Source organism: Antechinus flavipes, chromosome 2 (genome assembly GCF_016432865.1).
Source record: "Antechinus flavipes isolate AdamAnt ecotype Samford, QLD, Australia chromosome 2, AdamAnt_v2, whole genome shotgun sequence".
In the NCBI taxonomy this organism is placed as follows: Eukaryota; Metazoa; Chordata; class Mammalia; order Dasyuromorphia; family Dasyuridae; genus Antechinus; species Antechinus flavipes.
Genome location: NC_067399.1, coordinates 23672716 through 23816894, shown reverse-complemented (window position 1 = coordinate 23816894; position 144179 = coordinate 23672716). Strand labels below are relative to the sequence as shown.

General features: G+C 44.0%; 2 protein-coding genes across 2 annotated transcripts in view; one reads left to right on the top strand and one right to left on the bottom strand.

The window, feature by feature from the left end:
* The window catches only part of HSPA12B (heat shock protein family A (Hsp70) member 12B), a 40674-nt gene extending 16692 nt beyond the window's left edge, over positions 1 to 23982 (bottom strand). The window contains exons 1-7 of the mRNA XM_051974321.1: positions 23768 to 23982; positions 17048 to 17109; positions 7809 to 7906; positions 6906 to 7030; positions 2086 to 2272; positions 1857 to 1961; positions 1 to 40 (exon numbers count right to left, since the gene is read on the bottom strand). The exon at positions 1 to 40 is cut by the window's left edge and continues 77 nt beyond it. Of these exons, the coding sequence (XP_051830281.1) occupies positions 1 to 40; positions 1857 to 1961; positions 2086 to 2272; positions 6906 to 7030; positions 7809 to 7906; positions 17048 to 17090 (598 nt within the window). The 5' untranslated portion in view covers positions 17091 to 17109; positions 23768 to 23982. The remainder of the gene's footprint in view (positions 41 to 1856; positions 1962 to 2085; positions 2273 to 6905; positions 7031 to 7808; positions 7907 to 17047; positions 17110 to 23767) is intronic.
* A 50626-nt stretch (positions 23983 to 74608) lies between these two features.
* On the top strand, positions 74609 to 132473 carry SIGLEC1 (sialic acid binding Ig like lectin 1). The gene is made up of 22 exons (XM_051973514.1): positions 74609 to 74615; positions 75282 to 75350; positions 77146 to 77504; positions 79033 to 79366; positions 80586 to 80852; positions 81489 to 81743; positions 82377 to 82676; positions 83055 to 83312; positions 83852 to 84160; positions 84775 to 85032; positions 85635 to 85937; positions 91074 to 91331; positions 92108 to 92404; positions 95289 to 95549; positions 96662 to 96952; positions 97627 to 97881; positions 98909 to 99211; positions 100230 to 100487; positions 104476 to 104775; positions 106673 to 106778; positions 108381 to 108453; positions 132155 to 132473. The coding sequence occupies exons 1-22, from the start codon at positions 74609 to 74611 to the stop codon at positions 132173 to 132175; spliced, it is 5142 nt and encodes a 1713-aa protein (XP_051829474.1). The 3' UTR covers positions 132176 to 132473.
* Positions 132474 to 144179: the final 11706 nt, after the last annotated feature.

Below are 144179 nucleotides of genomic sequence, written 5' to 3'. Positions count from 1 at the left end.
CGTTCCTTTCGGGCAGGGACGGGCACTGTTCCCTGAGCTCCTGGATTTCAGCCGAGGGGTTCGGGGGAAGGAGGGAGGGAAAGAAAGGAATCAGCACCGTGGCGCACAGAACCCCTTCGTTTTACAGATGGGGAAACTGAGGGGAGGAGACCGAGCTAGGATTCAGAGTTAGGCCCTAGGAGTGCATCCGGCACAGCTGCCTTTGGATCAACCCCCCGCCCCGTGCCCATTTCAGAGCCGAAGAAGCGGGCTCACATTTGCTGGGGGAGGGAGGGCCTCCGCAGCCCTGGAGAGCACGGTCAGGTCCCAGGAACGAGTCTCCTGCTCGGTTGGGAGACTAGTAACAGTCAGTCCCATTTCTGGAGCTCTGGATGGGTCCTGAGCATGTTCTGGGCAGTGCTGTGTGTGCATGTGTGTGTGTGTGTGTGTGTGTTAGTGTGAGAGTATGTGTGTATGAGAGTGAGTGTGTGTGAGTGTGAGAGTGTGTGTGAGTGTGTGATTGTATGTGTGTGTTAGTGTGAGAGTGTGTGTGTATGAGAGTGAGTGTGTGTGAGTGTGAGAGTGTGTGAGTGTGTGATTGTATGTGTGTGTTAGTGTGAGAGTGATTGTGTGTGTATGTGTGTGAGTGTGTGATTGTGTGTGTATGTGTGTGTGATAGTGTGAGTGTGTGTGTGAGTGTGTGATTGTGTGTGTATGTGTGTGTGTGATAGTGTGAGTGTGTGTGTATGTGTGTGAGTGTGTGATTGTGTGTGTATGTGTGTGTGATAGTGTGAGTGTGTGTATGTGTGTGAGTGTGTGAGTGTATGAATGTGTGTGAGTGTGTGTGTGTGTGTGAGTGTGTGAGTGTGTGTGTATGTGTGTGTGTGATAGTGTGAGTGTGTGTGTATGTGTGTGTGAGTGTATGAATGTGAGTGTGTGTGAGTGTGTGATTGTGTGTGTATGTGTGTGTTAGTGTGAGAATGTGTGAGTGTGTGTGTCTATGTGTGTGAGTGTGTGTGTGTATGTGAGTGTGTAAGTGTGAGTGTGTGATTGTATGTGTATGTGTGTGTTAGTGTGAGAATGTGTGTGTGTGTCTATGTGTGTGAGTGAATGAGTGTGTGTGTGTGATGTGTGTGAATGTGTACGTGTGAGTATGTGAGTGTGTGAGAGTTAGTGTATGAGTGTGAGTGTGTGTGTGTATGAGTGTGTGTGAGTGTGTGTGAGTGTGTGTGTGTGGCAGCCCCCTCTCAGGTTGTAGTGAGGATCAAACATGTGAAGTGCTTTGCAAACCTTAAATCACTAATTCTGTTATCTTGTTTGAGCCTCACAGCGAACCTGAGAGATTATAATCTATTTTCTAGATTACAATGTACATAATATATATTATATAGAACAAGATAATAGAATTGGTGGTTTTGGTTAATCTCAGTTCCCCCATCTCCATTTTAGCGCTGGGGAAACTGAGGTTAAGTGACTTGTCCAGCACCACACAGGTAGGAAGTGAAAGGCAGAGCTCCTAAAACAGAAGTCAGGAAATCCCATGCATTTGGGAAGACACGGGTGGGAGCTAAAAGGAGCGCGCCCCCTCCTCTCCCCCCCCCCCCAGTCAGGAAGCAGGATTTGATCCACGCTGCATTACGGCCCATGGAGGCGGTTTCCATATTCTTTCAGTCCCTCCCCCCCATACATCCATCGAACGGACTGATGGCGAAGACAGGGGAATGGACACAATGACCTCGGAGAGCCGAGGGCCTGTTAAGGGGTCAGAGGGCGGAGCTCTCCGTCTCAGCCTCGGTGGGGAGGGCAGACGGGAGGAGGGAGGCCCAGCTCACTCTCTCCCTCGCCCCCAAATCCCGCGGCCTGCGGGGAAGGGTCACCTGCACAGCGTGCTTCTTAAAGAAGCTCAGCGCGTGGGCGAACACGTCGAGGGCGGGCATCTTCTTCCCGTTCACGGCCTCCAGCTCGGTCTTCATGGTGAGGTCCTGGGGCGGGCGGTGAAGCAAGGTCAGGGAAGGACCCTCCCCCCCGGAGCCCCCCCCCTCATATTTCCCCTCTTCGGCCCCTCCCCCGCGCGCTCCCCTGGACCCGCCCCCTCCTCCCGCTCACACTGGTGCTGTGGATCTTCATCTTGAACTTCTCAAAGTACAGCCAGTCTCGGGCCTCGTCCGGGTCCAGGTCGTGGTAGTAGTCCCTGGCCGTGTAGCCAAAGCTGTGGAAGGCTCCCTCCGGGGTCAGCAGCAGGCAGGTGGGCGTCTTCTGGTGGGCCACACCCGGGTCCCCGCCCTCCCACTTCCTGGGGCGGGAGGGAGGCCAGTCAGCTCGGACAGCGGGGGCCCGGAGCCCGGGACCCCGAGCCCTCCGCCGGCCCGGAGCCCTCTGCCCTGACTTGGCCCCGAGCTCTCCGCCTTGATCCGGCCCCTGGGCAGGCCCCGGAGCCTCGGCTGACCTTCCTCTGTCTCGGACCGCTCCCCATCTCCTACTTTTTTTGTTTCTCGGCGCTAACTAGGGATGGAGGGGCCTGGGTCGGATTCAACCGAGGCAGCTGCGCCGGAGCCGGGCCGGGCGCAGAAACTGGGTGGAGCTGTTCTGAGAAAGGGAGCGACCTGTCATCAGCCCATCCGTCACGGGCTTGGGAGAGCGGCCGGAGAGAGCCCGGAGGCCCCCTCCAATGTCGGCGCCCCGGACCGAAGCCCTGTTGCGCCCAAGCGTTTTCTTCTCCCCCGGGGCGGCTGTTTCTTTCAGGCTCCCTTCCCCTCTCTATTCTCAGCTTCACGGGATTTGGCGGTCCCCATTTTGGGGTCTCTCTTTTGGGTCTAGTCCCTTGGTCCCTGGCGCATCGCCAGGAAAAGTCCTCCCCCGAGCAGCCGTCCTCCCCAGGCAGCCATCCTCTCCCCACCAGCGGTCCTCCCCCAAGCAGCTGTCCTCCCCAGGCAGCCATCCTCCCCCAAGCAGCCGTCCTCCCCAGGCAGCCATCCTCCCCCCACCAGCGGTCCTCCCCCGGAGTTTGCCCCATCTCGGGATCTATAGGAGGGGCTTGGGGCACTGGGGCGGGGAGGGGGATGAGGTCGGGAAGACCTGGGGCAAGGTCCGCTGAGGACGGCCCTAAGGTGGGGCCGCGATCGCACAGCTCAGCAACGGGACCATTTCCTTCGAAAAGCACCAGGTGTGATCTCTGGGAACACGTGGCGGGGCCGAGGCGCGCCTGCAGGAGCGGTGGGCACGTGCAGACACAAGTGTGCCTTGTACACGGATGACTCGTGCGCGCGCGATCTGCGTGTGAGCCGGGGGCAGACACGGTGTCATTGCACACGTGTGTATGTGAGCCCGGGTGCCCGCATGATGAGGGCGCGGGCGTGGGAACACTTCCTTCTATTTCGGGTCTCGGAGGATTGTGTCTCACGGGAGCTGGCCGGCTCTGGGGGTCCCGGGGAGGGGGGGAGGGAGCTGGGCCTCAGCCTCACGTCTGCCGGTCAGTCCCAGCCTAGCGCGACCCTTGGTCCTGGGCTCTCCTGGGCTCGGGCTCGTGCTCCCCACGACAGGAGGCTAATTCCCCCCCTTTCTCTCTCCCTCCAAACCAGCCCCCGCTGTGACACAATTCCATCCCATCCCCCAGCTATCAAGGACCTACTATGTGCCAGACTCACAGTCAGACTCGTTTTGTCCTTGGCTCCGACTGCTCCCCCTGCCCCGGGGCCACCCGCTTCCTCCTCTGGATTCCCAAAGCTTATGAGCCGGTGAGGGCAAAACGAAGTTCCTCTCAAGCAAGTCCCAGCTTCTCGAGGCTGCCTGAGCTGTCTGCGCTGACCTTCCGTCCCTCAGTGCTCCCGCTCCCTCCTCTGGGTCCCCTTCCGGGCTCATCCTTCTCCCCCGCTGCTGCCTCACCCCCTGAGAGCCTGGGGTCCCTCCTGGGGAATTCCCGCGGGGGGCGGAGGGGGGATGGGGGAGGCCCCATCTGGGCTTCACTTCCGGAGGCTTTGGTGCTCTCCCCCGACTCCCTCCCCTGCTGCAGGCCTCCGTCTTCCCCCTCCTGTACTTCCCTGGATGTCGTCTTCAAACGTGACCTCGAGGACCAGGGCAGCCTCGCTCACTAGAATTTGTGCACTCAGCACAATGGCTGCACACAGCAGTGTTTAATAGAGGCTCACCTCTCTGTCTGTCTGTCTGTCTCTCTCTCTCTCTGTCTCTGTCTCTTTCTCTCTCTCTCTTTCTCTCTCTGTCTCTGTCTCTGTACCCCCTCTCCCTCTCTCTGTCTCTCTCTCTCCCTCATTTCTCTGTCTCTGTTTCTTCTCTCCCCCTTTCTTTTTCTCTCTTTCTTTCTTTCATAATCCCTGTTGATAAGTCCACCTATCCATCCATCCACACATTTCTCCACATGCCTACTAATTTATCTACTTATTCATCCATCCATCCCTCTTACTTTCCCTGTCTCTCTGTCTCTCTCTCTCTGTCTCTCTCTCTCTCTCTCTCTCTGTCTCTCTCTCTCCCTCATTTCTCTGTCTGTTTCTTCTCTCCCCCTTTCTTTTTCTCTCTTTCTTTCTTCCATAATCCCTGTTGATAAGTCCACCTATCCATCCATCCACACATTTCTCCACATGCCTACTAATTTATCTACTTATTCATCCATCCATCCCTCTTACTTTCCCTGTCTCTCTGTCTCTCTCTCTCTGCTTCTGTATCTCTGTCTCTGTCTCTTTTTGTCTGTCTCTGTCTCTCTGTTTTTTTTTTTGTGTCTATGTCTCTGTCTGTCTCTCTGTCTTTTGTCTGTCTCTGTCTCTCTCTGTTTCTTTTTGTCTCTGTCTCTCTCTTTTCGTCTGTCTCTGTTTCTCTGTCTTTTGTCTGTCTCTCTGTCTCTCTGTCTCTTTTTGTCTGTCTCTGTCTCTGTTTCTTTTTGTGTCTCTGTCTCTTTTTGTCTGTCTCTGTTTCTTTTTGTGTCTCTGTGTCTCTGTCTGTCTCTGTCTCTTTGTTTCTTTTTGTGTCTCTGTCTCTGTCTCTCTGTCTCTGTCTCCCTGTTTCTTTTTGTGTCTGTCTGTTTCTGTCTTCTCTTCTCTTTTCTCTCTGTGTCCCTTTCTTCTCCTTCCTCTCTTTTTTTCTTTCCATATACTTACTTATTGACCAATCGATTCACCTATCTACATAGCCACCCATGTATTCGGTTATCTCTCCCTCTCTATATATACCTATTAAGTCATTTACTTACCCATCTATCACTCTATTCCCCCCCCCCACCTTCCATCCATGTCCTCTTTCTGATTCCATGTCTCTCCGTTTCTGTCTCTTTCCTTCTCGTTCCCACTACATCTTTACAAATACAACTACTGGATTTTAGGCTTAAATAACCCCCACTTTTGGTCCATCCTGTTTGGGTGACCATAGTCGGGTCACGTGACTTCTCAGAGGCCCAGGCCCCTCCCTGCATGTCTAACTGCCCGGGGCTTTTGTGGAAGAGTCCCATTTTCTCACCAGAACTCTGTAACAATAACAGACTCTTTCCAGAATCCCTATCAACAGCCGCCAATTCTACAGCGCAGTAGGGTCGGTCAAGGGATTTCTGTACATGATTTTATTCAATTCTTACAATAACCCTGGGAGACGGGGGCTAGGATTATTCTCATTTTGCAGATGAGAAAACTGAGGCCAAGGGAAATATAATTTTCTTAGGGTTGTACACCTGGTAAATGTTGAAGGCGGAATTCAAACTCAGGTCTCCCTGACTCCAAAAGCAGCGCTCAAACCCCTCGAACATCGAGCTGCCTACATAGTGGATGCCATCCATAGGCTTACATAGTGAGACAGCAGCACAGCCTCAGTTTCCTCATCTGTAGAATGGGAACAATAATATCTATAGTATTCCCTATATGAGGATCACAGGGACTGACAAGGATTCCCTCATTTTATTTCATTTCATTATTTATTTATTTACGTATCTATCTATCTCTCTGCTGAGGCAATTGGGGCTAAGTGACTTGCCCAGGGTCCCACAGACAGGAAGTGTTAAGTGTCTGAGGCCAGATTTGAACGCGGGTCCTCCTGACTTCAGGTGCTCTACCCACTGCACCCCTAACTGCCCCCAGTTCCCTTATTTTAAAGGGACAAGTTGAGGCAGGGAGGTATTAAGCGACTTGCTCTGGCCAGGTGGGATTTGAAGCCTGGTCTTTCCGGCCTCTCCACTCTCCGATCTGTCCCTCCTGGCCCTATGGGCACACAGTAGGTGCTTAGTGCTCGCTGCATGTGCTCCGGGGGTCGGAGGGACTGAAGCTGGAAGAGACAGAACAGCTCCATCCAGCTGTGAGGGGGGAGGGGCTGGAGAGACACAATGAGAAACTGCAGGGCCAACATCTGGATCCAAGGCGGCCGGGAGAGGAAGGAAACGGGACGGGGAAGTGACCCCAGCTTGGGGTCAGTGTGGATGTGAGTGAGTGCCGGGCTGAGCTCGGGAACAATGGACTCCGGGGGAAGGGAGGTGGGGGTGGGGCTCCTGGGGAGCTGCTGGGGTTGGGGGGGGGGTGGAAGAGGAGCAAGGTTGCCCCAAACGCCTTCGCATCTGGAGGGTACAGATTGGGAGGAGGGCCGTGAAACAGTTTAGAAACGGGTTATTCGGCCAAGTTCAGGGTCTCTGCCCTCACCTCCCCGCCCCCCTCCGTTGTGACACAGGGTTTTCGGGGTGAGCAGGAGGCCCCGGCACCCCAGGAGGCCCCACAGTTTCTGTCCCTGGTGCCTGAGGATAAGGGGACCGGCCAGTGCTTTGACCCCTCTCAGCCCCTTCCCAACCGGGGCTCTTGACCCCTAATTCAGGGCCGGCGAGGAGCCTATTTGTCCCTCCACTCTCCCACTTCCCCCTCAGAATTTGGGGCCGCCTCTGACCCATGCAGGCCACACAAGTGCCCCCTCCCCCGTCTGTGCCCCCCCCGCCCCCCGGATCCCCTCACCTCATCATGTGAATGGACTCGGGGTCGCTGGTGAAACTGAAGGCGTAACCACTGGAAGTCGTGCCAAAGTCAATGGCCACCACCACGGAGAACGGAGCGGGTCGGGGGGCGCGGGCCTCGCTCCTCTGGGAGGGCGGAATCATGGTGGTGAGGATGGGGCAGATGCTGGGAGGACTTCTGCTTCCCACACCCTTCCCCCTCCCCCCTTCTGTCCTCTTTCCCGGACGTTCATCCACCCATTCGCTCTCCCTCTCATTTACCCACCCACCCAGCCACCCATCCTCTCTCGGGGGGCGCCAGGGACTCCCTGAAGCCAGAGACCGCGGGGTCACCCCTGGGGAAGGCCGGACTTCAGGGCAGAGGGGGTAGCAGAGAAGGTGTTAGCTGCCTCCCAGCCCGTGCTCCTTCCCCAAAGCTTCATCTCCGCCCGGGGGCTGGAAGAGCTTCCGAGTCCCTGGGTCTGGGCCTGACTCTCACTCCTGAAAGTCCTCGGTGTCTCTCTCCATCCCCCCCATACACACACACACTCACACACTCACACACACACACACACACACACACTCACACACACACACACACACACACACACTCACACACACACACACTCTCACACTCACACACACACTCTCACACTCACACACACACACACACTCACACTCACACACTGTAATGGGTCAACCAACCCGCATTCAGTAAGCACCTGCTGGGTACCTCGCACTGTGCTAGTCCTGGATACACAGAGAGAGGCAAAAAGGCTCCCTGCCCTGCAGGAGGGCACCCTAAGGGGGGCGTCTCAGCGCCAACAGTTCCGGCCAGATGGGCGTAACCTTGGGGGAGGCCTCAGGGAAGGGGGCTCGGGCTGAGGGGCCCTCCCTCCCGCTCCCGACGTCCGGGGCCACTCACCGGGGACGGAGAGGGGGTGAGGGGAGCGATGCTGCAGCTGTCCTGCATCCTCGGGGAGCTGGGAGGCGTGAGCAAGGGCGACTGCTCCCCATTTGTACCTGGAACGAGAGAGAAAACGTTGGCCGGGCTCCGGCCTCGGTTCGTCTCCTTCCTGGGCACTGGAGGCAGGAGGAAGAGGGGGTTGATGGGGAGACGCGGCCTTTGCTCACGGGGACGACGTCGAGAAGCCTGTATTAGATGCTTACTGTATACCACCACTGTACTACGGAGCGGAGATACCCCACGTGGCAAAGAAAGTGGGCCCGTGGGACGATGTACAAACAAGCCCGTAAGTGGGAGGCGATCTGTCTCGGGGAGAGGAGAACCAGGAAAGGATTCTCCTTCAGGGAAGCAGGAGGCAGAGAGGCCTAGCAATGGATGGCCGTGGAGAGGAGGCCAGAGCCGTCATCTCCCGGAAGACACGGAGGAAACTGGACAGACTGGAAAGTCACAGGGGAAGCGCTCCGTTTGATCCCGGAGGGGACGGGAGCCCCGGAGTCTGCAGAGCAGAGGGTGACCTGGGACACCTGCATTTTAGGGAGCCCCCTTTGGATGGGGGAGGGGGCAGACCCGCCGGCCACCGGCAGCCATTGCACTAAACCAGGCGTGAGGTACCCACTGGCTGACCCTGGACAAGTCACTCGCCCGCTTTTCAACTTCTCCTCTATTAAATGAGAATTTGGCCCGGAGGATCCTCCATACTTTGAGCTCGGGTTTTTTGGTTTTGTTTTCACTCTGGGTTGGGGGGTTCCATGCACTGCCCCTAGAACTGGGCTCCGTGGTTCCTCCCGGTTCTAGACCCGTCTCGTCCCCTGCCCCACATGCAGCCCCCCTCCAATTTTAGGGACAGGAAACCGACTCTGACTAGAACCTACTTTTTCTAGCTCAGACAGATCCCAGTAGGACAGAGCTAAGACTCTGAGCCTCTTCCCCCTTAGTCTGCTGGCCCCTCCCCCCGGCACGGCCCTTCTGCGGGACAGGGAGAGGGAGATTTCCCGGCACAGGGACCTCCGGGGTGAGGAAGCACTGAAGGTCCCCACGGTGCAGGATCCTCCCTGGAAATGACAGCCTGGGGCCGCAGCCCGGGAGCTTGAGTCACAGCGGAGGTCGGGCCAGAACGGGGCCTTTCTGCCTGTTCCCAGAGCCCTGTCCGTGCCGGGGCTGAGAGGGAGTGTGAGGTGTGAGGAACAGTAACAAGGCAGGCGGGGACCCGGCCGGGGCAGTTACCCGGGACCTGGGCTATCCATGCAAACAGGCTTCTACAGGATCCTAGAGGTAACCGGGAGCTACTGAAGTGTAACGGGTGAGGGAGGAACGCCGGGCAGCAGGAGGGAGCGGGTTTGGAGGGGAGACTTGAGGCGGAGACCAAGGAGATCGCCCGGGCCCAGACCGGAGCAGCAGCCGCGGAGTGGGGAGGGCGGGGGAGCGTGGATCCCGCTTTGGTTTCCAGCATTCTCTGCGCGCCTCCAGCTGCTCTCCTCGCCTGACCCCGAAGCCCTTCCCAGCTCTAACACGCGGTGACGGGGGCTCCCCAGCCAGGCCCCGCGGGGGGGCAGCCAGAGCCAGGAGGGGCTGGGGGATTCTGCGAAGCCCCCCGGGGGACTCTGGAGGCGCACACGGAGCTCGTGGTTCTACACTGCGAGGTGCTCCCCCCACCTGGGTGCAGGGAGGATGCAGAAGAGAGGGGAAGGAGAGGGAGGAGTGGGGGGAGGATGGGGGGGGATTCGGCCGGGGGAAGGGGTGACACGGGCTGATTTGTCTTCCCCAGGCCCACGGAGAGTCACAGAAACTAAGATTTGGAAGGGACCCCATGCCTGAAAAGCAGCCCTCTGCTCCCTACCCCACAGGTCGGCCCAGCAAGGGGAGCTCCCTGGCCTCTAAGCAGGCCCAATTCTCTGTTGGACAGCTCCGCTTCTTCAGGCACTTCCCCTGAAAGGGCCACCGGCCATCGTGCCTTTGGTAGAAACGGACACTTCTCGGGGCAGCTGGTGGCTCAGTGGATAGAGCAGCAGCCCTGGAGTCAGGACCCGAGTTCAAATCTGGCCTCAGACACTTAACACTTCCCGGCTGTGCGACCCTGGGCAAGTCACTTAACCCCAACTGCCTCAGGGGGAAAAAAGGCACTTGTGACTCCATGGCTGGTCCCCTGTCCCTCCCTCTTTTGTAAAGAGAGCTCTCTTTAAGATATGGACGCCCTCTGACAGCTGGAGAAATCTGTGGGCCTCTTTAAGTGCGTAAAGTACATAGGATGACGAGGCTATATCAGAGATGCAATTTCCCCATCTTCCGTAATGTCGGGCTGGCTTTCTGGAGGATCTTGGGAGCAGCCTCGGTCTCAGCGCAGGAGGCAGGAGACCTCCGAGTCTCCGAATTGACTCTCCCACCAGCTCACTGGGTGGCAGGCAGTTCCCCGGCCTATAAAATGAGGGAGCTGGGCCTAGCCCAGGTGTTCTCAGCTTTTCTGGTGTCGCGGAACCCTCTGGCAGCGAAGCCGGCAGAGCCTTTCTCCAATAAATGTTTTAAAATACATAACATTAAAAATAGTTCACAAAAGATTAAGCTAATGAGCCTTAAACATGGTTATCAAAACACAGCCAGAGTTTACAGCTCTCAGGTTAAGAAACTCCCTTTGAAATGATTTCTAAAGTTTCTTCCAAATCTAAAATTCTGGGAGGCTGACAGAGAGGGGGATGGGCACGAAGCTATTAGGAGGAGGGGGTGCTGGGCCTGGGGGAGGGGAAGGAAGAAAGGGGGGAGAGATTCAGAGACAAACAGCAGACAGAAGAGGGGGAGGGGAAAAGGGGATGGAGTGGGAAGTTTCGGATCAGGGGAATGACTGGTTTAATGGACTGGAAGCCCCCCCCCCCTTTTCCTCCTCCCTGCACCCACCCACATGGTTCCAATTAGATCCTGAATTAATCATCCAGCCCGGGCCGTGGGGGACAGACTGGCCCCAGCTGGCAGCCTGAAGGAAGGAGCTGGAGTAGGGGGAGGGGAACAACCAGAGTCTGCCTTTGGTGGGCTTGAAACTGCCTTAGTTTCTCCTCACTCCCCTCCCCTCTCACTCCCCTACCTTTCAGTAAGCCCAAGAGCAGTCCAGGTAGGGCCTGAAGGCTTGTAGCCTCCGCCCCTCCCCAGGGGGCTCATCTGCACTTCCTCCCCCACATTTTTAGCACTGCTTTTCTCAAATAGTCTCGTATTTTTTTTTTTTTTTCCCAGAATGAGAATCCCAGGCTCTGGAAGGGATCCCAGCGGCCATCTGGATTCCATGGAACACCAAAGGGATCTCCTCTATGACACTCTGACAGGTGGGCATCCAGCCTCCGCCTCCACAGCCTCCCACAGCGGACTCTGCCTCCCTCCCCCCATCTCAGGAGGAGGCCCACTCCACTTGGGGCACTTTGGAGTCCCTTCTGTGGCCACCCCGTCTCCTGCCCTCAGGAGTCTCCTTGAAGGTAGAAAGGCTTCGTGGTCCCCAACACATAATGGCGCCTCCGCAGAAAGATGGCCACAAAAATCCTGAGGGGTCAAGGGCCGAGGGGACGAGGGCTGGCCTTCAGATCCCAGTTGTGCTATTCATGGTCCGGGGCAAGTCAGTTTGTCTTCCCTGAAAGGAGGGGTCCTTGCATCTAGACTTGTTCCCCTCCTCCCCTGAAGGAATCGGGGTTTGATGCCGAGACCAATGAAAGGGGGCAGACAGCAGGACTGTGCCCAGGTTGGAGGTTGGCAGACCAAGGAGGGCAGAGCGGGGAGTTTCTGGGCTGTGGAAAGAACACTGAACCTGGTATCAGAAGACCCAGATTTCGATACCAATCCCAGTACTCACTGGCAGCGTGACCCTGGCCCGATCATCCCACCTTCATTATTTCCTCATCTGTGAAAGCTGATGGCAATACTGGTTATTGCTGAGTTGTTTAAGCAGGGGTCGATTCTTCACGATCCCACTTCAGGTTTTGTTGGCAAAGATACTGGAGCGCTCTGTCGTTCCCTTCTCCAGCTCATTTTACAGATGGGGAAACTGAGGCAAGCAGGGACGTGACTGGCCCAGGGTCACACAGCTATGGGGTGCCTAAGGCTAGGTATGAGTTTCTGGAGATGAGCTTTCCTGTTCCCTGCGTCATGTTACCTACTTCAAAGAGTCACTGTGGGAAAACCTTGCAAACCTTAAAGTTCTAACTAGCCCATGTGTGTGGTATTGTTCTTGTGGAGGTGACGATCCTGGAAATCCTCAGGGAAGCCGCCCCGCCGGCCTCCGGCCCGACTCTGGCCCTGCCCCGACAATCCCCGGCCCCTTGGGGTGGGCCAGCCCCCAGGAGGGATCTCTGCAGCTCCTTGTCTCTGAGCTCCTTAGGGCCTTGGAGATGGCCAATGTAGTGGGGACGAGGGGCCTCGGGGACCTCCACAACACGGGCTGGGACGTGCCCTCCGCGGAGGCAGAGGAGCCTCCTGACGCTCTGAGGTCCCCTTCCTTCCTGTCCCACCTTCCTGCAGTAGAATGACTGCCCTTTGAATCATTAGGTGGGAATGGGACGGTGTGTCCAGAAGGACCCTGGGAAAGGGGCTCTTATTGTTTGGGAAAGCCTGGGGGACGCTGATGTCTCTGGCACAAGCACAGATCTGGGATCTAAGGGGTCACCTGATTCAGCCGTCGCCTTGGGAGCCAGAGGGAGCTGCCAGTCCCAAGAGGAAGAGCTGGAACCCAGAGCCCTGAGCACAAAGGCAGCACTTTTCTCACTGTATCATCCATCATGTGTGTGTGTGTGTGTGTGTGAGTGTGTGTGTGTGTTGTGTGTGTGGTGTGTGTGTGTGTTGTGTGTGTGTGAGTGTGAAAGTGTGAGATCCATAATTTCCAAGGAGGCTCGAGTGAGAACACCGGATTAAGCCAGAAGACCTGGGTTCAGAACCCTTCAGATCCATCTCTTGCTGTTCTATAAAGGGAGGGGCTCGGGCTCTCTCCCCTCTTAGGTCCCTCTCGGACAGACTTGTCTCTTCTGGTTGGACAGTTCTCCCGGCGGGCTCCTGACTGCCTCAGGCCTCAGTTTCTCCATAGGTGACGTGGGAAGTATTAGCTCTATTTTCCTCGCCTCCCAGAGTGCTGAGGGTAGGGGAGTAAGTGGCTGGAAGGGGCTTTGAGGTAACGGCAGCTGGACTGAGTGACTCAGAGAGGCAGAGGATACCCAGGGGGTCGGGACTGAGGGGGCCGGGGGCTGGGTGGTGAGAGGGGGCTGGGTGAGCCAGGGCTGAGCAGGGCTGGTCTGGAAAGTGCAGGCAAAGGGAGGGGAGAGGAGGGCAGGAAGGAAGGGCTGGCCAGGTCTTTGTGAGAGGGCTTCCTGGGGAGGGTGCCCCACCCCAGCTGATGGGGACAGAGGAGAATGGCTGGAGGCACACACTCACATACACTCACACACACTTACACACATACTCACACACACTCACTTATACACACTCACACACATATACACACTCATATTCACACTCATACACACACAACCACACACAGACACACTCACACACACATACATACTCATACACTCACACACACTTAAACACACACACAATCACACACTCACACACATCCACACACTCACACACACTCATACACACACAAACACACACTCACACACACACAAACTCACACACTCATACTTACACACTCACCCACACTCACATACACATACACTCACACACAACATGTGTAGAACAGGACCCAGCAAATAGTTGGTGCTTAATAGATGTCTAACAAAGGTAAATTGATCGGTCTCCTGTTATGGGCCAGAATTTGAAACAACGTACAAAGTCAGTGGGATTGATAGAGACAATAGTTATCTAATTTAGCCTGGTGCAGTATGATTGATTTAATCCTACGAGGAGATCCTACGGGGCCAGAACTTGAAACAAGGTACTAAGTGGAATTGAGGAGACAATGGTTAAATCTAGTTTAGCATTGATTCAATCCTACAACAAATAATGGTTTCCTAGTGATATAATGATTGCTGTATACTCAGTGTGGGGCATATAAGGAGGTGCTCTCAGAGCCAGAAAGGAGAGGCCCCCTAGAAGCTCTCAGATAGTCAGCCAGGATTCAGTCCAGGAGATTCAGAAGCCAGAGCTCAAGCTCTTGGAACCAAGACTACAGAAGGCCTCTAAGAAAGCTAACTGGGCCACAAGAAAGGAGACAAGACTTGGAAAGAGACGATAAAGCATTTGGACTTTAATACCAGGCTGCATTTGAGGTGATTACTGAACTGAAAGGTAGGCTGTCCCAGAAGCCCCCCAAGAAACCTGCTCCCAGAGAAGATTACATTTTAGAGAAGAATATTACATTTTGGCGCCCAATGTGGGGCAGACACGATCCTGATCTCAGTGGAAAAGTCTCCTCGACCCAGAAATTAGGGTGAGTACAAAAATAGACAAGGAAACTTTGTTAAAGGGCTAAAGTAGTACTTCAGCTAAAATGGGAAAACAGCCTTCTTTTCCGATTCAAGGAAAATGTGTAGAGAACATTGTCAGACTTATGAAAAGCCAAGGTTTGATTATGATTTGGGAGCAGATCACTGAACTTTTAGAAACTGTACAGTACACATCTCCTTTGTTCTCTATGGAAAAAGAATCTAGATGAGTGGAAATTAGTAGGAGAGCAACTATGTCAATTCTACAAAGATAATGGACCTAACTCAATTTCCAAAGACACATTTAATACATATAATTTAATACAACTGGCTTAGGAAATTATATAAGTTATAGAATAAGGAAAAAGAAGAAAGAGCAGGAGGGGGAGGAGCCAAATAAACTAGGTGAAAAGGATGAAGAATTAGATAAGAATGCAGTTAAGTACAATTATGAGTGTGGTGCTTTACAGCAGAAGTCATTAGGTCATCCCCCATTCCCTGACCTCCCTCCCTCAATTAACCCTTCATTGGTGAAGGGAGAAGGAGGAGGAGGAGAGGCAGAAACACATTCAGTACCACCTATGAAGCAGCCTATGACACAATTACAAAAGGCACTAAGAAAGAAGGACAGGATATATCTGATTTAATAAATGCATACCCTGCGATTGAAGAGCTTGACTCTTCAGGCCAGCAAAGGAGAAGATACCCTCCTTTTGATCTGGGAAAAAAATTAAGGATTTGAAAAAGGGTTGCACTCTTTATGGGGCTACTTTTTCTTATATTAAGATGTTACTAGAGAATTTGGCTTATGAAATCTTAAACCCCAGTGATTGGAAATCCATAGCTAAGACATGTTTAGAACCCGGACAAAATTTGTTGTGGCTTTCAGAATATCACAGATTATGTAGGATTCAAGCCCAATGCAATAAGCAAACTGGAGTTAATGTACAAATCACCTTTGACCAACTAGCAGGTGAAGGTCAGTATGGAGAGAATTCAGAATAGATTGATTATCCCATAACAATGTATGAGCAAATTTCTAAGGTTGCAATTAAAGCTTGGGGTTCCCACCCCAGACAGAAAGATGAAGGTAAAGCCTTCATAAAAATAGAGCAAGGTCTCAATGAACCTTTTGCGGATTTTGTGGGATGTTTGCAAACAGCTCTAATAAGAACCATTGGAGATAATGCTGCCACAGAAATAATGACCAGACACCTGGCTAAGGAAAATGTCAATGAGGTTTGCAGAAGAATTATATGAGGACTAGACAAAGATGCTCCTTTAGAGGAGATCATAAGACGCTGTGCCACAGTGGGCACAAATGCTTATTATACCCAGACTATGATGAACATGGGAAGACAGGGTCCCTCTTGGCAAGGGACTTCTAGAGAGATTCGTCAATGTTTTCAGTGTAGAAAACTAGGACATCTGAGAGCCCGATATAGATACAGAGATAGAGTGAGAGGACATACGGAAAGAAAAACCCAAAACCCCATGTCCAAAATGCAATGGGGGCTTCCACTGGACCTCAAAATGTAGATTGACCCAGAGAAATGAGAGGCGGGGCCCAGCCCCAAGATATCATACAAAAGACAGGTGGGGCATAATGGCAGCTGAGGTCACACCCACAGAGTCTTTAGAAGGTCAGGACTCTGATGTCATGAATCAGCAGAAAAGCAATCAGATGAGAGAAAGGGATTATAATTGAAGAGAATACAGGCTTTTTTTTTTTTTTTTTTTAACCCAACAGGGCAGTGTCCAGTGCAAACAGCTCCAATGTAATTGCCAGATGATGAGAAGAAATCTAGAAAGTGGTAAATAGAAGGGACTAGATAGGTTAACTGCCTGGGAGAGAGGATTTGCTTGTATTCCTACAGATGGAGAAGGAAACAGATGGAGAAAGAATCAGATGGGTGGCAATGAACACCTGGAGAGAGACAGAAAAGGAGAAAAGCCTCAAAAAAAAGAAAAAACCTAAGAAACATCTGACACTGAAAGAGCATGACTGATAAGCAGACTGTTGCAGGACTTGAAAACCAGCAGGAATCACTGGATTTCCTAACACAAGATGAAACTATTGCAAGACTTCAGAGCTTACAGGAATTATTGGATTCCCTACACACATGAACTAACGGATTCCTTTTAGACTATTTCTAGGACTTATGGACATGTATAAATTCTCATGATGATTCATGTTTTTGGTTACATCACTTCTAGCCTGTGTTACAGTACTATGTGCTTATGTAATTTATGTAATTATGTATAATCCCTCCCATATTGATAGATTTATGGACACCCACTCTGCGCATTCAGATATGTTCATTTACATGGCATTCTAGCAGCGCGCCCCCATCCAGCCTTCCCCAAACAAACCAGGACCACTCTGTGCATGTACATTTAACCGCTTCTTCCACTCTCATCCCTGGCTATTCCTCCGTGCATTTTGCAGAATGCGTTGTACACTGTGGGCACTTAATAAGTGTGTGTTAGACTGAATTCAATGATTTCATACCATTCTATCTATGCGGGGGTCTATGTGTACAAGGCAGAGGCCGGATGGGGAAAATCTAGACCCTCTTTTCTCTGTAAGTGTTGTTTTGCAGGGTGTGTGTGTGTGTGTGTGTGTGTGTGTGTGTGTGTGTATTCACACACTCAGGGGCTGGCTAGTGGTAGGTACAGTTTTAATGTCGGTTTGGAGGGAGAGAGGCGGAGGAAGAAGGAACTGGGAGGAAATCATTTAGAGTGAGGGAAGAAGGGAGAAAGGGAGGGAGGCCGAGCTGCAGGGGAGAGAATGGGGGAGTCGGGCCTTACTTATTTGCAGACTGTGCATCCGGGACTCCGGCACGGCCAGCATCTTAGCATCCCCTGGAAGGCTGTGGACAAGAAGGGGAAGGAAGTGAGATCGGGCACCTTGGCCAACCGCCCAATTCCCTCCTGGCACCTTGCTTTCTTTTTCTCTGTTAAAGCTTTTTATTTTTCAAAACATTTGTGTGAGTGGATAGAGCACCAGCCCTGAAGTCAGGAGGACCTGAGTTCAAATCCAGCTTCAGACACTTAACACTTTCTGGCTGTGTGATCCTGGGCAAGTCACTTAACCCCCCCAAAAAACAAACCAAACCAAACACACAACAAACAAACAAAACACACGCGTGGACAATTCTTTAACATCAGCCCTTGCAAAACCTTGTGTTCCAATTTCCCTCCTTCCCCCACATCTTCCTCTAGATGGCAAGTAGTCCAAAATATGTCAAACATGGTAGAAATATATGTTACATCCAACATGTGCCCACGTGTTTATCCTGGCTCCTTTCCTAGAGCTTTCTCCCCAGCCCGCCATCGTCGCCCGCCCTCAGAAACCCAGCCGGCCCCTCTACTTCCCACCAGCGGGGCCTGGGCTCTGAACTGCAAACCCAGCTTGGCAAGGGGCCGCCCGCGGCTCTCTCCCGGCTTGCCAGATTGTGGGTTGGGAGCCCATCCACTGGCTCTCAGACCTGACACGTGCCCCCCAAACACACAAGGGCACACACGGGGACACGAGGACGTGTCCGGACACACAGCCGTGGAACCTCGGCGTCGCCGCTGAAGGGACCTCTGACCCCAGCCGGGGCTGACCCTTTCATGTTAAATAGCTCCATGGTTAGGAAAGCATCTCTTGGACACGTTTAAATCCTTTCAATTTCCCTGCTCTAGTTCTGCCCCCTGGGGCCCATCGTCCTGGGGGGAGGCAGAAGGGGAGTTGGAGCTGTGGGGGCAGGAATCCTGCAGGGGAGCATCTGCTTCTACCTAACGTGACTGCACCTGGACTGGACTGGAAAGGAAAGGAGCAATCCCCAGCTCCAGGCCCAAAGGCCTACGTGAGTTATGGGAGCCTATGCCTTGTCGGGCCACGGCTCCACGGCAGCTCTCAGACTGTATTCAAGCCAGAAATGGGAGAAAGGCGTCTACCTCCCATAACTCTGTATGGAAAAATTGATAGATAAACGAGAAAAATTTCCAGTGTTCACTCTAGAAATAGGAAGCGTAGGGGCTGGGTAACCATCCCTAGAGACTTCTGAGTTTCATGGAGAAGGTGAGGAAGTAACGAGCAGTTTTATGGAGGATATGGTGACTAGGGCTTTGTCCCAGGGAGGAAAATTGGGAGGGAAACACCCCGTGAGAGCCCCCACCCCCTGCAAAGGGGGAGCAGACACTGCTGGTTATAACGTGTTAATGAGGCTCCAGGGCCACCTGAGCCAATTAGATGTATACAGCGGTTCCGTTGTTCTTCAGACACAGACACAGACGCCTCCTCAGAGGTGTTGCCAGAGCCCCCTAACCTGAGCCCAAACTGGACACAGATGGACTTTTTTTTATCTCCTGTTAGTCCAACATATTAATTCCTGAACTTGGCTAAAGCCTGACCCAAACTACAAATTTAGACTGACCCCTAATATTCTACAGTAGAATATCCCCTAACCTCGATTACAGAATGACCTTTAATCCCTGCCACGGGTCGACCTTTAATCTTGACCATACTCTGACCCTTCTTTCTTGCCATAGGTTGATCGCTAACCCTGACCATAGGCTGAGCCTTAATCCTGCCCGGCAGACCAAATCCTAACTGGAAGGGCTTACTCTGGAAAAGGGGGGGTTCAGTGGGAATACAATAATGGCCGTGAATTAGTTGAAAATGCCATAAAGGTGATTCCTTTTGAGTATGAATTAGGCCCAATGGCTGCTGATGTCTCTTTTAAATGATGACCTCAGACAATGTAAACTTGGCCCAAAAGGGAGCTGATCCCTCATCCTAGGACTCAGTTTCCTCATCTGTAAAATGAAAAGGTTGGACTTGGTGGATTTCTAGATTTTCCAGCTCTAGAACCGTGATCTTACCGACCTTTTCATAAATGCTGGTCCTAAGGGGCCAGGGCAGGAAGTGTGGATGGTTCAAGGCAGCCCCTCCCCTACATTATCTTATATGAAATAAACAGGCAAGTCATTTAAACTCCACAAGCCTCAGTTTCCCCATTTGTTAAGTAAGAGACATAGATTAGATGATCCCTGAGGTCCCTTCTGGGTCTAGGATTGTGTGACTTCACATAGCATTTTGTTTAATCGCTACTGCACATAATGTTGCTTCTTAAGATATTTGTGTCTGGGCTACAGTGAACAGAGCCTTCCAGTAAGGAGTCCCTGCGTTTGAAATCTTCATCAGATACTTCCTATTCCTCTGACTTTGGGCAAATTCTTAGCCTCAGTTTCTTCATCTATAAAAATGGAGATAATAATAAAACCTCACAGTTATTGTGAGGGTCAAAGGAATTAAGGTTTTTAAGGCTTTTTTTTTGCCCCATAAAATATCAGCAGTTATCCTTCATGCAGTAGAATGTGACTTCCTTGAGTATACACAGTAGGTGTTTAATAAGTGTTTACTAAGTTAAATCGAACGGTTTCCCTTCGTTTTTGAAGAGGACCAAAATGACATCACCACCTTAGAGCCACGTTAATATGTCCTTGACTCTAATATAGTTGTTATTAAAGTAGCATGTCATAAGGGCTAAAAGGCAAGACTTGGGTTCAAGAAAAACCTCTTCAGTCTTGGGCCACTTACAGCTTTTCTCTAAGACTAAAAATAGACGATTTCCTCTTTTCATTGGTATAACAGTTTTATAACAGTTTCTTCACTGGGAGTTTATTATACTACTGAAATCCTAGATGCAGTCTACATCATCCATCCATCCATCCTTCCAATCTTCCATCCATCCATCCATCCATCCATCCATCTTTCCATCCTTTCATCCATTTTTCATCCATCCATCTTTCCATTCTCCATCCTTCCATCCATCCTTCCATTCTTCCATCCATCCATTCATCCTTCCATCCATCCTCCCATCCATCCTTCCATCCATCCGTCTTTTCCTTCTTCCATCCTTTCACCCATTCTTCCATCCATCCATCTATCCATCCCCCACCATTGGATCCAGATGGCTCCTGGAGGACGTGAGACTGGTGACTTTGTACAGCCCTCCCTCACTTACATATTGGAACATCGCCTTCCTGATGTCATGGTCCTCTTCCAGAACAAAGGACAAACAATCTCCATCTCCCCACCCATCCAAAGATATACCCATACATGAGTCAATCTCTGTCTCTTTCCTCTCCCTATCTCTACCTGTACCCTCATTTTCTCTGTTTCTGTCTGCCTCTATCTCTGAGTATCTGGCCAGATCTGAAGATTTCCTTCCCGGATGAGGAAACCTAAACCACAACACGATGGGGGGATTTGTATACATTTATATATACATATAATTATGTTGCCTCCCTTCCAGACCACAAGTTTCATAAAGGTATGTTATCTAATCATTATGTTGGGCTCATAGCAGTTTCCTGGTGTTTATTTGTACCCATATCTTTTCTTCCATGTGCCTGTATGAGGGAATCTTTTGGAAGAGATACTGGAGCAGTGATTTCATCTTGTAGGAAACTTCCAGTATGGAAACTCCCTTTACCAATACAGGATTGGGAATTTAGGTGACCAGTCTAGGATCGCTTAGCTGGGAGATATTATGGGTCTCTATATTTGTCTCTAAATTCTTAAAAAAATTTTTTTGTCTCTAAATTCTTCATAGAACTTATGGGAGGAACCAATGGAAGGCCATGGTCAAGTGTCATGTAGGATGAGCTGATTTTGAGGGGACTGAGGGCACCAATTTGTCTAGTGCTTTATGAGTCCTGATATTTTCCCCATCAGACTGGAGGCTTCCTGAAGGCAAGATTCATTCTCTCCATTCTATTTTCAGAAGGGCACGACTAATCCTCTCCAAGTCCCAGATGAGATGGGAAAAAACTAGGCTCAGAAAGGGCCAAGCAGTGAGGGAGTGATTGATTCAGAACCAGGATCCATGTCTCTTTACTTGGACCCTTCCCTACAACGTAGGAAAAGGCAGCTGGGTGGAGAAATAGACAGAGTGCTGGGTTTGAAATCAGAAAGACTCAGCTTGGGTTCAAATCTGGCCTCAGATACTATCTGTGTGACCACAGGCAAGTCACTTAACCCTGCCTGCCTCAGTTTCCTCATCTGTAAAATGGGCTGGAGAAAGAAGCGGCAAGTCTTTGAGGTATTCTTGGCCAAGATACAGTTAGGACTGAGAAAATGACCCAAGGAAAAGCCATGACAATCTCAGTCCTTGAGGAAGGAGGAGGTCCAGGAGAAGAGGAAGAAAAGGTATTTGAAAATCTTTCAGAGCTGAAAAAGACTTTGTGGGGGGAGGGCATTTGGGATCCCAAATCAAGTGCTTAGAGATACAAGCAGACTGGTATAATGGGATCGTCATATTTAAAGGACCTACTATGTGCAAAAGTACTAATGAGGTCCCCGGGGATGCAAAGACAAATGAAAAGCCATTCCTCACCCACAAATTTACATTTTCTAGCTGGCTTCAGGGGGCCTGAGCTTGAGTCACAGTCTCAAAGTCGACCCAGTCCAGTCCCAGCATAGTGCTGCTTAGCTACAAGAGGGAATGCTGGGAAGATCCCAGTCATCAAAGACCTTACTGCCTTCACATTTGGGGGCCCGGTGCTAGGGATACCTGTGGATGTGCTGAGTCAAAGTAAACCAAGCCCAATCTCCCCTCCCCCCCACTCTTGACATGTTCTGCTGTGTATTTCATATCCACTCATCTGATGATCGATTATTTCGCCAATAGAATGGAAGCACCTTGAGGACGGGAGCTGTTTTGTTGTCTGCATTCTCAGAGTCCAGCACAATTCCAGGCACTTAATCAATATCTGTTAATTAGTTGCTCTGATCCATACATTTTCTCCCTATTACATCTGTCTGTCCTGTCTGTCAGTCAGTCACATAGATATCAAAATCAAACTTTGACAAGTATAAGAAATTCCCTTAAAATATTAGTATCGAGGGGTGGCGCAGTGGATAGAGCATCAGCCCTGAAGTCAGGAGGACCTGAGTTCAAATCTGGTCTCTGACACTTAACACTTTTTAGCTGGGTGACCCTGGGCAAGTCACTTAACCTGATTGCCTCAGCAATAATAATAAAAATCATTCAAGGAAGCTCCCAGTGCCATCTTCCTCTTATCCTGCTTCTGAGGAATCCACATCTTTGCCCCATCAAAAGAGCTTCTATTTTTATTCAGGATGTCCCCGTAGTTTTAAGCTATAGTGCCCTAAGACTTTGGGAACACTTGTACACTTCCTATCCCCCTCCTCCCACCAGATAGTTTATCCTGACCAAGAAACAAGTTTACCAACGAAAACTAGAGACACCACCTAGAGATGGCCCCTGACAGAAACAGAGACAGCTTGAGATAAACCTAACTGGAGACACTGAGTCACAAGAGCACAGCTCAAATCCTGGCTTGATCTTCCCTTATTTATTAAGCTCTTTGGGCCCCAGAATCCTCCCCTGTTTTTTGCCTTTCTTTGTATCCCCAGGATTTTGCGGGGTGCCTGACACGGGAGGCCCTTTATAAAGTGCTTGTTGACTGACCTCCATAAAGCCAGGGGGTTGAGCTCACTAACTTTGGAGGGTCTAAATAAGTTCTACATTTACAGTTTGATGATCTGCATTTACTCCAACTCCCCCTCCCCCATTCCTTTCCCTCTCCTTACCGACCCCCAAACCCAATTTACTTCTCCGGGGAACCCTGGGACTCCTCAGTTACCCCTCCCCCATGGCCTCCCCCTACTCCTTTCTGTTGGTAGAAAGGTCAGAAGTTAGCACATGGCTCCCCACCCTATCCAGTCGCCCCACTTCTGGGCTCTCCCCCCGGCACAGGACTCCTCCCAATCCCGACCCCACACAGAGACTGCCCGAGGATCCTCCCTTAGCCCCAACTCAGGAATCCCCCCTCCCACATCAGACCTCCCAGCTTCCCCGGAGAAGGGCGCAGGAGGGGGGAGCGGCGTGGGGACGGCTGGAAGTCAGGGGAGCCTCGGCCCCCAGCATGCAAGCGCGGAGACTTGATTGGGGAAAATCGGAACTTCCGAAGCTCCATTTTTCAGATCCTGGCAGGGATCGTGGAGCCACCCACTGTGTGCGTGTGTGTGTGTGTGTGTGTGGAGAGAGAGAGGTTTGTGAGTGTGTGTGTAAGTTTTGTGTTTGTGTGTGTGCGCGTGTGTGAATGTGTGTGAGGTTTGTGTTTGTGTGTGCGCGCGTGTGTGAGAGTGAGTGTGTGTGTGAGGTTTGTGTTTGTGCGCGCCCGTGTGAGGTTTATATATGTGTGTGTGAATGAGTGTGTGAGTAGGAGTGTGTATCTCTGTGTGTTGTGTGTTTGTGTGTGTTTGTGAGTGAGAGAGGGTTGTGTGTGTGTTTGTGGGTGTGTTTGTGAGAGAGGGTGTGAGTGTGTGTTTGTGAGAGAGGTTTGTGTGTGTTTGTGTGTGTGTGAGAGAGAGATTTGTGAGTGATTGTGTGTGTGTGTTGGGGGGGGTCCCGACTCCGGGCCAGCACCTAAGCCCCCTCTCTCAGCCGACCCCGTCCTCCCGCCCCAGAGTCAGGTAGGAAAGCGCCTCCTTCCCCGTCCAGCACTCACCTCCCGTTAGTTCTCGGCTCCGGGGCCCGCGCTTGTTCCCGCTGGGGGGACGCAGCCGTCGCTGAGCTGGGGAGGGACCGGGCCGGGTCTCTACCTCCCTGCGGCAGGGCGGCTCCGCACCTTTCCAGTCGCGCGTCCCCGGAGCGGGCGGCCGGCAGCAGGCGCGCGATGCTCCGAGTCCGGGGGATTTCTGGACTATTTCCTCCCGCTCGGTCCCCCACCCTCCGGCCCCACACCCTGGCCCGGCCCCCTTCCCTCCTGCTGGCCCGCCCTGAGCCCGAGCGAGCGCCTGGGTTCAGATTGCAATCCCAGACACAGATGTGGGAGGGGCGGGGGGGGGGGCGGGGAGAACGCAGCCCAAAGGCTCGGCCTGGGGCCCCTCTCCCCCCCACCCCACTCACGGGGCAGCCCCAGAGGCTCTCCGGGGCAGGCAGGAATTTCCATTTCTCCCCCCTCCGGCCCTCCCAATGCTGCTATCACTTTGGGATTATGGGGAGGGTCCGGGGCACAGAGGCAGCAGGGGAGAGCCGGGGTTGTCAGTGCGGGGATTTGGAGGGCCCCCTCCAACCCCTGAGGCTACCCTGAGAGTGGGGGAGAACCCGCGCAGTTCTAAGGCACAGCTCCCGACCTGGGACAAGCAAGACGAGTGAAATCGGACCTCAGAACTTACTGTGTAACCCTGGTCAGATCATCTGAACTCTCTGGGACTCAGCTTTCCCAACTGGAAAATGGAAATAATAAGAGCCCCGAGCTCACAGAGCTGTTCTGAGAACCAAATGATGTGTGTGTGTGTGTGTGTGTGTGTGTATAGGTGTGTATATATATATATATATACAGCACAAGGTAAATCTTAAAGCCCAGATGGAGGCTAGTTAGCAGAAGGAGGACTAGGAATGACATTGGCACTGGACTAGTCCTCTTGGTGCATGTCGGGGACAGTGGAAGCTCCAGTGGCGTCCAACGGTCCCACCCATTGCCTTCCTGGTCAAGCCCCACCTGATTCTGGCCCCCGGCCCAGGAATGACGGCGGAGGCTTGGCGGCCAGCTGGGGATGAGGCCATAAGAATGTGAGCACCACCCGGCTCGTTCTCTGGCCCGGGATCCCGCTATTGTGGCCTGGGAGGCAGGAGGGTTCAAGGGAGGCTTGCTCTCTGAGTCAGACCTTTTCTTCCTCCCAGGCCAAGGAGGGCCCCAAACCCTGCAGTGGCCCCTCGGTGACCTGGGAGAGATCAATCATCCGGAGGGAATTTCTCGGAGTCACTTCCCGTGTGTTGGGTGGCCATTGTGGGTCATCCAGGGACCTGGAAGAACCGGAGACAAAGATGAAACTGTCCCTGCTCTCATTGAGCTTACATTCTATAGAGAAGGTACTACATGGACCCACTTAAATAAACACCAAGGGACATAAATCAATCCGTTGAAGAGCCTTAACTTAGTAGCTCCTGATAGGTCCGGGGAATTCAGAAATGAGACTCTGCAGCCCCTGCCCTCAAGGAGCTTACATTCTACAATAGCTAATGAAAAAGTATTTATAAAGTAGTCTGCAAACTGTAAAGCGGTGTATAAATGCTGGCTTTTTTATCACTAGCTTGGAAAGCAGAGAAACTGAGTTCAAATCCCACCCCAGAAGATGTATGTATGTATGTATGTATGTATGTATGTATGCTCAGTGTGTGACACTGAGCCAGTCACAACCTCCTTCGGCCTCCGTTTTCCCATCCGTAAAAGAAGGATGTTGGACTGGATGGTCTCTAAGATGCCTTCCACATTCAGATCTCTGATCCTACAGGAAATGATCATTTAACCCCTTTGTCTCGATGTCCTCATGTGTAAAATGAAGGGGTCAGAGCCAGTGTGTTGCCAGGTTTCTTCCAGTTCTGGATATGAATATATGGATATGAATATAAAATATTTAAAATTCTATGAATCAACCACCATTCATTGAGTAGTTGTTATGTGTCCAGCCTGGTGCTGTATTGATTAAAAAAACAAAAAAAACCAAAAAAACCCCCAAAGCAATTTGAGGAGAATGGGTGCCAGTAATTGGGAGAATCAGGAAAAATTCCTTTTTAAAACAAAACAAAACAAAACAAGTATATGTATCTTAAAAGCAAGTATACATATATTATATATTTCTTACATATATGTTTAAAAATATATTTTCTAAAACAAGCATGTATTTAAAAACAAGTACTTATCTTTTAAGAAGTATGTATTTTTAAAAGTCTGTTTTAAAACAAATATATATTTAAAAACAAGTATCTTAAAAACAAATATACTTTTAAATATATTTAAAAACATTTAAATTTAAAATATTGTTTTTTAAAAAACAAGCATATGTTTTAAAACAAGTTTATATATTTAAAAGTATACTTTAAAAAGTATCTCTATATTTACTTTTTTAGTAAGTAGGAAAATTTTTTCTAGGAGGTAGTACTTGAGCATTGCTGAAATCCTTCCTCATCCCATATTTTCCTGATCCTGGGTTCTCTCCAGTCTCTGGCTTTGGAAAAGGAGGATGGCCTGAGGTCTGGCCTTAGCCATCTCCCTGTGACTCCCTGGTTTTAGTGTCTGAGGCTCGGGGCAGGCAGCCCGCCTTTTCCTTGTTGAAGGCCTTCAGAAGTTTGTTGCTAGCAGCTCCTGGGGCAAAACCCCCCTTTTCCAGCCTTCAGAGCCCAGAGTAGCCTTTTAACTGGGCTTACTGGCAAATTTCAGCTTGTTTCTTCTGCTGTGCTGGGTATTTCTCTCCCTATCAGACTAGGAGTTCCTTGGGAGTGGGAATCCCATCTCTCCCATCAGTCTGCACCTTTCCCTTCACTCAATTACTCTCCAGGGATCTACAATGGGATGTATGTATAAGGGATGAGCCTTAGGATAAAGTCAAAGAGACAAGTGCTGTTCTCTCTTTGATTAAAAGATATGGGCCAGATGGAAAGTTCCTCATCTGTGGCTTACTAGGCAAGTCAAGGCACCTCTTCAGCCTCAGTTTACTCTTCATAAAATGAGGAGAGTAATAATACTTTCCTCCCAGGCTTTACATCTGTAAAGTTATTTGCAAAGCTTAAAATGCCATTAAAATTTTTTTTTAGAGCTATTAGGATTATTAGGCAGGTTATTTCTCTTCAATTGATATTGAGTCCATTGATATTGAGGACAGAGTAACTGGGAAGTATACCAGATGGAGGCTCAAGAACTATTTAGTATTATGTGACCCACTTACACACTAACCAGCAGTGACATAGCGCTTTAAAGTTTTCAAAATGCATTATGGATAAAATCTCATTTTATTCTTCCTATAATGCCAGGAGGTAGGTGCTATTTTGATTCACCATTTTACAGATGAGAAAACCGAGGCAGCCAGAAGTTAAGTGACTTGCCCACCATCACACAGCCAGTAAGTGTCTGAGCTAAATTTGAATTCAGGCCTTGCTCGCTCCAAACCAAGTGCTTTATCCACTTCTTGTACCACCTAGGTGCCTCTAGAATTACTCTACAATATCTCAGGTGACCCTGAAGATCCTGGGGGAGGTGCAGACCACTGCCCTCTGAAGATGGAGCCTCCAATGGGAATAGGGTAGCCAGAGCCAGCCCAGAACTTATATGTTGCTCTCTTTCCAAGGGTTGTTGTGAACAAAGAGTTTTGTAAACCTTAAAGTGCGTGAAATGTGAATTCTTATTCCCTTTGGTTGTCTAATTTTCTAGCTCTGACCAGGAAAGTCAGATGCCCTTTTAGCCAGGCTTCCATCCTGCCTTCCCTCTCTGAGTTCTAAGCTTCGGGGTCCCAGGCTCTGGAAATCTGGAAGACTGGACTTTCAAAGGCTGTGATATCTCGGGATCAGAGATTTAAAGGTGGTGTGGACAGGATTTTCAGCCAGGTTTGCAGACTTTCCTCAGTTTTATGTGGTCTCTGCTAAAAAGAGAGGGCAGAGGATAACTGGAGAATTTTCTTGAGGTTCACTTAATTGGACGACATGCATTTATTGAGTGCCTGCTGTATGCCAAAAATTGTGTTAAACAACGATATTCAAAGGAAGGCAAAGGAGATTTCCTGTCCTCAAGAAGCTCCCCGTCTAATAGGGGACTGACATACGGACTCCTATGTAGCTAGAAGATGGAGAGCTGGTGGAGAGAAAGAGATCTCAGAGGAGAAGACATCAGTGACTGGGGAGGAGTGCGGGACAGAGCTAGGCAGGGTTACTTGCAGAAGGTGGGCTTGGAGCTGAGCCTTGAAAGGAACTAGAGAAACCTGGGGGGGACTTAGAGGGGGAGAGCATTCTAGACCCAAGCACGCCCGTGCAAAGGTGTGGAGTTGGGGAATACACGGAGGAACAGAAAGGGAGCCGCTGTGGCTCTATCATGAAGAGCACAGAGGGGAATGGGCTGTCTTTGCCCAACACCTGGACTGGCAGATTTTCAAAGCTGTTTCTTTACCGGTCACCACTGTCACCCACCCAACCCTCCCCCGGCATAGCAAGAAGGACAAAAGGGAATGGAAATAGAATGTAAAAATTCCTCCAGGAAGCCCTCTCAGATTGATGAGCACCAATGGAGCTAATTCCTCGAGTTCTTTGCCCCAAAGCATGAAGCCCTGTGACTTTATCTTTCTACCCAACTCCCATTTTTAATGTCTCCCAAGTTTGTCATCTGTCTGGCCATACATCTTATTTGTCATCTGTTGCGCTCTTCCTCTTCTCCATCCCTCTAGTCTGTCTCTATCTACCTATATGTTCATCTGTTGATCTATCCATCCAACTATTTATCCATTTGTCTTCTATCTCTCCATCCGTCTACTTATCTATCCACCCACTCACCCATTCATTTATCTCTCTCTCACCATCTATTTATCCAACCATCTATTGATCTATCCATTCAACTATTATCTACCTGTCTTCTATCTATCCATCCCTTCCTATCTCTCTCTCCTCTTTGTCTTTTTCTTTGACTCTCTGTCTCTTTCTCTCTCTAAATCTTTCTTTGTCGCTCTCTGTTTCTCTCTCTCTCTGTCTCTGTCTCTCTCCCTCTCTCTGTCTCTGTCTCTCTCCCTCTCTCTGTCTCTGTCTCTCTGTTTTTCTCTCTCTCTCTGTCTGTCTCTCTGTCTCTGTCTCTTTCTCTCTGTGTCTCTCTCTCTTTCTGTCTCTCTCTCTGTCTCTGTCTCTTTCTCTCTGTGTCTCTCTCTCTTTCTGTCTGTCTGTCTCTGTCTCTGTCTCTGTCTCTCTGTCTCTGTCTCTGTCTCTTTCTCTCTCTCTCTCTCTGTCTCTGTTTTCTCTCTGTCTCTTTCTTTGTCTCTCTGTGTCTCTTTCTCTCTGTCTCTGTTTCTCTCTCTCTCTCTCTCTCTCTCTCTCCCCCTTTTTCTTTCTCTCTGTCTTTTTCTCTCTCTCTCTCTGTCTCTGTTTCTCTCTCTCTGTCTCTTTCTTTCTCTGTCTCTCTCTCTCTGTCTCTCTGTGTCTCTCTCTCTCTCTGTCTCTCTGTGTCTCTCTCTGTCTCTGTTTCTCTCTCTCTCTCTTTCTCTTTCTTTCTCTCTGTCTCTGTCTTTCTCTCTCTCTTTTTGTCTCTCCCTCTGTCTTTCTGTCTGTCTGTCTCTGTCTCTCTTTCATCTTTGTTTAGCCATTAGAACAAATGTTGCTTCCTGCTCTGAAGCTTTCAGTGACCCTCCCCCACTCCCACCTCTAGCACTGACGGAGACCCTAAGCTTCCATATGACATTCAAGCTCCTTAAACTACCTAAATAGCATCATGCCCTATTGGAAAGAGGACCAGGGTCCGATCCTGGAGCACTGCTCCAGGTGCTCACTGCCTGCAGACAGGTGACTCCCTTCACTGCCCTACTTTCCCCCTCTGTAAAAGGAGGGCTCAGCCTCCAGGACTTTTGAGTTCTCCTCCTGCCCTAGACCCTGGTGCCTCAGGCCCCTCTGCCACCTTCCTCCTCCTAGGGAGGCTTGGAATCAGGCCGTGCACCCAGACTTGCATGTGTGAGAGTGTGTGTGTGCGCCCGTATGTGTGCATGTGTGTGTGTGTGCACATGTGTGTGCGTGTGTGTGCACCTCCCTCTGTTTCCTCCTCCTCCCCTCCCTCCCCCCTCTGCTCCCTCCCAGTAAATTATAACCGCTCTCTCCCTGTCAGGCTGCCCAGACTCGGTGGCCCTTGGTGGTCTGGAAAGCATTACCCCCATGCTGTTCACTCCTTGCAGGCTCCCCTCCCCTCCCCCCCAGGAAGGGGGGTGGCTTTCAGCCCTGGGGCCCAGACTGGCCCTGAGGAGGGCAGCGGGGCCCTGCCCCAGAGACTCCAGGCCTCTGAAAGGGACCAGCGGTGGGACAGGAGCCGTAGATGAGGGAGGGGCTTGGGGGAAGGGAAGGCTGTGGAAGCAGCCATGTGTTCCCCTCCTTCTGTGGGCCCCTCGCAGCTCCCCGGCCCCCTCCCAGCTCCCCAGCCCCCTCACAGCTCCCCGGCCCCCTCACAGCTCTCAGGCCCGTGTGGAGCTGCCCACCCCCAGTCAGTCAAGGTAACAGTTCTGAGAGAGAGATCCAAGGAGGGAGAAGGGGAGGGGCACCTTCCCTCAGGCCCTAGGACCTGGCTCTCCCTTCCCCCAGGCTGCCTGCCTGTGAAGGAGCTGGGGCCTCCCCCCACATTGGGGGACCACATAGGTCTGGCCCCCGAGGGGGCCCTGATAGAGGGGGACAGCCAGCCCAACCTTCAGAGATTCCTGCCTTAACTGAGGAGAGGGGGGCCCCCCATCTGTGGGGGGAGACACCTCCAGTGACCCCACTGGAAAGATAGGCTCCGATTTTGTCCAGCCACCAGAGGGCTTTGGGCCAAGGGCAGAGGGATGGCCCAGATGACCCTCTTCTGACCCCTACCCCATCTTTTGGGTTACTCCTGTTCCCCTGCCCTGCCCTGGTCCCCACCCACCCAGTCTGCCCCCAAGCCCCCACTCCCCTGACCCCAGTGTGTCTCCAGACTCCACCGCTCTGCTTCTTGGCTTCCTGTTGGACTAGGGAGGGGACAGGAGGAAGAGAGCCTATTTTCCCTTTTTGCACAGATATTTGTGAGAGCTTAGACCCCATCTTCATGGCTTCCCTAGGAGCCGCCTCCATCTCTCGCTCTGTCCGGCCCGTGTCTCTGTGGGCCATGCCGGGATATAGACTTTGGAAGAGCCTCCACTCTTCCCATCCAAATGCTCTAGTTATTCCCAGCTTGACCCGGGCCAGCCTCTCCGGCCTCCTCTCCCCACCCGGCACCCACCGGGGATGATCAGGTTGGCTGACTTTGAAATGCAGCTCCCCTGTTTCTGTGATGTCTTAACCGGGGGGCTATGGCCCCCAGACCCCATGGGTTGCCTAGGGGATGAAGAGGGGTCTCGGAATCCCTCCCATTAGTGTATAAAGCTTCATGTCTCCATCAGGTCCCATGGGGATGGGTGAGGTACTGAACATGTGGATTTTAACTTAGTAGGTCGGAGGTAAGAGGTCAGTGACAAAGCCTGGAAGAGCAGTGAGAAGGGAGGGGGCCTCCGGCACCCCTTGAATCATGTCCTTCCAAAGTCTTCTCTAGAAAAGGGAGGAGAGCAGCTGCCCCAGCCCCCAGCACCATGGACGGCCATCGTGTTTAGTTATTAGATTCCTGAGGGGCAAGCTTCCTTCCAGGAATTCCTCTGCTCCGCCCGGCCCAGCCCCCTCCTGCTCCTCCCCTCCTGGGCCCACAGCCCCCTCCCGGGCCCACAATCCCCCCTCCCGACAGATTTCCTCTCTGCTGACAACAGCACCATCTGGCTGGAGAATTTTCCCTTTCTGAAGGGACTCATGGAGAGAGAGAGTATTGTAGTCGGAGCATTTAAAGTCCCCTAGAGAGTGTGTTTATGACAGGGGGACACTGTCCCCCTGTCATCACCAACTAGGTCCGACCCCTCCCACCCCAGCTTTTTGACAAACAGAAAGATCCCTGAGCCGGAAGCTGGCTAAGAGCCACAGCTCTACAAGAATCCCTACCATCATATCCTGGCTGGCAATAACTAAGTTTGGACCGATGGGGCTTTGCCACAGGGCACTGACAAGGAGGCAGCTTCTTTCTTCCTCTTAAAATCCTCTAGAGGCATAATTTCTTGACTCTCTGGGGCACTGTTCTCTAAGCTACCTCCAGCTAGTCTCCTATAAACACCCCTGAGCTGGAAGAGCTCTCAGAAGCCACAAATATACAAGAACCCCTACCTTAATATCCTGGCTGGTGGAAAACGTAACTAGGTTGGTCCCAATGGGACTTTGCTACAGGGCACTGACAAGGAGGAAGCTTCTTTGTCCTCTTAAAATCCTCTAGAGGCATAATTTCTTGAGTGACTCTCTGGGGCACTTTCCTCTAAGCTGCCTCCAGCTAGTCTCCTATAAACACATTTTTATTAAACCCTTACTAAGTGCCAGGAACTTTGTTAATCACTAGGGATTCAAAAGCTATGAAATCTAGAAAACCTCAGCGACAACGCAAACAAAAACAAAAATAACTCCTGTTCTCAAGGAGCTTATAGTCGATGGAGGAGACAATATGTATTTATTTACAAGCTACATACAAAATAGATGGAAGGCAATCTGAGATGAGAACTCCCTAAGAGCTGGAGGAGAGGTGGGGTGGGAGAAAAGGCTTTTTATTCCAGGTAACCTTGGAACTGAATTCTGAAAGAAGTGACTGGAAGGATGGAGTGCCTTTGATAGTCATAGGAAGTTTAGGAGAGGGGTGGCTTTGGGGAGAAAGATAAGGCATTGTTTTTGGACTGAGTTAAGTTTGAAACAACTACAGGAAATCTGTTGTCCTGTGGCTGTGGGATGAGATCTGAGGAGGGAGGGTAGGATTGACTACGTAGCTCTGGGAATCCCCTGCATGGAGATGACCAGTGGATGCGCGGGAACCGAAGAGGTGAATAGAACTGAGGCAGAAGAGAAGAGAGCCCCGATAGAACTTATGGCTACTCGTGGTTAGTGGGAGAGGAATGAAGATCCTGCAAAGGAAATTGAGGAAGAATGGGTTGGATAGGTAGGAGAAAAATGGCAGAGAGGAAGGTCATGAAAACCTAGGCTGGAGAGACTACCCAGAATTCCGTGAAAGTGTCAAAGGCTTTGTTCAGGGAGGTAATAGGATGAAGACCGAGGAAAAGCCATTGGATCTGGCAACTAGAGATCACTGGAAACTCTGGAGGGAATAGCTTCAGGTGAACAGATCAGAAACCTGGTTTCAGAAGCTTTAGAAGAGAGAGAAGAGGCAGTAGAGGCACCAGTGTAGATGGCTTTTTCAAAGAGTTTGGCTAAGGGAGGAGCCACGGCTTCTGAAAAGGGCTATTCTTTGTCTCCGTTCTCCATCCTGGGAGACTTCAGAGGCCAAAATTTCCCATCTTGGGCAAACCCACTCCCATCTGTTATAATTCCCTATCAGAATGGGAGCTCCTAGAGACTTACATGAACTGATGCTAAGTGAAGTGAATAGAACCAGGAGATGACTGTACACGGCAATAGCAAGATTATACGATGATCAATTCTGATGGACGTGGCTCTTCTCAGCAGTGACATGATTCAGGCCAGTTTCAAGGGTCTTGTGATGGCGAGAGCCATCTGCATCCAGAGAGAGAATAGGGATTGAGTGTGGATCACAACACTCCTTTTGTTGTTGATAATCTTGCTCGTTTTTTGTTTTCTTTCTTATTTTTTTCCCTTTTCGGTCTGATTTTTCTTGGGCAGCCTGATAATTGTGGAAATATGTATAGAAGAACTGCACATGTTTAACATAGATTGCATCACTTGCCATCTGGGAGAGGGGATGGAGGGAAGGGAGGAGAGAAATTTAGAACACAAGGTTTTGCAAGGGTGAATGTTGAAAATTATCTATGCATATGTTTTGAAAATAAAAAGCTTCATTAATAATAATAATAATGAAGAATGGGAGCTCCTAGTGGGAAGAGAAGGTCAACTCTTTTTGTATCCCCAGTACTTTATGTAGCATCTGCTTGTAGTAAACAATAAATGCTTTTTCACTCATTCCCTTAATTATTTCATTTTCAGTGGTAGCAAAGCTATTCCCAGGCCCACCCACTCCTCATCCTGCTCCCACCCATCCCCAGTTCTAAGGCTATAATAATAGCAAGAAGCAGATGACAGAGATAATTAGGTCTTAATATATTAAATAAAATATAAAGTATTATTTCTAATTTGCTATTTCCTTCTAAAGCGATAAGATGCTTCCCTGATGAAACTGGAAGGACAATTTACTTTTGGTTGACAAGACTTTGAATATGTCCCTTGTGGTCTTTAAAATTTGCGAGCATCGGGCCATTCAAACCTGGGAGCAATTTTGTGGGGTACGATCACTGTGTATTTAATAGAAGGCGGCGGCGGCAGCGGCTGGGGAGGAGATTTCTTTCTCCTCTGTCTACTCCCATCTGCCATAGAGCTATTTCCACTATTACCTCATCAAGCTGGAAAAGAAGGAGAGAGTCGGGACAGGAAACAGCTTCAGGGAGAGTGACCTCTGGCAGCAGAGAAGAGGGTCAACTGTGAATCCCCTAGAAGTTGGGGGCGGGGATGCTGAGAAGGAAAAGGCGTACTGTGCGAGATAACTTAAAGGATCCTCCCAGAAAGGATGAATAAAACAGGGTGTCCAGGGTGAAAAAAACGAGGAAGATATATTAAATAAAGAACGGCGGAGTCTTATTATATCAGAGTCATAAATAATAGCTTTGGATACACACACACACACACCCCTTTATCTTTCTGTATATTGAATATTCCAGCTGGAGTCAGGAAAACTCATTTTTCCCTGGCCTCAGACCCTTCCTAGCTGTGTGACTCTGGGCAAGTCACTTCCCCCTGCTTGTGTCAGTTTCCTCATCTGCAAAATGAGCTGGATAAGGAATGACCAACCGCTCCAGTATCTCTGCCAAGAAAATCCCAAATGGGGTCCCAAAGAATCTGAACCAAGCTAAAAACCCCCCACAAAAATCCCACAACTGAACAGCTGTGCCTCAGTGCCCTGTTTGCAATTCTAAGTGGTGAGCCTCTTCCTACTGGTACAGTGTGTAGTTGTGGAAGGGTCCACACTCTCCTAAGGCAGCCTAGTGTGGCGTTCTGCCCGCCTTGTTTCTTGGGGGAACTTTTCCAAGCACGTTTTGGGTCAGACATGGTTCCAACCCAGTGAGCACTTGAAGACTTCCAGAGAGGCTGAACGCCCTTCAGGTGAGCAAGGTCCTTCACCGGCTGTGGTGTCCAGAACAGGACACAACCTTGGAGATGTAGTCTGATCTGGCTGGAGCACAAGCATACGGTTACTTCTCACGACCTAGCTGATAGGTTCTCTTCATGTAAAAATAAAGGAAGAGGAGTATTTATAATGCACTTTATAAATATCTCATTTTATGCTCCTGGTAACCTTGTGGACAGGGGCTATTTATTATAATCTCTATTTTATACATGAGGAAGTGGTGCTGCATCCCCTGGGGCTCTGGCCATGTAGCCTAACATCCCGCTGTATTTTTTTCGGCCACCATGTTTTATCATCGAAGCTTATTGAGCTTGCAGTCCATTAAGACCCACAGGTCTTTTTTATATGGCCTGCTGTTCTGACAAGGGAATGCGCCCTGAGCTTACATTTCTTTAGCTCTGTGATGTTGTATATTATCTCTTTGAATAAGATGAGAGCTCTTAGAGGGAGCATCCTTATTCCCATTTCCCCACTGTCACATAGTCAGACTGCCTTGCTGCCTTATTTCTATGTTCAGGGAATAATACCTGAAATAATACCTTGTAATAATACCTGAAATGTCCCAGTCTTTTCTTTTTTTCCCCTCACTCATAATGCTTTTTAGGAACATCTTCCGCTGGGGAGTAGGAGGAAGTCTGGGATTTTCCCATCTATGGGGTGACAGAGGATTTAAGATCAGGGCCCTAGAAGTCATGTGTCCAGATGATGGATGTCCAATCTATCCAGATGAAGCCGGTTTGGCCCCGGTGAGAGAGCTCTAGTTCTGACGTCAGAGGATGTGGGTTCAAACCTCACCTTTGGTGCTTCCTGTTTTGTGTCCTCGGGAAAGTGATTTTTACTTAATTGGACCTCACCCCACTCACTCCACTAGGGCGGGACTGGCCAGATGGCTTCCCCTTCTAGGTCTATGGTCCTAGCCTAAGATTTCAAGAGGCCAAATATGGCCAAGGTCACATAAACAATAAACAGCAGTGGCAGAATTTGATCCCCTGCCCTTTGACCCTAGTTCCCATAATCTTTCTACCACAGAGCCACACACTGACCAGCCCGGCCCAGGCCTACCATAAGACAAGTGTGGCCTGCACCAGATGTCTCTGCCCCTGGAATAGACGAAGGCTTCCCCAGACCAGAAGTGTGGGGGTAGGTACCAGCTCACCTTGGCAGGGGGAGGCTCTGGCTCGCTGCTCAAATCCTTGGGGGGCTGACTTCAGCTCAGGGGAAGGGAGAGAGAGTCCCAGGGTGGTTGGGCTGTGGGGGGGCCTCTGCATCACTTGGGTGTTTCTGGGGTTTGGGATCCAATGTTTATGTATATATATATATATGTAGATGTGTGTGTACATATATGTATGTGTATGTATTAACACATACATGTATCTATATGTATACTGTTATATGTGCACACACATATACACATACATATACATATAGATGCACATATGTACCCATATATAAATATCTATATAGTATACATATATACTTTTTATATATCTGTGTGTATATGAATATATATGTATATATCTGTAAAATTATTCCAGATGTATTTTTATCTTCCGACGCAGCAAGCATCTTTCTTCACGTTCCTTACTTGATAACTGGGTTCTGAGTAGGGCGGTGATGGCGGTAAAGGCGCCTGGGTGCTTTGCTGCGGCAACTGAGCTGACTTGCCTGCTCTGTGGGTGCAGTTGGGACTTATGGGAGGGCGGCCTCCCTTTGGCAGGGATGCCTTCCCCCCAGCAGGGACGCCCTGCCTGTAGAGGGCTGCAACTCTGGAAAGGTGTACTTGAATCTAAGACAGCAGGGCACTTAAGGCTAATTACCCACTCAAGGTGTGATAATGGTTCTAGAAACATATGCTTATGTGATGGCTCTCCTCATGATTGGCGCTTGCTGGACGTGTTGTGCTGAGGTAATCAGAGGCCAGGATTGGAGGGCTGAGGGAGAGGGCCAGAGTTTCTCTGCCATAGCCTGCTCAGGAAAGGACTTCAGGCTCCAGACTCCTGAGTCCAGGCTCCATCTTTGACGAGCCACGTGGCAGCTCGTCTACCTCCTTCACTTCTCCTCCTTAAGACTAAGGACTTTGACTAATCCTGCCTCTGACTGATCCCGAGGTCCTCCAGGGAGCTAGCCTGGCCATTACACTGCCCATCTCCACAGAAGCTGCTTCCAGGAATCATGTTGGGGCTGAGCTAGAAGCAGTAATGGTGGTCTGGTTGGCGTTGCCTCCTGGGGCTCTTTGTCCTGTCTGCTCACAGAGGGCTCTCGGTGGTGGGGGTGCCAAGGAAGGTGTCCTTCTTTATAGCCTCATCTCTCAAAGGAGGAGGTAGGACCAGGACTTCTTCTAACTCTAGCTACACGCTACTGAGTCAACCCCCTGCTTCTCCAAATGAGTAAAATGAGGCTTTCCCCCCTACCATCTCCCCAGAAGTCCCTTGCCATTGTATGATTGCCTCTCACCTGGCTGCCCTCAAGTCTTCCCACTCCCCAGATTGTAGCTCAAGCATTAGAGGGATTCTGGGAGCAGTCCATACTGTCTCCTCTTCTCCTCTCCTGAAACCAATCTCCCTCCCTGTGAAAGCCCGGGGCCCCACGTCTCCAGAGCTCCTTGAGAAATCAGGATTTTTTTCTCCCTTTCCAGCCACTCCAACCCCACCACTCCCCTTGTCCTGCATCCCAGATTGTGTTTTTATAAACTGGAGGGATTGGAGTGGACAGCAGCACCCCCTAGAGGCGACTGGAATCCCTGCCCCTTCAATGTGACTTAGAACTGGAGCAGTTCACAGAATCTCTGAGCTGAACGGGACCTTGTAGTTCAAGGAATCAGACCTGGGCCAGAACAAGAATCCCTTCTCCAGAATTTCTGAGAAGGGCCCTCTCACCTTTGCCAGAGACCTTAAAAATAGGGAGTACCCTCTCATTTCAGCAAGCATATTCATTCATTAGTTCAGCAAGCATTTATTATATGCCTACTATATGCTAGGCACTGTGCTAAGGATACAGAGGTCAGAGAAAAACAGCCCTTGTTTTCTCAGAACTTATATTTCATTGGGGGAAAACAACATCTATATTGAAAAATCAATATGTAATAAATGCAAAGGGAATAGAAAATGGTTTTCCTGTATGGCATTTGAATTGAGCTTTCAAGGTAGTGAGGGATTTTGTGTGAGAATCCCATCTCTGGTTAGGTTACGAGAGAGAGAGAGAGAGAGAGAGAGAGAGAGAGAGAGAGAAGCACATTTCAGGTATGAAGGACATGTCACCTGGGCCAGGGCCTGGAATCTGGAGATGGAACAGGAGCCACAAGAATTAGGTCAGGTTGGAAGCAATGCAGAATTTGTGAAGGACAATAATTCCACTTTTGGCTTAGCTCTAAGCAGATAATGCAGTCATAGAGTGCTGGGCCTGGAGTCAGGAAGACTCACCTTTCTGAATACCTGGCCTCAGGTACTTACTATTTGTGTGATCCTGGATAAGTCACTTAACCCTGCTTACCTCAGTTTCCTCATCTGTCCAATGAGCTAGAGAAAGAAATGGCAAACCATTCCAGTATGTCTGCCAAGAAAACCTCAAATGGAGTCATGGAAAGTTGGGCAACCAAAACAACCAAACAACAAAAACTATTAGGAAGCTTATCTCTATGTGGTGTCTTAGTTGACTTCTCTGAAACTTCTAGTTATTCTTCTTGTTTAAATACTCACCTAACTGTCTAATTACTAAATATTGGTATTCATCATATGTTGAGATGTGGAGGAAGGCTTTAGGTGGGGTGGAGGGTTTATGAGAATGCTTGGATAAGAGCAACACAGGATGAGATGTAGCTGAGTTATCCCATCCATCCTTGGAGGGAGTGCTCACATCTAAGAGAGGACAGAGCCATTGAAGTCTTGAAGTAAGTATCTAATAGAATTCAGATGGTGATAATCCCATCTCTGGTCAGATCACTTCCTAGGTTCAGTTCTGGGTACCGCACTTTAGAAAAGTCATTTCTAAGTTATATACTCTAAATTAAGGACTGTCCAGAGGAGAGCAGCCAGGGTAGAAAAGGCCTCCCCCTCATGCCCCCGGAGACTCAGCTGAAGAAGCTGGAGATAGTTAAGATGCAGAAGAAAATTTAGAGAGAGGAATGTGGTAGCTGTTTTCCAGGATGTGAAGGTCTGTCCTGTGGAAGAAGGACACCAGAGGGCAGAACCAGGGACAGTGGTTCCTTCCCATATATTAGCTGGATGAGGTGACCTAGAAAATCTTGGAGATTCCTTCAGCTCCAGAGCTATGATCTTTCCCTTTGAAGATTTGGAGAGGCAGCATTAGGTCATCAGACTCTACTTATCCAGTGAGGAATGGGTTGTTTCTGGAGAAAGTAGATTCCCTCTCATTAGAAGTCTTCAAACAAAGGCTGACTGGTCATTTGTCCAATTTGCTGCAAATAGGATTCTTGCTGCAAATAGTCGGGTTAGATTAAATGGCTTCCAAGATTCCTTCCTAGTCTGTGATTCTATAGTTTTAGGTGTTGTGGGAGAGAGAGGGCCAACTTGGAGTGAGGAGTTCAAATCTGTGTTCCTGAATAAGTCAGTTAGTCTCTTTCAGGTTCACCTTCTTCATTGTAAAATGGGCATAAGAAAAGGATATCATTTCCACCTTGCTTTCACGATGTACTAGGCTTTAGATATGAAGAGTGTCAAACTTTATAAAGCACCTTAGTGTTTTGTGTTAGTTATTATTTTGTTGTTATTGTTATTCTGTGATTCCTCTGACATTGAATCTAGTGGACAGTACAGTAAACCACATTGTTTCTCCTCTGGAACAATGGCATTTATCATCAATATCACTTGGCCTTGGGAGAGATTAGGCCCAGATTTGAGTAGTCCCAAATTGACCTGGGAGGACATCTAGGGGGTGTCATTATGCTCAGGCCTGGAATCAGGAGGACTCTTCCTGAGTTAAAATCCCATTTCAGATACCTACTAGCTGTTTGACCCTAGGCAAATCACTTAATCCTGTTTGCTTCAGTTTCCTTATCTGTAAAATGAGCTGGAGAAGGAAATGGCCAATCCCTCTGGTATCTCTGCCAAGAAGACCCCAAATGGGATCATAAAAAAGTGAAGCATGTCTGAAATGATTGAACAAAAATAAAGTGAAATTGGCTTCTTTAACATATGGCAAGTTCTCTCTTTTTAGAGGTCTTCAGTTAGAGGCAGAATCAGTGTGTGTGTGTGTGTGTGTGTGTGTGTGTGTGTGTTGTTGTTGTTGTTGTTGTTGTTGTTGTTGCTGTTGTTTTTCCTGTGTAGGTTATGTGTGTCCATGAGTCTGTCTAGATATGACTCATAAGGAAGGAAAAATAAATATCTCTAGAATCTCCTCCTTTCCTGCCTTCTGCAAGGGAGACTTTGATGTTTGCCAAAAGAAGAAGTAGGAAGTTGGGGCCAGAGGCTGGCTTCTCTGCTTTCCTTGGAGAAAGCAGGTATTGGATTAAAATTATATCTATCTGTTCCTTCAAATATTGTTGTTAATAATAGTCACGTTTTATATTGAGCTTACTTTGTGCCAGGAAGTATGCTAAGTGCTTTATACTTATTATCTTACTTGATCTTCTTAATTGTCCTGAGAGATGCTATTAGTATTCCCACTTTACAAATGGGAAACTGAGGCAAAAAGGGATCAACTGATTTGTGTAAGGTCACCTAGCTAGTGAGTGTTTGAGATTGGATTTGAATTCAGAACTTTCTTATTCCAGACCCTACATTCTATCCACTGGGCCACCTCATTTTAGGGGAAATAAGTTTTAAGTTCAAGTTGTGCTCCTGATCACTTACTTTTTGGAGGTCCTTCAGACAGGCTTTGGTCTCAGCAGGATAAGACACCACGAAAATGATCAGAAACAGTCTAGGAGTCTTTATTCTTTTCTCAACAAAATAATAACTAACAGAATCAGGAGAATAGCAGAATAACAAAATAACATCTAATGTAGAATCTGGAGAATGGCAGAACAACAACAAAATATCAACTAATGTAGAATCAGGAGAATGTCAGAACAACAACAAAATATCAACTAATGTAGAATCAGGAGAACGTCAGAACAACAACAAAATAACAACTAGTATAGAATCAGGAGAATGTCAGAACAACAACAAAATAACAACTAGTGTAGAATCAGGAGAATGGCAGAACAACAAAATAACAACTAATGTAGAATCAGGAGAATGGCAGAATAACAACAAAATAACAACTAATGTAGAATCAGGAGAATGGCAGAACAACAACAAAATAACAACTAATATAGAATCTGGAGAATCACAGAACAACAAAATAAACAACTAACATAGAATCAGGGGAATGGCAGAATAACAACAAAATAACTATCTCTGTCTGTCATAGTCTGACCCAGTCTCAGTCTGACCCAGTCTCCTCCAGCAGTCTGCCAGTTTGCCAGTCTCAACCAGTCTTCTTCTGAGTCTGACTTTGTCCCCAGTTTAAATACCCTATTATAATTACATCATTATAATGTAGTGATTATGTGTGAACTAGAGAATCATTGCATAACCATGCTAAGTACTAAGTTTATATGGGAACTAGAGAACCATCATGTCTCCTCAATTCCACTGAGTTAACACCTTGTTTCAAGTATACTTCTCCAGAATTCCAGCTCTCTACAATGGGGAAGGAGTCCCAAGCTATGTATCCAAGGCTTGAACCCCTTTCTACAAGATACCATCTTGTTCCATAATGAGTATGTAGCAAATAGTGAGTAAATCCATTTACCCAACCAGATAGGAAAAAGAAACCAGAGAAAGAATACATCTGAAAGTTTATGTCAGACAACATGCAGAGTGAGTGAGCTCACTCATTGGGAGCGAGATAATTGAGTCCAACCAGCAGAGTACCAGATATAATGAGGGTCCCTTTCTAGTATGGGTTAGATTAGATTGTCAGCTGGGCTCCCTTTGAAACCTCCAATTCTGTGAGAGTGGAACTCTAAGGTGAAGAACCAGCCTTATTATCTATATAACTATAAACTTATCTATATAAGTATTTAAGTATACAATAAGTATATAGGTATATACTTTTAAGTATATAAGTGTACAATAAGTATATATATGTATATAGTTTTAATTATATAAGTATACAATAAATGTATATGTAAGTATATAGATATGCAATAAGCATATAAATACTTACAATTATATAATATATATAAGTATATAAGTATACAATAAATATATATATATAATATATTTATGAGTATATTAGTATATACTAAACATATATAAGTACATACTCATAAGAATATAATTATATATGTATAAGTATATACAATAAGTATATGTAATTATATACTTATATGTATACATAATTGTGTACTTATAAGTATATAAGTATACAATAACTATACGGTGAATATACTTAGGTCCATTGGCCCTGATAGTAAATGGCCTTAGAACCATGGTAGGATGAGGGGAAGGGAATTATAGAGGCTCCCAGGAAGGATGGAGTCAGCCCAAGAGTAATCTTTGATAATGGCTAGCAATGATTAAAGTTTGCAAAATACTTTACATATTTTTTTTCCATTTTATCCTAACAATAATCCTGAGATAATTATCTTTTTTTCATTTTTATCTTTTACAGATGATAAGTAAAGTGATCTTTGATAGCTGAGAATATGTGTGGCCAGACTATATGTCCTCAGATCAAGAATTCTATGAGTAAACTTCTGAGTTTTGTTTCATTTTCTCTCTTGTTTTCTTGCAAAGGTTATCTTTAAAAGTGTCAAAGTTGACGAGCCTGGACTAAGAAGAAAAGAGGACCTACATGATAGACAGACAACTTGGGAAGCAGAGGGCCCTGAGAAGTTGGGTAAGACTGTTGTTTTATTTCCCTGGACTGTGTGGCTCAAGCCAGGGCAGATCAAAGGATGATGACTTAGAACAGGGAAGGCCAGGACATCTGAGGGTGCTGATGTGGCTGAGCCGATGAGAAGAGTTTTCCTTCACATGTGGGCAAAATTCTTCCTCTCTCTGGACCTAGTTTCCTCTTTTATAAAATACTTGGATTAGCATATATCAGGGATTCCTCATCTGGGGTTCATTTAAAAAAATTTTCATAAGTATATTTCAATATACTATGTTTGATTTCCTTTGCCATCCTGCTATTTTATTTTATACATTTAAAAGTATTGTACTGAAGAGAGTTTCAAAAGCTTCCATAAAATGAGTCTAAGATACAAAAAAGGATAAGAATCTCTGGGTTGGATGATTTCCAAGATCCCTGTAAATATTGATATTTGATGACAAAATTTCTCTTTCTAGGGGAGCAAGGATTTATTTCTTTAAAAAAAATCATTAATTCATTCATTTGCTTATTTATTTATTCATTTATCCATCCATCTAGCCATCTATCTAATCTATCTTGTTTATCTAATCTATCATTTATTTATTTATCTTGTCTGTCTATCCATTTGTCTGCCTATCTGCCTATCATCTATCTATCTATCTATCTACCTACCTATCCATCCATCCATCCATCCATTCCATTCATTTCTATCTAATCTGAAAAATGATTCCAAAGGGAGTTTCTTGGTGAAGCATTCAGCTTCTCAACATCGATACTAGGTGGCCTTCTTTGGAAAGAACACTGGATTTGAGGAACTGACTTGGCTCCTCCTTATTTCTCATTTGACCTTGAACAAGTTATTTTCTCTCTTCTGGCCTGACTTTCCTCCTCTGTAAGATGAGGAAGTTGGATTCTATGAACTCTGTGGTTCCTTCCAGGTCTCATTCTTATTATCCAACAGAGAGTTCCTCCCTCTTCTCAACCTGTGCATTGACACTGGTGGGGATCAATGAGGGTGCCATTTTTCCGAATCAGTTTCTCCCATTCATCTTTCTTCTAAGGCTTCCTAGGTGAGGTCAAGTTAGCTGGATGTACTGGGTGGCTTGTGTAGAAAAAGCTGCCCTCATCACTTCAGTTGAGTTAGGGATTAAAGGGGTGGGGACTAAGGAAGTATAAGCGATAGTTGGTGTTTTGGTTGTTTTTTTCTGAATACCATTTTTTCTCTCTTTGTTATTATCTGTTACAAGGGATGAGTTTTTAGGGAAAAAAATCTAAATGATTTTGCCGTCACTCAAAAAGCTCCCTGTCTATGTTCATGAGCTGGGAAATTCCTTTATCTGATCACAATCTGATGTCATTCCACCTCTTCCTCTACTTTGAAATCCCAGACCCTTTTCTTCATCTTCACCATTACCTCCCATCTTCTCAGCCCTTAGTTTTTTTCCAGACCATCACCCTTGCACTAGCAACATTCTCTTCCTTCCTCATTTGACAACTTGGTGAAGGAGTTCAACTTGACACTGATCTCTCTGATTTCTTCCTTGCCTCTTTATCACTGATCTTGTCCTGTTAAGCCTCATCTTTACATTTCTCCCACCTTCTGCTTTCTTTACTCCTACTCATCTTGTTAATGGAGCTACAGGAAATCATGAGACTGTCCCAACCACGTCCATTACAAATTTATATTACATAATCTCAACTGGGCTGTTGTGGTGAGACAATTCTTTTATACCTCCCTGATCAATTTGCTACAATTGTGTACTGGAAACATGATAATTCATTATTCTGGGGCACATTCCCATCCATCGTGTTATTTTTCCAAGCCTTTTCATCCCTCTCCAAACCTCCCATGCTCCCTCTCCTAGCTTAAAACCTTGCCTTGTACTTCACTGAAAAAAAATTGAGATCATTTGATGAGAGCACTCTCTTTTCTCCTGCTTCTCCTCTTCCATCACTCATGTGCCTTCTGTAATGATCTCCTTCCCCTCTGTCTCATTTAAACAGGCAGCCCTTCTCCTTGTCAAAGGAAACCCATCTCTATGCATGAGTTGTCTCATTCTATCCTGTCTTCTCCATCATTCCTACTTTCTCACCATCATTTTCAGTTTCTTCCTGACGACTGATTGTTTCTCCTTTGCCTGCAAATATTCCCATCTCTCCCCCATTTTCAAAGAACTCTCACTTTATTTACCTATCATAGCTAAGTAGAGTCCCATATTTCTCCTTTTTTTTTTTTTTTTTGTGGCTTCTTGAGAAGTCCTTTTATTACAGCTCTCTGGCTCATTTTATAGAAGAGGAAACTGAGGCAAACAGAGTTGAGAGATTTGTTCCCTCAGTAAGTGTCTGAGGCTGGCTTTGAACTCAGAAAGATGAGTCTTCTTGACAGCAGGCCTGGTGCATTGGGCGCTATGATGGGGTCACCTAGCTGCCCTCCATCATCTCAGGCTTGGACTGTTGCAATAGCTGCTTTTGAATCCACCTGCCTCAAGATCTCCCCATTCCGGTGCCTCCTCCAGTCAGTGTTCAAAGTGCTCTTAAAGCATAGGTCACCTTCCTATTCAGTAACCTCTACCTTCAAGACCTAATATAAAAGCATCTATTTGGTAGTCAGCATCTGTTTTTTGGGGTTTTTTTTTTGCCCTGTTCCTGTTTCCAGTCTTCTCCCCTCTTACTCATACATACTTTGTGATCCAGAACCATTGATCCCCTTTCTGCCCCTTGAGCAAGATCTTCTACCTCTCAGCCTCTGGGCATTTTCTCTTGCTATCCCTAGTGCTTAGAACCCTCTCCTCCTCATGACCATCTCCCGCCATCCTTCAAGTCCCAGCTAAAATCCCACATTCTACAAGAAGCTCTTCCTTTCCTCCCTTAATGTCAGTGGCTTCTCTCTGCTGGTCATTTCCAGTTTCTTCAACATACATTTTGTTTAAATGTAGTTATTATCGATCCTGTTATACTGGATCTTTGAGACAAGGACTGTTTTCTACGTCAATGTTTAGCACAATACCTGGCACATAGTTGATGCTTAATAAATGCTTGATGACTGATTGACTGACAGAGGGGAGATGAGAGAAATATATTTCGAGATGAGATAATGTAAATACAAAACATAGCAATAAAATTATGACAGTCACAGGCCAATAGGATATCAAGGGAGAAACAACATGTATAGTTTATAATAAAAGGAATATCCTGTACCAAAAGCCATTTCTTCCTGTCATTTCCATAATCTATGTAAGATCCCTTTCCCAATTTCTGGAAATTGGGAAATTGTGCATCTATCCTTAGAGGCACAAACTTGAATTGGCAAGATTTGGGGAAGAAGTCTCTAGAAGGCCCCTGTAAAATTGTACCTTTGCCACTTGGGAGGAATGAACTGGGCTCTGGGGTTGGGGATACTTCCTCTAATTTTCTCGTATTAGCACAAAAGTCTAGTTGGGTCTATGAGATTAGTAATTATCACACCAAAATGAACCAGATGTGGACCCTAAGGAGGTGAGAGCCAGAATGGGCCCATTTCAGTAGGGGCAGAGTGGATAGAGAACAGATGAGGTTGAGTGGCGCAGCTAGAGAGAACATATCCAGGTTGGTGGAGTAATGTTTTGGCAGCCGGCCCAGAGGCAAAACTCAGAAATGGCTTGGGGAACTAAAAATCCCATTTTGCTGACTTCAGAGTTTGGCTTTGGCTCTAGGCTCCTTTTCTGTCCCTACCCCTTAACCCAGTAGAGAGGCTGAGAAGAGGTAGGGTCAGAACCTCCTCAGTTTCCATTTCTCCTCTCATATCTTTGCTGACCCCAAGAAAGATGAGAAATCTCAGCAGTTTGGGAAGAAAAGGGGAAGGGAAGGTGGAAGGGAGGGACCGAGAAGAGTTTCTGGCAATAATTACTCTCGTTATATCATTTACTTTCTCCCGCCACGGAACCAAACCTCAGGCCCAAATCTCACTTTTCAAAACCTGGGAATAATTTATGACTTGGAGTTGGGAGAGGAAATGATTTTGGAGAGGATTCTGGCCTTGAATGTCTGGGTTTTTGGGATTAGGATCTATGGGAGGCAGGCAGTCAAATTGTGATGTGATTTCTGCATTTGGGTAGTTCTGGTCTTGTGAATGAACACAATGACCTTGAGCTTTTCCTCAAGTCTGGAAGTCATACTCTAAGAGTGCGGTGAAGCTGACACACACTGGCGATTTGGGGCAATTAATAGTGTATGAGAGAACGAACCCTTCTGAGAAAGACGGCATGATCCAATACGATCTCTGGAATCCTTTCTAGCTCTAAAATCAATGATTCTATGACAAGTCCAAGGAAGCAACATTCCGCCTTCAAGAATCCAACCAGTGAACCAAGAAACCAAACCCAAAGGGTGGGTATGAAGGAGCACAAAGCAGCATTTCCTACCCAAGGAAGTCAACATGGATTGAGGATGAATATACTGTGAAGGGGATTAGTAGGAGCCAAGAGATGGGGACAAGCATTTCACCTGAGACAAGTTCATTTTCTGGTACTTATAGGCTGGCTGTATTCCTTTTCTCCCTGCACCAGGGAGGGATTTTCATTGGTCTTTTTTTGGGTGGAAATGGGAGAAATACCATGGGTTGAGCCAAGTGAAGACTACCCAGAGGACAAGGCAACCCTAGATTGTCAACTTATTGATTTTCTTCACTGCAGTAGGCCATAAACCTCTTTATAGGAAGGGCATCCTTATTTCCTTCCAGGGCTCTGATGTTTCAAAATAGCTCCATCCACTCTTTAGGTTCATGAAATGTATAATACCTGGAGGAGACTAAAGTCAGTTGGAGGCCGGTATTTGAATGAAGAAGGGCAGAGATTTATTTTTATTTTTATTTTTAAAATAACTTTTATTGATAGAACCCATGCCAGGGTAATTTTTTACAGCATTATCCCTTGCATTCACTTCTGTTCCGATCTTCCCCCTCCCTCCCTCCACCCCCTCCCCCAGATGGCAAGCAGTCCTATACATGTTAAATAGGTTAAAGTATATCCTAGATACAATATATGTGTGCAGAACTGAACAGTTCTTTTGTTGCACAGGAAGAATTGGATTCAGAAGGTAGAAATAACCCGGGGAAAAAAAACCAAAAATGCAAACATTTTACATTCATTTCCCAGTGTTCTTTCTTTGAGTGTAGCTGCTTCTGCCCAACATTGATCAATTGAAACTGAGTTAAATCTCTTTGTCAAAGAAATCCACTTCCATTAGAATACATCTTCATACAGTATCATTGTTGAAGTATATAATGATCTGCTGGTTCTGCTCATTTCACCAGTTATCATCAGTTCATGTAAGTCTCTCCAAGCTTCTCTGTATTCATCCTGCTGGTCATTTCTTACAGAACAATAATATTCCATAACATTCATATACCACAATTTACCCAGCCATTCTCCAATGGATGGGCATCCTTTCATTTTCCAGCTTCTGCCCACTACAAACAGGGATGCCACAAACATTTTGGCACATACAGGTCCTTTTCCCTTCTTTAGTATTTCTTTGGGATATAAGCCCAGTAGGAGCACTGCTGGATCAAAGGGTATGTACAGTTTGATAACTTTTTGGGCATAGTTCCAAATTGTTCTCCAGAATGGTTGGATTCGTTCACAACTCCACCAGCAATGCATCAGTGTCCCAGTTTTCCCGCATCCCCTCCAACATTCATCATTATTTTTTCCTGTCATCTTAGCCAATCTGACAGGTGTGTAGTGGTATTGTAATGCCTGAGAAACTGAGGCAGGAGAGAGATTAGAGAGTTTTAATATTTTATTAATGGGAGAGTAAGATTGACTGGACAGGACTCTTGTCTCAGATTATCCAGTCAGACAGAGATAAGTATACTGGGACCAAGGAATCCATATTGGTCCCAGGGCTGGAGGACCCAAAGAATCCAGCGTCCAGCATCCAGCTGCCAGACGCCATTCTCCAGCAATGAATGGAGGAACCCCAACTTCTTAAATACCTTTTTGGAGACAAAGAAGAGAAAGAGAGGGAGGGTTTTTTTTATCAGGGAGGGGAAGCCATAAAACCTAAAAATTCCAGAGACAAAGAAGTAAAGATATCATGGGTTAATCTTGGAATATCTTAAGGGATATTGTAAATCCCTAAAAGAGTCAGGAGATCTACTCTTTTATCTTGCTAATTTATAACCTGAGAGCGAATAATCCTTAGTTTTACTGGGTCAGAGACAGAACAGTTAAGGTAACTGAGACAGGGAAACTGAGTCAGGACAGTTAAAGAGAACTGTGGCATAACAGTATCTCAGAGTTGTCTTAATCTGCATTTCTCTGATCAATAGTGATTTGGAACACTTTCATATGAGTGGAAATAGTTTCAATTTCATCATCTGAGAATTGTCTGTTCGTATCCTTTGACCATTTATCAATTGGGGAATGGCTTGATTTCTTATAAATTAGAGTCAATTCTCTATATATTTTAGAAATGAGGCCTTTATCAGAACCTTTAACTGTGAAGATGTTTTCCCAGTTTGTTGCTTCCCTCCTAATCTTGTCTGCATTAGTTTTGTTTGTACAAAGGCTTTTTAATTTGATATAATCAAAATTTTCTATTTTATGATCAGTAATGATCTCTAATTCATCTTTGGTCACAAATTTCTTCCTCCTCCACAAGTATGAGAGATAAACTATCCTATGTTCCTCTAATTTATTTATAATCTCGTTCTTTATGCCTAGATCATGGACCCATTTTGATCTTATCTTAGTATACAGTGTTAAGTGTGGGTCCATGCCTAATTTCAGGGCAGAGATTTAGAGAAAGTGATGAATGGCTATGTTCAGCACACAGCTAAAGTGGTCTCCTTGCTTTTGGTGAGTGAACCTTTAAATCTTTTTTTTTAATTAAAATATTTTATTTTCAAAACATCTATGAACAGATAATTTTTCAACATTGACCCTTGCATAGCCTTGTGTTCCAAATTTTCCTCTCCTTCCCTCCACTCCTTCCCCTAGATGGCAAGCAATCTGATATATGTTATACATGTTAAATTATATGAATCCAGTATATGTAAATATATATAATTCTCTTGATGCACAAGAAAAATCAGATTAAAAAGAAAAGAAAATGAGTAAAAAAACAAAATGCAAGTGAACAACAACAAAAAGAGTGAAAATACTATGTTGTGATCCACACTCAGTTCCCACAGGCATTTCTCTGGGTGTAGATGGCTCTCCTCATCACAAGATCATTGGCACTGGCTGTTATGCCACAGTTCTCTTTAACTGTCCTGACTCAGTTTCCCTGTCTCAGTTTCCTTAACTGTTCTGTCTCTGACCCAGTAAAACTAAGGATTATTCGCTCTTGGGTTATAAATTAGCAAGATAAAAGAGTAGATCTCCTGATTCTTTTCCGGATTTACACTATCCTTTAAAATATTCCAAGATTAACCCATGATATCTTTACTTCTTTGTCTCTGGAATTTTTAGGTTTTATGGCTTCCCCTCCCTGATAAAAAAACTTTCCCTCCCTTTCCCTTCTTTGTCTCCAAAAAGGTATTTAAGAAGTTGGGGTTCCTCCATTCATTGCTGGAGAATGGCGTCTGGCAGCTGGATGCTGGACGCTGGATTCTTTGGGTCCTCCAGCCCTGGGACCAATATGGATTCCTTGGTCCCAGTATACTTATCTCTGTCTGACTGGATAATCTGAGACGAGAGTCCTGTCCAGTCAATCTTACTCTCCCATTAATAAAATATTAAAAACTCTCTAATCTCTCTCCTGCCTCAGTTTCTCCGCATTACAGGCTTGAATCATCTCATTGCTGGAAAGAGCCACGTCCATCAGAATTTATTGTCATATAATATTGCTGTTTCTGTGGACAATGATTTCCTATAACCCTTTAAATATTGATTTTTCCCAAGAAGGAAGCTTCAGGGTCACGCAGGTATGTGAACTGGCCCAGTCGGAGTCAGCCGCGGATCTTTCTGCTTCAGCCTCGATAACAGATTCCAATCCTGGGACAGACAATTTCTTATGAGCTAATTTCCTGTGTGCCACACTCATTTTTGGAGTAGACAAGAAAGCCTAATGGAAGTCATCTTCTAGACCCTCTCTCTTCCTTCTGTGTTGTGTTCAAGAGGGCAAAGAGGGGGAAACCAAAATCTAGCTTGAGAAGAGATTGTTATCTGGGAGACTGGAACTGAGAAGGAGCAGAATGTCTTTGTGAAATATCTACCTTAAAATGGTTTATTCTGCTTTTATCTAATCTGTTTAAACCAATTACTCAACTATTCAACTGTGACCTTGACCTGAGGTTGTTCCTAAAAGAGCACGTTGGGTTTGGCAAGCAAGGGATATAATTAGTAAACTAAGGCAGGGCCAGCCAGATGACATGGAATGATCTACCCATACTTCCAGATCAAAGGGTAGCTAGATGGTGCAGTGGATAGAGCAGTGGGCCTGGAGTCAGGAAGATCTGAGTTGAAATAAAGCCTCAGATACTTACTAGCTCTGTGGCCCTAAGCAACTTACTCCACTTATTTGCCTCAATTTCCTCACGTGTAAAATGGGCTGGAGAAAGAAATGGCAAACCACTCAAGTAACTCTGCCAAGAAAACCTCAAATTGGGCCATGAAGAATTAGACATGACTGTGAAGATTGAATATCAACAAGCTGTTGCTTGTTGGGGGCAGAATGCTGGGTGATTGATAGTCACCAGCTTCAGGGCCATGACTATTGACCTAGATCCAGATAATCATATATATATTAGAAATATAAAGTTAGAAGTAGAAGAGATTGTAGGGATTGTCCTGTCTGGTCCTTTTATTTTACAGAGGTGGAAACTGGAGCCTGCAGAGGTGACTTGTTTTAGATCCTGCAAGTTCTAGGTAGCAAAGCTAGGCTTTGAATGCAGTCCCTCTGTCTCCAAATCCGTGATCTCTCTACTCCACAATGCTGCCCTTTTCTCCATTGCCTTGGAACTGGTTGAAGAGCTAGACTCAAAATAAGAATTAATTTGTGTCCACCCGATGGGAGTCAATCAATAGTCAGCCAGGCTATACACAGCTATTAAAGATCTGCTATAAGAGATAAAGAAAAGCAAAAGAAGTCTCTGCTTTCAAGAAGGCCACAATCTAATGGGAGAAGACAATATATAAAAAGGAGAGAAGGTACCCAGTGCCAAGTGTGATGAAGCCAAGTGGGAAATGATGGAACGGCTGCCCTGGGTCTCCTTAGATGTCTGCTCTCCACTTTTTTCAATCAGAAGAAGGGAAGAGCTGCAGAGGGAGGATGTAGGAGCTTCAAAGTGATGCAGTCTTGCAGGATGAAGTTCAAGAGAATAGCCCAGTGGAAAATGATGAGGTGACCACCTTGGGAGCGCTCCTTAAATGGAGGATTTGGGAAGAACTCCCAATGTTCACCACCCCATTACCTAACTAGAGGGTCAAAGGTCTCGATCTTAGAGGTCATCTAGCACAATACTTTCATTTAAAGATATGAAGAAACTGAAGCCCAGGGAAATGAAACCGCTAGCTTGAGATCACCTAGTCAGTGGGTGATAGAAGAGCAATTCAAACCCAAATCCTCTGATTGTGAGTCTACACTTCCTCTCACCACACCCTGGCCAAATGCTTCAGGAGCTTGTCCTTAGTTCTGACCTGTTGAGCATTTTTTTCCCCGCAAGCTCAGGTGACTGCATCCTTATTGTGGTTGCAAATGATAAAAGACTGGGAAGTACATAGTTCACATGCTGTGTGACAGATAGGATCCCAAGGGACCTTGATAAGATGGTCAGATCTAGTAAAGGGATTAAAATGAACTGAATTGAATGGACTGTGGATGATGCAATGGTCTTCTTTTCCCATTTCAAAGTTTGAATCTAATAGTAGGTAAAGACTCTAAGTTTCTTAAAAGTACATTTGTTTCATCTTAATTTTTATATCCCCAGTACCTACATTCTATCTAATACAAAATAGAAGATTAATAAATAAAAAATAAAAAATAAATGAACAAATTAAAAAAACAATTTAATGTTTTTAATTGGCATAAAAATGTTTGTTGAATTGAATGAATGAAAGCAACTCCAGAGATGGAAGAATAGACCAAAATGCCCTCCAACCAATGATACTGGAATGATGAGTTCAAATTTCTACTTGAGTGTATTTCAGAGCTGTGCTCAGATAGGAGAGCCCATTGTTAAATTTTTAGTGTGAATATTTATACTTCCGAAATTAGCAATCTCTATTAATGAGGGCTTCATTTGTTATTTTATACATTGTCTAGACTTAATGAAGTGATGGAGAAAATGTTAATAATGTAAATTATCTTTTTTTTCTAATTTTAATAGCATTTTTTTTCTAATTTTTCTATTTTTTATTTTTAAATTATATGTGAAGATTCATTTTCACAAGATTTTGAGTTATAAATTCCCCCCTCCTTCCCTTATCTCCCCCCTCTCAAAGACAGCAAACAATCTGATATAGCTTACACATGTCCAGTCTTTTAAAATGTATTTCTATATTAGAAAAAATCAGAACAAAATGAGTTATTTGTTCAAAAATATTTGTAGCATCCTTTTTGAGGTGTCAAAGACCATTTAGGGAACGGCTAAACAAGTTGTGCTATGGGTTTGTGATGGAATATCACTATGTTGTAAATGATAAGTAGGATGGTTTCAGAAGAACCTGGACAGAGTTTTATGAATCGACGGCCCGGTATGGTAAGCAGAATCAGGACAACTTTGTACATGGTAGCAACAATATTATAACAATGATCATCTGTGAAAGATTTAGCTTCTCGGATCATTGCATTGACTCAAGACAATTCCAAAGGACTCAGGATGAAAAATGTTATCCATCTCTGGGGAAAAAACAAAACAAAACAAAAAAACACAACTAATGAATTCTGAGTTCAGATTGAAGTATAACTTTTCATTTTTAAATTTTCTTGCTTTTTTTTTTTTGGCGAGACATGGCTAACATACAAAATTGTTTTGCATGATTTCACATATATAAATTTTTATCATATTTCTTGCTTTCTCCTCATTGAGGAGTTGGAGAGAGAGAGATTTTGGAACTCAAAAAACAAAAAGAATGCTAAAAATTAATTTAAAAAATTAGTTAAAAAACAAAAAAGAAATGTAAGGTCTTTATCTGGAACTGGGTAGATTTCTTTTGTACACATGTTTAATTACCTTATCCTTGCCTTGTATTTGTGAAAAATGGAATATGGTACCCAGAATTGGTGGTCGTGGCCAGTGAATGTTATTAGAGTTTGGGGAAATATAGCTTCCTAAACTCAGGAAACAGATGGCTTATGGGAGACTGAGTATTTCCCCTGGAAGTTCAATTATCAGGGAAGTGAAATAAGGGATGCTTTTTATAAAAGCCATTAAGCCCAAGGTAGGTCACTAGAACTTGTTCTGAGAGGAAGAGCTGGTGATCCAGGAAGCCGAGGTCTCAGCCTCAAAACTAGTTTGGCCCTTGTAGATGTCATTCACCTAGTTACTCCTCCTAAGTAAGTAACCTTAAATCTCTACCTGTTTACATAGTTGGAGAGTTGAACATATCTCTCTGGGGGGGCACAAGACACCTCACTGTTCCTTATTCCAAGCCTCAGAGAGGTTGTGTGATGTCAGAGAAGAAATTTAGAATTGGAGCTAGGGAAGATCTGGATTCAAATCCTATCTCTGATTCTTAATTCTCTGGTCATGGACAAGTCACCTAACCATTCTGAGACTCACTTTCCTCACTCGTGAAATGGGGACAATAGAAGTACTTTCTGCACAGGGCTGTTGTGAAGCTCAAAATGAGATAATATGAGGCAACTGGCAAATATCAAAGTTCTAGAGGAATATCAGCTGTTATTATGATGAGGATAAATGACTTGCCCAAGATCATACATAGCCAGGATTAGAACTCAGTTCCTCTGACTCCAACTCTAGTGCTTTCCCCACTGAATTGTGTTATCCCCTCATTGAGTTCTCCAAGAGACTTCAAGAAAGTGATTATGGCCCAGAGACATGAGAATATAATGATGTGGACCAGGGGACATCTGGAGATCGAGGCATTCTCTCTATCTCTGTCTCTCTCTGTGTGTGTATCTCTATCTCTCTGTCTCTCTCCCTCTCTCTCTCCTTCCTCTTTCCTTTTCTCTGTTTCTTTCCCCTTCTCTTTTTCCCTTCCTTCCTTCCTCTCCCTCAGAGGAGAGAAAATAACTTATTGACTTGACTCAATGGTAATTCATTCCTCTCTCATGGGGGCCAATTCTTCCCTCCCCTCAACATGGCGTATGTTCAGAGTTGCCCTTTCTGGTTCTGGTTCTGGTTCTGGTTGACCTAGGAGCCTTTTTGCATGTTGTGACCCCATGCTGAAAGAACTTTACATTTTACTATGATGTGGTAAACTTTGAGTGTTCCCTTGGTTTTCCCCGACCTTCTGATGGAGCAGGGAGTCGGCTATTTCATCATTTAATTGAAGAGTCTTTGGACTAAGCCTTCTCTTGACTATGGAAGTTTCTGCTGTTTATTATGGCAGAATAAGTGGTACTCATCCCCCTAAAGGAGCACTGCTTCCATGTGGATCATGAACTCCCACTAGGCAAGTTTGGGCTGTTCCCGCTGGATTTTTCCTCTTTATTTTCTCTTCCATGTTCAGCCTTGGAGATGATGACCCCGTGAGCCTGAAAGGTCAAAGAAAGGAACAGATGCTCGCTGCAGATGCAGGAAAATTTGCTTGTGGAAATCAGTTAAGTTCAAGGTTCAGAGTTGAGATGAAGTGAGAGCGGAGGGCTATGGTAAAATGCCCTATCAGTAAGCCTACTATGGCTTCTGAGCAGATTTACGAACCTATATTTCCTTAAATTATAATAATCATTAAAAAGTTAAGTTACTAACTCTTATTGTGAGTCTTTCCACATTTAGCATTTCTTTTGTGTACAGGAACAAATTAACTTTATCTTATCTGAGTCATATTGGATGCTCTTTTGCTTTCCCATTTTTGGGAAGCCCCAGAGATAACCATAAGTAAAACAGTCCCAAAGGGTTACGAGGTTGGGGGCGGGGAATGAGTGTAAGAAAAGGGAGCCTAAGTGGTTCATTAAAGGCAGGCAAGATCAAAACCATATGATTGTCCAGAATAAAGAGCGGAACAATACTCTTGACCCCATGGGCCCACTGAAGTTCCTCAAGGTCAGACTTCAAAAGATGAATGAACCAAAAAGGGAATTTTTATTCTGGAACTGATTCTCACTAAGGAGGAACTAAGTTGATGGAATAGGAACTTTGGGAGGAAACAGTTATTCCTTCCTAGCATTTGTGCTGGAGGAGAAAAAATCCTGGCAAAGTCTGACATGCAACCTAGGTCTTGGGAAGATAAATCACAAAGGGTTCAGAGAAAGGATAAACGGGACCCCATGGGCTCCCCTGTTACAGAAAGCAGCAAGGAGAGTTAATTCATAAAGCAGTGGTCCTGGAGTTAGAAGGACCTGGATTCAAATCCTGCTTCAGTCAACTTATTAGCTCTGTGATCTTGGGCAAGCGACTTACATCTCTGAATTTTTTCATCTATAAAATGGGGCTAATAACAGTATCTATTTCACAGATTCGTTATGAGGATGCAATGAGATAGTACATATTTGTCCTTTGAAGTCCTTAGCAAACTATCAAATACTAGCTTTTTCCCCCCTGAGGCAATTGTGGTTAAATGACTTGCCCAGGGTGACACAGAGCCAGGAAGTGTTTGAGACCAGATTTGAACTCAGGTCATCCTAATTTCAGGGCTGGTGCTCTATCCACTATGCCAACTAGCTGTCCTCGAATACTAGCTTTTATTATGAGGAAGAAAAACTCTCAAGAATAACATTCTGAAGACACAAAGACAAATAATTTTGATAAAGAAAAAAGGGGAGAAGTATCTAACGAGACTGATCTAGATGCAGGGGAAGTACATTAATAAATATGGATTTTTAAAAAGGAGCCTCAAGAAAATGGAACTAAACGGATGTGCTGGAGCCAGCTAAGTTGGCTCAAGAGGCTTGTTGATGTAGTTTTCAGAGTGAGAATTTACACTTTAGGGCTTGATTGATTGTATTATTGATTTGTCTAGACTATGTCTGACACAGAGAAAATGTTAATAATGAATATTAAACTTAGAAGTGTTCATTTTTGGAGAGCCTGTTGTTAAGCATTTAGCAGCACACCCTTGGAAGTAAGGGTAGGTAACCAAGGGTGAATACAGAATGGTGATAGTGTCAGGAATGCTAAACGAGCAGGGAAGGTGGGAGGGAGAGCTATGGCTCCTGTAGCTCAAGAGGGCTCTGCATCGTTCTCTCCTTTGTTCAAACTCTTCTTAGATCTAGAACAATTTCAAGGAGCCTAGATGGCTCTAATTCTGAAGTCTTCCCTGGACTTAACTTCTCAATAAAAAAAGGAAGAGATGAAGTTGAGGTTTTAAAACTCTAAGACAAGGGATTGATGCAATAGGATGAAAAGATATTTTTGTTTTGTATTTTCTTTTTTTTCTCCTTTTACCATTTTTTTTCTCTCCAAGATGGCAGCATCAGAAGCCAAGGAAAAAGCGATGGAGCCCGAATGTTAATGATGAAGAAGGATTGAAGCTATAATGACCAGCGTCACTCAGAAACAGCTGAGGTCTAGCAGTTGTCAAGGCATCTATGTGTATATATATGCAATAGATATAATATGTATATATATATATATGTTTAACAGTATCAAAAATGATGGGATCACAAGATACTGTTTTAATTTCAGAGCACTGTGAGAAGTGAAGAGACAGAATAGAACACCCCTAAAGAGTGGGTGCTCTGAATTAGCTGTAAATAGTAGATTTCGTGTTTTGATATGTAACCAATATTTCATTCACTTTCTGAACAGAAGAGCGACAGAAAATGAAAAATGTTTCTAAATCAAGCCTTCCAAAGCAAAGCTGACACTTGGGTTGAGGAACTAGCAAAGTCATTTTAATCTTACCTTGCAATAGGATATCACAGCTGCTTAAAGGATCCATTAAAGATTTGACTTTGTAAAAATAGTTTTTCTTTCTCTTGATATTTTCAGTGAGAGAGAGAGAGAGAGAGAGAGAGAGAGAGAGAGAGAGAGATACAGAGAAGGAAAAAGAAAGAAAGGGATGAAGAGAGAGAGGGGAAGAGAAGAAGAAGAAGAAAGAGAAAGAGAAAGGGAGGAGGGAGAAAGAGAGAGAAAACAGAAAGAGGAAAGAGGAAGGAGAAAAAAGAACAGAGAGCAAGCTCAAACAGAAATATAGTTTAAAAATAAATTTAAAACTCTCCCACATAAGATGAATTTTAAAAATAAAATCCAGATTTATTATTATTATTATTTTTAACCATTTTGCGGATACTGAAATGTTTTAGACAACCAGTCTATGTAATGTATAAGTTTCAACAAATTGAGACAGATCTTTTCCTAAAGCTAAAAGCTTTAGGATTGCATGACTATAAAGACCTATTATCTTTAATAAACTTAACTTTTTAAATTATTTTATTCAACAGTAACTCTGTGGTTCCTAGGAAGGATGTGTCTCCTCAGTTCCTCCAAGTTCACCTTATGATTTTTATAATGTCACAAAAATTTTACACTTTCAGAATTAATATCATAAAAGTCATTCTGTCATATATATTTCATATTTATGCAATATAGCCACACATACTAAAGGAAGGAAGTCATCTTTGGCTATGTTTTTAGGGCAAGCAGAAATTTTTGAGGGAACGTGGAATTCTCTCCTGTTTGTTTATCCCTTTGGACAGGTTAGCTCCAGGGTTTTTAATTTTTATTTGTAAAACCAGTAAAAAAAAAAAAAAAGTGTTGTTTATAGAGAATAATGGTATTCCACTGAATCTTTCTTTGTGTTTTTTTTTTTTTTTTCCTTTTTCACCAGAGTTTCAAGTTAATACTTTAGAAATCTCTTTCGACTCCTCCTTACCCATTATGTGTCTGGAGAAGGAGTTCTGTTTTTGGTTATTCAGGGGACCACAAATATTTCCATTCTCTTTTCTCAATGTACACAAATGGAGTCTTAGACACAGTCACGTACACACATTTAGTATCTCTAGGAATAGTAATTTAAATTATTTTGTAAAGGAGATGGGTAGCACTTATTTCCATTTTTTATCTTTCCTTTCTGAAAGAAATCATAATTTAAAACAGTTCTGTTTTTAAACATCTCAATCTTAAGGCTTTCTAAACATTTACTAAAATATATCCCAGCAGTTACTAAAACACATCCAAAGACTATCACTGAAATATACTTAAAGCCTCTGTATTTAGGTATCTTTATGGAAAAACTTCTGTGAATTTTCAAATGGATCTGAAAGAAATTCTGTAGTTTCCTATTACTTTTAGGATAAAATTTAAAATAGTTCATTTAGATCTATCATCTTTATTTGATCTCTGCAATTGTTTTCCATTATCACAACAGCAGAAATTTTAAAGCTACTAATACAATTAAAGCTATCATGAGTCCCTTCTTTTACCCACTAAAGCATTTGAAATCCAATCACACTTCTCTTAGTTCTCAACTAGAAGCAATGTAATCTTATAGCTTTCCCCAAAGTTAAATTTTTTGTTCTTTAGTTGTTTTTGATTCTTCATGACCCCATTTGGAATTTTCTTGACAAAGAGACTGGAGTGGTTTGCCATTTCCTTATTCAGCTCATTTTATAGATGAGGAAACTGAGGCAAATACCCTTGAGTCACTTGCCCAGGGCCACATGGCTAGTCAGTATCGGAGGCCTGATTTGAACACATGAAAATGAATTTTTCTGATTGCAAGCCTAGTGCTCTATTCCTAGCTGCCATAAATCTGTTTCATTTTAAAAAATTAAAACTTTATACCTTTATCACATCACATCTTTTACTATCCCTTTGAGCAATTCGGGACATTTCTTTAAATGATGGACTACTGGATGAACAACAACTAGTCATATCTGAATTCAAAATCAAAGCAATTCAAATCACGGTTCTACTTCAAACAGAAATTTCCAGTTATTACAATTTAGTACAGGGTACAGTAGTCTTTTCCCCATGTTATTACAGTATTGCAGTAATAATTAATAGTAAATAAAAACATGTATCTTCAATATCTATTAAGGGCATAAAAGGCTTTCCAAAGACATTCATTCAATGCTTGACTAATTTAAACTTATCTTAGTGTAAAAATCAATTATGAGAAATTGAGAAAAGAATCACATTGTCGAGTTTCACTCGTGTAGTGAGTACATCATTGTTCACTCAAAATATAGAAAAACTATGAACACCATAAACCTCCAGGCCAACATTTATATTTTAAAGTATCATATATTAATCCCTAAGGCAGAAACAAAATATTTCAAACTGAGGTTTGTTGATATTAAATTGGATCAAAATGATAACTTCAATACATACTCTTCTAGGAATAATCTCAAAATTTTCATAATCAGTCAGAGAACTATATAAATCACTTTCATACTTTAAGCAAACCTTTAAAATCCCTTCTGTCACAGACGTTGGCTATGAATATTTGTTTTAGAGGAGGGGATCTTAATTTCTTGATAAATCAATTTATTATTGCAGAATTTCACAATGTACTTTGAAGATCTTCTTTCACACAGTTGATAGATTTCATGACCTTATCAAAGCTGAAGATCCAGATGACTGAAAATCTGGCAAGTTCAAAAAGAATTTTACAAAAAATGAGAATTCACAAGGTCTCTTAGACTTTCCCCCAAGCCAAGTAATTTTTCATTTTAAAACAAAAATATCTAATTAAATACTTGACAACTGTTTTATCCTATATCACACTCTTTAACGAGTGATAGTTTAAATTAATAATTTCTCAGCTTTGAAATCCCAAGTTCTCCTAATAATAAAAATGCAATACACACTAAATGTAATTTTTCATATTAGGGCATTTGTTCTAGTTTTTCAAAACAGCATCATAAAAAAGAAACATAATAAAATATATGACAATATTAAAGGCTCAAAACATGAACTTGAAACAACAACTTATTGCCAACCAAAGACATTAATTCAGTTGAATGAATTTCCAAATTACTTTAGTAATTATAGATAAAATTTTAATAAAGTATTCATATAAAAATGTATATATAGTTTATATATATTACATATAAATTTATATATTTCAGATATACTTTATACATTTATATATACAATTTATATATTTATATACTTCATATTTTATATATTTAGATATATTTTCTATAGTATTTATGTATAAAATTATTTTGTACTTACTACATGCAGAGACCAAAGCACAAATTGTTCTTAGTTGCAAAGACAGTATCATCAGTTACCTTTCAGGACATAAATCAATCATACTATAAATAGTAATTCTCCCCAATTAATTTATCAAAATCCGATGTAAATTGAAATCTTAGATAGCTCAGTTTTAAATCAATATTTACATGATTTTACCTACTTTTCTACATTAACAAGAATATAACAATTGGTCAAATAAAGCTTGGAGAAATTGAGAAATCTCAAAATTGACTTCAACTGTCTGAGGAAGAAAGAAGCACAATGGACGCCTTCAAAGACAGAATGAGAATCATAGTATGGTAGTAGAATTAGGAAACTTGAGTTTAAATTCTTCCTCGAGCACTTATTAGCTGTATAATAGTAACATCTAACTGTCAGGTCTATTGTAAGGATCAAATGAAGTACTAACCAATCAATTAATATTTATTACATACCTATCCTATCCTAAATACTAAGAGTACAAAAAAGGGGTGAGAGGCAGTATCTGTTCTCAAGGAGCTTATAATTTAATATATACAAAGCACTTTGCAAATCTTAAAGCACCATATGCTAGATCAAGGAAATGAAGTTAGAGGTAGACTCCTTTCTAGGTTGAATCTCTGAGCCTGACCCTTACATCCCTGTGTCACAGGGGGAGCCACTGGTTGGACTAGCTGGCCTCTGGTGGCTCCTTCAGTTTTGAGGATTCTTGATTCTGTGATTTCCAGGAGAGATGTGTCTTGCCGGGAAGAGTCCGCCAAAGTCCATTTTAGAATTTTCATAAGGTCACAAAATTTTTACACATTCAGAATTAATATTATAACAAGTCTCAATTTTTTGGCAGGGGCCTGATTCACTGGGGATAGATCCAGTTCTGGAGCCCAGCTGGGCCCCACTTCTGGCCTTTTACAAACTTAATTAAGTACTCTTACAGTCGGTAGAATACAAGCTCCTCGAGAGCACAGGCTTTTTATAGTTTTGCTTTTTGGATCTTTGAAACTGAAATGGACAAATCTCTCCTTTCCGCCTCAGGCCAGCAGAAGAAAGTTTGCTTAGTTAGATCGGGGATCTCTTTTGTATTTCAAAAGACCGGATCAACGATGCCCTTAAGGTTATCTGTTCCAGGTGGGTGGTCTATTTATGCAACAGAATACCTACTCCCACCCTGTAGTAAAATGCTAATCACAGATTCCAATGTAATAATAGCGAACAAATATAAAAGCTATCCCTAGTGTTGTGAGGGCACGGAGTTTTCACCATTCCGTCCCGAGCTCGGTACCAAATAAATCCTAAATCTTCCTCATTGCCGCTGTCTTGAATTTTATTGCCTGGGCTATTTCAGAAACAAACCCCAGAATAGAACCTAGTACCTTGTAGGCACTTTTTCTAAAAACTCTTCTCAAATACCACTTTTTCCTATTATGATTAGCTGCTAAAGCCCTCCCTCCAAAAATTTTATCTTCTTACTACTTTTTTATATTGTTTTATATTTTATATTTTGAATAAATATAAAATACAATATTTTATATTATTGTATATACACTTACTTATCTATATCTTGTTTTCTCCAATGAATATGAATTTCTTTTAAAAATATTTTCCTCAATAGTATTTTATTTTTCCAAATACATATAAAGATTGTTTTCATCATTCGTGTAAGACTTGTGTTCCAATTTTTTCTCCCTCCCTCCTTTGCCTGCTCCCTCTCCAAGACAGTAAAGAGCATAAACATATGTCATCCTTTTAAACATATTTCCATATTTGTTTTGTGCAAGAAAAATCAGACCAGAAGGGAAACAACCATGAATGAGAAAGAAAAAGCAAATAAACAAACAAAAGGTGAAAATACTATGCCTTGATCCCCATTCAGTCTAGCCTGGCACATAGTAGGTGCTTAATATTTATTGATTGATCTATGGGTTTGGACTTGATCTGTGATCTGTGATCTATGGTTTGGCCTTTGTTCTCCTAGAGGACCACAGCTTCAGAAAGGTGATTGGATTTAAATTCAGCAAGTGAATTGGATTGAAATGAAGAAGAACTGGGTAAAGTCACCAGCCTCACTTTCTCCTCTGGATCCAGTGGCAAGATATAGATCAGGATGACTAAAGATGGCCCAGAATGCAGTGGGAGACCTTGGTCTTTTTAAACTAAAGTCTTTAACAATTCTCAGTTTGACTCCTCAGCACACCCATTCAGTGATTAAGACTAGATAAGAAATAAGTCAGAAAATAGTCTTTTTTACTTAGTTAAAAAAAGCAATCTGATAAGGGAAGACCCTCAGGGTTTCTGGCCCAAACCGAAGCAATCGGCATTCACTCTTCCCAGCCCAAACAATGACCAAAATGGAGCTTGGGCTGGATCCTATCGTTGGCCAATCAAAGAGAGGAAGAGAGATTTGGATTTAAGGTGAGGCAATAAATCTAGCTCTAAGACCCCAAGTATCTTTCAAGGTTTCTGCAATCAAAATTTACTCACCTGCAGGTAAGAGGGAAAGAGGAAAGGAGGAGGAAGGGAGAGGAAGGGGAAAAAGAGATGAAGAGGAGAGGGAATAAAAGCAGTGTCGTCCATCTGGAGTGGCCAGGTGGGTCCCCAATGGGGAAGCTCCTATGACTCACAGATTGTTTGTCCTTCATTCTTGAAGCGGACCATGACATCAGGGAGATGCTGCCATGACTTGCAAGTGTATTGGAACTAAGTGAGGGAGGGCTGTGCAAAGTCACCTGCCTCACTTTCCCCTCCAGGGCCATCTGGGTCCAGTGAACAGATATAGATCAGGATGACCAGAAACGATTCTGGATTCAATGGGAGAGCTTTGGCCTTTTAAAGTTAAGGTCTGGAACAGGTCTCAGTGTGAGGGAGGCAACACCCATTCAGTGATTTAGGTTAGGTGAGGAATCCTTTGGATCTGACCGAATAGGAATGGGAAAACTATCTGGTCCTCCAAGAGCTCTTTCTTCTCCAGGGCAAGGAGAGTGGCAAGGGCTCAGGCATTATGCAATTGTACTACTTCCCAGTGGGGAGTGGGGAGGGTGCTTGAGGTTTTAGGAAAAGAGGAAGCAGCCCATGGCTTTATATTCTTCCCAAAACTGAGTGGGACTAGCCAGTGCTCCAGGGAAATCCGGGGGGCCAGGAGCTTTTGGCTGGACTGCGGGTGCCCTGCTTTCCCCTCCTTTTGGATTTGACATTGCAGCCATCATCGGGCTCCCAACTGAGGTAATTTCTCCCTCTGGTGAGAAAAGGTGAGCAGGGGGTGCTGAGTGGAGAAACAAAAGGAAGAAAAGTCTCTGCTCTGGGGAAGAGCCGAGAGAATTTTGGGGGGGATGGGACCTTCTGGACTTTATTTCTTTGGTCTGAATTAGGGCTTTCCCTGGGAATTCCTGGCTGTGGAAATTTTTTCCACTTGTATGGATTAACAACTAATCTAGCAGTGACCCAGAGGTGAAATATTATGGTGGAAAGAACTCTGGCTTCTATTTCATCTCTGATGATACTTTCTATCAGGGACCCTGGACAAATCAGTCCATCTCTCTCAGACTCAGTTTTTTCATCTGTAAAATGGGATGTCTTGGTCTTTGTGGTGATTTCCAAGTCTGATTCTATGATCAGAGTGGCACTAGTCAGGGCTTTATTTTTATTCCTAGGTGTATGTTAATACATAGAGACCACATGCTATTACAGAGTGCTAGACAAGGAGTAAGAACTGGGTTCAAATACTGCCTCACACACTTCTTAGTTCTGTGACAGCCACTTTGAACCTCAGTTTCCTCATCTGAGAAATGTGGGAATTGGATGTAATGACCTTTTAAAGCCCAGCGATCAGATATTTTAGCTCAAAATTGATATAGCCAGCTTTATCTAGCACTTTAAGTGCTTCCCAATATTTCTCTTTTTTTATACTCAGAACACTTCAGGGAGTGAGGTGCAAGATCACCTTCCCTCCCCACAGATGGGGAAACTGAGGCAATCAGAGGCCAAATAACTTGCTGTGGATCTGAGGTTGGCTTTGAACTCAGTTCATCTAGACTCCAGGCTCAGAACTCTTCCCTCTGTGCCCCTTTGTAAGCTCAGCAAGCCACCCATCTTCTAGTTTCTCCCCTGTTCTCAATCTTCTTCTCATTATTTAACTTGACCCTTATCCTAATCCTAGAATCCATATCTCTGCACTGATCTCTGACCCTCATTCCATCTGCATACCAATGTCTTCTTCTACTTCATCTTCTAATCCCTAATTTTCATCAACCGGGATTGGGAGCTGGATTATACACAGGGCACTTCGAATCTGGAAGACTCATTCAAGTCCAGCTTCAGACGCTTATTAGCTGTGTGATCTCAGGCAAGTCACTTAACCTGTTTGCCTCAGTTTCTTCATTTGTAAAATGAGATAGAGAAAGAAATGACAAAAAAAATTTGTCAATTAGCCCAGTATTTCTGCCAAGAAATCCTCAAATAGGATCAGGGACACTAAATTCTAACCTTTCATCCCTATCCTGGTTCTCAACTCTTTTTTTTTTTTTTAAATTTTTATTTAATAATTACTTTATATTGACAGAATCCATGCCAGGGTAATTTTTTTACAACATTATCCCTTGCACTCGTTTCTGTTCCGATTTTTTTCTCCTCCCTCCCTCTATCCTCTCCCCTAGATGGCCTTTATATGTTGGATATGTTGCAGTATATCCTAGATACAATATATGTTTGCAGACTGGTTCTCAACTCTAACCCCAGTTAGAAACCCAATGATTTGTTCCAACGATATCCCAGGAACTAATCCCAATACTTAATTTTAGCCCAAGCCCTGTCTTAAATCACATCATTTAATTGAACCCTAAAAACCCTAAAAAATTGAACCATTTCATATAATTCTAGTGCTTTTCAGACCATTCTTTCTAATTCATTCTAACCTAAACCTAACCTGCCTCAGTTTTTTCATCTGTAAAATGAATGTCCTGGGCAGCCTGTCCCCGAAGACAGTATGGGTTCAAACTGATGCATGTGCAAAGGTGTTTGTTTTTTAACAATGAGACTGTGAACAGTAGCACGCATTTGTCAGGAGCCAGCTATGGCCCCCACCCTGAACCCAACCATAACTCTCACACCTTAATTTTACCACCAACCCCATCCTTAACTCTTATCCCTGGCACCAAAGCTTGTCCAAACCCTTGGTCTTTATTCCAGAGCTAATTCTGTCTCTAACATCCTCTTACCTCGTAGTTTTCCTATTTTGGGGACAGAAAGATTGAATCCAGATCTGAGGTTCCAGCTTCATGATGTGCTAGAAAAAGCAATAGTTTTAGGGAAAGGAATGGAGCCACTCACCACCGGTGTTATCTTGGGCAAAGTGACCACTCCCAGAGCCTTAGTTTTCTCATCCATAAAATAGATGTGATGATGTTTGCACTACGTAGCTCAAGGTTCTTGTGAGGCAATAAAATTTATCAGAAAATGAATCATTTTATAAGTCTCAGAAACCTATCAAATAATCGGAGTCCTAATCTGTCCATATCCATATACGGATCTCTCGTGCTGATCCAATCCCTAGCTTACCCTGTATGACAGAATCTGTATTTGACAGGCCAGAACATTAGACCAAAGCAAGTAAGCTGAAATTCAGTAGGGCTCTAAAACCAACTCGCCAAGAATGGGAGATGGTGGGTAGAGATGCAGTTTGTTAAGCTCAATCTGAGTAAACATTGAAGCCCAGAAAGCTAATAAAAGTGAATTTAGGCTGTCCCAAAAGGAGCAGAAAAATCAGAGTACTTAGTCCTGGGCAGACTATTCCTGGAGAACTGCGGTCGGTTTTGAGGCTTTGTGACTAGACTTTTGATTTTGGATTCAGGGGTCATCTGCAATCAGGAGACACTGGGTTGGATTTCCATCTGAGATACTCAGTAGGAGTAAGTCCTCATCGGCAGAATGGACATTGTCACTCACCTCATGCTAGACAGTGGAGTGGATAGAGCCCTTCTGATACTTTCTAGCTACGTGAGTGGGGCAAGGCCTTTAACCCTGCTTGCCTCAGTTTCCTCAGCTATAAAATGAGCTGGAGAAGGAAATGGCCGACCACCCCAGTAACTTTGCCAAGAAAACGCCAATTGAGATCACAGAGTCAGATGCGACTGAAATGACTAAACAACAAGAACATTCTGTAGGAAACAATGGAGACAATGATGTAAAATATTTTACAAACATTATTAATGTGCGGTGAGAGGCAGTTTTGCCCAATAGGGAGAGGGCTGATCTTGGTTCCAGGAAGACTTGATTTCAAGTCTGTCTTCTGTCTTCTGACTCTGAGCCACTGACACTCTCAAGGCTTAGGAAATTCTTGAAGATAATGAATCTTAGAAATGAAATAGGGGAAAGGTCTTTGACTTTTGATTTCATCTATAGGGAGAACTCTGGTGAGGAAATTCTCCACCAATTCAGACTGGCACCTTCTCATCAATAGCAAGCCACCCCTATTCCTGTTTCCCCCATTCTCAATCCTCATCTCATTATCTAACTTGACTCTCATCCTAATCCCAGAATCCGTTTCTCTACACTGATCTCTGACTCTCATCCCTTCTGCACACCGATGCAGATCTAATTCATCTAATTCATTTTCTAATCCCTAATTTTCATCAAGGGCGGATTGGTAGCTGGATTATACATAGAATACTGGACTTCCAGTGGAAACCAGGGCCACTAAACCATACATAAGGGTCTCTGAGGACTGCCTAGTAACTGAGAAAAGCACATTGCTCTTGTTAAATAATTAATTTGTTAATGTTTCCCAATTACATTTTGATCTGGTTTGGGTCACACTAGGGAATGCTGTGGGCCATGTGTTTGGCACCTTCACCCTAGGGCATGGAGATGAGATGATCTGCCCAGTGACACAGTCAGTGTTTATCAGAGCTGGGCTTAAACCCTAATCAGGAGGCTTGCTCCTCAGTGCAGAGTAAATACTTGGAAACATGAAAAAGTTTCTATAATTCTTAATATGCATTTATAATATAATGTAATATATAATAATTAAATGATGTAATACATGATATGTCATTATGACTATGTAGTATATTTTAATTATGGTAATATAATGTAATATTATGTTATATTAAACATGACAAATAATTATATGTATAGCCATATAATACAGTATATTCTATAATATTATAGTCACATAATGTAATGCATGATAATTATATAATGTGATAGATACTTTATATTATGTGATATATTGCATGATGTAATATATGTCATATACCATGTATTATAAATAATATAATATAATTAAACTATTATAATCATATAATGTAATATAGCATATAATATAATCATATAGTATAGTATAATACATCATGTAATATAATTATGTAGCATATATAAGATATATAATGCTATGATTATAAAATAGAATATATAATATACTATTGTGATGATATAATATATTAAATACATTAAAACAATATAATGTTATATTTTATATGATAATTATAGAATGTAATGCATTATGTACTTTTTATAGATTGTACTATATTATATATGTTATAATCATATGATCTGACAGATATAGTATATGTATATATTATATAATTATGTAATATATTATGTAATACAGCACATATTGTGATATTATGAGATATATAATCATATAACATAATATTGCTATAATATATTACATAATATATACTATTGTGATAGTGTACTATATATAATATACTATTATAATTATATAATAGAAATATAATCTTTATAGTATATGAACATGAATTATTATTCCGAGCCCTACAGTTCAGGAAGTATATTGATAAACTAAAGAGTGTCCAAAGCAGGGGAACCTATTCCTGTCATGTGAGGATTGGTTGAAGGACCTGAGAAAGAAGGGAAGCAGTTAGAAGGAGCTTGAGGGGAGATGGAATAGCTGGGCCAAACTTTTGAAAGTTTAAATTATGGAGGAAGGATTAGATGTCTTCTTTATCCCAGAGGCAGAAGTTGGAATACAGAGGTGGGATTAGCAAAATGGTGTCTGATTTTGAGGAGGAGATGCTGTTGGAGTTCTCTTTCCTCAGAAATCCTAACCCAGAGGCTAGATGGATTTTGTGTGGTATGTTGTCAGGGATGAGGGTGGGGTTGGTGGGAATGGTTTGAGTGACATGGATGTTGAGTTCCCATCCAATGTTGAGCTCTGAGATGACAAGTCTGGGATGGGAACTGGGAGACCCCCCGCTGGTTGATTTCATTGCATGACAGTGTCTACACAAGCAAATAAAGAAGAGAATCAAGGCATTTACTTGGATGTCAGTTAGCTAGAGCTGATTTAATGTCAGTTACCTTCAAACTCTTCATTTCCATGTTTATCTTACTCATTAGGTGGCTTCTATCTAATCAGTGCTTACATTTCTCCTCCCAATATTCCACTTCCTCTTCCTCTTTGATGAACTGGGTATAGGGAATGAATATTTAATCCTTGTAAACAAAATATAGTTAGAAAATTAAATCTGCTCCATGAATTTAATATAATATAGTTCAAAGCAAATGATAAATTATTTGCAAATATTCTCTGTTCTCTGTCTCTTTGTCTCTCTGTTTTTTTGTTTCTCTTTCTTTCTCTGTCTCTATTTCTATTTGTCTCTCTCAGACCCAGACTTGGGATTTCTTCATTGTAAGGAACTCCCAGTGTGGAAACTCCCCTTCCTCAATTCAGAAAAATTACTTATCTGTACTTTCTACTCTTTGACATTTGACTAGGGGCATTGAAAATTTAGGTGGTGCAGTAGATCAAATGCTGAGCCTGAAATCAGGAGGACTCATCTTCATGAGTTCAAATTTGTTATCCTGATTGTGATTCCATGATATTTGAATTGTTTGTAATATTGCCCGTTTGCAATGTTTTATCCTTGATCTGGGAGCTCTGGAATTTGTCTATAACATTACTGGGAGTTTTCATTTTAGGATTCATAAGTTCACATCTGATCTCAGACACTTAGCAGCTGTGTGACCCTGGACAGGTCACTTAACTTTGTTTGCCTCGGTTTCCTCATCTGTCAAACTAGAAAAGGAAAGGAAAAACCACTCCAGTATCTCTGCCAAGAAAACCTCAAATGGGTTTATGAAGAGTCAGATGTAACTGGACTGGCTGAACATGTAAAAATGAAGGGAACTGTCCAAAGTTACATAGGTAATATGTAACAAATCCTGCCCTTGGAGTCTGATTCTGAAGCTGGTCCTTTCTTCATTACTCTTGGTATAACCTAAAGAGCATTAACTCTGGAATCTGAGAACCAAACTTTAAAATTTGCCCCTCAAATGTCAAAGATTAGAAATTACATATAAGTAATTTTTCTAAATTGAGGAAGGGAAGTTTCCACACTGGAAGTTCCTTACAATGAGGAAATCTTGGGTAACTTTGGCCAAATCACTTTCTCTTCCTCAGTTCATTTTCCGTTTTTGTATAATAGGGATGACCAGCTGACTCTTGGAGTCCCTTCTAGCACTGTGTCTTTGATCTGACTCTCTTGGTGGGTGACTGTTGTCTGACAGTTGGCTTTTTTCAGAACACGATGATTTACTTAAAAAAATAATAATAGCTTTTTATTTTCAAAATATTTGCAAAGATAGTTTTCAACATCCACCCTTGCAAAACCTAGTGTTCCAAAATTTTCTCCCTCTCTCCCTTCTCCCTTCCTAGACAATATGTTACATGTGTAACTCTTTTATATCTATTTCCATGTTAATCATACTGCACGAGAAAAATCAGATCAAAAGGGAAAAAATTAGAAAGAAAAACAAATAAGCAAACAACAACAACAACAAAGGTGAAAATACTATGTCGTGATCCATATTCAATCTCCATAGTTCTCTCTCTGGATGCAGGTGGTTTTCTCCAACACAAGTCTATAAGAATGCCTCGAGTCACACTGTTGAAAAGAGCCAAGTCTATCACAGTTGATCATCACATAATACTGTTCTTGTGACCAATGTTCTCTTGCTTCTGCTCACTTCACCCAGCATCAATTTGTGTAAGTCTCTCCAGATCTTTCTGAAATTATCCTGCTAGTCATTTCTGATAGAACCATAATATTCCATAATATTCAGTCTTCCCCAACTGCTGAGTGTTCACTCAATTTCCAGTTCCTTATCACCACAAAAAGAGCTGCTACAAACATTTTATACACAGATGGGCTCTTTCCCCTTTTTAGGAACTCTTTGGGATCCAGATGAAGCAGAGACACTCTGCTTTGACAGCCTCTGGGTTAGGACTTCTGAGGAGGGAGAACTCCAACAGCCCTTGGAGCTTTGTTCCAAATTGCTCTCCAGAATGGTTGGATCAGTTTATAATGCCACCAATAATGTATTAGTGTCCCAGTTTCATCCCCTCTAACATTTGTCATTCTCTTTTCCTGTCATCTTAATGGTTCACACTTTTGAGAGCATCCTTGCCAGCTCAGAACATCCATCCTTGATTGTCTATCTCCATCTTTTTGATCAAAGAGGGATTTGGTCTCCGGAGCTTTCCACTAACTGTCTCCCTTGTTTCTTTCCCCACCTCCCTTCCCTCTTCACTTTCCTTGGGTCTCAGCCTGAGAGGGAACTTGTGTTGAACACGAAGAGAAAACTGAAACCAGACTCAGAGAAATCTTGGCAAGAGCAGAAACGAAACTGAACACTTCCTTCCGTTGACATTCACAGAATATTTATCCCTCCCCTCCCGCTCATATGACTTTGGCCAAAACCACTCTCTCTCGCTTGGGCTTTGCCACCTCATTGTAGAATTTATTTCTAGATCACTCTTTCCTTCATCCCCACTGAACTCTCCCTTGAGGCAAAGAAAAGCCTTTGATAAGAAGACCATGTTTGATATTGAGTCCCAATGGCCTCCAACCTCGACGCTGGGAGAGAAGAGCTACGAACCATTGTATCTTCTCGGGGACCTTCACTGGTTTTTCCATTATGGAGAGGGAAATACCAATTATGGCAGCGACCATCAAGAGAGCTTGTTTTATGGAAAGCATTTAGTTAGCTAAGTAATGAACATAGGAATCACACATCATAAATCTAGAATTAGAAGGAACCTCCAGTCTTCTCTAATCTTACCTCAGGGTTACAGAGGTCCCTCACACAGGTGAGAGAGGCAGGATTCAAAACTAGGACACCTTATGCAGTTCTACCTGACTCCAAGCTCTCTCCACAGCACCACGTAGGAAGTAGAATTGTTATTATTCTCTTTCACCTCAAATGACCAATAATTTCTTGCTGATTACATTTGGCATTATTTCATTAAAATGTAAGGTCCTTGAAGGCAGATTTTCTTGTTGTTGTTGTTGTTGGTTTTATTTTGTTTTGTCTCTGGATGTTCAGCACCTAGCACGGTGGGCATTTCAGAAATATTTGTTAGTTTAAATATTATTGTGGCACATTGAATAGTTCATTGGATCCCAAACCTGAGAACTTTGGTTCAAATCCATTCTCTGATCCTTACTAGTCAGTTACACTCCTTGGGTCTCGACTTTCTCATCTATGAAATAGATAATTGGACAAGATGATCCAGACTGTAGTTCTCCTCAGCTCAGCTCCAGATCTAGCATAATCTGAGCTAAGGATTGATGGTTAGTAGCAGAGCCAAGGGGCAGCTAACCATAGTGCGCAGAGTTCCAGGAAGACAGCTTCCTGAGTTCAAATCTGGCCTCAGACACTTTCTAACTATGAGGGCCTGGGCAGGGCACTTCACCCTGCTTTTCATCTATTAAATGAGCTGGAGAAGGAAACGGCCAATCCCTCCGGTATTTCTGCCAAGAAAACCCCAAATGGGGTCAAGAAGAGTCAGACACGACTGAAGTGACTGAACACCAACAAAGAAGAGCCAAGTTTCAAAATCGCTTCTTGTGATTCCGTAGCTAAGGTCATGTTTTCTTCCTGGGATCCCACCCAGGGAGTCTTCCTTGCTCTTAGAGAACCGCAAGAAGTGGATAATTTTGGTTTTGTTTCCAGGAGACAAATGGGGAAGCCATTTGTCAGTTTTCTGTCAGTTTGTCAGGTTTCTATCTTTATTTCCATCCTCTCATCCCTTTGCTGAGTCAGTACTTGGTACCAGGCAAAACTGTGAAGTGTGCCCAGTGTGCCTCACATCCTGCTGGTTCCTTCTTCCTCTGCTTTCTCCACTTCCTTTTACTTTCTTAATAAGGCTTTCATCATCCTTCTTCCCTGCCCTAGGATACTGCATGATCTGGGAACCTCTCTGAATCTCAGTTTCCTCTTCTATCAAATGGATAGTAATGGATCTCACCACCCAAATGAATTTCCCTTGCTAATTAAGGAGCAGATGAGATAATGGGATCAGCACGGAATAGTGGGTAGAGTGCAGAGCCTAGAGTCAGGAAGACTTGAGTTGAAATCCCACCTCTGATATCTGTGATTCTGAGTAAATTACTAAATGAAATGAGGGAGGAAGGCCCCAAGGTAATTTCTAGCTCTTCAGCTGCTATATAAGGTTCTACCTTTTCCCATTTCCTGTTTCCAACTGTAGATTTCAAAGTAAATTCAGCTCTTTCACTTGGTTGCTACTCTCTGTTTTCTGAAAGATCTTACTGTTAAATCCAGTCAGTCAGTCAATCAATAAACATTTATTACTTGCTTCCTATCTGCCAGATTCTACACAAAGGGCCGGGTTCACAAAAAGAGCTAAGAGACAATTCCAAAGATGATGAGCAAACAATTATGTACAAATGAGCCATAAATTAAGAGAAATGGCTAATGCAGGGAAAGCTCTGGAATTCAGAAGAGTTGGGAAAGAATTCCTATAGAAGATGGGATTTTATGATCAGCAGGCTAATTTCAGAAAGGCCTAGAGAGACTTATGCTGAGTGAAATGAATAGAATCAAGAGAACATTGTATGAGCAACAACAAGATTATGTGAAGATCAATCCTGATGGACGGGGGCTCTTTTCAACAGCGAGGTGATTCAGGCCAATACCAATAGATTTGTAATGGAGAGAGCCATCTGCACCCAGAGAGAGACTGTGGGAACTGAGTGTGGATCCCAACATAGTATTTTCACTCTTTGTGTTGTTGTTTGTTTACTTTTTTTTTTCTTCTTTTTTCCTTTTTGATCTGATTTTATTTTGTGTAGCGAGATAATTGTACAAATATGTATACATATATTGGATTTAACAGATATATTTAACATAATATTGGATTACTTATCATCTAGGGGAAGGGATGAGCAGAAGGAGGAGAAAGTTTGGAACAGAAGGTTTTGCAGGGGTAAATTTGTGGCGATCAATCAATCATGTCATAGTGGGATTGCTTTAGTGCATTAGTTGGATTTCCCTGAAGTCCTTTTCAGTTGTCAAATTCTATGGTTTATTGGGCATCTATTTTACACCACGGCAGTTACCTGGATAGAGAGCAGGAACTGGAATCAGGAGGACTGATCTTCCTGAGTTCAAATCTTGCCTCAGATAGACAATTATCAGTGACATTGGGCAAGTCACTTAACCTGATTGCCTCAGTTTCCTCATCTGTGCAATAAGCTGAGAAGGAACTGGCACACCTCAAGAAAACTTCAGTCGGCATCATGAAGAGTCAGATGTGACTGAGAAGATCCAAAACAATAACATTTTGTGTGAGATACCATGGGATGAATGAATGGGAAGGGATCTAAGGGGGAAGCCCTTCCAGCTTCTTCTTGTCCTTGAAAAGAGATCTTCTGGAAACAATGGCCCCACCTTTAAGGAGTAACTCTGGAATTTTGGGAGCTTCTAAGGGGATTTCTTTCACAAGGATTTGGTATGGGATTTTGTATAGGGCCAAGATGACTTCTCTCCAGGGTTTTGTGATAATGATTTCATTTCCTGGCCCCAGTCCCTATCTCACCAGTTCTCTTCTGCCCAGGAAAGTGAGTGACTAAGAAAGGACCTTTGAGAAAGAGGTATTGGGCCAAAGGAGAATGGGAGGAGGGGTCAGTGGGGATCTGAGGATATTCCAGGGCAAAGTATTCGTGAGCTGGGAACTTGATCTTCCCTGACTCTGGGGCAAGGTCTTCCAGGCCTTCCACTCACTTCACCAGCCTGCCTTCAGATGATGGTGCTTCAGGTGCTAGGGGTGATGACCTTCATATTAACAACCCACCTTTCCAAAGGTTTTTCAGGATTACAAATCACTTTCCTCCACATCATCCTCAAGGCAAGAGTTATCAACCCCTTTCCTAAATGGTCTTCCCTTCCAACTCTCTTCTTTCTCTCCCCCAGGAACACTGCTGGACTTGGCCATGTTGTTTTTGACCTGGCTGCTTCTCCTTGGGTCTACCTTCCATCAAGGTATGCTTAACCTCGAGAGGGTTTCTATTCTATCTTCTGACTTCCTCATGGTACCCCCATTTTTGAAGAAAGTCCAAGTCTCCCCATCCCCAATCTCTCCCGCACCTGTTTGGGTCTCAGGCATTACTAAGTGCTTTCAAATCCATGGTCTCATTTGGTTCTAATAATTTCTTGCCCTCATGGAGCTGATATTTGAATGGAACACTAAGAAGCATGTGCCTGGAGAGGGGGATTACTATGAATTATACATTTGTTTTTCCATATAGCTCCCTGTTGGGGAAAAAAAATCTCCCAATTTCTTGAAAATAAGAGCTTTTTTTCTTCTTGATTTTTTTGTGTTATCATTCTCATTTTATTTTTATTATTTTATTTATTATTTATTTATAAAATTTTTTATATATATAAATTTTTTTATTATTTAATATTTTATTTTCCTCAGTTACATGTAAAATGATTTTTAACATTTGCTTTTAAAATTTCGAGTTCCAAATTCTCTTCTTACTTCCTTCTCCTCTTCCCACATTGAGAAGGCAGTTATGCACAACATAAAAATCATGTTGTGAAAGAAAACAAAGATTTCTACTCTCCCCCCCCCCAAAAAAAAAAAAAAAAACTTCAAGGAAAATAAAGTTCTAAAAAAGTATTCTTTAATCTGTATTCAAACAACCAGTTCTTTCTCTGGCTTTGGATAGCGTTTTCCTTTTTTTTTTTTTTTTTTCTTCTTTTTTTTAGTTTTTGGTGAGGCAATTGGGTCATATTACCCAGGGTTACACAGCTAGGAAGTATTAAGTGTTTGAGGTCATATTTGAACTCAGGTCCTCCTGACTTCAGGGCTGGTGCTCTATCCACTGCACCACCCAGCTGCCCCTGGATAGCATTTTTCATCATAAGTCTTTCAGAGGAGTCTTGGATCATTGTATTGCTGAGAATAGTGGAGTCATTCATAGCTGATCATCTTGTGATTGCCATTACTTTGTACACAGCACATTTCACTTTGCATCAGCTCCTGTAAGTCTTCCCAGGTTTTTCTGAGAGCATCCTGCTCATCATTTCTTATAGCACAATAGTATCCATCGTAATCACATGCCACAATTTATTCAGCCGTTCCCCAGTTGAAGGGCATCCCCTCAATTTCCATTTTTTTGCCCTGAAACAAGAGCTGTTAAAAATATCTTTGTACATATAGGTTTTTATTCCCTTTGGGTATTTTTAGGCCATAGGATAGGCATTATTTTATAGTCCTTTGGGGATAGTTCCAAATTGCTCTACAGAATGGTGGACTCAATTCACAATTCCATGATCAATGCATTAATGTCTCCTTTTCCCCACATTCCCTCCAATATTTCTCGTTTCCCTTTTCTGACCTATTAGCCAGTCTACTAGTATGTGGTAGAACCTCAGAATTATTTTAATTTACATTTTTCCAATCAATAATGGATGTTTTTCCCCTGTAAGGCTATAAGTGGCTAGATTCCTTTATCTGAAAACTGTTCATATTTTTTGATTATTTAGCACTTGAGGAGTAAGAGAGCTTGATTTCTCAATCTAATGTAAAGAAGGGAGGCAGGTGTCCTGAATCCCCCCAGCATTTTCCCTCAGGACAGCCTATGGCGAATTTGGCCTTGGGTGAATTCATGCTTGATGGGGGAGGAAGGATCAGACTGATTGATTCTCCCTCTTCCCTCTTCACTACTGGGTCTGGGCTCCTGAGAGATGGTTAGCGCAGAGGATGTTCAGGAAGTCTAAGACTTTTCTCCCCTCTGCCCCTTCTCTTTTTTCTTTTTTCTCCCCTCAGGCCTGGGTTCCTGGAAGGTGAATAACCCTGAAACTGTTCAGGGTGTCAGTGGCTCCTGTGTGGAAATCCCCTGCACTTTTACCTTTCCTAATAATGTGAACACAAATCAAGGCATTATTGCCATCTGGTATCGAGACTTTGCAGATCCTGAAAGAAAGACGGTGGTAAGCCATTCTGCAGACCCAGCACAGGTGGGGTCAAGGTACCAAGGCCGGGCTGTGTTTCGGGGCAACACTGAGCAGAAGACCTGTAATCTACTGATGCGGGAGCTCAGTCCCAAGGACAATGGGGACTATACCTTCCGATTTGAGATCATCGGGGGAGACAAATGGTCTGCCAAGAGGAGCACCACGATTAAAGTTACTGGTGAGACTCGGAAAGATGGAACCATCCTCTATCACCATCCTCTATCCTTCCTTCTTATTCTTCACCTCCCTCTCTGATCCCCTTATCAACCCTATTCCCCCGACTAGAGCCACAGGAATTCAGATTTAGAAGAGATCATCTAATCCAATCCTCTTCTGATCAAGGATTCATTTTTCACTATCTCTAGCTTCCCCGATGAGTCATCTAGTCACTTTTTAAAGACCTTTAAAGCTAAGAGGCAGTTGGATGGTTCAGTGGATAAAGCATTGAGTCTGGAGGCAGGAAAATTGAGTTCAAAACTCATTAGTTTTAGGAGGTCCTGGCTTTTGTTGATTCCCCAAACTCCACACATTCCTTTGGATTCCTCCTTTCATTGTTCCTTCATCTCTACATCCACTGTCACATTTTCAAAATCATAAAATGTTCAAGTTAGAAGGGACATTAAAGACTCCTACAGGAATGGAGATGCTCTCTTAAGTATTTGTGACAAAGAGGTCACCCAGGCCTTTTTGTGATGAGCTCTAATGAGGAAAAATCCACATTTACTAGTTATGTAACCATGGTCTCCATTTTCCTATCTGTAAAATGGGGATAATAATAGCACTTTTCCCCCAGGATTGTTGTGAGGATCAAATGAAATAACATAAGTGAAACACTTTGAAATCCTTAAATTCCTATGTAAATTTTGGCTTCTTCTTCTCCTCCTTCCTTCCTCCTCCTCTTTTACCTCCTCCCATTATTAGGTGGCTTATTCTTATATCTAATTAAATTTTCCTTTCTAAAACATCTTCTAGTTCTTTTAATTCTGTCTTTTGGGTGACAGCAGAGCATACCTAGTCCCATTTGCACATGATGATCATCATGTCTCCCCTAAGTCTTCTCCAGTATAATGATCTCCGTTCCTTCAATGGCTCCTAAAATGACATTATCTCTAGTTCCTTCCCCATGCTTTTCTCCCTTCTATGCACAAGTTCCAACTTGTCAACATCCTTCTTAAACTGTGACAATAAATGTCCATGAGTCATCTCTTAGTCTCATTCCATTCTTATTCTTACCTCCATTTCCATTTTTTATTCTCCTTCCTTCTAGTAGGTCAGAATTCAGTTCAGAGAAGAGAGAGAGAGAGAGAGAGAGAGAGAGAGAGAGAGAGACAGAAAGAGAGACAAAGAGACAGAGAGAGAGAGAGACAGAGACAGACAGAGAGACAAAGAAACATGCAGAGACAGACGGAGACAGGAACAGAGACAGATGGACAGAGACAGAGATACAAAAACACACGGGGGGAAAGAGAGGGAGGGAGAGAGAAAGAAAAAGAGAGAGAGAGAGACAGAGAGAGAGAGAGACAGACAGACAGACAGACAGAGACAGAGAGAAAGATGAAGTTTCAGAAAAAGACCTAGAGATCTAGAACTATTCAGGAACTAAAGATATAGGAAGAAGGCCTATTTTTCCTATTATATCTACCTTGTCTTTTCTACCTTCTGACTGGGGACTCCTTTTGGGGATAGGTGAAGGGGCCAGGATGAGCTTGTGTCTCTGTGTTCCATTTCCACCCCAGATGAACCCGGCAGCCCCACCATTACCTCCCCTGCTCATCTTCGGGAAGACACCCAAGTCACCTTCAATTGTTCTACTCCCTACGTGTGTCCTGAAGACAAGAGCTCCCTTTCTTGGCATGGTCAGGATCCTGTGCGCTCCAACACTAGTGAGCTCCAAGTACTGAAACCCACTGGGGTCATCTACCAACAAAGCCTCAGCCTTGCCTTATCCTGGCACGACCATGGCCGGCCGCTCAGTTGCCAGTTCTCTGGGGCAGGGAAGCAGAGCCAGAGGGAGATCCGCCTCCAGGTGCAGTGTAAGTGACAGCAGACTGTCCCGGAGGCTCTACTTTGGGCTTCCTTAGTCCTTATGCCTTAACTTGTTCCTATGTCTCCTAGTTAAATTTCTTGGGATTGCTATCCTCTTACTGGAAAAGAGATTCTATTATCTCTCAGACTAACGTAGACTGGCAACCCAACCCCTAGGTCTTTCAAGGTTGGCGATTTACATCTTTCCTAGGGTGGGGCAGGTGATGTAAAATAAAAAAACAGTAAAAAAAAGTAACTATCCCTATTGCTGCTGAATTTTAATTTTAAAAATACTTAATTAAAAATTAAATTAAATTAAACAAACTATCAACTGAAAACTAACTAAAAAAAGAGGTATATTCTATGGGCAAAAGTAAAGTAAGCCAAATGGAGATAAATAATTTAAGCTGATTTTTAAAAGACAAACAAATCAATTAATAAATCAATGATGCCTTTTTTTTTGATGGAAGAGGGAGAAGATCAGATCTCTTTCCTCAGGGAGACTTCTGTCTACTTATGAAACTATATGTTTTCAGTTGCAGTAAGGTATAAAATTGGCCTTCCTGATACTAGTATTTCCTCTTAGCCATTTTGCCTTTAATTTGGGGGCTGCAGGCTGGGGTAGGGGAGGGGTGTTCTGCACAATTTTATTTTCAGCTCTTCTTTTACTAGATTGGAAAGGTTTAAAAAAAATCTTAGCATAACATTTACTAGATTTACTTATTATTACATTTAATCAGGGACTTACAATTTGAAGCAAGATTTAAAGAGCCATTAAACACCTAAGGGGGTCTTCAAACTTTTTAAATAGGGGGCCAGTTCACTGTCCCTCAGACTGTTGGAGGGCCGGACTATAGTAAAAACTATTGTTTTGTGGGCCTTTAAATAAAGAAACTTCCTAGCCCTGGGGGAGGGGGATAATCGTCCTCAGTTGCCGCATCTGGCCCAGGTTGTAGATTGAGGACCCCTGAATTAAGGTATAGTTGGGTAGCTTTCTCCCTGACTCCCAAGTGTGGCCAGTTATTGCTCAATCTAATTGCTTTCCCGCCCACTTCCTTGGGACTCGCCCTAACCCTTTCCCAGCCTGCTGAGCTGGTCTAGGAGCTGTCCTCAGCCTCACTGTGAGTAGCCAGTTGTTCTAGACTTCATCATAAGGTGATTTAATTCTCCATTCCATATCCTCTAATGGACCTTGCTCCTTAGCGATCCTCTTCTCTCTCTCTCTAGTTGCCCCCAAAGGAGTGAAGGTCTCTCTAAAGCCCTCCACGCAGAACATCCACCTAGGGGATTCCTTTACCCTCACCTGTCAAGTCAATAACAGCTACCCTAAGCCCACCATCTTCAGGTGGTTTAAAGATGGCGCCCTCTATAATGCCGATCAAGAAGTGCTCCAGGTGAGCAAGGCCACATGGGAGGACCACGGGCGCTACTCCTGCGAGGCGGAGAATCCCTTGGGCGCTGGAAAAGCCGACCCCATCGCTGTCCCTATCTTTGGTGAGTTCCTCCAATCAGGGCTTTTAATATTCTGAAGTGTGGTCCCCATAGGAAACTCTTTCTCAGGGAGGACCTGCTAACCCCTGGGGCTGGGAAATGGATGGAGTCCGCCCTGTTAAGCATCTGGGGATTTTAGCACTTTTCTGTTACCTCCCCTTGGCAAGCTGGGAGGTAGGGAGGACTCCAGCCAGCTAAGAGTGTCAGCTGCTAGGGAAGTGGGAGAGACTTATGGGGGAGGTTTCCATCAAGGGGTCCAGATTATGTGGTGGGGCTATGGGTGGATTTTAATTCAATTTAACAAATATTGGTTTTTTGTTTAAGCCTGGGTCAAATGTAGTGGGCTCAAGACTGGCTTAGATGAGATCTGAACTCAGGTTAGATCTGGATTAAAATCCTGTTTTTGCTACTCACTAGAAAGACTCCCTGAAGGCAGGGGCTGTTTCCTTTGCCTCTTGGTACCCCCGGCACTGAGCAGGGTCATTGGCGGAGTAGGATCCATGAGTAGTTACCCGGCCAGCTAGATGGCCCGGGACAGAGGTCTTGTCCCACAATTTCAGTGGGAGGAGGGACACAGCCCCACGTCCCGGGGGCGATCCTGCCTCGGCCCTTCCCTTGCTCATTCTGTCTGTCCCTTAGATCCCCTGATCCAAGTGCACCCTCCAGGAACCATCCAGGAAGGGCAGGCGGTGTCTCTCACCTGCACCCTGCCTGGGGGGGACAGCCAGAACGCCTCCTACAGCTGGTTCAAGAACAACGTGTGGATCGAGGACGTGGCCGTCCGGACCCTGGCGTACGCCCGAGTCAGCAGCGCCGACTCCGGCTTCTACTTCTGCACGGTGAAGAATCCCATGGGGGTCAAGTCTTCCCCACCCACTAACCTGGTGGTCACCTGTGAGTTGCCTCCTCCTGGGCAGGGGTTCGGGGCTGGGAGGGGGCTGGGCGGCTGAGGCCGGGGATGTGCCCGGTCCCGTTTCTGCGGCAGCTGTGAGGGGCTGCAGCTCCGTGTTGTGGAGAAAGCCTTGGGCTTGCTGTCAAGAAAGTCAAGTTCCATCCTGTCTCTTCCACAGGGAGGAGTCTTGGGAAAGTTACCTCTGTCTGGGGATTAGTTTCCTCATCTGTTAAATGAGAGGAGGGGGCTCTATGGAAGCTCCTTCTACCTCCAAATCAATGATCACAGATCACTAGCTCCTCTCCCCCGAGTCCTGGGTCTACTGGACTTTCCAAACAACTTCTCTCCCTAGGACCCCCCTCACCTTCCCCATGCTACCCCATCATACCAGGGTGCCTTCCAGTGGTGAAATCCTGTGATTGTTCATAAATGAAAGGGCTTCCTGGGGGCCCAAGAGGAGGCAGGAGTCATGGGGCTTCCAAGGCAGAGAAGCCATAATTCTCACTGGAGAAATCCTGGAAAGCTTCCTGAAGGAGGTGGAACATTAGCCAGCACCCTTCCCCTGATGCCGGACCTTCCTCTGGGCCCCCCACCAGCCCAGGGGCCCTCCCTCAGCTCCTCTCTGTTCTCTGCAGATCCCCCGAGGGTCCCTGTGCTCACCTCCTTCCTGGAAACCCAGAGGGCCCAGAGAGCCATCATCCACTGCTCCGTGGACAGCGAGCCCCAAGCCAACCTGACCCTGTGGCACGGCGGCCGGCCGCTGGTCTCCTCGACCTCCCAGGACACTCCCGATCAGCGCTTCAGCGTCACCAGCGGCCACAACTCCCTGCGTCTGAGCATTCGGGGCCTGGAGGCCGACGATGGCGGGGACTACACGTGTGAGGCCGTCAACGTCCTCGGGAAGGCCTCCTTCAGCCACAAGTTCAGGGCTGACAGTAAGGGCGGCTGAGGGGGAGGGGGGCGGCCACGGGGACCCCTGGACTGGCCTCGGAGGGTCCCAGAGGACTTCTTGTATCTCCTGAGGGAACTCGGGTTAAGCACTAAGGCTGAGCCACAAACAAGTAATACGTAGGCCCTGGAACGTCACAAACAGCTCTGAGAGAAAGGGAATTTCATTCAATTTGGGGGAGAAAAAAAAGATGGGGAGAGAAATCCCAGAAGACTTCTTGGAGTGGGCGGGGGCAGTTAAGGGTAAGGTGTCCCGAAGCTGTGAGCGTGAAGGGGGGAAGCATATTCTCGGCCTGGGAGAGTCTCAGGGCCTGGGGCTGGACTAACTGAGGCAGACCTGACCCTTCCCCCTTCCTTCTCTGTAGCAGCCTGGGTTGAAATCCATCCAGCGTCCCAGGTGGTGGAGGGCCAGGAAGTGACGCTGAGCTGTGTGACCACCCGCGGGGACCGGCCCAATGCCCTCTATACCTGGTACCGGAATGGCGAGAGGCTGAAGGAGGGGCCCCTTGGCCTCCTCACCTTTCCCAGGGTGCTCAGCGCCAACTCGGGCTCCTATCACTGCCAGGCCCAGGACAGCCTGGGCAGCAGCCGGACCTCGCCTCCCGCCACCCTTACTGTTATCTGTGAGTGAGCCCCGAGGTTTTGGGCTGGGGAGGGAAGGCTGCGTGCTGGGGACCCCCTGGCGGGGGTCCGTAGGGTGGGCGAGGGAGGATTTCCTGTTCCCCAGGAGCTCCCGGACTCGTGGAACTCGTTTCAATCAGTGAGCACCGATTACGGCTATTGTGGGTCAGGAACATTATCCACTTTGGGGAAAGAAAGGCAAAGGTTAAGGGAGGACAGCGGCACATAAGGTTGTGCATACAGGACTGACAGACCAGGGAAGTGGGAGGCAAGCCCCGAGGGAAGGCCTTAGCATTGAGGGTGCTTCAGAGGGGCTTCAACTGAGTCTAGAAGGAGCCAGGGGAGGCAGGAGGCTGGAGGTGGGTCAGCATTGCAAGTCAGGGAAAATTCGGGGGGCGGGAGGTAGGGTGGGTAGCAGGGAGATGAACGTCACCCGATAACAGATTACACGGTCTGTGTGTCAGTGGAGTTTGGCAGAGAAATAGCCGTCGTTGCCCACCCACGGCCCCTCACTCCCCCACCGCCTTCTCCCTGCGCACAGACCCCCCGCGACAGCCTTCGCTCACTGCCTTGGTGGCCCCGGAGGCCGGGAGGCTGGGCCTCCTCTCGTGCACGGTGGACAGTGACCCGGTGGCCGACCTGAGGCTGCTCCGAGGAGACCAGCTTGTGGCCGCCTCTCGGGACGAGGGCCGAGGGGGGCCGAGGCGTCCCCGGGTCCGGGCAACCTCCGGGCCCAATTCCCTCCGCGTGGAGATCCGCGACGTGGTGCTGGAGGACGAGGGGGAGTACACGTGCGAAGCCACCAACATGCTGGGCAATTCCACAGTCTCCACGGCGTTTGAGACCCAGAGTGAGTGGCGGCTTCTGGGAAGTTGGAGAGATGGAGGTTTGGGGGAAGAGATGGAGGAAGGAACTGGAGGACCAAGGACAGCTCCTTAGGAAGAGTCTAGGGGGAGGGAGGACGCTCTTAGTGGAGAGGATGTTGCTCGAGTGGACATAGCCAGAGCGTAGGTCAAATGGGAGAAGGAAGCCTTTGATGTTACAGCTTTGGATTGAACTATGGTGGATGCAGGGGAAAAAAGGGAAAAAAGGGCCTTGTGCAGAATGGGTTTCAGCATGCTCAGGGTGTCCCTCAGTTTTCCCATGTGTAAAATGGGCTGTTAAATTAGATCACTCCGGTCACGTCCCTAAAGCCCTTCAGTTCTAACATCCCACAATGCATTGCCAGTGTCTTACCCAGACTCCAGTCTCAGTTGGGCAATGGCCATTCCCGTGTGGAAGTGGAGGGCTCGGCAGAATCAATGTTACCCCTGAGCTTTCTTGGGAGCTGTCATGATGGAGGCCAGAGGAGCGAAGAAGAGCCATCTCTTGTGGCTGGGAGGACTGGCCACAGTTGGGTTGGAGGCAGGAGGATGGTCTGCATGACTTTAACTCCTGGCATCTGTGACTTTGCTCTCCCCTCAGGTACCCGGCTCATCATCTTTCCATCAGCTACCGTGAAGGAGGGAAGAGGGGTCAATCTGACCTGTGTTGTGACCCGGGAGTCCAACAATAGCACCACAAATTTCACTTGGTACCGGAACGGGGCCCCGTGGGCCCAGGGATCACAAGGAACTGTGGTCCTTCAGCCTGTGACTAGGACACATGCCGCCCTGTACTCCTGCCATGTCAGCACCCAAATAGGGGAGAGACGCTCCCCTGCAGTGGCTCTACAAGTGCTGTGTGAGTGAAGGGCATGGGAGGGATGAGTCCTGAAGGAAGAAAGTTGGCTGTGGTAAGGTTGGGGAGGAGGGAGAGTAATTGGGAGGAAAGGGCTTGGTCTGAGTCTTGCCCTCTGGGCACTGGGACTGAGGCTACCCCTCTAGCATTGGGACTGAGGCTAGCCCTTTGGTACTGGGTCTGAAGCTAGCCCTCTAGCACTGGGTCTGAGGCTACCTCCAGCATTGGGACTGAGGTTAACCCTTTGGCACTGGGTCTGAGGCTAGCCTTCTAGTACTGGGACTGAGGCTAACTCTGGCATTGGGCCTGAGGTTAAACCTTTGGCACTGGGTCTGAGGCTAGTCCTCTAGCACTGGGACTGAGGTTAGCTCTGGCATTGGGACTGAGGCTAGCCCTCTGGAATTGGGACTCAGGCTAGCCCTCTGGCATTGGGACTGAGACTAGCTCTCTGCTCCTAGGGCTGAGTGCTCCAGGGAGAACAAGGAAGTCATGTGGGTTGGAGCTTAGGTTGGGGGATGTGATTGAAGCTACTCTTAGGTTGTGATGTGGATAAACCATGATAGTAGATTGAGGAATCAGCCTAATTCTACCTGTTACCCCTCTAGACCCTCCAGATTCCCCCCATCTCTCTATCTTCCTGGACACCATTGGGGACCAAGGGGCCGTGTTCCATTGCACTGTCAATAGCAGCCCCCCTGCATCAATGACCCTGTTCCATGGTGAGAAGTTGGTGGCATCCAGCCTTGGCTCCAAGACTTTGGAAGGCAGGCAATTCCAGGTAGAGGCTAGCCCTAACTCCCTCAGGATGGAAATCAAGGACCTGAGACTAGAGGATGCTGGGAACTACCAATGCCGGGCCACTAATGCTCATGGCTCAGCCAACACCACCATTTTTTTTCAAGTTCATAGTGAGTATTTCTCTCCTCTCTCCCTTGTTCCTTTCTTCTTTCTAGGCAACTAAGAAGTGAACTTGGAGTCAGGAAAGATTTTCCTCTAGCACATACTACCTGCCTGACTAAATCACTTGACTCTGAGCCTCAGTTTCTCTAACTAAATGGGCTAGAAATATTGGTACTTCACTGAGTTTCTGAAAGAATTAAATCAAATCAAATCAAATAAATAAAGTAAAATTAAATTAAATAAGAATTAAATAAAATAATGTATTTAAATTGCCCAGTGCTTAGCATGCCTGGCACAGTGTAGTAAATGTTCATTGATTGAATGATTTTTTTTTTTTTTTTACTAGACTTGTAAGGGAAGGCAGTGAGAGAAGTATGTAAAAAAGGTGGCTTAGGGAACAATCTATTAGAGTAGGGGACTAATATATGAGAGAAAGAGGTCCAGGAGGAAGGAGAGTTTGCTCAATTTGCAGTTCAACCAACTATAGAAGATGCTTATTATGAAGAGAAAGGATTCCTTCTAAGGGCCTATTTGACAGCATCCAAATCAGTAATAAAAATGCTGAAAGCAATAGGATCAAAGAGGATCTCTGGAACACTCCACTGTTGACCTTCTTGTTCTCCCTGGAGCACTTCACTGTTGATCTTCTTGTTCTCCCGGGAGCACTCCACTTTTGACCTTCCTGTTCTCCCTGGAACACTCCACTGTTGACCTTTTTGTTCTCCCAGGAGCACTTCACTGTTGACTTTCTTGTTTTCCCTGGAACACTCCACTGTTGACCTTCTTGTTCTCCTTGGAACACTCCACTGTTGACCTTCTTGTTCTTCCGGGAGCACTCCACTTTTGACCTTCCTGTTCTCCCTGGAACAACTCCACTATTGACTTTCTTGTTCTCCCGGGAGCACTCCACTGTTGACCTTCTTGTTTTCCCTGGAACACTCCACTATTGACTTTCTTGTTCTCCCAGGAGCACTCCACTGTTGACCTTCTTGTTTTCCCTGGAGCACTCCACTGTTGACCTTTTTGTTCTCCCAGGAGCACTCCACTGTTGACCTTCTTGTTCTCCTTGGAACACTCCACTGTTGACCTTCTTGTTTTCCCTGGAACACTGCACTGTTGACCTTCTTGTTTTCCCTGGAGCACTCCACTGTTGACCTTCTTGTTCTCCCAGGAGCACTCCACTGTTGACCTTCTTGTTCTCCTTGGAACACTCCACTGTTGACCTTCTTGTTTTCCCTGGAACACTGCACTGTTGACCTTCTTGTTTTCCCTGGAGCACTCCACTGTTGACCTTCTTGTTCTCCGGGAGCACTCCACTGTTAACCTTCTTGTTTTCCCTGGAACACTGCACTGTTGACCTTCTTGTTTTCCCTGGAGCACTCCACTGTTGACCTTCTTGTTCTCCCGGGAGCACTCCACTGTTAACCTTATTGTTTTCCCTGGAACACTGCACTGTTGACCTTCTTGTTCTCCCGGGAGCACTCCACTTTTGACCTTCCTGTTCTCCCTGGAACAACTCCACTATTGACTTTCTTGTTCTCCCGGGAGCACTCCACTGTTGACCTTCTTGTTTTCCCTGGAACACTCCACTATTGACTTTCTTGTTCTCCCAGGAGCACTCCACTGTTGACCTTCTTGTTTTCCCTGGAGCACTCCACTGTTGACCTTTTTGTTCTCCCAGGAGCACTCCACTGTTGACCTTCTTGTTCTCCTTGGAACACTCCACTGTTGACCTTCTTGTTTTCCCTGGAACACTGCACTGTTGACCTTCTTGTTTTCCCTGGAGCACTCCACTGTTGACCTTCTTGTTCTCCCAGGAGCACTCCACTGTTGACCTTCTTGTTCTCCTTGGAACACTCCACTGTTGACCTTCTTGTTTTCCCTGGAACACTGCACTGTTGACCTTCTTGTTTTCCCTGGAGCACTCCACTGTTGACCTTCTTGTTCTCCCAGGAGCACTCCACTGTTAACCTTATTGTTTTCCCTGGAACACTGCACTGTTGACCTTCTTGTTCTCCCTGGAGCACTTCACTGTTGACCTTCTTGTTCTCCCGGGAGCACTCCACTTTTGACCTTCCTGTTCTCCCTGGAACAACTCCACTGTTGACTTTCTTGTTCTCCCTGGAGCACTCCACTGTTGACCTTCTTGTTTGCCCTGGAACACTCCACTGTTGACCTTCTTGTTTTCCCTGGAGCACTCCACTGTTGACCTTCTTGTTCTCCCAGGAGCACTCCACTGTTAACCTTTTTGTTCTCCCAGGAGCACTCCACTGTTAACTGTCTTGTTTTCCCTGGAACACTGCACTGTTGACCTTCTTGTTCTCCCTGGAGAACTCTACTTTTGACCTTCCTGTTCTCCCTGGAACAACTCCACTGTTGACTTTCTTGTTCTCCCTGGAGAACTCCACTGTTGACCTTCTGTTTTCCCTGGAACACTCCACTGTTAACCTTCTTGATCTCCTGGGAGCACTCCACTGTTGACCTACTTGTTCTCCCTGGAACACTCTACTGTTGACCTTCTTGTTCTTCTTGGAACACTCCACTATCGACCTTTCTTGTTCTCCCTGGAGCACCTCACTATTGAATGTGTTCTCCCTGGAATACTCTGCTGTTGACCTTTTTGTTCTCCTTGGAGCACTCCACTGTTGATCTTGTTCTCCTTAGAGCACTCCACTGTCAACCTTTTTTGGTATCCCTGGAGCACTGCACTGTTAACCCTGAACCACTAACGATTTCCAACCTTTCACTCGGTTCACACCAGGACTCATTTCTGTTTTGTATTATGTCATTTGACTGGTGGGTGGGGAAAGTTCTGAGGATTTTCCAAAGCATTTAACTGTTCTATTTACTCTTCTAGTAAACATGACAAAGACAGATGGACTCATAGAAAATGGTCCAGCTAGAGGAATTTTGAAACTCAACAGGAACCAAGATGACTTATTTTCTCACTTTTTAGCCCACAACTGGGCACATCTGTAGGTTTTCAACCTCTCCTAAAAGCAACAGCACACAGTGACCTAACCCTAGCCAGGTAATATCTGTCAAGCCTGGACTGTGAGGATATGTGGAAAGAACGACTTAAAACGCAGGTCATTGGGCAGCATTATCTCCAGTTTACAGATGGGGAAACCGAGTCAGAGGCTAAGCGACTTGCCTGGGGTCATAAAGCTAGTATCAGAGTTAGTATTTGATTTCACGTCTTTGACCCCAGGTCATCACTGAGCTGTATATTTTTAAAACTTGTGTGATCTTGGGATTCATTTCACTTCTTGTAGTTTCTGATTCTTTTTGTGGAAAATGAGGATGTTGAACTCAAAGATCTCAGGGGTGTCCCCTTCTAAGACATGGTGTTTGTCTTTGTTCTCAAAGAGCACCATGACATGGAAGTGCTGCCATGACATGCAAGGAAGGGACTTGGATGTGAGTGAGGGAGGGCTGAGGAAGGTCACCTGCCTCACTTTCTCCTCCAGCGCAGCCCAGTGGCCAGAGAGAGACCAGGGTGACTGGAGATGGCCCCGGATGCGGAGGGAGACCTCGGCCTTTTTTAAGCCCAAGTGCTCTTGGGAGAACTCTATGAGCTCTTGCTGGGCCATCTCCAGCCCTGCCGATCTCTCTCTGGCCACTGGACCCCGATGGCTCTTGAAGAGTGAGGCAGGTGACCTTTCACCGCCCTCCCTCCCTCCAATCCAATCCACTTGCAGGTCAAGGCAGCTCCTCCCCCATGTCAAGGTCCTCCTGGAGCACGAAGGCCAGACAACGATCTGGGAAGAAATATACTCTCCCCTGCAACAAGCACAGTTGCCACCAGATGGCGGATTATCACCATGTCAGAGCCTACGCAAGGCTGCCGCAAACACAAATCCCAGCTTTCCTGGAAAATAACTTGACTAAAATTAACCTGATTTTCAAGTCGGGCATTGAGACTAAAGATAAAAAAGACAAATGGGGTATATTTAAAAATACGGGTCAAAAGAAGGCCTTCCATTCTTCTTTCTGGTCTGGTTACCATAGAATCCCAGAGAAGGAGGGGCCAAGAGAAGTTGTCTGTTCTCTTCCAGTCCCTGTATCCTCCCAGGAGTCCTGACTCTGGTCCTTCAGCTTCTGATTGGGCGGCTTGAGCCGGAATCTGAATTTCTCTGGCTTCAGTTTCAATATCTTAAAATGAAGGAGGAGGCTCATAATGATTCTATGTGCCATTATCTCTCCCTGTCTCTCTTTGTCTCTGTCTCTCTCCCTCATTCTTTCCCTCTCCTCTCCTCCTCTTCTTCCTCCTTACTTCTCCTCTCTTCTCTTTTCTCTCTCTCCTTTGTTCCATCTCCCCCTTGCCTCCCCTTCTTTCCTGTCCTCTGTTCTCCTTTTGTCTCTCCTTCTCCCTGCTCCTTTCTCTCTCTCTCTCCTATTCTGATAGATCAATTAAAATATTTCTATAAAGTAAGTGCAAAGTAATTTTCGTGGTTGGGGGCGTGACATAAGGAAAGCTCTCAGGTAGGAGGTGGGCCTCAAGCTGAGTTTTGAAGGAAGCTCAGACTCTGGGATAGTAGAGGAAAGAAAGGGCATCATTACAGGCCCAAAGGTCTGGACGAGGAGAGAGAGTGAGAGCGAGAGCCTGTGAGTGAGTGTGAGATAGTTGGGTGTTTTGAGGTGACCTTCCTTCTGTTCCACTGTAATCTGCCTCCCCCAGGTGCCTCTCACCAGCCTGGGGCATCCCCAAGGAGCTGTCCTCGGTCCTGCACAGCTTGGAATTGCAGCACCTGCAAGAGGACTAAGAAAAGCCCCCCTGGGGATCACTCCCTCCCATCTCTTCCTTTTACAAATATGGAAATTGGGGTCCAGAGAGAGGAGGCTGCTTGTCTAAGTTGTGACTTCAGCCCGCTTCTTATTTCCAGTCGAGTGTTTTTGACTTTGCTTCTTTTTACTTCCGATTTCTGGAGCTGCTGCCAAATTCTTCCCTAGATCCGATTTAAATCCCCCACTTCTCCCAAGGATGCACCATGATCTCGAGCAGATTGACCAGCCTGCTCTCTGCCTTGGCTCCCCCCACCCCGCCCTTGTCCCCACCAGCTCAGTGGGTGTAGGAGGCTGGTAATGTCTCATTGAGGACAGTACAGAGCCTGACCCTCTGGTCCCTCTCCTCCCCCTTCCAGGTGCTTGGGTCCAGGTATCGCCCTCCTTGGAGGTCAAGGAAGGGGAGGCGGTGTCCTTGAGCTGCAAAGTGACAGGTGGGGCTCCCGATGGGACCACCTATCACTGGTACCGCGACAGTCGGCACCTCCCAGAGTTCATCGTTTCCACGCTCCACTTTCCTTCCATCACCGCTGAGCAGGGGGGTGCCTACCACTGTCAGGCCCGGGCCCCAGGGGGGGCCACCAGTCTGGCCTCCCCCGTCAGCCTTCATGTGTCCTGTGAGTACTGCCCCTAGGGTTGGGGAAGGGGGAGGAGGGAGAGTAAGGGAAGGGAGAAAGAAGAGTTGGAAGTTAAGGGTGTCTGGAAAAAGGGAAGGGTTGGAAGAGAAGAGAGAAAAAAGGAGGAAGAGGAAAAGTAGGGAAGCACAAAGGGGGAGACAGATACTCTTTCAGAATGGGACTTCTGAAACTTTTTCTACTTGTGACTCTTTTCATCTGTGAAACTTTTACACAATCCCAGGATTATAGGTATATAAAATAGATATAAATTGGGAATATAAATAAAATAAGTATGTAAAATATATATAGAATAGGTAGGCAAATCAGATTTACTACTACTAAATGCGACCTCCACTTTCAGTTATAAAATCTGGGTTTTAGAGTGTCCAGGTCAGTCTGGTGGAGGGAATGGAGAAGAAGGAGTAGGCAACACTCCCAGGCTCAGGAAGGGATCCTGAGTCATTATTCCCAGAACTCAAGCCCACAGTGGTATTGGAGAGACTCTCAGTCCTCCATCCCCAGGGCTCCTCTTAGTTTTTGTGCTCATAGATAGTTGGGGTGCTTAGAGTCCTGTTTCCATCAGGTGTCCAGAGGCAAGGTCTTTGATGCTGGTTATCAGGCCGGGGCTGTCCCTGCTGCTCTCTAGCTGCTCTAGACCCATCCTTGGGAAGCCAGACCCTCGGTCTGATGGACTTGGGAGAAGGATCCATAGAGAGGGTTCCCCTTGGCCCTTTTTGTACTTCCCTCTCCCCTTTTCCTCTGCTCTCCCCACACAGACCCCCCACGACAGCCTACCCTCACCGCCTTGCGAGGATTGGGGGCTGAGAGGCTGGGCCTCATCCTGTGCCAAGTGGACAGTGATCCCCAGGCCCAGCTGAGGCTGCTGAAGGGCGACCGGCTCCTGGCCTCCTCCCAAAGCAGCGTCGGAGTCGACTCTTCTCGAGTCACTCGGGCTTTCAATGGCCTCCGGGTGGAGATCCCAAATGTGAAGCTTGAGGATGAAGGCGAGTACACCTGCGAAGCCAGCAACATCTTTGGGACTGCGTCAGCTTCTGTGGCCTTCAGTGCTGAAAGTGAGTGAGTATGTCTGTGGGGGGAGGGGCGGGCAGTTTAGACGTTTCCAATGTCTAAACCGGACTTGGGTTTCATTGTTGTATGGAACTCTGAGTTAGAAAACTGCCTCTACCAGTGTAGATACATGACAGCAACTTGGAGATTAGAACATTGAAAGTTTAGAAAGCTTGTCCACAAATAAAAGCAGAACTAAACAACTGGAAAAACATTAATTGCTCAAGATTGGCTGAACCAACATAATAAAAACAATAATTCTAAGTTAATTTACTTACAGATGAGGAAATTGAGGCAAACATGGTTAAGTGACTTGTCCAGGGTCACACAGATAGGAAGTATCTGAGGCCCAATTTGGACTCTGGAAGATGAGTCCATTGTTCCATTCCCTGCACCATCTGCTGTGTCAGATTTTAATTTATATTATAAAGCAGTAATCATTAAAGACTATCTGGTTTGGGTTAAGAAATAGAGTGGTGGGTAAGTGGAATAAATTAGGTATGCAATACCATAGTAAGAAGAGTGACCATAGTCATGTAGTATTTGATAAACCCAAAGATTCAAGCTGTGGGGACAAGAACTTGACAAAAATTGCTAGGAAAACTAGAAAGAAGTTTGACAGTAGATGTAGATCAAGATCTCACACCATATACCAAGATAAAGCTGAAAATGGGTATATGATTTAGACGTAAAGGGTGATATCATAAGCAAATCAGAGGAGTTTGGAAAAACACATCTGTCAGATCTATGGAAGGGGAAAAGTTTATGACCAAATAAGAGATCCAGAGGTCATGGGAAATGACATGCTTAATTTTAATTATATGAAATTTAAAAGGTTTTGCATAAACAAAATCAGTGCAGCCCAAATTAGAATCAAATTAGGAAAATGGGAAAAAATTTAAAACAATTTTTTTCTGATAAAGGCTTCATTTCTTAAATATATATGGAGCTGAGCCAAATTTACAAAAACTTTCCAAATTGATAAATGGTCAAAGGATAGAAGCAGTTTTCAGAAGAATAAATCAAAATAAATAAATCAAAGAAAAAGATGATCTAAATCTCTATTTAAAATGCAAATTAATAGACCTCTAATATACTGTCTCACATCTGTCATAATGGCTAATATTACAGAGAAGGAAAATGATACATGTTGGAGGAGATGAAGAAAAAATGGGACACTAGTGTATTGTTAGTGGAGTTGTGAAATGGTCCAACTACTCTGAAGAATAATTTGGAAATGTGTCCAACGATCTAAAAAAACTGTGCAAACTATTAAGTCTATTTCCTCAAGAGATAAAAAAAAGGAAAAGGATCCATGTCTAGAAATATTTATAGCAGCTCTTTCTGTGGCAGCAAAAAATTGGAAATTGAGGAAAGGCCATCCATTGGGGAATGGCTAAACAAGTTATGGCATATGATTGTGGTGTAATACTATTGTGCTAAAAGAAATGACAAGTAGGATGGTTTTAGGAAAACCTGGAAAGACTTAGATGAAGTGATAGTGAAGTGTGCAGAACCAGAAGAATGTTGCACATAGTAACAGTAATATTGTGTGACAATCAACCATGAAAGACTTAGTGACTCTGATCAATATAATGATCTATATCAGTTCCAAGGACTCATGATGAAAAATGCTTTCCATCTCCAGAAAGAGAATTAGTGAACTCAGTGTAGATTAAAGCAGATTTTTCTTTTACTTTATTTATTTTGATACATATATATTGTGTATATATATATATATATGTACACAAGAATGTATGTATATTATATATATTAGATATTTTATACCATGTTATATAGTACATAAAGGTATATGGAAATATGTTTTGTATGACTTCACATAGATAATTGGTATCATAATTGCCTTCTCAGTGCAGGGGCTGGGGGAGAATTTGTAACTCAAAATAAAAAAAGAATGTTAAAAATTGCTCATTCATTGAGTGTCATAAAGCCAATGGAGTCAGAGGTGAGACTTGAATCTCTGTCTTCTTGACTTTGAGGTTAATTCTCTTTTATTCCATTGTCTCTTTTTTATGTAAGAGGAATAGCTGTTTATAATAACTAGCATGTTTCTGCTCTCAGAAAGAGAAGGGTGGGTGTTTTTCATTGTCTTCAATGTAACACCTGCTTCATCTTTTTTTTTTTTTAATAATAGCTTTTTATTTTAAAAATACATGCAAAGATAGTTTTCAACTCTCACCCTTGAAAAATATTGTGTTCCAAATTATTCTCTGCCTTTCCCCCACTGCCTCTTTAGATAGCAAGTAATCTAATATATATTAAATATGTACAATTCTTCTACACGTATTTCCACATTTATCATGTTGCACAAGAAAAAAACAGATCAAAAAAGGAAAAAAAATGAGAAAGAAAACAAAACACAAGCAAACAACAAAAAGATGAAAATACTATGTTGTGATTCATATTCAATCCCCACAGTCCTCTCTCTGGATGCAGATGGGTCTCTCCATCATGACTCTATTGGAATTGCCTTGAATCTCTGCATTGTTGAAAAGAGCCAAGTTCGTCAGAGTTGATTATCACATGATCTTGTTGTTGTGTCCATTGTTCTCTTGATTCTGCTCATTTCACCCAGAATTATTTCATGCAAGTCTCTCCAGGCCTCTCTGAAATCATCCTGCGCATTTCTTGTAGAACAATACTATTTATTACCTTCATATATCATAGCTTATTCAGCCATTCTCCAGCTGATGGGCGTCCACCCAGTTTCCAGTTCCTTGCCACTATAAAAAGGACTGCTACAAACATTTTTGCACACAAAGTCCTTTTCTCTTTTTTAGGATCTCTTTGGGATACAGGCCCAGTAAAGACACTGCTGGATCCAAGTGTGTGCACGGTTTGATCCGATTCATCTTCTTTCCCCAACAGCCGTGGTGGTCCAGGTGCTGCCCTCTCTGACCGTTCGGGAAGGCCAGTCTGTGAACTTGACTTGTGTGGTCTCAACTGCCGTTGTTACCCAGCTCAACTACACGTGGTACCGGAATGGGCAGTGGGTGGGTGGAGGCTCTGGCTCCTCCTCCATCTTCCTCCCCAGTGTTTCCGCAGCTGATGCCGCTTCTTACCGCTGTGCTGTGGATACTGATGAAGGAGGAACACGCCTCTCCTCCCCCAAGAGCCTCTCTGTTCTCTGTGAGTCCCAGGCTGGCCTGGCTAGGGATTTTGAATTATCGTATGGCCTCCCCTTTGGGGCAGGGCAGGGAACAGTATTTGAGAATAGGGTGTGAATGAGTTTCATCTTCATTTTGGAAATTGAGGGAAATGATATAAATATCTCATATAGAGAAGCAACCATGACTCGTCCCAAAGCCCTTTCTGGACCACCTCATCTTATCTTTCCATATGATTTTTTTTAGCAAAGCAGAGATAGCGAGAGGGATTATTCCAATTTCACAGATGGCAAAGGCAAGACTTGTAGAGGTTGTGGATTTAGCCAAGGTGCATGTCAGAGTAAGGGAATCTGGGGCGACAGGTGGATACCCAGTCTGGTGTGGAAGAGGGGTGGAGTTATAACTAGAGGTCCTGGTACTTGGGGCTAGGATGCCGAGGACAGGGCCACCTCAGAGACAGTCACACGGCAGAGAAGGGGACAGCCTGCTTCCCAGAGACTCTGGAGGGAGAGAAGGTAGACTTTGGAGAGAGGTGTCACATGGTTAGACTCGGGGGGTAACTCAGGGTGACAGGGCACTAGCTCCATGTGACAATGTGGGCTAGTGAGGCGAAGGGATGATGGTCACTGTAGGGAGGAAGCATCCCTCTTTCCTGTGGTCAGTACTATGGGACAAAGCTCCTGCTGCCATGTGCTAGTTTCAAAACTGAAGAAGAGGAGAAGACACAGTGAGGGTGGGAAACTTAGGCCAAAACTCTAGGGAGAGCATTCGTGGGTCATAACCTGAGATCTGAAAGGGGTTTCAGAGGACCCCACTCCAACTCTTTCATTTTACAGATGGATAAACTGAGGCTCAGAAAGATAAAGGATTCAGAGAAAGGACCTTAGAAGCTATCGAGTCCCAAATTCTTCCTTTTATAGATAAGGAAACTGAGGCCAGTTAGCCAAAGTCAATCACTAAATTGGGGTTCCTGCCTCTTAGTTGAATTCTCTGTCTAGGGCTGCTTTATCTCATTATTCCCCATCCTTCCTGTTAACTATGCCGTTAAGCCTCTTCAGTTCTCCCAGTCACCTCCTCCGAGATCTCCCTGTTTGGCCTCGCCCCTGCTCTGATTTCCTTTGTCCTTCCCTCTAGACCCACCTCGGGCGCTGCGTCTGACATCTCTGCTGGAGAGCCAGGCAGGACAGCCAGCCGTGTTGCTGTGCACTGTGGACAGCCAGCCTCCGGCCACGCTGGCTTTGAGTTGGGCTGGTCAACTCCTGGCCTCGTCTTCCACCGGGCAAGCCAGAATGGGGGCATCCTCTACCCCCAATACCCTTCGCCTTGAGCTCCAGGAGCTGAAGGCCCCTGGGAGTGGCCTCTATTCCTGTTTTGCTAAGAACTCTCTGGGCCAGGCAAACACTTCCTTGGAGCTACACCTAGAAGGTGAGCATGAGAAGGAGACAGCGAGGCTCCAAAGCATGATGGGAGGAGTGTCCCCTCAACCCACCCCTCCTTCTTGACCTCCGTTCCCTGTTCCCTATTCCTTTCTCCCCTGCCCCCTATTTAGATTAGAGATCATTGAGATCGGCCTCCTAATTTTGCAGAGGAGAGAACTGAGGCTCAGAATGAGGGAAAAGACCCAGGTAGTAAAGAGTGGGGTTAGATTTCAAACCCAGACCTTTTGATTTGTCTGTCATTAACCCCCTGATTTGGGATGAAATACCTCCTCGTTAGTGTCCCTCAAATCATACCATGTGGGCAGATGCCTATTCTGCTTATGTCTAAGACTTTCCTGCCATGTTTTATGCAGGGACAGCTAAGGGGCCTAATCCAGTAAACAAGCAATGGTTACTCCAGGCACTGATTACACACAGACAGAACGAAATCATTCCTGACCTCAGGGAACTTACACTCTATCAGAGGAGAAACCATGTGCAAATAGAAGCAGATACAAAGTTTGTATAGACAAAATACAAGGTGTTTTTTGGGAAGGGGGAAGAAGGAGATGGTAAGAAAAGACTCTATATTAGAACTCGGCAATCCCGGACTCCAGGCACAAAGCCTGTGCTTTCCTCCCCAGCTAGTCCCAGCCTCAGCTCTTTCTCTATGTCCTCCAGTCACCAGAGTGTCCATAGCTCCGTCCAATGAGGTGCCTGAGGGGATACCTGTCAGCCTGACGTGTGAGGACCCTGCTGCCAAGCCACCCACAGTCTATACCTGGTATCACAATGGCCGTTGGCTCCAGGAGGGGCCCTCTCGTGTCCTCCAGCTCCCTGGCACTACCAGAGCCCATGATGCCGGTGCCTACTCCTGCACTGCTCGAGACGCCCGGAGTGTCCGAAGTTCCCAGCCTGCTGCTCTGCGACGTCTATGTAAGGGAGAGGGAGGGAGGGAGCCCAGTTAGGGGCAGCACTTTTTTGGTGATTCCTAGGCTGAGAGATCTAAAGACCATCTGAACCAGTGCCCTCATTTTTGAGATAACAGACCCAGAGAAGAAAGGAGGTAAAATTGGCCTTCAGATTATCTGTGTATCCTTGGGCAAGTCATTGAGTCTCTACTGCCTCAGTTGCCTCATTTGTAAAATGTGATAATAATAACACTTACCTCCCAGGATTGAGGATCGAATGAGATAATAATTATAAAGTACTTAACACATACTAAAGGCTATATAAATGTTATTTATTATTTAATTTGATCCCATTAACATTCTTGTGAGATAATTACTCCAAGTATTATGATGTCTGTTTTATATAGATGAGGAAATTGGGTTAGAAAACCTTAATAGCTTGCTCAGGTTTTACTCAACTCAAATTGATATTAAATGATCCCTATATTCTGGGAAATCATAGTCCTTGTTTGAGAAATCCTTTAGTCCAATGAGGAAAATCAGTTCTTCTCCTTAGGAAGTCCCTGGTCTGATGATCCAGTCCCTGGTCTCAGGGAGTCCTCAGTCTGATGGGGGATTGACCCAATCCCTGACCTCAGGGAGTCCTTTGTCTGATGGAGGAAACACAGCCCTTACTTTTGGGAGTTCTAGGTCTGATGAGGGAGATACCCAGCTCCTGATTTGAGGGAATATCCAAGTTGATGAATATAACAACATGAATGAATCAAATTTCAAGTTAGTTCACTTCAGTCTGATTTGATTCAGTTTCACATATATCAATTCAAAGCTAATTACAAGGTGACCGGTTCTTTCAAAGGCAGCAAGAGTGTTCCACTGCCTATTTCCAGTGGGGTAGCCCCAATAATCCACTTCGTTGGATCTATAAATGCCAGTATAGAAAGTGGTAACCCTGAGAGCTCTGAAGCAGGAAGGGAGCAGACAGAAGTTGGGAGGGGAGGCATTCTCAGATGCCATCTGGCTTTGACCCCATAGACTGGTTCCCTTGTTCCCAGATGCCCCTAGAGATGCGTTCCTGACCTCTTTCTTGGATACCCGGGCTGGTCGGCTGACTGTGTTGCAGTGTACCGTGGACAGTGAGCCTCCCGCAAAGCTGAGTCTGTCCCATGATGGCGAGCTGGTGGCTTCTGGTCAGAGTCCCCTTGGGTCACTGGTGGGGAGAAGCCGTGTCCACACTACCCATAATACCCTTCGTCTGGAGCTGTGGCACGTCAATTTGGAGGATGAGGGAGACTACCTCTGCTCTGCCCAGAATGCTCTTGGCTCCATCACTACCACCGGACAGTTACAGGGAGAAGGTAAGTGAAAGGGTTTGGGTGGAGGTCTAGGGAATGACGACAGAGGAGTCTGTCAGTTCTTCTTGCTGGTTCTGGGCATTCCAAGTGGACTGGGTCAAGGTACAAGGAGAACGTGGAGCCACTAGCTTTCCTGATCTCTTTAGTTTGATGGGGTGACAGTATCCCTGAACTATTTGTACTGAAGCCTGTTCTGTGGTGGAGGGAGATGAGAGAAGGAAAGAGAAGGGGAGGGAGAAGGAGACAGAAAGACAGAGAGACAGAGACAGAGATACACACATACACACAGATATAGGCATACAGAGACAGAAAAACTTTGGCCTGATGGGAGAAACAGCCCACGGTCTGATACAAGAGATAGAGCCTCTGAGAGATATGGGTCTCATGCGGTTATAGTCTCTGTCCTCAGTCTATTGGGCCCTACTTTTCTTGGAATTCTAGTCTGAGAGACTATTCTCTGGGAGAATAATCATACAGAGGTAAACAGAGGATGAGCAGAATGAAATGTCCAGGCAGAATATTTTCTGTCTCAGAAAGCAGGGTGAGATATGTTTGGGGAGAGGGAAGGATGATGATTCTGTACTTGGAGAAGGCATAAAATCTCTTTTTCTGACTCTTAAAGATTAAACTTCATTATACTTCTTAGTATTTCAGTTTTCTCCCCTGTCAAATGGGAATAATAATTACCATGTTATCTGTCTTGGAGAGTAATTCCAAAGCTTAAATGAGATACGCTAGGTAAACTCTGAAAATTTTAAAGCACTATAAAATTATTATTATTGCTGTTATTGTTGGTGTGATTTCTTGTTGTTGTCTAATATTTTTGAGGGAGTTGAGGTAGGAACTTGTCCATTATCCTATAATGGTTGTTTTGTGTTAAATAATATGGAATAAATGGATCAAATGTTTGCTTTTTGTAGTCGAATAAAAGCTTTGGAATATAAGCTCATTTTCTATTGGCTCTCTGAAACAGTATCATTATTGCTGCCATAACTCTTACTGTCATTGGACCGTTCCTCAGGTCTTCGCATCACAGTGGAGCCAGGCTTGGAGATTCATGAAGGAGATTCCCTCAACATGACCTGTCTGCTGACCAGCCAGGTCCGAGAAGAGAACACCACTTACACGTGGTTCCGGAATTCCCGATGGTTGCAGGAGGGTCCAGAGCCTACACTCAGGTTTTCCCAGGTGGCCAGTGAGCAGGCTGGGGTGTACCAATGTCATGCTAAAGGGGCCTTGGGGAGTGTCTCCTCAGCCCCCGTCAGCCTCAAAGTTTTATGTAAGTCTGTATGCTCTTCTGGAAGTGTTCGAGGGTGTACCCATTTCTTGGGGGTCCCAATCCCAACTTTTTCCTCTGCTAAGACTTGGAGCGAGGGTGAACATGAACTATGACACATCCTTATTTTGTGCATAAATTCATCAAGCCTTTAAGGGTGGGCTCAGAATTCTCTTGTCTTTAGAATAATTGTTTTAAACCTTCCTGTTTTCTATCCTTTTCTTAAAGATATTGGTGGAGGAGGAGAGGCAGCTGTTATAGCTTCCTTCTGGCTTCAGGTATAAGCCTAACACTAGCAGTTCTGACCTCTGGGGCCTGTGTTGGTAGTGAAGTCATTCTTGGGTAAAGAGGAGGAAACATCTTTAAATGGATTTTTTAAGGCAAATTCAATGAGTGGAAGTGGAGGTAGCAGGGAAGTGCAGATACCTTAAGATAAAAGGATTTGTGATGGGAAGAGACCATTATAAAGGACAGACAGAGACCCTGAGATATGGGAGACCCTGAGATATGGGGAAGCTATTATTGAGGAAGAGCACAGGGTGGGATCTAGCTGGTTGGAATTTACTTGGAGTAACAGTGGTGTCTGGTTGTTCCTGCTTTAGTTCTTCATTCTTGTTAACTAGGTGCTAAATTTGGTTGTCCCGCTAGCTGAAGAAACACAATTATTTCCAGAGTTCTCTCAATTTTGGCACCTTGGGTCAAAGTCCTCATTATCTTACCTTGGTTATGGCTTTAGATAGAGCAGTTAGATTCTAGACTTTTTTGCATGTCACAGACTCCTTTGGTTCCTTTTTAGAATAACTTTTTTTTTTAAATGCACAAAGCAAAACACAGTTTTACAAAAGAAACCAAATTATATTAAAATCCAATTATCAGATCATTAAAGAAAATACCACCACCCTGCATTCATGTTCCCTAGGTTAAGGACCCTGAGTTAGTCTTTGCTGCTGAGGAATTCTGTCTTTTTATTAAAATATCTCAGAAAGTCATCTTTTGCAAGAACCTATCCCATCTCCCTTTTTTGTTCATTTGCCTATGACAACTACTGCTCTTAGTTAGCTCTCTGGCTTAGAATCACTGAGGTTTTGTTCTAGCTTCAGGTCTTGTCTTAGGTACAAATTTTTCTCTATCTTCACTTTTAAGAACCACGTGTGGGCAAGGCCCTACCTCTTAAACTGGTTCAAACTCCTGGCTCCTTGGATTTTATTTACTACCCTTGTATCTTTGCTTTTTACTCTGGCTCAAGGTCTGGCTCTGTTTTTTATTTTGGCTTATATCCTTAATTTTAGATCGATTGATCAATCGGGATATATATATATATATATATATATATATATATACATGTATATATATATATATGTATACATATATGTAATTTTTTTTTTTTTTTTACTGACGTTGTACCTCTTAACCTACATCTCTGGTTCTGGATAAATCTCTCTTTAATTCCCCCTTCTGCTGTCCTATTGTTGTCATCATCATCATCTTCTTTTTCTTCTTCCTCTTCTTCCCTCCAGTTCTCTCATCTCTCTTCCTTTCTCTTTTTTCTTTCTCTTACTCTTTCCCTTTCTCTCCCCATGTCTTTCTCTGTACCTTTCTTTCACTCCTTTCATAGCTCTCTCTCTCACCCTTCTCTTCCCTCCCTCCCCCTCTCTCTTTCTGTCTGTCTCTCTATCTCTCCTTTATTTCTCTATCTCTGTTTCTCTCCTTTTCTCTTTCTCTTCTTTCTTCCTCTTGCCCTCTCTCCCTATGTCTCTGTATTTTCTCTCTCTCCCTGTCCCTCTCTTTCCTCTTCCTCTCTCTCTCCCTAATTTCTCTCTCCCTTCCAATATCTCTATTTGTTTCTCTCTGTTTCTCTTCCTCTCTCCCTGTGTTTCTCTCTGTATTTACTCTCTCTCTCTTTCCTTCTCTTCCCTGGCTGTCTGATTATAATGCTTTCTCTGGCTCTAAGTCTCTTTCTTTCTTTCTTTTTTAAACAATAGTTTTTTATTTTCAAAATACATGCAAAAAATTTCAATATTCACTCTTACAAAACCTTGTCTTTCAAAATTTTCTCCCTCCTTTCCTCCATCCCTTCATTAGATGGCAAATAATACAACATATGTTAAACATGTACAATTTTTAATTCTATTTCTAAAGTTTTGAGTATTCTAAATCTGATTGTGTCATTTTCTCCAGCACTGTCTTTGAAGAACTTACTCCAAGGTGGTTTTCTTTCTTTGTTTTTGTTTTGTTTTTTAGCTCTAAATAGGTCTCTTGATCTCTGACGCTAGAATTCTCTCTAACACTAGACTTATTCCTAACTCTTTCATTTTAAGTTTGCCTCTTCCTCTGGCTAGCTGTTTCTTAGATTCTAGATGTCTCTTTTAGTCTTTTGGTTCTAAATGTATCTCTGGATCTTTTTGTCGCTCTAGAACTTTGTGTAACTGTACATTGTTTCCTGAGTCTAGATATGTTTCTCTGACTAGCATAGAGCTGGTGCAAGTAAAAGTTACTGCTGCCCCCCCAATCTCTCAATGTACATTTCAGTAGTTGGAATTTTGTTTGGCTCCATGACTCTCTTAGTGAGTGATTTATTTACAGAGAATTTGCTGTTAGAATCCAAGTATCTGTTCATCGAGCTGTATATGGGTGAAATTATTCCCCTTGCCTCTCCCTTTACCCTGTCTTGGGCAGCTAGATGGTGTCATAGTGCATAGATCAAGAAGACTCATCTTCCTAAGTTCAAATCCAGCCTCAGACACTTACTACACTGTGTAACCCTGTTTGCCTCAGTTGCCTTATCTGTAATATCAACTGGAGAAGAAACTGGCAAACCATTCTAATATCTCTGCTAAGAAAACCTCAAAGGGGATCATGATAAATCTGAAATGACTGTCCATTTCTATCTCATTGCTACTTGCTGAACTGATATTGCTTACTTTAGGATACTTTTATCTATATGTTTACCTGTATAGGTAGACATAGACCTACAGATATAAATAGGCAGGTATCTACAGTTATGATCTGTGTCTATCTTTAAACCTTGTTTATTTGCTTTTTTGTATTTTTATTTTGGATTCCATATAAATGTAAGCTGATTTTTGTTAAATACCTCCTCACTGCCCTTTTTAAAGACTGGGTCTCCATTTCATTCAGCCTAGAAGTACAGTGGCTAATTATGGGCCCAATGGTAGGGCCAATTGGCATGGGAGCTTTGACTGATCTGTTTCTGCTCCAGGCTAGTTTGCCCTTCCTTAGGCAAACTTCTTCCTTACAGAGAATTTGCTGTTAGAATCCAAGTATCTGTTCACTGAGCTGTATGGCCCCAACTTGTGAGGGCTCATCATGCTAAAGATATTAGATGTTGATCAATTTAGACCTCTTAGGCATAAGCTGTCTGTCAGACTTTCAGATCATTAAGGTTACAGATGAGCCATCACCCCTATATTTTTGTGCAATCTGAGTGTGCACTGAGTGGATCACACAAATAAATTGTTTTAGACTTAACCCCAAGCCTGCTGATGTTACAAAGAGGGGCTTTCCTTTGAGTCTATCTCTTTCTGAATCCAAGTCAGGCTCTAGCCTTTTCTCTTTAGCTCTTTCTTGGATTTGAGGTCTGTTTTGAGCTCTTTCTTGGAGTCTTGCACTTTCCCTAGCTCTTTCTCTGATCCTTGATTGGTCTTTGGCTTTATTTCTCATTATTTGTTCTTGGATTTGAGGTCTGTTTCTAGCTCTTTCTCTGATCCTAATCTTTCTTCGTTCTAAATCTGTTTCTAGCCTTTTTTATGACTCTAAATTGAATTCTACAATTTTTTCTAGAGTGATTCTAGGTCAATCCCTGGCTCCTTCTCATTTTTAGTCCATTTGTAACTCTTTTTCTGACTTTCTGAGTTTTTTTCTGACTCCAAATCTGACTTTAGCTCTTTATTTGATATTGCTTATCTTAAGCTCTTAAGCTTAAGCTTAAGTATCTCTAACATTAAGACTCATGCCTGGATCTCCTTTGCAGATGCACCACGGAAACCTGCTGTGACTTTTTTTCTAGAGCCAGAGACTGGTCTCTGGGGAATCCTGCACTGTCATGTGGATAGTGAGCCCCGGTCTGAGCTGGCCCTTTATCATGGAAGCCAGTTTATTGCTTCTACCCATCCTGGAAGCCGTCATCCTCCCCACTTTCAAGTATCAACCTCCTACAATACCCTGAGGGTGGACATCCAGGATATGAGTTCCACAGAGCAGGGAGATTATGTATGCTTGGCATCCAATGCTCTGGGTTCTGCTTCATCTTCTGTGTACCTTGGAACAAGAGGTGAGCAAAGATCTGGGAATATCAGGAAGGAGTTCATTTAGTGTCTTCCCCTGCTCTGAGGAGGAATCACACGACCTGATCTGCTTGTTTCTCTCTATGTAACAATCTCTGGAGGAGAGGCTACAAGTTTCTTTGAATGGGAACCACCATTTAGAAAGAGAAAGTTCTCTCCAAGGTCTGCCATGAAACTTCCTTTTTTCAATTTGGATAGTTCTTTTCTCATTCCATCAATTCTATCTGATCCAGCAAACACTAAGCACTTATTGTGTGCATATCACTGCTAGGTGCTGAAAATGCAAGGTCCAAAAGAAAATAGTCTTTGACCTTTAGGAGCTTACAATTTCACTAGAAATATATGAACTCACCACAATTCAGACAGGATTACTATATCCATCTTCAGAGATGTACCAGACCTTTAAGAGGTAGGGGAATAGCTAGAACCAGAATAGAATCTAGACTAAAAATTAGCTAGATTGAGCAACTACAATCATGGGTGGGGGCAGAATACTAGACTGTAAGCTCTCAGTGGGCAGCATGATATCTCCCAGAGTGGCTAACACAGTGCTCAGCACATAAGATGTACTGATTCTATGGCACAGCTTTCTCTTGGTTCCCCTCTGACCTATCTGGCTGCTACCTCACCGTCTCCTTTGCTGAATCATTATCCATATTCTGATGCTGGTTGTGGATGTATCCCAAAGCTTTGTCCTTGGTGGCCATTTCTTCTCTTTCTAACTCTGTCTCAGTTATCTCTCTGAAAGATAAAGTTAATGTAGACGATTTTTGTGAAGGTGATGATCTCTATACTCTGTACTCATCACTCTCCCAAACTCCAGTCTCATATCTTTAAATACCACTGGGCCTCTGCCTGGATATCTGAAAACATATCAAACTCAATATGTCCAAAATGGAACTTATTGTCCTTGCTCTAAACCTTCCCTTCTTCCTAATTTATATCTCTTCCTATCACTCCAGTTCATTCTTGATCTAAGATTCATCTTCAGTTATTTCTTCTCCCTAGTTACACATATCCACTTAATTGCCAAGCCTTGTCAATTCCATCTCTCTAACATCTTTATCGTTAGACATTTCTCTAACCTTACCCAGCCACTATCTATCTATCCTTGTTTACCTTCTTCTTCTTTTTCTCTGCTCTTCCTCCTCCTTCTCCCCATCACTTTGCACTGGAAATATTGCAGCACCCTCCTTCCTAATTGGTCTCCCTGCCTCTAGTTTCTTTTCTTTGCAATCCACTCTTTATCCACATCCTCCACAAAAAATGACAGTTCTAAAGTGCCATTTACACCATGTCAGCCCTCTACTCAGAAAATTCCAGGATTCTTCCTAGGACAATCTACAGGGGCTTCTCTATTGGCATTTGGAGCCCTTTTACAGTTTAACATTGTAGCCTTATTACACACTGCTCTTCCTCACAGACTCAAGCTGACCTTATATTCAACATTCCATTTCCCACTTATGTAGCTTTGGAAAAGATCTTCCCCATGCTGGGATGTGGTCCCTCCCCATCCACTTTTTACTTCTAGCTTCCTTCAAGGCTCAGCTTGAGTATCATTTCCTATAAGGATCCATTCTGTCTCCAGATGTTGGTACCCAGTCTTCACTATCATTGCTTTGTCTGTAGTTTGCATTGACTTTTATGTGTATCTGTGATTCTTTCCCTTTATTCTTTGGCCCCTTGAAGCCCTTTGAGGGAAGAGGGCATGCTGCTTTTTGTCTTTGCATTTCCAGTATCTAGGTGTGATTTAGAGTAGACACTAAATTGATTTAAATGACAAGAAGCTAAAGATGACCTAGAAGACAATGAAGAAGATACATATGCTGGGAATGGAGAAATTAATGAACCTTCTAAATGGACTTTTTCACTTGGGTCTTACAGTTCTTGACCACTTGAACCAGTATCATCTGCTCTTTATCATCTTCATGGTGCTGTTTTGCTGCCTATTACTGCTCTTGGGTGTGGCGACCATTCACATCTGGAAAAGGTAAAACTGCCTGGAAAGGTTTCTTCTTCTCTTCTTCCTCTGGACCTCTTCTTCTTTTTGTTATTCTCCTTCTCCTCTTTCTTCTTTATCTTCTCCTTTTTCTCCTTCTCTTCCCCTCCTCTTCTCCCTTCTTTACTTCCTCCTTTTTAAAAATTTTTTTGCCTTCTCTTTCTCCTCCTCTTCCTCTTCCCTTCATCTCCTGTAGCATTAGTATAGCATTTTAATATTTGTAAAATGCTAATAAGTATCTAAAGCAAGATTTGAACTCTTATCGAGGATGACAATGAGAACTACTGCTGCTGCTGCTGGTGCTGCTGTTGCCACTGCCATTATTATAGCTACTGCTATTGCTGCTGCTATTACTGTTACTACTACTACTTCTACTACTAGTTCTATTGCATAACTATATAGTATTTTATGATTATAAAGCTCTTTATTTACATGATTTGTTCAAATTTCACAACCATTCTAGGAAGTAGAGAGAGCAGGCATCATTTCCATTTAAGAAAGGAAGAAAATCAAATTCAGATAAATCAACTCCCCTCACTGAGTTTTAAAATATAAAACAAAGGCTTTAAATTACATTGCTTCTTCCTTCCAGTTCTGAATCTATGAGCCAATTTTGAGTCTTTGAGTAAGTACATACTTACTATGTAATGTTAAATTCACTCATCTGTCTGAACATTTTTTTCCTCATCTGTAAAATGGGGATAAATGATGCCTATTTTTTCTACCTTTTTTGGCTGCAGCAACTAGGAAATGAATGATTTCTTGAAAGACCATAGTGAGGTGTGGAACAGTATCTAACTTTATTATTATTATTATTTTTTAATATTTATATGAAACTTTTCTTATCTCATTACTTTACAAATGAAGAAACTTAAGATAGAAAAAGTTAAGTGACTTGCCCAGGATTACACAGCTACTAAGTGCCTAAAGCAAAATTACAACTCAGGTCTTCCTGACTCTAGGTCCAATACTCTTACCTACTATACTCCGTACCTGCCTTTAAATTAGAACTCTCTTATATTAGAGAAACACCCCCACCCAAAAAAAAAAAAAAAGGAAAGTGTGAGATCTGACTTTTTTATGGATTTGTTTTGAATCCTGCTATCTTGCTAAAACCACTCAATGTCACAAATATTTATTTGCTAGTTCTTGGGGGTTTTCTAAGTAAGTCATCATATGGAGCGCAAATAGAGATGTTATTGTCTCTTCTAAATCTGTCATCCCATGACCAAAAGATCTCTTCCTGCTTTGGATACTTTGGTTGAGACAGGACTTCAGAATAAATCTTTTTAGTTTAAGATTCTTCTCATTCCATTATACCATCTCACCTATATTTCTCCTGCTTTCCCAAATCCCAGTGAAGATGGGGAAGGGGCAATGGACAAGTGAAGAGTTGTTTCATCTTATTCATCCCTTTCTTCTGTCTCTTTTCTGGGACAGTGTGATCTTATCTGATCTATTGGAGTCTGAGACAGAGACGACTTCTTCAATGTATATTGGTGGGGTTGGAAATGGGAATTCAGGTAGGCTAGGGAAGGTGGAGGAATGATGGCAGAAGAAAGGTAGAAAACAGTCTCACTTTTTCTCCACTAGGAAAAACCTCTTCTATAAGTTGAATGCAGATGAGAACCTAGTAGAGATGGCTTCCCAGAAAGAGAAACTTCAGGTATCTTTTTTATTTTTTCCCCTCTAGTTTGGTTGCATGTTCTTAATCCTAGTTTCCCTTTCCCGGGGCAGTCTTGAAGATACATATTTGTCAATTAATTTGATATATAGAGTTGAGGGACAGGAGTAGGACAAGAGGAGGAGGGAAGGGAATAGAGAGTAAACATCTATATAATATCTGCTAAGAAACAAGAATTGTGGTAAGTACTTTTACAGATATTATCTCAGTTGATCTTCACAACAACCCTGAGATATAGGTAAGTACTATTATACTACTGCTACTGCTGCTGCTACTACTGTTACTACTACTACTACTACTACTACTACTTCTATTGCTGCTATTACTATTGCACAACTATATAGTATTTTATGATTATAAAGCTCTTTATTTACATGATTTTATAGTTGAGGAAACTGAGGCAAACAGAGGTTAAGTGCCTTTTCCAGGGTCACACAGATGATAAGTGTCTGAGATCTGAATTTAGGTTTTCTTGACTCCAAGCCCAGTCGTCTATCCACTGCACCACTAGTGACCTTCCTATTTCCTTCAGGAGGAGAACAAAGAAAACAGGAATTCTCTTGGCAAAATTGAATAGCCACATTCTGGAAGGAGATCCTAAGACCAGAAAAAAAGAACCCATGTCTGGGGTCTGGAGTTGTTTATTCCACCCCATAAGATTTGATTTGCTCTCTTGGAGTCTTTCTGAATTCTTCCTTCTTCCTACCCATTTCCCATTCTCACCCTCCAGTTAGTTGCCAATTCTCATCATGTCTCCTACTTCCTCTTCCACACCATGTTAATCATACTAGCTTAGTCCTTCAGTACCTCTTACCTGGCTTCCTAATTTGTCATCTTGTGTCGATTACCCCTTCCAGGCAGACTTTTCTGTTTTATTCCCTTAGTCTTTAATGGATTTAGCTTTGACTATTGTATTTGTACTTGTTTGAAAGGCTCTTCTATCCCTACTTAGAATCCCTATTTAGAAAAGAACCCCGTGGATAGTAAAGTAGAGACATTGTACATCATTTTTTCTTCTCTCTACACTGGTCCAAGATGCTATGCTAATTGTTTCAGAAGATCTAACTTCAGCTGTGTCAGTACTCTGACCACTATGATAAGACAAGAGCAAGAATTTAAAGTCATAAATATTGACAAAGAAGAAAAAAAATTATCCTTCTTTGTAACTTGCTTAGAAAACCTTAGAGAACTAGCAAATAAAGTATTCATGATTTTAATAGTTCAGCAAAGTAATAGCTGCAAAATAAACCAATAAAAATGGATAGCATTTATATATAACAAAATCAATCAAAGCCCATGCTTAAGTTCTTTTTCCTTGGTTTCTCTAACACAGATACTCCCTCCCTCTGCCACCATTGCCTTTTAGTATATCATTTCCTCAGTTGCTGACACCAGAAAAATAATTATTCTTGCTTTCTGCTTTTTTAGTGATGAATTGCTCTGTTCTCAGTGAGGTTGGTCAATAGTCCTAATCCATTGTTGGGTGGTTTTTGAAATCTTTCCATCTTAGTAAAGTTCTGCCAGAATTTGGTTAGCCTTTAAGATCTCATGGAGCTATAACTAGAAATATTTGTGCTTTGGAGCAAATTCAGTTGAAGAGGGCTTCAATTCTGATTGGATGCTATTATATTGGGACAACCTATTTTCCAGAGAGCTAGGGTTGTAGTCCTAGGATTCATGCTTTCTCAAATTCCTGGGAAGAGAAACCATGGAATTATAGATTTAGGACTAGACAGAATTTAGAGAGCAATGAATTCAACTTTCTCATTTTACAGATGAAGAAACTGAGCCAATAAATGACAGTCAGGATTTGATTAGAGACTGAGTCTATGACAGAGGAGCCATTTCCTCTTTGTGAATCTTCCTGAGCCAAATGAGGAAGTGAGCCTTTATCTTAGCTCAGTGAGTGCCAAGCTCTTTCCACTGACTGGAGCCATGCCATTTTTTTTGCCTGACAGGTGGAAGAAACTGAAATCACAGAACGTGAAGGTCTTGCAAAGAAGTCAGAAGTAGCTCTCATCAGGTCCAATGAAAATACTTTGATAAATTCTGGCTTTTCCAGATCAGGTCGGGATGTCGTCCTCTAAATTAATTTCCCGAGGATCCTGGGCACTGGCTAGTGGAAATATGGGAAGGACAGAGTGTGCTCTTTTTTTGTCCATCTTTTATGGACTGTTGCTTCCAATGGGGATTCTGAAGAAAGAGTCCATAATATTATGCCCTTCCCCATCTTATTCCTCCCTTTGCTTTCCCCATTCCTCCTTCAGTCTTCTTCCCTCTTCTCTCTACTCCACAAATGTCTCTTTTACCTCTTCTCCTGGGAACTCCTGGGAATGAATGTCCATAAAAGCCTTAGAGAATTGGACAAGCTTTTAGCCTCCTATCCTTGCATATTTTCCCCTATGAGTTGTGTTTTGGGGTTTGTCCCCCAAGATAAATCATCATCATCAGTATTGGAGAAGTGGCCTGGCACTATGGAAAGAGGACTGGGTTGGAGTCAGTAAACTTCTCTGCTTGTGAGAATCTCAGAACCCATTTAAACTCTTTGGGTCTCTCTTTCCTCATCTATAAAATAAGAGCTTTGGAATGGATGATCTCCGTGGTCCCTCAGGTCAAAATATATGATCCTATGACTGCCATCACTGTGATGTTCAGATTTTGTGGAGAGAAACTACAATATTTTCCTCTGGAAAAATGGTCTTCCTGTCATTTCCGTCTCCATTTCCATCCCAGAATTTTGAAGGAAATCTTTATCTTAACCTCTGCTTCTCCAAAGGCCAGAGTATTTCTTCAATAATCAACAAAAGGTTCCCTTTGAAACCACTCTATCCCATTAACTCTGCTAACGCCCAAATCCCCATATTTCTATGAAAGGTCTTATGATGCCTGTAATGGAGTAGAAGAAAGCTTTGATGTGATGTGCAAAAATTTATCTTCAACTCCCTCTCTGCTTCTGAATAAATGTTTTTTTTTTTTTTTCCTACATCTCCCTCCTCTTTTCTGTCTCTAATTGCTTTAATTCTCCCAAGGCTACCTCCAATTTATTCAATATATACTCATTTGTGTATAGTCATTTGCACAGTGTCTTCAGACCCTGAGGCTGTCCTTGAGGAAATTTTGACCTTGAGATAAAAAATCCTGGAGGATTAAAAAATAAATCCTTCTTTGTATCCCAATACTCCATACAGTGCCTTAATTAAATTAAGTGCACTTAATTTATACTGGTTAATTGGTACATCTCAGACTGATCTCTCTTTCAGACTGGTTGTTCCTGTGTGCTCTTTGAACCTTTAAATGATTATGTATTCTTGATGCTTTCTAAGATCCCAATCTAAGGAGGTTTTGTCATTATGATCCCTTCCACTCTCATTGCCCAGCCATGATTGTGACTGCCATATAACTTTCATCAGCATCATCTTTAGAAACATCACTACCACCATCTTTACTATCCATCATTGTCATCACTATCACCTTCACCATTATCCTTATCACTATCACTATCAGAGATGTGAATTCCACAGCCATTGCTATTCTTCTCACTAGTACCACCTTAGGATGATTATGACCATCCTGATCACCATGATTATAATCATCAGTGTCATAGTGATCTATACTATTATCTATCACTGTTATCATGATCACCTTTACCACTATCCTCATCCTCATCATAATCACTACCATTAATACTACAATTTCCACCACCAGTAATGTTACCATCTCCACCACCATTATCTTTACCATCATTTCTATCTTCAGCACCATCATTAACCCATTTGTACACTCCTTCACCATCGTAACTGCCATCTTTTCCCTCACCATCAGTACCAACTTCACCATCACCACTACTATTTTCATCCTCACCATGACCTCACCATGGCTGCTTCAGCTTCATTCATTCATTAATGAATTAATTTTATTTTTGTTGTTCAGCCATGTCTGAGTCTTTGTGAACCCATTTCACTGGAATAGTTTGCCATTTTCTTCCTTAGCTCAATTTAGGTGAATGGGGTTAAGTGACAGCTAGTAAATATTTAAGACTGGATTTGAAATCAAGTTCTCCTGAATCCAGACCTCTATCCATTGAGCCACTTAATCCTGCTTCCCAGTTTGGCTCAGGTCTCCTGATGTTTCTGCTCTTCTAGAAGAGGAGAAATCAGAGGGAACTTGGCTCCCAAGTTCTTTGCAGGTAGGGCCCTCCAGGTTTTGCTTAACTACTGCATTTGCATTTCATAATTTCTGTTGAGCTTTGGTCTTTCTATCTGGAAAGCTTGAAAGTGCTCTATTCTGCACTCTTTGATTTGAAATCATTTGCTTGACTTGACTCTACTATATGTATTGTCTCCCTCCTTTAGATGTTAGCCCCTTTAGAGCAGGAACAGTCTTGTTTTTGTATTTGTATCTGAAGCTCTTAGCACAGGACTTGGCAGGCTGTAAGCATTTACTAATGAATTTTCATCCTTCCATCTAGTCATTCAGTCTTCACTGTCATTTCCATATTCATGGTCAATTGTCTCTTTGATTTTTCTATCAACTTTATTTAGCATTTATCCCCCATTGGGGCTGATCTGACACACACAGCTTCTAGACTTCTAGTCTGGGTCAGGCATAGAGAAGGGAAAATATCAAAATAAAAACAGTAAATATCTGACATCCATACATGTACTTTTTTTTTTTAAGCTCAAGGTAGATTTTAAAAAATAGTAATGACAATTAATAAATCTGTAGATCATGTTGCCCTGAGTAGAAAAGGTCCCCCTGCTTCTTATACCTCTGTTCATTTGCCATCTGTCCTCAAAGTTGGAATTGGCAGAGACCAGGTCCATGAACAGCAGAGGGCAGAGAGCAAGAGCCTCCCAAAGCTGTTATTTCCCACATTATGTAGCCAAAGTGAAGGGTGACAGAGAAGAATTGCAGAAGTTTTCCTTCCAGATGCTCTAGTGTTTATAGGGATTTCTCCTTGCTTCAGGGAGGTACTCAGGTGATGTCTCCATCTGCCTGATGTGTTAGATGGCTAATTTCAGACTCATATCGCATCTTGATACTAGTGTTGTAATTGCCCGCTAAATGGTCTTCTTGAGGGCCGATAGGTGCCACAGTGAATAGAGCACCAGCTCTGAAGTCAGGAGGACCTGAATTCAAATGTGACTTCAGACACTGGACACTTACTAGTTGCAAGTCACTTTACTCTGATTGTCTCACAAAAACAAACAAAAATAAATTGTCTTCTGAGAGTTTGTCTCTCATCATTTTGCCCATCCTTTACTTGATAGGGTAATTGAGTACCCTTGATTAGACTCAGCTGCCCTTCCTCCCTCAAATAGCTTCAATGCCATCTTATCAATGCCATCCTATTCTTTTGGACAAATATGAACTTCTTCACTTGGCATTTAAAGCCCTCCATATCTGGTTGCATCTTTCTACACAGTTAATTTCATTTTTCTCTATGTTTGTTCTCTGTCACTGATGTCAAGCTCAAAAAGAAATAAGACCACTAAATTCTAGGGCATATTGACTTAGAAAAACCACAAATTCACATTACCTCTTACATTTTAATCTTGCTCAGGCTGCACTGCCCATGTTGTTTACAGCCAGTATGCGTGACACTTCTGCTCTCTATATTAGCCCAAATATGCCTCTGGTCTCTTCCCCACATTTGTCCTTTCATCTTGCATTGTTGGATCTTTGCACAGATTTTCCTCACTTTTCATTCTCAGAATCCTCATTATCTTTCAAGACTTACTTCATGTACCATCCCTCCTCTCTAAAGTCTTTCTTGGTTGCCCCATTGTTACTGTTCCCCCCTTTTAAAGTTTTTAATGGTATTTTATTTTTCCAAATACACGTAAAGATGGTTTTCAACATTCATTTTTGTAAGATTTTGGCCCTTGAAATTATTTATTTATTTTTTTTGTGGAGCTATGTTGTATTCTAAGTAGATTGTAAGCTCCTTGAGAGTAGAGGACTGTCGTTTTTGTTGTGGTGTCCTCAGTGCTTAGCACCGTGTCTTACATATAATAGATGCTTAATAAAATTTTGTTAGTTTGCTCGGAATTGAATTTCTGACATGACTTTTCTTTTTGCTCTGAAAATCTTCCTGAAGAGATACCAAGAGGTTGGCCAAACCTTCCAAGATCATTTTTTGTTCCCCATGGAGGAAGACGTGGTTGATGACAAGGGCTATTTGTCCCAGGGTAGAATAACAGACAATAACTGGCCCAGCATCTATACGCCAGTCCATCAGTTATTAGTGAGAGTCCAGGGGGAACAGAATCTTAAATTCAGAAGGAAGCTGGAGTACCGTGTTTAGTACTGGGGAACTACACTTAAGGAACGGTGTTGACAATCTGCAAGTGTCCAGAAGATGACTAGAATGGTGAAAGGTCACAATGGGTGGAGATTGAGGGAACTTCTTTAGGAGAAGTAAAACAAAGGGTAAAACAGCAGAATAAGAGGTTGTGATTATAAGTGGAAATTTCTAAATTCAAGATCTTGGGAGTGGTGAGGTTGGAGGTATAAACACTCCAGTGTCTGGTGAGAGAGAATAATGTTGGGGATCTTGAGAATCAAATAAGCTGGGAGCTCAATCATAGTATAAAGCTGCTGTTGCTAATAATAACTAAGACATCATTTAGTCCAATCTTTTTGTTTTTCTTTTCTTTTCTTTTTTCTTTCTTTTCTTTTTTTTTTTTTTTTAAAGCAGAGGAGCTACATGAGGTTGAGAGACTCCAAAGATCCAATGATGAATCAGTGACAGAATCAAAATTAGAAGTCCAGTCTCTTGACACAGTCTTAAGTCTCTTTCCACCATACCATGGAGTACTCAGTTTATTTAATTCTGTGGTTGGTGATTAACTATTCCAGAGGACACTAGTCCCAGAAATTGAATTTCCTATAAGTCATATAAAAGGTCAAATATAAGAAGTTTGTATTGTTCTATACGTTCAGGTTGTATTGACCAAAAACATGATCTAGGAGTAGCTGGGTGGCTCAGTGGATAGAGTGCTGGGCCTAGAATCAGGCATTCAATTGGGACCTTATTCATTGTGTGACTCTGGGCAAGTCACTTAACCCTGTTTGCTTCAGTTTCCTTATTTGTCAAGTGAACTGGAGAAGAAAATGGCAAGCCACTCCGATATCTCTGCTCAGAAAACTCCAAATGGATGAAGAGTTGGACATGATTGAAATAATTGAACAACAAAAACAGGATTTTTTGATTTTGGGGGAAATATTTTTAGGTATTGTGTTGTTTTTGCGTTGTGTCCAGGCAAAGGGCTCAGCACACTATGGCGCCTCTAGCTGCCTCCTGGCAGTTGCATAGGGTTATGTTGGCAAGATGGCAGCCAAGAGGCAGTGAGCTTTCAATAGTCAGCATTGAAAGGCCCATTTGGAAGGGAAGCTGCAGGGCAACAGGCAAAGTTGAAGCGATTCAGGGGAGCCTCATTAGCATAAACTGGAAATGTCTGTGAATAGAGAGATTGCTGCTATCTTTAAAAAAAATTTGTTTTTAATTTATAAAATTGTGAAATGGCATTTGTGAAAAAGGAATTGTAAAAAAAATTTCCATAACAGTAGAAAAATAAAAATATGATTGTACATGAAACTGCAAATCTATTATGTACTATTTGTTATTCCTTTTAAATATATAATAAATTTATGATGTGGATTTTTTCTTATTTTTTTCTCCCCTTATCTCCCCTCTCCCTACCCTTACCATTAGACACAAATATGTAAAATCACTCCATCCATAATCTGTTAATCTTTCTCTGGATGCAGAAGGTTTCTTTGATTGTTCTTTTCAGTGATCTGAGTATTTATAATAGTCAAAATGACTTAGTTGCTCAAAGTTGTTCTTAAAGCAGTATTATTATTATATACAACATCCTCTTGGTTCAGGTCATTTTGCTCTTCATTATTTCATGCTAAGTCTATCCACGATTTTCGAAGATTATCGAGCTCATAATTTCTTTTAGCATAGTAGTGTTCCATTGTGATCACATACAACAATTTGCTCAGTCATTCCCTAATTGGCCCAGATTTGCTTACTCATTGCATTGTCTAAACTTTACCCATCATCCGGGCTGTTGGCTCCTGAGTCCTGCTGGGCTATTCCCTAGCATTGCTTGTTCTAGATCGGGCTATCGATTATTACTCTGGTTCTTCTCAAACCAGGGCTCTGGGTCCTGGATGTCCCGGTCAACCCTCCAGGTCAGGACGTCTTTGCAGTCCTGTGTCTAAGGTTCTTCGAGGCCCAGCATGATGGACTCTGCAGGCAGAGAATAGTTCCAAAAATCAGAGGGAAGAAATTGCTTGTTGAATGTTGCTCCATTTGGAGCCACAGCCAGCTAGCTAAGACGTTGCTTATTTGCCATGTGCCAGGAACTGTGCCAGGGGATTTGTGAGTCTATGAGCCTCCACGTGGGGTTTTCTTGACAAAGTTACTCGAGTGATTGGCCATTTCCTTATCCGGCTCATTTTACAGATGAGGAAACTGAGGCAACAGGGTGAAGTGACTTACCCAGAATAAAACAGCTACTAAGCATCTGAGGCCAGATTTGAGTTCATGGAGTCTTCCTGACTCACCTAGGCACTATGGCGCCCTTAGCTGTCCACATAGTAAGGACTACAAGAGGGCTTTACCTGCTGTCCTTGAACTTGTTCTATGTATACATCTATAGCTATACCTATCTATCTATAAACACATATGTAGATATAAATGTACAACTAGATATCAACATATTTGATTTCCTTTGTAATTCCATGCATTTTATTTTACACATTTAGAAGCATCATTCAGCGAAAAGGCTTCACCTGATGTCAGGGGGGTCCAGGACATAAAGATCTGGACCCCTGAACTCATAAAAGCCAATATCACTTGCCATTTCCTCTCTGACAGTCCCTTCCAGTGTGGGAACTGAAGGGTTTCCTGTCCTCACAGCAGACTTTCCTGGGAGCAGGGGAGAACAGGAGCATGAGGTAGTTTCTTGAAAGATTATCCCATATTTGTCTTCCTATCCCTGGCACCTAACACAGTAATTGGCACATAGTAGGAACTTTATAAGCACTTGTCTGATTGATTTTAAATAGGGCATAGGCAAATAATGATAATAACCATTGGTGATGGTGATGATGATAGCTGATAGCACTTATAGAGGCTTTAAGCACTTAATTGTGTTATCTCATTTGATCCTAAGTTGGAAAGGATCTATAAAGGGTCTTCCTGATTCCACATCCCCTGCATATGAGCCCGCAGTTCATTTAAAAGTTCTTTGGTCTTTGGTCAAGCTTATTATGAAAAAAAAAAAGGATTTTGTAAACCTTAAAATAATTGTGACCTCTCATAGAGGTAGCAAGACCAAGTCGCCTACAGGTAAGAGATGGGATAAACCTTCTCTTGTAATAGGTAATGTCTCATTGTTGTTGCTGGTTCTGAATGGTGAGGAACAGCTAGATTTATGACTAATGGATGACAGGAATCTCACTTGTTCTAAAATGTTCTTGTGGAGTATAGGCCAGTGGGGCCCCCCCCCCCCCCCCCGCCCCCAGCTTACATTTTTGGGGAAAAGCTTTTCTATGGGTAAATAAATCATGCTCTCAGCTCATGGATTCTTTGGTTTAGGGGAAAGTTGTATCTGACTACTCTGGCTTACTATATTTTCTCATGTTCTCATTCTGCTTGTGAAGCATTCTACCATTATTTGCATCAATGTTTATTGGCGATATTATTCAAAGGATCGTTTCCTTGCGTATCCTTGTCTAGTTCACGCATCAGGTTATATCACTTTCAGTGAATTGTTGTTGACAAAAGAAACCAGCACCAGATGGCTGACGATGTGGTTCGCTGCCCTCAGCTCATCTCTACTGGGCTGGCAGCTGCACGGAACAATCCTCGCGAATATTCCAGACAAGTAGGACGGGTCAGATCCTGGACTCTGTTGGTGCAGCCTTAGGGACTCAGGATCAGTTATCTGCAGAGCCCGGTGAGACACTGCAGCCTAGTGGAAGAGGAAGATAATGGTAATATAATAAATAACCACGACTCACGGATTTATTTGCGTATAATATATAAATGTGGTCAGACTGGTTGAGTCAGGCAGCTTAGGGTGGGATGCTAATGACATAATCCCCAGTGGGACCAGTTAGTTCTTTCTGCCTTGATGCTGACCAAAAACCAATTGTGTCAAGCCTTGGGTCTCATTGTCTCTGCTGGAACAGTTTCAGTTGTGCTCAGGCTGGGGGGAAGTGGCTACCCAGCAGAATTGCTCTTGGGTCATGTATCTGGGAAGGTGAGCCTCTACAGAGAACACAGAGAGAATATACAGAGTATTTCAAAATCCAGGATGTAGAACTTGAGTATGAGAGTCGATGGAAGAGTATCTGTGTTTGGACAAACAGAGAGTTGAAATCTAAACTAAGAATTTTTTTTTCTGGGATTTTTTTTTTTTTGGGTCACGATCACTAAGAATCCGCATGGGCTCTTCAAAAAAAAAAGTCATGACTGATTCTTTTTTGAATACAGGGTTATTAGGCTGATAAAACAAGGAAATGAAAGACATGATATAGTAGGGTTTTCGCAGATGATTTGGCAAAGCTTCCCATGCTATTTTTGTGAGCAAGATGAAGAGATGTGGGCTGGATGATAGTAAACTCAGGTGAATTCAGACTTGGTTGAGGACCTGAGCTCAAGAAGCAACGAGCGATGACTAAATGATAGTTGGTGTGAAAAAAACACTCGGGTTTATAGGGGACAACAAATCCAATGTGACCAATAGATTTTTTGCCTGTGAATTCAAACTTAGGGTGTACTGGGGGGCCAAAGGAGGGAGATGATAGATCCTTTGGACTTGGCAGCTAATCAAAAAGCATTAATTAAGTGCTTTTTCTTATGTATCATGCCAGTGCTGGGGATGCAAAGAAAGGCAAAGTCAGTTTCTGACTCCATCTTAACGGAGAGAAAGCATGTCAATAGCTAGATGCAGCCAGGATATGTAAAGAATAGAGGTCATGTAACCCTGGAAGAGAAGATCCTAGTAGCTGAAGGCAGAGCTGGAGGGAAGGCCACCTATGGTGGGGGAGGTTGGAGCTGAGTCTTAAGGAAAGCTAAAGGTGTGGGCGTGCAGAGAGAGCATCAGGCTATGGAGGATAGCCAGGGCAAAGACACAGAGGGAGGATGGAGTGTTATGTGATGGGGATAGCTAGAAGGTCAGTGTAACCAGAACATCCAGGGTGTGGAGGAGAAAAAAGTAGGAGAAGATTAGAAAAGGTAGGAGAGATCCAGGTCATGAAGAGATAAGGATTTATCTTTGACTCTGGAAGTAATAGGGAGCCACTAGAGTTTATTGAGGAGGAGGATTGCATGGTTATGGAGTTACAGGTACTATAGTGCTCAGAGCGTTCAGGCCAGGAATCAGGAAGACTCATTTCCTGACAATAACTAGGTGTGTGACCCTGGGCAAGTCACTTAACTTTACTTGCCTCAGTTTCCTCATCTGTCAGATGAGCTGGAGAAGGAAATGGCCAACTACTCTAGTGTCTCTACCAGGAAAATCCCAGATGGGGTCACAAAGAGACAGACACAACTGAAACGACTGAACAACGATATGAATGGAGAAGGCTACATGGACAAATAGATATATACACATATAAATACATATGAAGGATGTGTGTATTGATATGAAAATACTAATGAATTGGACTGTGGCATGTGACTAAGCAGTCTAGAATGACATTAAGGATATGAGTGTGGGTTCCTGTGGTCCCCTTGACAGTGAGAGGGAAGTACTGAGGTTTATTTTGGGGAAAGATAATAAGTTTAATTTTGTCCACGTTAAGTCTGTGACATTTAGTCTGAGGACAAAAGATGGTCATGTGGGACTTGAACTCTGAATATATAGATCTGTTGGATATATAGATCCGGAATCACCTGAATACAGATAACAATTAACTCTGTAGAAAGCTAATGAGACACACTAGTGAGACAGCATCCAGCAAAAAGAGAAGAGGGCCTGGGACAAAGGCTTGGAGGCCATCCATGATTAGCAGGTATCGTCAGAACAATAATGGAGATGAGGAGGATGGTACCAGCTAACATTTACATAGTTTACAATGTGCCAGGCACCGTGTTAAGTGCTTTACTAATATTAATGTCATTCACTTTTCACAATAATCCTGGGAGGCAAATGCTATTATTATCCCCGCTTTGCCGATGAAGAAACTGAGGCAAAAGGGGTTCATTTACTTGCCCAGGGTCATATAGAATCATTTGAGGGTGGATTTGAATTCAATCCAGACCAGTCCCTCAGTGCAGCACTGCGGTTAGTTCTCAGTGTTCAGTGTCCAGGGCATTGGGATCAGGAAGGCGAATGGACACATTTTACTAAGTGACCTTTGAAGGTATTTCCAGATCTGAGATTCAGGCAATAAAGAGCTTTCCTCATGACCTTGCATCTTGGCAGGAGCCTCCTGATCACGGCCATTGTCATTATCATCGCGCCATCATTGTTATGTCGCCATCTTGCTCGTCACCATTGTTATTTTCATAATTCTCACTATGACCATTGTCATCACCCCGCATCTTTAAGGGTTCCACGTGTGACGGCCCCGCATAGTTACCTGTCGTCTTCCTCTTCTTCCACGTGATGAAAACCACGGCCCAGCTCACCAACAGGGTGACAACTGCCAGGATGCTCAGGACCACATGCCGAGGCCTTATCCGAGGGGGCTTTTCTGGCACTGGGAGAAATGAAGGGCAGCAGAAAAGGGGGGTAGAAATCTTGACTTCAAGCAATGGTCAGTGTAATCAGAGAATCAGAGATTCAGAACTGGAATCCTGCCCTTGGGTGAAGTTAGAGAAGCTACCGCCAAGGTATGGCCTCCTGGGGATGGGCTAGATCATTTTGGGTGGGAGACTCACCGGGATACACAGCTGGACTCTCGAGCTCACGGTGCTCCACCACACAGGTATAACCTGGCTCCATGTCCCTTGACTGGAGCTTGAGGGTGATTTGGAGGTAGAAAGTAGCATCAATGTTGGGCAAGATGCCGCTGGAGCTCTCCTGCCCCCACGTCACCGGCTGCTCATCCTTCTCCCAGCGCAGCAGGATAGAACGGGGGTAGAAGCCTCTGGCTGTGCAGGAGAGGCTGACGTTGCCATCAGGAGTGTCACGTTGGGACACGGTCACTTCTGGGGGCACTGTGGGCAGAGGACAGTACAGAGCGCATCACATCTAGCACTATCTGGACACTGAATCTTTCCTCATCTCTATCCCCTTTTCCCACCCTGGCCTCCTTGTTGTCCTATTTCCTTCCATATTAACTGAGATTCAGTCAAGCCGTGACTTCCGGACCTTTCATCCTATTGTCCTTACTTACTGATTTGCCGAGTACTATATCTAAAAAACCCCAAGAAAAGACATTTATTAGTACTCCCCTTAGAAAGATGCAATTTCATCTAGGGCAGAGACTGTTTTTATTTAGTATTCTTATCTCCATTTTCTTATTCAGTGCCTTGTACCTAGTAGGTGCTTAATTATTGCTTGGATTATATTGATGATAATTTGCCATCAGGAGATATCTAAATCAATCACTAAACAGCCACAACACATTAAGGTAAGTTATACCAAAGACTATTTGAAGCTATAATACTTAAGAAGACCCTTGACTTCATCACTGTGGGTCCCCTGAACATCTTAACACCTATAAGTGGACAGGATCTCCTGGGTTCATTTAAAAAAATGACCAAACAAGCAAAATCAGCCAGTGACTATCTCTCTAGTGATGTGTTACGATTCTTACAAGGTGCTAAGTCACTGGGATTGACAGGACTCTGGGAGATTCACAAGTCAGGAACCCACAATCCCACTCTCTCGGAGGAGGACTCAACCTTTGAGTTCACACCTCTAAAAGAGCATATAAAAGGGCAAGCCCCCTGGGAGCCTTAGCCAGGAGTCAGTTGGGGAGATTGAGAAGCCGGGATTTGGAAGAAGAGTGGCTGAAGCTGAAAGAGGCAAAGGACTAGCAACAGGAACTCTCAGAACCAAGGAAAGCTAACCGGGCTATTTTGGAAGAAACAATAAAGGACTAGACTTTAATCCCTGACTGCATTTGAGGTGATTATTACTTTGAATTGAACCTAAGGCTGCCTCTAGAAGCCCCCAAGAAACCTGCTCCCAGAGAACATTATACTTTAGAGAAGAGAACATTACAGTGATGGATAACTCCGCCTTTAGCTAGGCTGCTGCTCAGAGACAGAGCTCATCCTTGGAGGCAGGTGGTGGTGGTGCACTGGATAGATTCCCCATCTTCCTGAATTTAAACCTGACCTCAAACACTTAGTAACTGGGAAATCCTGAGCAAGTCACTTAACCTCTGTTTCCCTCAATTTCCTAATTTGAAATAATTATAGCAGCTCCCTTGAGGAACTGTTTTGAAATCAAAGGAGACCCAGTGTCACAGACTGTGGCCCATAACAGATGCTATATAATCTCAATTCCTTCCTTTCTCCCTTGGGTTGACACTGGATGCTTTCCCAGTTTGTGATGCTAAAATGCCGCTTTTTAAATCCTGATTATGTATTTGAATAAAATACCCAGCACAGTGTCCCCTTCTTCAAAGAAAGAACAGTCCTCCCCATCTCTCTGGGGCTGACTTTGCACTGTGACCCTAACCTAGAGCTCTAGACTGCCGGCTTCTACACAGATGCCCTCAGTTTGGATCTCCCGGAGGGCGAGAGGTCTCACCATTATCCCGGACGTTTGAGTAGCGTAGGATTTTCCTCATTGGCTGGATACAGTAGTCCTCCAGGTAGCGCTTCATCTTCTTGGAGCAGGAGATCTTTTCTAAGAGGGGAAGGATGGGTTTAGCCTCGAGCTTCTTGGCCACCCAATGGCTTATCTGCTCATCCATCTGGAGGAAATCCTCCCCATCCACAGCGTACCAGATGCGGCTGCTCACATGGATGTCTCGGTCCAGGTGACAATTGTGCCAAATCTGGACTGTGTGGTTCCCTGAGAGAGCAAAGGGTTCCTTTGAGGACAAAGCCAGGGTGAGTAGTAGAATGAAAGGGCCATGGTGGGGGGGGGGTTGTCTTTTCATTATAGAAGGGCTTAATACAGGTGCAATGGATTGGGAGGATGGGAACCTGAAGGAGAGTCCCTGCCTTGTGGGCCTTATAAGGAGAGAGATGACCTTTGTTAAGGTTGTTAGTGACCTATGTCAGATTGAATGTTTCTGATTTTTAAGGCGATGAGAGCGTTGCTATCCTGTTTTCTCTATAACATTCCTATTCTCTCACTAATCTTCCATCTCTTCTTATTTACCTCTTTTATTCCTTATCTATTTCTTTGTTGCCTACACACACACACACACACACACACACACACACACACACACACACACACACACGCCCTACCTCCCCACCCTGGATCTGAGGATCCATTGTCTTAGCTCTGTTCCCTTCATCCACAAACAACAAAACTGCCTCAATTGATGGATGTTCCTCCTTCCTTCCCTCTCTCTCCTAAGCCTCTGTCCTTTGGATTTTATCATTCAACTGAAGCCGCTCTCTTCATCTCAATTGCCAGATTTAATGGCCTTTCTCAATCCCTTGATCTTTTGTGGTCTTTGACCTGTCTGGTCACTCTCTTTTCCATGGCTTCCTCTCTGGGGGTGGGTGAGACGTCTTCCTCTTGTTCACCCCCAATTCTTCCTCCAAGTCTTACCCAATAACTTTGGCCCTTTTCTCTTCTCCCTTTATCTAAGCTAGTGATTTCACCAATTCCCATAGATTCCAATATCCTTTCTATGTAATCTGTCTCCTGCTCTCCAGTCTCACGTCTGTAATTGCCTATTGGACATCTTGAACTGGATGTCCCAGAGATATTTCAAACTCAACATATCCAAAGCAGAATTCATTATCTTTCCCCTCTAAACTCTTCTTTTCTCCTAGCTTCGTTATTGTCAAAAGTCCCATCATCCTCTCATTCACTCAGGCTCACAACCTAGGGATTATTCTCAATTTTTTCTTGCTTCCATTTTACAAATTTAATCTGAAGACGCCACAAGGTCTCACATATGTTCCCTGTTCTCTATTCACACCATTATCCAATATAAACCCATCACCTTCTTCCCAGACTACAACATTAGCTCTTTGGCTCATGTTTTTAACTCAAGGGACTTCCCATTCCAGTCCTTACTTCATTCAGCTGATATTCCTAAACTTTCGATATGTTCTTACTCAATAAACTTCAGTGGCTCCCTTTTACCTTCATGATCAAATTAAAATATTCTGGTTTGTAAGGCCTTTTATAATTTTACTTCTTCCTATTTTCCCTGGTTTCTTATATGTTATTATTCCCTCCATGTATTATGTGATCAGCAACACTGGTGTACTTGCCTTTATGCCAGAAATGCTCTTCTTCCTCACCTCTGTCTCCCAGCTTTCTTGGCTTTCTTCTAGACTTAGTTCAGATCTCAACTTTCCTTTCCCAGTACTTCCTATTCCCCACCTCCATTACCCCTCACCGTTAGTATCTTTCCTCTCAGATTACTGACTCTTTTCTTTCTACATTTTGTAAATCTGTTTGTACATTGTCTCCCTCATATGACCTTCGAGGTTAAGAAATTTTGTTTTTTGCCTCTGTACCTCTATCTCTTAGCATAGGGCCCTCCTGCCACATAATGTGCACTTATTATATGCTTACTGCCTGCCTGCCTGCCTATACCCCATTTATTCCCACGTGTTCCTTGTTTGGAGAGGAGACATCTCATTCACTGATTGATTGTGTGGACAAAACTCTTCAGATCAGCCATTATGTAAGAACAGAAAGCAACCTCCTTCTGCAGCCCATGAGCTTGCTAAACCATTCAATAGAGGGAAAATCATAAGTCATCTGGGGACCTGTAGTCAGGTGGGATAGCCTAAGAGTTAGGGAACATTCATTCAGAGACTGGTTATTTTTCAATAGATATTTCTTCTTTTCTCTTTTAAATAAACTAGCAGGAAAACACACTCATTACACATGGGATATAAATCAAGCATCAAGATTCAGTAGCCATATGAGAAGAAAGGGGGCTTTCTAGATGGGAATAAAGGTCAGCCCGTTTCTAAGCTTAGGGATGAGAAGATATTGATGATTTCTGCTGGGGTTCAGTGACTTGTTCTGCTGAAAGCAGAGAACCTTGGGTTTGTTCTAAGAAGTAGAGCTGGGACCCTGGGACACTGATGTTGTTTAGCGGGGATTAAGGTTTAGGGCATTCAGGTTCTCTGGCTCATGGCACAGGAGACGTTGACCCCTGGACACTTACCTTAATGATGTGACTTCATAGATTTGGACCCTTAAAGTCCCAGGGGGGAAAGGACAAATAAGAACGAGAGCAGTGGAGGACAGGGCAGACTTACTTCGACCCAAAGTATCATTCTGAAACCAATTCTGGAGGGCCCAAAGATACTCAATTTCACTGAATATCAGCGTTTGCTGTCTGTCTTCAATGAAATCGGCTCCCAGGGCGTGGGAGACCCAGGCCTCCTTGATCACCAGCTGCTGGTGCTTTTTGTCATAGAAGGCGATCTCCACGTCATCCACGTAGCTGACCAGGATGAAGTCCAAGAGAGTCTTGGTCGTACCCATCGCAGTAAAAAAGATCTCGTGCCTGTGAAGGGCTGAGAGAAAGCCAAGGAGAGAATGAAGAGAGATTTAATCAGACGTCATGGCTCCCACTGTCAGGAGGCTAACTGGGGTTAGACAGGCTGGGCAGCTTTCCTGGGCCAGGGGCAGCAATCCGGAAGGGGGCCTGGTGCCCGCCAGTTAGGGCCTCCCACCCAACTGCAGACAGCAGCTCCCAACAAGGTCCACTTTTGCCTTGATGATGTGACTAGGGTGTCTCCCAGGACTTTGTGTTTTGGTACTGAAGATTTTAACATGAGAACTGGAGATGGGCCCGGGGGTTAGAGGAGGTAGGATCGGGGAGGAAACAGCAAAAGGAAGAGGGGCAAATGCCAGTGCTTCTGTCTGCCAGGGCGGCGAGCCACTGCTTTATTTAAGCAGGGAAGGGGACATAACTGTAACTCTTGTACCAAGGACTGGCCCTTCTCAATTCTGTAGATACAGAAGGTTGTATGGATCAAGGACAAAAAGGGACAGACTCTGTGTGCGGGATGGTGGCCTGCCCAGGACTGGCCTATTTTCTGCTGGCATTATTTTCCTCATGAAGGAGATCTTGGGGACCCAGGGAGCTCAGTTGTGTGGAGCTTGTGTGCCACAGTTGGGCTAACTTCCTAATTGCTTTGCCTGCTGCTTCCATTTTCTCCCACTCCATTTTACTCTTCACCTAGCTGACAAAGTGATTTACCTGAAGTGCAGCTATAAGCTTGTCATTCCCCTCCTCAAGGATTATAGTGGCTGCCTATTGCAGTGGGCCAGAAGGTGGAATCAGATCCTGGAAACCAATTAAAGTTGGCACGAAGAGAAGCTTTTTTCTGTCTCTCTATCTCGATCTTTCTCTCCTGTCTCTGTTGGTCTCTGTCTGTCTCTGTCTCTCATCTCTATTTCTGTCTCTGTTGGTCTCTGTCTGTCTCTGTCTCTCATCTCTATTTCTGTCTCTGTTGGTCTCTTATCTGTCTCTGTCTCTGTCTCTCTCCTGTCTCTATTTCTGTCTCTGTTGGTCACTGTCTGCCTCTGTCTTTCTCTTGTGTGTATCTCTCTGTGTATTTCTCTCTGTCTGTCTGTCTTTGTGTCTCTTTGTTCCTATCTTTTTCTGTGTATTTCTCTGTGTCTCTGTCTTTTATTTTGTTTCTGTCTCTCTGCCTCCCTCTGTATCTCACTTTTTCTCTCTGTTTTTGTCTCTCTCCTTGTTTCTCTCTCTCTGTTCCTGTCTCTGTATCTTTCTGCATCTCTCTTTGTCTCTGGTTCTTTCTGTGTACCTCTCTGTGTATCTCTCTTTCCCTTTCTCTGCTTTACTCTGTGTATCTATCTCTATATGTCTCCCTCTGTATCTCTCTTTTTCTTTCTCTTTATATTTTTTAGTCTGTCTTTCCCTCTGTTTCTGATTCTTTCTCTGTCTTTCTGTCTCTCTCCATTTCTCTTTGTGTCTCTTTGTCTCCATTTCTTTCTTTCTCTTTCTCTCTGTCTCTGTCTCTTCCCACTTCTTTGCAAAAACCAGAATAGTTGAAATGTTTTAAACAGGTATTTATTTCTGATAATTTCAACTTTCTGTAAGAGGAGGAACAACCTGAACCCCGAGTCTGAGCAATAAACAGGAGCTGATATGAGAGGAATGGGGAAAGCGGGAGACAGTGACATCTTTGAGCTTGTAGTAGCTAGGAAGGGGGAATTTGAGTTTGATTTGACATGTGCCTCAGACTTGGAAGAGAAATTATAAAAATTCAGACAAGACAGAGGCGAAATCCCATAATTCAGTACTCTGCAGGGAAAGTTGTCTCCAGAGGGATGGGACACCCTTAAGAATGAAATTATGTTTATCCTCTAATATATTTACCATGTATTGGTCAACCTGCCATCTAGGGGAGGGGGGGGAAGGAGGGAAAAAATTGGAACAAAAGACTTGGCAATTGTCAATGCTGTAAAATTACCCATGCATATAACTTGTAAATAAAAAGCTATTAAAATCTAAAAAAAATGTAATTATGACAAAACATTCAACTTATTTCAATGAGAAAGGACGGGGAACTTTTTTGGTGGTTTCATGATGTAACACTGAGATTGAGGGAAAGAAGCCAGCAAGAGTCTCCTGGAAGCTGACACATTAAAGCCACCCAATATCTACCCAACGAGTACATTTCAGACACAAAAGTTACATTCTATGGACTCAGTTGTGCTCAGACTTCCACATCCCAGGAATCTCTTTATACTCTTAAAAATTATTATAGACCTTCCAATGAGTCTGAATTTATATGGCCTTTATCAACATTTGCCATATTAGAAATCACCCTATTAGATATTAATTAGACATTAAAATATTTATCATATCATAATTGAGATATAAATATTAGAAATGTTATTATTACAATAGTTTTGACCTCAAGAAGCCCCTGAAAGTAGCTCAGAGACTCTCAGGGATCCCTGGACCACATTTTAAGATCTGTTGCACCAACCTATCAGTTTTTCTGCCTTTATCTTTTCAGCTTTAGAAAACATAATAGCTCTGTTGGAAGGGGGTCAAATTAAATAATATAGGCAAAATACCATATTATCATCATCATCATCGCCACTGCCGCTATCATCGTGATCATCATCCTAATTTCTTCAAGTCTCACCCACGTGAAGCCTTTCCCAGATCTCCCGGCTGCTATAGCATTCCCCCCACGCTGCCTGGTAGCTTGTTTTGTGAATGGTTATGATAAAATATCTCTCCCAGTTAGAGCATAAACTTGATGAAGTCAGGAGGAATCATTTTGCTTTTGTTTTTGTATCCTTAACATCCAGCACATAGTAGGTCCTTCATCAATCCTTTTGGATTGTTTGAGATTATTTTCAGTTCAAGCTTTTTGATTCTGTAATTCTGTGATCAAAGAGATCATTCTTTGATCATTCACTAAAGAGGGCTTGGGAAGTGACAAGGGCACTCCCACTCAGTGTGTGTTGGCAGAAGGAAGGCTCCAGCTCTGAGCCCCGGGATCCATCAGGAGAGCTGCTGCCAACAGAGGTGCAGAAACAGGAGGGTAACCGGAGGATGACCCCTTTCTTCCTTGGGCTTTTTCCTCCTAGAGACAGACAGCCCTGTTCCCCAAGTTTGAGTGAGCTCTAGTCAGCATTGCCCAAAGCCCCCGTGTGTTTGATGCTAGCTAGGCTCCGTGCCCCATATAGAACAGCCCTGGTATAGAAAAACAACCCAATGCCAACTCTAAACAAGGCGAGTCAGGAAAAATTGCTGTTTCCCAACACAAACTTGCTTTTTTCCTCTTGTGCCAAGGTTGGAGGTGCCCCCTTGCCAGCCAAATTCATACCTCAGGAACTAATGGACACATATTATATTCTCTCACTTCCCCAGTAGCTTCACATTCATTCTTGTAGTCAGACCCCCAACTCACCTGCCTCAGTTTCCCTCATGGCAAACACTCCCATAATGCACAGCCAGAATGAGAATGACTCCCTTCCTGGTTTCTGACTCTTCATCCTGTAATTGCTTGACTCCCTCAAGCTCTGACCCCCAAGCTCTGTACTGCCTGTGGTACCCGAATGGAAACTATCTCCCTGTGCCCCATCCCCACCCTGCGGGGACTGGTTCCGCCAAATCCTGTTCTCCCATAGGTCTCAGACAGGCATCGGTCTCCAGGCAGAAGCTGACCCTTCCCGGCAGAGACAAGAACAGAAGTGAAATCGGGTCTGTGGTAAAGTCAGGAAACCCCACGGTGGGCGCCTCGCCAGGCTCCCGGGCCAGGGCCACACTTGGCAATCTCCGAATTGTTTGGATTAAGCTGGATCCAAACAGTGATTGGTGAGGTAGACAGAGCCCTACATGGGAGAGCTCCTGCCCTGATGGAAGCAGCGGAGCCTCTTCCCCATGGAACCGGGATCTGACTGGAGAGACAATCCCTCCCGGAAGTACTTTTCTCATGGGAGATAAGGTTTTACCTGAGGAGGAAATCCACAGCCTGAAACTGGTTTTGTACTGGTCTCCACCACAGTCTCCCAGTTCACAAGGACTTGATTCCTGCCAGGGAAAATGCACTTTGATGCTACCTCAAGGGCTAGGTGGCGCCGTAGTGCATAGAGGGCTGGCTCTGGACTCAGGAAGACTTTTTCCCAAGTTCAAATCCAGCATCAGACTCTTAGTGGGGTGAGCCTGGGCAAGTCATATACCCTGTTTGCCTCGTCCCTCATCTATAACATGAGCTGGAGTAGGAAACGGCAAACCGCTCCGGTATCTTTGCCAATAAAACACCCAAGAGGGTCACAGAGAGTTGGACTGAGCAAGAACAGCAAACTCCTTAAATCCCACCACCTTTATTCCACTTCATCTATACACGGGGCTAGTCACACCTTGCATGTCCCACAATCATTCCGTGCCCTGAATTAGCATGGGGATGTCCCCCTGTCTGACCATACTTCCCATCATTCCATTTCTACCTGTTTCATCTCTCCCAAACCTACCTTCTGTCCTGGTCACTCCTGGCATCCCCTGTAGCCATTAGTACGTTCTCTGTTCTGGCTTCCTTCCCAATTTTCACTTTATATCTTGCCATTCATCTCTTTATCCTTTGATGCTTGTGAATCCATTGCCCTCTTGTTTCTACAGATGGAAACCCACGCCATGCATTGTCTTCTCTGCTCTTACCTGCTGCTGAGCAGGTTGGGAAAAGTCCCACACCCATGCTAAGTTACCCCTACAGCACCTAAGCAATCTTTTTATTCCTCCCTAATTGGTTCTGAGACTCCCTCACACAAAAAACTGTTCCAAAGATTCTCTTTTCTCAATGTGCCACCCCCCCCCAACTTTCCTTCTTCTTCCCCTCTCCACTGAGAAGTGAGATTGACATTATATATCACTCTCTCATTTCCTCCAGCCTCTAATAATGAGGTTCTTCTCTTCACCACCAAGAACACTTGATCCCATCCTACCTCATTCCCCAAATTTCTCCAGCACCATTGTTCTCCCACCCCTCTCTTTGTCTTCATATTTCCTGTTTCCTTCCTTACATCCTTCAAACAAAATAAAATTCCCCTTCATTCTCAAAAAACCCAAAAAACCCTTCATTAGACCCTACTATCACCTTAAGACATTATCTAATAATTCTCTTTCCTTTTTCAGTTAAAGTCTTAGAAAAACAACCTGCTCTTATTGTCTCCATTTTTCTCTTCTATTATTTGATTTTCAGCCTTCTGCCATCTGACTTCCCACAACAATGGCAATCACTTCCAAAGCTTTTGGGTTTAAGATCCTGGGCTGTTTCCCCCAGAATCTGAAGGGAGATGGTGTCCAGGATGGTTTGATTTGCCTGACACATCATCCTTTTGTCTCTTCCACTGTTACATCAGTTAGGCTGTCCGGCCTGTGTTTGGCCTTTGGGAGACAGCTGGGGATCTCTGGTCCCTTCTCCCTAAGGGCTGTCTCCCCAGATAATGACCATCAGCCATTGGCTAGAAGCAGGGACCTGTGATCCGGGGGGCGCTACCATTCCCAGTGTACAATCTTGTTGAGTTTAAGACGTCTAGTCCGAGATGTCTAATGGTTAGTTGGAGATGAGGCTGGAGTTCAGAAAAGAAGTTAGGGCTGAACAAATACACTTGAGAATCATCTGCATAGAGATTATAGTTGAATCCACAGATGAGGCTACCAAGTGAAATAGTGTAAAAAGAGAAGAGAAGGGGATCTAGGACAGAGGCTCAGGAGACATTCACATTGAACAGGTGTGATGTGGATAAAGATCCAGCAAGGAGAAGACAGGTATCATTGGAAACGAGAGAACGAAGCTGTGAAAGTCTAGAGAATATCAGCGAGAGAACGGGAAGGGCAGTTTCAAAGGCTGCTCTTTGCTCTCCGCTCACACACTTACTCCCTGGGTTCAGGCCCTCATTGCCTCATACCTGGATGGCTGAAATAGCCTGCTCATTGGTCTCCCTGTCTCGACCCTCCCCCTCCTCCAAGCCACTTTCCACGGAGTGGCCAAAGTCATTTCCCAAACTATAGCCTAGCTCCTCTTCCATTCTGTGCTTCTTTCCCTCTGTAGGTGATCACACAACAACCATGAGCAGTGGACTTTGCCCCGGTGGCTCCTAAAGAGTTTGTGAGTTCCCTGATCCCACAAATTTTCTTGGGAGCTGGAGAAAGTCACCACTTCCTCTTCTTTGGAGAAGACAGCCCCCTTCCAGAGGATGTCAACCCATGTTCCAGCTTGCCGCAAGACATACATTGACCTTGATGGAGCTGTTCCAAGTCCCAATTCCATGTTCACACATAAGGAATAAGAAGACAACCTAGAACCAACCTGGAAATCCCTTTAAAGTCTATTGAACTGGCAGGGAAATAAAATACAAGTAAACAACATGCTTCTTTTTGGTTCAGTGGTTCTCTTAACAACAGCTTTCTGCCCTGGCTTCTTCAAATTCTTTAGTGTGGGGTCAAAAAATATCGGCCTACTGAGCATGTCACTGTCTTGCAAGTGTGTGTGTGTGTGTATTACTGAGTTAATTAACCCTCTTACATTGTACCATAACACTTTATTTACCACTCCTTATTGGAGCGCATGGAAGAAATAGCTAACTGGCTAGATAAAGCATTCATTAAGTACTTAGTGTATGGTATATACTAAATCTATATCAGAATATATAGTGAGTTCTCAGCATTATAATGATATAACTATGCTGTATGCTGGGGGTATAAATACAGAAAAACAAGATTGTCTTTACTCATAGGGAGCTCACATTCTACAAGGAGAAGATAAAACGTATGGGCTGAGGTGGAAATTTTAGTAGAGAGATGTAGGAGGGCATTCCCACAAAGACAAAGCTACTGCTGCAGAGATGCAACAGTCCAGAGTGAATCCCCATATTCCCCAGATTCCCATCCTTGATTTACTTGCTGATCGTTTTCCCCTACAGTTCCCTGGAAGCCCCCTAAGAAGAATTTTGGGGTCATGGCCCCGGCTTTAAGTCAGTCATTTTCTTGAGGTTCAGTTGTGCAAGAAGAGGAAGAAAGGTATGTTTGTGAAGAGAGAAGTAGAAAAATGGAGATCACAATGCTACTGGGAGTTCCATTCATCAGGAGGGCAAACTCTGGGGCAATGTCATTCCAAGGTGGGCAAGGCTTCTGTCTAGGAGGTGAGTGACTGGGACTCCTAAAGAGATCACAATCCAGGTTAAGGACTTTCCAACAGGGACAATGTTTTTATATTTCTATTCCTATCGCATAGCGGTTTAGCAATTGCTTGTTCATTCACTGATTGAAGGAGGGATCTGGGCTTATAGATAACCCCTCATCCAACTATCTTGTTGGAGATCTGAATTGCATCATTCTATCACAATTCTCCTCGCCAATTTGACCATGATCCTCCCTACTCTTGCACTTTGTGGGGCCCTGAAAGAAACAATCTCTTCTGTTCTTATTAAATTGCTAGACTTGTGTGTGCATGTGTGAGCGTACAAGTACATATGTGAATATGTATATGTATGTATGGATCGATGTGGCTGTAGGAGTGCATGTGTTTGAATGGGCATGTGCAATAGTGATTATTTATGTGTGTATGTACACCCCAGCTCCTCTGCAAGTTAAGAGATTTATGACATCTTTGTGATGATTTTATATTACCTTAGAGCCCAAAGGACTTTCCCTATGCTTTGGGAGTATAATTGTGTAAAACTTGAGTTTTAAAGGGAAACAATGAAAGTAGACAACAAATGCATGGGGATCTCTTTTCAATGATAGGATGAATAAAACCAGTAAGGCACCTAGTAGGACCTCAGCTGCTGCACAAACGTGTAGGCTTCACGCCTCTCATTTTGTTCTCTGCTGTACATAGCAGATTCATGGTTGCCAGTGCAAAAGGAAAAATGAGGTGACTAATCATGGGGATGCTTGAACTCAAAAGTTTGACAGATATTGAGAAGTAACTATATATTCTGATATTTTCTCACAAACTATTAAAATTGAAATATAATAATAATAGCTAATATTTATGTAGCTCTTGGTACCATGTGCCAGGAAATGTGCTAAGCATTTTATGATTATTTCATTTGATTCTCACAATAACCCTGGGAAATTGGTGCTATTACTATCATTCCTCCTGGGAGGTAAGTGTAATGTTATCCCTGGTTTACAGATGAGGAAACTGAGGCAACCAGAGGTTAAATGCTTTGTCCAAGGTCATCCAACTGGGAAGTGTTTTAAGTTGGAAATGAACTTAAGTCTTCCCAACCCTAGGCTCGGCATGCCATCCATTGCCTCCCCTTCCTCCCCACTAGTTGCCATGGAAGCACATAACCTCATTTCTATAACTAATTAATTAATCTTGAGCTGCCACTCCAGTTTTTTTCATAAGCTTTTAATTATCTCTAAAAATAATACTTAATGTTTTAAGCTTAAGTAAACAATAAAGTTCCCATCTGTATGTTTTATTAAAGTTACACATAATAAAAATAGACAAACAATTATAATGTATAAAACTTTAGAAAGTTCACAACCAAATCACACCTAACAGTTGCTGTTGCCTACTCAGTTCTAGAAATACAGTGTTCCCATTAAGCTCTCTCTGTTGACTCATTTCAGTTCTCTCCAACTATTCATGATCCCATTTCTTGGCAAAGATACAGGAATGGTTTGCCATTTCCTTCTCTAGTTCATTTTCCAGTTGAGGAAATTGAGGTAAATGGGGCTAAGTGACAAGCCCAGGGTCACACAACTAATAAACTGAATTCAGGTTCTTCCTGACTCCAGTCCTGGCTCTCTATTCCCTATCCCACCTACCTACCAGCTGCTTGCTTTTAGAATGGCCATTAAAAACTCGTCTGAAGAATAATGCTCAAAATGTTTCTTCACAAGATGAGTTAATTTGGTCTGACATGACAAATATGGAAATAAATTTAAAATGTTTGTACATATATTGGATTGCTTGCTGTCTTGAGGAAATGAGGCGATAGGAAAGGGAGAAAATTTGGAACTCAAAATCATATGAAAACAAATGTATAAAACTATTGTGAAAAAAAAAACAACAACAACAACCAAGCTGAGTTAAAACCATTTTCTCGGGAAAGATAGTCTTCTTGTCTCTAGAATGAGAGTTAAACTGTCAGTGTCTCAAAATTTTATTCCTTCTTAAAGATATATTAAGAATATCTAGAGTTTCTGTGGAAGAAGCTATTGAATTCACTTGAATGTTAGCTCCATTAGAAGTTGGATTATAATATACATTTTTCCAGAATATGATATAATAAATTATTTTTCCTCTCATAATTCTCTCATAATATGCCATAAAGTGACAAACTGTTTGAAGTTCACTCTGTCATGAAGTCACAGAGTTGTTGACTAGTCCACTACAAATTTGGATCCTCATTGCTACAGAGAATCCATTTTCTTCTCTGTCAACATTTTATACCCTGCAAGGCTGTTCCAAAACTCCCCTTCTCAAGCCAACAAGCCCAAGGTTACATTTTGGGTTGATCAAAACCATTGGAAAAAATATTTTTAAGAAAGCTAATTTAGTCACAAATAAGAACAAAATTCATCCGATGGTCAGCCTGCTGAAAACATGTGTCCCCCTCTGATTAGCTAGAGTGGCACTAAGGAAATAGACTTGGTCAGTTCCTAGAGTTGCATGCAAAGCCTTTCCGGGATAGTTGAGCCTGACAGAGCTGGCATTTTAATAGTATAGCCTTCCACAACTCAGAGTCATCCACATACAATGATTTGTTAGCCATCAGAGTAAGGCTTTATAAAGTGAAATTACAGGCCATCAAAAAAGACTGCAGATATAAGATTTATATAAAAAATGAGACTGCAATTTTATTTTAAAAAGAATACTCAAATAAAGGCCAAGAATGTAGATTTTAATCTTTATAACTAATAAGCTATGATCTTGGCCCAATTATTTAGCCTCCCATTTTATCATATATAAAAGAGGGCAGTATGAGATTATCATAGGATCACATATACAGAGTAGGAAGGCTCCCTACTGGTTATTGAGTTCAACAACTTCTTGTAAAAAATGAAGAAATTGAGATATAGAGAAGTTAAATGATTTGTTCAAGGTCACGCTGTTAGTAAGAGGAGTTACTGGGAATTGAGCTCAGGTCCTTTGATTCCCAATCTTGCAATCTTTCCAGCGTCTGCCCTTTGAGTTATAAAGTTCTACGAATGTGCAACCTTTTTAATCTTTGAACTATGAATAATACCTGCTCGAGGGGTCTCACTAAGTACAGAGTTGGGTCTATACTTTATGGATCTATAGAGATGAAACATAATCTCTTTCCTTGTAAAGAATTCATCACTTTAGTAGAAGACTATATTTCATTTTCTTTGCATGTCAGAGAAGGGTCTAAGATCAGACTATTCATCCCTGTCACATCATGAGATTGCACCTCTCCATTCTCATAGCCCTCCTGTTCCAGGGCATAGGAGATAAATCCATTCCATTTTCACTTTTAAAAGGTCCAGAGGGTAGCTCTCACCAAAAGCTGAGCTTTACACTTATTATAGTTCCAGTTAAATGTTTCCTATGTATAGACCTTGCTGTCTACATTCAAAGATTTTCTTGTCATAGATTTATGGTTCCTAAAATGTGCAGGTAATATCTAACGCAGAGAAAATGTTTTTGCTTAAGGTCTATTCCCTGAGATCAATCTCTATCCCCAGTCTTAGGTGTAGGTCAGAGCAATTTGTTGGGATGAGGTGAATTTTAAGTTTAGGATCAGGTGTGCAATGAATGACTCCATCTTCCAGAATATGGGGAATTCCTCAAGAGATGAATGGCTTAGATTCAGCCATCAGGATTCCCATTTTTCTATTGCAGAAGAGGAAGAAGAGGTACATCCTTCCAGATGGCACTGTGAAGTTATTCCTGTGGACAAAGATGTTTGGATTAGTCTCCTCTCTTCTCCCAATTCCCACTCTCCCTACTTTCATGCAAATGAGTCATAGAAAATAATGAGGGCAATGAGAATGGACTCATACAATTGTTCACATACAAATGTGTACATACACACACACACACTCTCTCTCTCTCTCTCTCTCTCTCTCTCTCTCTCTCTCTCTCTCTCTCGCCTTTCTATTACCTTCCCAAAAAACTCTTGCTCATTCAACGACTTCCTGCTTCCTTTCACTATCCTCTGTGATGCTCTTTGGATAGGGGCTCCTTTACTTTCCTTTGTAATACATTTCTTGTTATTATCTATTTACCAACAACATTGTCATCCTCATCCTTGTCATTCCTTTATACTTAAAAAAATACCTGTGATTTTATCAGTAAGGGTAATTGTTCCACCAGCACTCTCTGTTGCCCTTTCACCTTTCACTGACAATTTTTGAGATGTAACCCCCATTAGTCGTGTGGTCTCATTTTTCTTTGTCTACCAGGGTTGACTTAGGCTGTAGAAAATGATGTGATGACCGTCCTCTATGCCAGTGGTCAGACCACCGCTAGGAAAGTACTGGACTAAGTTCTGAGTGGGCAAAGAAGGATCAGATGAGGGTGTGCTGATTGTACTGGGTGAGCCCTGGAGTTGTTCTGAACTCTGAGATTTGGAGATTTTATTTGGAGGGGAATTTCCTAGCAGCAAAACTGCAACTTGATTGGAATGACATCACCATCATTAGCATTAGAATTACCATTAGCTGTGAGATCATCCTCAAATTATCATCTTCATCCCCCTTCCTAGCTCTGTTCCCTTCATCCCATTTACACAGTCCTTTAAGTTTTGTAAGGTCCTTTTCATCTATTACACTTATACTTTCCTGCCTCCTCAGCATTTCCACACATATGTACCTGCCTTGCTTTTCTTCCTTATGTTGAAGGCCCCAGCACAGCTCAGCACCAGGATCACAATTGCCAGTATGCTTAGGGCCATGGCCCAACGTCTCTCCATAGATGGCTTCTCAGGGACTTCAGAAAGAAAAGACAGATAAATAGAGTGGGAATTTTCCCATGAGGCAATGGGGCCTTTTCCTGGTGGGAGAGGGAAGAAAGTCCAAGAGCTGGGCTCTTTGGGAGGGATTCAACCAATGTGGATGATGTACTCACCTGGGAATATGACTGGAGTCTCTAGCTCGCTGTGCTCTACCACACAGGTGTAACCTGTCCCAGGGTCACTGGGTGGGAGCTCTAATGTGACTTGGAGGTAGAAGGTGGCGTCCGCATTGGGCAGGATGCCACTGGAGCTCTCCTGTCCCCACACACCCAGGGCTCCCTCCCTTTCCCAGTGAAGAGTGATGGAGCGGGGATAGAAGCCAGTAGCTCTGCAGAACAGAGTGACCCTGCCATCATCAGGAGCATCATGGCGTGATACGGTCACCTCGGGGGGCACTGATAGCAGAGAGCAGGCGAAAAGATATCAAATTCAGAGGTTAATGAGAATCTGCTCTTCATCTCATCTTTACTCACTTCAGAAGACCTAAGACTATCTCTGGGTCCATACTTCCTTTGTCAACTTGGTTCATGACTCCCCACAACTCAGTAAACAATTTTCTTTTGATGAAGATTAAACAATAAAAGCAAAAACAAAGCCATTGGTTAGCGACCAGAATTCCAGGGATGATTATCTTGGCTCTTAACTAGGCTGGTCACTGAAGTGATCACCATTCAGTTAGATTCAGTTAGGATCAAAATATCCTTTGATATTTCCCCCAAATAAGATCTGCTAAAACTGATCCCTAGTTTTTGGGATCCCCGTATCACATCCACATCATGAAGAGGCATCAGAGTAGGATTTTCATTACATCACGCACCTCCCAAAAGGAGTAATAGCGCTTACCATTTCAATGCTATGGATTTTCCCACTGAGACTGGACAGCTTCTGGGACTATCGATAGTCAGTTGTCTGATAGAAGTGATGTGGACTTCCTGGGAGGATATGGGGGTGGGCAGCAGAGACTTACCATTTTCCCTTGTCTGTGAGTACTTTAACACCTTCCTCAGTGGCTCAACACAATCTTCCTGCATATAGTGTTTTATCTTCTCATAGGGAAAAATCATTTCCCAGAAGGGTTTGAAGCCCTCAGCCTCAGGCTTCATTGCAACCCAGTGCCTGAGCTGCTCATCTACCCCGCAGAAAGCCTCTCCATCCACAGCGTACCAGAAACGGCTGCTCACGTGGATGTCTCCGTCTAGGTGACAGTCGTGCCAGAACTGCACCGTGTGATTATCTGAATGTGGAGAAAGAAAAAGAGCTAATTTGAGAGAGGAAAAAAAAAGAAAGTGTTTATAACTTAATGTAATCTCCTTGAGGGCATGGGTGATAGAATATTTTCATATTCTCAGTTCCTAGCAGAGTGCTTTGAATATTGATTAGGAAACAGTTATTGGATTGGATTGGGAAGAGGCGACTTAAATTAATAAGATTACTTTTTATTGTATTTGTAAATATTTTAAATGCCTCAAAAAGGAAAGGATTATTTTTGTAAACTGTGGGGTTTAATTGTGCCTTAATTGTATTTAATTGAATTTTTCTGATTTTTGAGGTGATAGGAAAAGTTGCCTTTATGTGTTCTAATGCTTCTTGTTTGGAGAGAAGGTGAGATCTTGTTAAATATGTGATTCCATGGGCAAAACTCAAAACTAGGTATTTCAATAAGTATAGGAAAGAATATTTTTTCCCCCAGAATCCATGACTGCTCCCAGATAAAGGACTTTGAAGTTAACAGCTAGGAAATGCTTATTCTTAGAACTGTTTAGAGGACAAATATATATCGCCTAATTATGACTAAATTTGCAAAAATGTTGATTTTGATTTGCATTCACTTTTCACCCCAGACACTATGTGCATTGATGAGATTATTTATGAGTGGAATTTGACATTATTATTTTTATTTTGCTTTTTGCTTAGTAAATGTTTTTAATAGTGGAATTCATCTTAGTTGATTTATTAAATGAGATGGGAAGTCTACATTACACAGTGGCAAGAGAGTATTCCTCCTACCAGCATCATCCCTGGAACTTTGGGAGTGTAAGTGGAACTTTGGGTAGTGATGGTTAAATCCTTTGGCAACCTGCTAGATTTTGGTTGCAGATTAGTGAATGAGTTGAGAAAGGAAGGGAAAGAGAGATAGAGATACACAGAGAGACAAAGAAAAGAGAGGTAGAGACAGAGTGTGAGAGAGACATACAAAGAGAGAAAGAGACAGAAAAAGAAACAAAGAGACACAGAGAAAGATAGAAACAGAGAGTCACAGAAAAATAGAGAGAATCTAGAGAGGGGGAGATATATGATTGTGATACATAAACTTAAGTAAATAAAGAGTATGTAACAATAAAAGATAGATGTGAACAGCAGCTCCTGAAGTATGATGACTTTGGCAGGAAAAAGGGAACAAATCTTTAAGAAAAAATGGCAGCAGATTTTTGGCCATAGGGATTTAGCAAAGCCCTGACTCTTCACGCTTCAAGCTAGAGTTCAGTAATTAAAGATGTTTAGGGAGTAACAAAAGTCCAAGTTCTGAAGACAAGTCCTCTGGACTTTTCCAAGATTAAGAGCTCTTACCTTGGGAAGCTGATGTGGTTGAGTATGTTCTGAACCTTATATATATATAGCTCAGAGTTGGGCCAGTCTTACCTTCACCCTTGATATCATTCTGTATCCAATTCTGGAGGGCCCAGAGAAAGTTTATTTCACTGAACACCAACTTCTGTCGCTTCTCTTCAATGTAGTGGGCCCCCAGGGCCTGGGACACCCAGGCCTCCTTGATCACAAGCTGCTGGTTCTTTTTGTCATAGAAGCTCCCCTGCACACCATCCATGGAGCTGACCATGGTGAAATCCAAGAGAGACTTTGTTGTACCCACTGCTGTGAAACACATCTCAAGGCTGTGGTAAGCTAATGGTGAGAAAGGGAAGGAGAAATAGTAGGAATCAGATTTTATAGCCCCAAGATTTTTTCCCACGTTTCTCATTGTTAGGAGTGTAACTAGGGTTGGATAGACTGGATCCTTTTCTCAGGGGACAGTCCGGATGGGGCATGGTATGGAATATTCTTTTTAAAACAATGCTTACCACTTAGCCACAGCAGGACTCAAAAGGACCCTGTTGACTGATTGAGTCAGAGGCTGGTGACATAAGCTCTTTATCAACCACGATCTTGCCTTTTGGTATTTAAAAATTCATAATGGTGTAAAATTATGACTATGAAGATATAAGGTTTTAATATAGCCACGCTGTGGGAGAGGAAAATGAGCAGATGCAGGAGGATGTTGCGCCAGAAAGTCTAACAGTTTTGGTCTGCATCAGGGTTGTGGTAGAACTAACTTTTTAAAGCTGAGTTGGCAGGGCGGCCATCTCTGTGATTCTGAAGACAACCTCATAGTTCCGAGAATGCTCGACTGTGGGGAGAGGAAGGGAAGGAATCCCAGAAATCTCCTGGGGCAGTGACATCCTGACTGTGCCCATTTAGGGGCTCGTTTCCCTGTGTGTGTCTCTTGTCCTTTTGGGGCTTCTTGGGAAAAACAACATGGTGGTCAAGAGAAATCTATTTTACGGATGGTGTCGATTAGAGCAATGGCCTCGTAATTGGTCTCCTTGCCTCAAGTCTTTCCCCTTTCCAATCTATTTTCCTTACATTCTAATGCCCTCAGATTCAGTTGTGGGAAAAAGATTTTTATTACAAAATGATCAAAGCAATTTTCCAAAATCATAGATCTATCCATGTTAACGCCCTACTCAATGAACTCCAGTGGTTTCTTTTTATTTCTAGGGCCAAATAAAAACTCCACAGTTTATTTAAAGCTCTTTACAATCTTGCCTTCCCTTTCCAAACTTACTACATACTACTCCCCCTTGATGCTTCTTAGAGCTCAGCTAAACTGTTCTTACTATTCCTTCATGTGACACTGCCTCTCCCTGCCTTTTTTTTCTCCTGAGGCAAATGGGGTTAAGTGACTTGCCCAGGGTCACACAGCTAGAAAGCATTAAGTGTCTGACTCAGATCTGAACTCAAGTCCTCCTGATTTCAGGGTTGGTGCTCTATCCACTAGACTAACTAGCTGCCCCTCTCTTTGCCTTTTCAATGGTGGTCCTCTATGCCTGAAAAGCTTTGTCAATCTTAAATCACTGTATGGATGCTATTATTACTTATAATAACTTATAATTATTCATCAATATTATTTGTCAGTATAATTATTTATAATAATAATTTTTATTAGTCTTACTTGGTTGGGATTCTTTTAGAATCAACCACAGCACTTAGAGCCCTAGCTTTGTTAGATGCTTCTAGTTGTCGAATCTCTTGATTTTTCTGGATATGGTATCTCCCATAGAGCTCTACATGCATTCTGGTCCATTTGCATGAGACCTGCTCTGACTCCCTTGCCAGAGGACAAATTCTGGGATGATACAGCAACTTATCATCAGTCTGGCTGACAGGCCCTTTTCTTCTCTCTTCTAACAGGATTAGCCTGTTCACAATAGCTAACTCCTTCTGAGGTTAGCCTGCTTGTAAAGTGTCAATATTTTTTTCTCCCAGAATGGAGACTAATGTATGTTAGTAAGTCCAAAGATACCAAAGTGCCTTTTGTGGATCAGGCACTGTGCTAAGGGCTGGAGATTTTTTTAAAGGCAAAAAACAATTCTTGCTCTCAAACTCACAGGATATGTTGGGGAAAGAACGAACAAAAGAACTAAAAAAGAACAAACAAAATACATCTGAGATAAATTAGGGAAAAACTCAGGAATGGCGCTAAGGGCGAGGAGGGCTGGGGAAGACTTCTTGTAGAAGCTGAGATCTCATCTGAAAATTGTGCCAGGCCGCTGTTTTTGCCATCACATGGGAAGCTTCCAAAGACTGTCAGTCTCATGTGACCAGAGGATCTGTGGGAGGTAGGAATTGTGGATCTCCTCACAGAGTAGGAGTCCCCTGAGAGCAGAAACTTTGTCACTCTCCTAAGACACAGAATTCTATTGTTCTGTCTCAATAAATATGTAGGATGAATTCTATCAAGTGATTTTATTTAAATTTATACTGAATATTTCTAATAGGCCTAATAAAGATTTCAGCTACCCACCTCTGCATTCCCAGACTTACCTGCCTCAGTGTCCCTTAGAACAATCACACCCACAGTGATCAGCCAGGATGAGAATGATTCTCTCTTTGTCTTCTGACCATCCATCTTGAGCTATAAGTAGGAGCTTGGTATCTTTAACAGCATCTCTTCTGAGTGAAGCTTTTTTTTCCCTCAGGCTGTATTCAAATAGAAAATGAGCCTCCTTATGCTTTATCTCCACCCCTGCCGGGGACTGCTCTGCAGAGGTCCTGCCCTCCTCTCATTGAAAATGGGGACATCTGTCTCTAAGCAGTACCTGCTCCTGCCTGGGAACCATTAAAACAAAAGCGAAATGGAGTTTGTGGTGAGGGCAGGAAACCCCAGAGGTAACAATTACCAGGTGTTGTTTGGAGGTCCACAGTTGGGAGTGGAATAGTAGCAGTTGTTGTCATTCTTTTAAAAACATTTTAAAAATTATATAATTTATTTTAGTTGTCCTAAAACCCCAATGTATTTTTTTGGGGAATTCAATTGCTTGTACACCATCATTTGGTGGTCCCGTACTGTTATGTACATGGCATGGAGGGGCCAGAGGGCCGGGATAGGTGCATTAAATAAAGACAGAAATTGATGATTTATTCCGAGTGGCCTGTAACTTATCAAGGCAATCCAGGTGGGGAATAACGCAGATGAGGTCTATATAAGTAATTGTAACCACGCCATGGGGAGGATATATAAGAAGGAAGAAGAAAGCAGGAGGGAGAGAGAAAAAGGATGGAGTGGCAATAAACGCTGGCTTGCTGTGCTTAACAATCTGGTGTGACGGGTGTTCTGTGAGGAAGAACGCAACAGGATGGTAAGCTGCGTCAGAGACGTCCGAAGACCTGGTATGGTAAGGAACCAAATTGTAAACCCTCTGGGTAAGTAGAGGGGAAACAACACGGTATGGTAAGAGTTCAAGTAAGCCCCCTTTGTCCTTCTCCTAGCACTTAGGAGGACTTGTTGGGTTGTTGGACTCAGCATGCTTTCCTTGACTGGAGATGCTTTATCTTGGAAACACTTGAGGTTGTAGCATACTT

What these genes read in the sequence shown, in the direction of transcription:
- SIGLEC1 (XM_051973514.1), top strand. An exon ending in GATCCGCCTCCAGGTGCAGT is followed by an intron (nt 79,367 to 80,585) that starts GTAAGTGACAGC and finishes CTCTCTCTCTAG; the next exon opens with TTGCCCCCAAAGGAGTGAAG. An exon ending in CTTGGAGCTACACCTAGAAG is followed by an intron (nt 96,953 to 97,626) that starts GTGAGCATGAGA and finishes TATGTCCTCCAG; the next exon opens with TCACCAGAGTGTCCATAGCT.